The 144,179-nt window shown below is 46.0% G+C and overlaps 2 protein-coding genes and 2 long non-coding RNA genes across 9 annotated transcripts; 1 reads left to right on the forward strand and 3 right to left on the reverse strand.

The window, feature by feature from the left end:
• Positions 1-12,656: 12,656 nt before the first annotated feature.
• LOC138765224 (uncharacterized) lies at positions 12,657-37,499 on the reverse strand. 6 transcript variants are annotated; one of them, XR_011358535.1, is made up of 4 exons: positions 37,015-37,349; positions 32,585-32,750; positions 17,035-17,235; positions 12,657-13,158 (listed from the first exon to the last, which is right to left on the reverse strand). It is a non-coding gene; the product is annotated as an uncharacterized lncRNA (long non-coding RNA). The 6 variants fall into 6 exon arrangements; XR_011358537.1 differs by lacking the exon at positions 12,657-13,158 and adding an exon at positions 28,868-29,622 and having other exon boundaries at positions 16,770-17,235; positions 32,649-32,750; positions 37,015-37,499; XR_011358534.1 differs by lacking the exon at positions 12,657-13,158 and adding an exon at positions 28,868-29,622 and having other exon boundaries at positions 16,770-17,235; positions 37,015-37,499.
• On the forward strand, positions 37,201-41,953 carry LOC138765225 (uncharacterized). Its single transcript, XR_011358539.1, has 2 exons — positions 37,201-37,754; positions 41,723-41,953. It is a non-coding gene; the product is annotated as an uncharacterized lncRNA (long non-coding RNA).
• A 3,977-nt stretch (positions 41,954-45,930) lies between these two features.
• Positions 45,931-49,190, reverse strand: LOC138765226 (protein BTG2-like). Its single transcript, XM_069942204.1, has 2 exons — positions 48,787-49,190; positions 45,931-47,284 (listed from the first exon to the last, which is right to left on the reverse strand). Exons 1-2 carry the CDS (start codon positions 48,896-48,898, stop codon positions 46,953-46,955), a joined length of 444 nt encoding a protein of 147 aa, XP_069798305.1. The 5' UTR covers positions 48,899-49,190; the 3' UTR covers positions 45,931-46,952.
• An 81,416-nt stretch (positions 49,191-130,606) lies between these two features.
• LOC138765229 (nectin-1-like) lies at positions 130,607-140,856 on the reverse strand. The gene is made up of 3 exons (XM_069942209.1): positions 140,770-140,856; positions 132,486-132,642; positions 130,607-131,207 (listed from the first exon to the last, which is right to left on the reverse strand). The coding sequence occupies exons 2-3, from the start codon at positions 132,563-132,565 to the stop codon at positions 130,631-130,633; spliced, it is 657 nt and encodes a 218-aa protein (XP_069798310.1). The 5' UTR covers positions 132,566-132,642; positions 140,770-140,856; the 3' UTR covers positions 130,607-130,630.
• Positions 140,857-144,179: the final 3,323 nt, after the last annotated feature.

The following is a 144,179-nucleotide window of genomic DNA, read 5'->3' on the forward strand; positions in this document are numbered from 1 at the left end:
AAAAAAAAAACCGGGAGAAGCAGTAATTGCGACCGCCTATCTAATGCTCAGTATTACACATCAAATTAATACTTGATTTTCATTATCAACCACATACACGATCCCCTGTGGGCCCCACTGTTCCCTCTTCGACCCTTCTAGTCTGTGTTGAACCATTTTCCTACCTCATACCACTGACCTGCACGCGGAGCATATGGGAATATTCTGTCAGCAGGCGGGTGGAGTTCTGTGGAATGATCATATTTCATTTCAATGAAGGTGAGAGTGTGTATGGTCTATGGAAAGTTCTCTCCAACCCTTTCCCCTTTCCAGGGGAAGCTGGTGGTCCTGAAACTTTGTTCCCCTTTCCGCAGATGCTGCCTGACTTAACACACAGAGGACTGGGGGAACTCAGGGACGGGCAGCATCTGCAGAAGGCAATGGGGGTTTTATGAAGATTCTTCACGCCAATGGCAGAGGATGCGTGGAACGAGCTGCCACAGGAAGTGGTAGAAGGAGAGACAAGTATAATGATTAAACTACATTTAGACAGGGACGCGGATAGAAATTATTTAGAGTGAGATGGGACAAACAGAATGGTAAAAGGTCCTTTCAGCCTTACAGCCATGATGCCCAATTACACCCAATTGACCTAAAACCCCTTGTACTTTTCAAAGGGAGGGAGGAAACCGGATCCCCCTGAAGAAACCCACACAGATATGGGGAGAACGTACAAACTCCCCTCAGATAGCGCGGGATTCGAACCCAGGTCACTGGCGCTGTAACAGCCTTGCACTCACTGCTAAATTAACTATACCGCCCAAGTGCAAAAGAGGGGCTCACTCAGGTGGGCTAGCATGGATTTATGTACAGTATTGGGCTCTTTATATAGATTGATACAGTCATAAGCCTTTCGGTCCATCGCCTCTGCTAACCATCAACCATGTAAATAATCCTGCATGTTTTATTCCCCCAATATTCTCATCAACCCACCCCCACTTATTTTATTACTTTGTTTTAATAATAAAAATGCCCTGAAATTCAGGAGGAACTCAGCAAACTACATAGGCAGTAAAGATATATTACCGATGGTTCAGCTCTGAGTCCTTCTTCGTGAAGACTTGCCTGCAGTTAAACTCAGATAGGAGTCTGGGGAGAGTTGGTACATCACCAAAGACCATTACAAATTTCTACTGGTTTACCCCATGGAGAGCATTCTGACCAGTTACATCATTGTGTGAAACGGAGGTGCCCTTGAAGGAGCACTCAGGCCCGAAACGTCAGTAATATATCTTTACCTCCTATGGACACTGTGAGACCGGCTCCATTCATCCAGCATTTCTGTCTGCTTTTACTACAATCTCAGTGTCTGTGGACTTTCGTGCTTCACTCCTCTGTTTTTAATCTTGGCTGTGATACGATGACCTGGCTGGATAGCTTGCAAATAAATGCTTTTCACTATATCTTGTCACACCTCTCCATAAGCAACTCAATTCTGTGTGTGAGGATGAATTGCCCATACTATGAGTATGAGAGCCCACATCAGGGTGAGGGCTGCTGGAGACCGGCTTGATGGAACCAGGAATCAGAAACGGGATTCGAGAGGGTGCTGAGGGCAAGGCGGGATCCTGAAGGGCTTGGGAGTTGAAGGCTTCCTGATCGTTTTGGAGGTTTGTATCTGGAGCTCAGGCGGCCGATGGATCGAACAGGAGTCTGTGCGGCTGCAGAGGCTGCAGGAGGTGAATCCACGGACACTCAGGGACTCTGAAGGGACTCCCTTCTGCTTCTCTTTCTCTGACTGCAAGGGGTGCCGGGCAATGCTCATGGCGAATCTTTGTCTGCCTTATCGTAGGCTAAAAGCAATTTCATGTAATATTACATTTCTGTTTTATTAAATGACAATAAATCATAACTGATCTGATCTGTGTTTATTATCCTATACAAGAGATCAAGATTCAATTTATTGTCATGTAATAAAAACTGTGTCATATTACACAAAATTGCCTTTTGTCAGCTGTAGGGCAGGCAGATTCGCCTTCGGCAAAGATTACCTGAAACGTCTCTTTCAGTCAGAATCAGATAAGCCAAAGGGAATCCCACCAGAGTCAACAAGTGTCTGAGCATTCGCCCCCAACACAGTCCAGTCCAGCCCGAGCTCCAGAACCGAAGCTCTGACACAATCAGGATCCCTTCAGTGCCCTCAGTACCCTCTCATATCCCTGGTTCTGATTCTTGGCACCAGCCCCTTGTGGCTACTGCCGCTGTTTTGGGCGCAGACCCTGCAGTCTCGGGATTTTAAATAAAACTGTACAGATGATATAAAATGCACAGATGCACCAGGATGATTCCTTGCTGCCATCAGGCCAGTACTTTCCGAATGAAAGGCTATGTGGTCTGAGAGAGAACTTCATTGGAAAAACTTGGGTCCTTCACAAAACCATTCTGTTTTGCCCTGGGTCTGCGTGACATATCTTGCCCATCAGCTGGCCCAGTGTTGCTGAGAGACCATACATCTGGTCTGGGCCCAAGGAACTGGATGAACTAGTTGGATCATAGGATTCTCCTGGTCCTCCATGGATTGCTCCCAAACGAACCCCAACAATTCACCATACCCAGAGAATTTCAGACATTAGCTCAGTTTTTAATGAGTGTCTCTCCAGGCGTTGAGACGTCAGGGCCTCCCTCCTCTGAAGTAACATCAGAAAATCAGCAGGTTAATCTGAGTGAAAGGGTTCAAGCTGAGAACCAAGTTCTGATGAAAAATCATTGTCCTGAAACATTAGCCCTGTTCATGTCCAACCTCCTGTGCTGACCCACCATCTGCTGCTTTTATCTGAGGACCCTAATATATGGAGCATTTTGCATTTCAATTTGAATGTGTTCACTTTAAGAGAGATTTTAATGTTCCAGGTGCACATGCATCCATGAACTGTGAATATTAATTTATCAATCTATCTATCTATCTATCTCTCTATCAATCTATCCAGTATTTCTCTCTTTCTCTCTCTCTCTCTCTCTCTCTCTCTCTATCTATCGATCTATCTGCTTATCTATGTATCTATCTATCAATCTATCCAGGATCTCTCTGTATTTCTCTATTTATCTATCTATCGGTCAGTCTGTCTATCTATCTACAGTTTCTCTCTCTTTATCTGCCTATCAATCAATCCAGTATCTCTCTCGCTCTCTCTATTTGTCTGTCTGTCTATCTACAGTTTCTCTCTCTCTATCTGCCTATCAATCAATCCAGTATCTCTCTCGCTCTCTCTATTTGTCTGTCTGTCTATCTACAGTTTCTCTCTCTCTATCTGCCTATCAATCAATCCAGTATCTCTCTCGCTCTCTCTATTTGTCTGTCTGTCTATCTACAGTTTCTCTCTCTCTATCTGCCTATCAATCTATCCAGTATCTCTCTCGCTCTCTCTATTTGTCTGTCTGTCTATCTACAGTTTCTCTCTCTCTATCTGCCTATCAATCAATCCAGTATCTCTCTCGCTCTCTCTATTTGTCTGTCTGTCTATCTACAGTTTCTCTCTCTCTATCTGCCTATCAATCTATCCAGTATCTCTCTCGCTCTCTCTATTTGTCTGTCTGTCTATCTACAGTTTCTCTCTCTCTATCTGCCTATCAATCTATCCAGTATCTCTCTCGCTCTCTCTATTTGTCTGTCTGTCTATCTACAGTTTCTCTCTCTTTATCTGTCTATCAATCTATCCAGTATATCTCTCTATCTACCTCGCTATCTATCTACCTATTAATACACCCATTTATCTTTGTTTTTATAGTAATTATTTCTTTTTCTATCAGGGCATGTTGTGGTAATTTCCTCTATTTGGTGTGGGACTGCAGCGAGTGAGAATGTCAGTGTGTCTGTACGTCGCTGTCATGTGTATGACAATAAGCTCTCGTCCTCAACCCATGACCTCCTGCTATAATTGTCTGTAGGGATTATCCACGGGGTAGGGGCCTGGTGTCCTGCTTATCCCCCAACCCTCCCTGCCTTGTGGGAGATAGGGGTTTGAGGGAGGGATCCCTGGAGGCTTCAGAGACGTCCAGCAGTGTCCCTCAGTGAGGGAGGATGAACGGACGAGAGCCGGACGGGGACAGAGGGCGGGAGAGGTGAGGGTCAGGAGGAGTTTGATGCTCAGATCCGTGGCAAGGTTTAATATTTGCATTGTGAAATGGTGCTTGAAAGAGCTGTTGCTGGAAAGTGCAGAAGCATTGAACCAAAAGCCCTAAGGAACCTTTCCAAGGCTCCCCACACATCCTGTGACAACAGCCCAATCTAAACAGCCAACGTCACGCCAGAACCCCACCAACAAGGCCCTGGTTGGCCATCGCTCCAGCCAATGGAGAGAAGCTCCTTCTCCACCAACTCCCCCTGAATGGAACAAAAGGAAATCACGCACTTCATCTCCGTGAAGGTCAAGAGTTTGGAAATAGAACCTTGTGTTTATGTAAAACTCTCCGAGCAACAGAGGCACTGAAAGGAGCTGTTGGCAATTTTCATTTTGTGTTCACAGCACGGGGAGCTTCACAGCCTCCAGCTGCCTTGACGGCTGCACTAATGAATCCCCTCACTATGCTGACAGGTACACAACAGAAGATCTGTCACGTCCTGACATGATCTGTGAGCCACAGACCGCATCTTCCAGTCGCTGCAAAACTCACTCACAAACCACTCTCATTGCCCATCTGTTTATCTTTGCAACCTGCAGTCCTTTGTGCTTTCAGAGAAAACACCAGGCGCTGTTAACAAAATTTGCCAAATATAGTTGTCCCTTGACATTAGTTGGTAACAAGGTTCGGGCTAAGTGTGAAGTGACGCACTTTGGAAAGTCAAACGTGAAGGCGGATGCCATGGTTATGGCAGGATTCTTTGCAGTGTGAAGGAACAGAGGGATCTTGGGGTCCAAGCCCATACATCTCTCAATGTTGCCATGCAGGTTGGTAGGGTAGTTAAGAAAGCCCATGATAGGCTACCCTTCGTTAGTCCAGAGATTCAGTTCAGAAGCCGTGAGCTCAGGTGGTAGCTCTATAAAACTCTGGAGTATTGCATTCAGTTCTGGCTGCCTTATTACAGGAAGGATGTGGAAGCTTTAGAGAGGGGCAGAGGAGATTTCAGTTTGAATTTTAAAATTATATTCATGGCGCGGCAGAAACTAAATCCGGCCATTTACACCCATGGTGCCCAATCACACCCAAATTCACCCACAACCTTGAACTTTTCAGAGGGTGGGAGCACCCAGGGAAAACCCACGCAGAAACGGGGAGAACATACCAACTCCCTATAGGCAGCGCCAGATTTGAACCCGGGTCACTGGCGCTGTAACAGCGTTTTACTAACTGCCCAGGATGTTGCCTGGATTGGAGAGCGAACCTTATGAAACAAGGTTGACAGTGTTTGGGACTTTTCTCTTCAGAGTGATGAAGGGTGAGAGGCTGCTTAATAGTGGTCTACAAGATTATGAGGATGGAAGCCAGCGCCTTTTCCTGGGGTGGCAATAGAAAACACCAGAGGACATCGGTTCAAGGTGAATGGAGGAAAGTTTAGTGGAGATGTCAGGGGTAAGTTTTTACACCGAGAGCAGTGGGTGCCTGGAATGCATTGCCAGAGGTGGCAGTGGAGGCTGGTCCAATACGGACACTTGAAAGATTCTTAGGTATGTGCGTGGATGTTAGAAAAATAGTGGGTTGTGTGTGTGAGGTAGGGAAGGGTGAGATTGTTGTAGAGTAGGTATCCTGGTGCCCAAGAAGAGTAGAATGGCTACCTCAATGATTACCACCAGCGCCCAGTAGCACTAACTTCTACTGTGATGAAATGCTTTGAAAGGCAGTTCATGGCCAGAATTAACACGTACCTCAACAAAGATCTGGAACCACTGCAATTCACCTACCGTCACAAGATGCAATGTTGCTGGCTCTCCGCTCAACTCTGGATCACCTCGAAAACAACAACTCGTACATATGGCTGCTTTTCATTGACTCAGCCTGTGTTATTCCCTCAGGGCTGGTCAAAGAGGAAGCGTACAGGAGGGAGATAGATCAGCTCGTTGAATGGTGTAATAACAACTACCTTGTTCTCAATGTTAGCAAAACCTAGGAGATGATTATGGACTTCAGGAGGAAGTTGGGAAAACATGACCCAGTCTTCATCAAGGGCTCAGTAGTGGAGATGGTCAAGAACTTCAAATTCCTGGGGGTGTCAACATCTCCGAGAATCTGTCCTGGAGCCTCCATGTTGATGCAATCACAAAGAAGACTCACCAGCAGCTTTACTTTGTGAGGTGTTTGAGGAGATTCGGTAGGTCACTGAAGACTCTCAAAAACTTCTACAGGTGAACCGTGGAGAGCATTCTGGCTGGTTGCATCACTGCCTGGTTCGGAGGCGACAACTCTCAGGACAAGTATAAACTCCAGAGGGCTGTTAACTCGGCCTGTGACATCACAGGCACCAGACTTTACTCCATCGAGAATGTCTATAAGAGATGGTGTCTTAAAAAAACAGCCTCTATCCTCAAAGACCCCCACCACCCAGGCCCTGCCCTCTTCACTCTGCCACCATCGGCGAAAAGGTACAGGAACCTGGAGACGAGCACTCAGGGTCACAAGGACAGCTTCTTCTCCTCCACTATCAGATTCCTGAATGATCCATGAACCAAAGACACGGCCTCACTTTTCATACACGATTATTGTTATCTCTTCATTTATAATAATGTCATAAGATGGTTATAATATGAACACTGCCACCAAACACCGAATTTCATGACTTGTTCATGACAATAAATTCTGATTCTGATTCTGAGGCTTTCATAGGTAGGCACAACATTGTGGGCTGTACATGCTCTATGCTGAGACAAGACCTGAGTCTGATGGCCTTACATCTCCAAGCACAGGCTAATCAGCTGATCAAGTGAAGAGACACGGGAGGATCAGAGCCAGCACCTCCAGGCCGAGGAGAACAGCTTCCTCCCCACGGTCATTGAGAACGCTGAATAACTGATGAACTGCTCACATTAACCCTCTGAGACTCTCATATTCATCTAGTTAGTTAGTTAGTTAGTTAGTTATTTAGATGAAATGCTTGTCTTGCATACGTATGGTTTGCCTGAATGTGCGTTATTTCTGGTTGTGTGTCTGCGTGTTGTGCACCGAGGACTGGAGGTACCCATAAACTTGTTTACAGATAACACAATTACGTGAACCATTTTCCAAGAGGTTAAATGAGTGCTCAGTCTTTAAAGTTGCTTTCTCTGCCTGTTTGATTTGAGAGGGATGAGTGTGGATCTTTCATCCCTGCCAGCTGATGTCCCTGGATGTCGCCCCTGTGCCCGACAACTGTCAGGAGAACAGCTGAGCTGCTGGTGATGCTCCGCCAGCCGTCAGTCTTTTTACCTCCCTCGGTGGCTGTTGATTGAATCGCCACCTCCTACCAAAACTTACCCCTCCCCCCTGCCCCGACGCACACTCCCTGCTGCTTTATTCCAGTTCTTTGTGAATTGAGGTCACAAGCATTAGCACCAACAGAGATGAACTTATTCTGCTCGTAGCTCTCACACCGATCGAGTTCCTGGCTTCAGTTACTAGTCGAGGAATGTGGGGATTTGCCTTGTCAGAATCAGAATTTACTGTCATGAACATGTCACAATATTTGTTGTTTTGTGGTAGGGCAAACATCATATAAACCACTTACAAAATAATTAACTATAATGCAAGAGAGAGTCCAAGTCAGGCCGTGTCTTTGGTTCATTGTCCATTCAGGAATCTCATGGCGGAGGGGAAGAAGGTGTCCTTGTGCCGCTGGATGCTCGTCTTCAGGCGTCTGTACCTTTTCACTGATGGTAGCAGAGTGAAGAGGACATGGCCTGGGTGGTGGGGGTTCTTGAGAACAGAAGCTGCTTTCTTAAGACACCACCTCATGTAGACATCCTCGATGGAGTGAAGTCTGGTGCTCGTGATGTCACAGGCCGAGTTCACAACCCTCTGGAGTTTATTCTCGTCTTGAGCATTGGCGCCTCTGTACCAGACAGTGATGCAACCAGCCAGAATGCTTTCCATGGTCTACCTGTAGAAGTTTACGAGAGTCTTTGGTGACGTACCGAATCTCCGCAAACTCCTCACCAAGTATAGCCGCTGGCGGGCCTTCTTCATGATTGCATCAACATGGAGGCTCCAGGAGAGATCCTCGGAGATGTTGTCACCCAGGAATTTGAAGTTCTGGGCCCTCTCCATTGCTGAGCCCTCGATGAGGACTGGGACATGCTCCCCTGACTTCCTCCTGAAGTCCACATTCTGTCAGAACCACCACTCACTCGGCAGGGGACGGGCTTCCCAGATGTGACATCTGCAAATCTTTGGTGACATTCTGAATCTCCTCAAACTCTTCACAAAGCATTGTCCTGTGTGGCTGGGTGAGAATATGCAGGCTCTATCTGGTGAACCCGCCTGTCTCCAAGGCAGGGAGTATTTCTTCAAACATCGTCATGACTTTCCGAAAGCTTTGTTGTCCACTGGGGTTCTTTTCAAATACAGCTGTGGGCTGCTTGTTAATAAAAGGTCCACCACAGCAACAAAACTGACAGCTCCAGCTGAGAGCAGCTTCCTCGAGATGATGACAGGACGGAGCAAGGTCCAGACCCTCAGCCATCACATTCAAACTGCCCCTCCTTTACTCCATGATTTGTAGGAGAGCCATCGAGCTGAAGATTTCTATAGGTAGACAGGTAGATAAGGTAAAAACACGATGCTGGAGACACAAGGTCAAACAGTGTACTTGATGTTGCAAAGATAAAGGTACATAACCAATGTTTCGTAGAGGGTGGGATCAGCAAACACCAGAGGACGTCTGTGCCAAGAGAAGGGAGGGAAGTTTAGGGGACATCAGGGGTAAGTTTTTTACACCAAGTTGTTGGGGCCTGGAGTGCCTTGCTGGGGGTGGTGGTGGAGGCTGGAACATTAGAGGAGCATTTAAGAGAATCTTGGACAGGCACATGGATGGAAGACAAATAGAGGGTTACGGGGTAAGGAGGGTTTAATTCTTTTTGGTTAATATATACGAGTTGGCATAACATTGAGGGCCAAAGAGCTTGTATGGTGCTGTGATCTACTGCACGACAACAGGCCATTCAGTCCATCCTGTTCATGCCAACCAAGCAAGATCCATTCAACCCACATCCTCCTAAACCAGTGGTTCTCAACCATTTTCTTTCCACTCACACCCTACCTTAAGTAATCCCTATGCCATCAGTGCTCTGTGATTAGTAAGGAATTGCATAAGGTGGGATGTGAGTGGGAAGAAAAAGTTTGAAAACCACTGGTCTAAACCTTTCCTATCCCTGGACCTGACCAAATAGCTTTTGAGTGCCACAATTGCCCAACCAACTTCCACTGGCAGCTCGTTCCACACACCAACCACTCTCTGATTGAAGAAGATGACTTATCGGCCCCTTTTCCGACCTTTCCCATGAATCCTGTGCCCTTTAGTTTTAGACTCCCCTACACTGGGAAGATGGTTATGACTACTTACCTTATCTTGACTTACAAAGCTCCCCCGTCAGCCTCCTATGCTCCAGGCAGAAAGGTTCCAGCCTATACAGCCTCTCCTTGTAACTCCAGCCTTCCAGTGCCAACAACATTCTTGCGAGTCCTTTCAGTTTAACCTAGTTCTGGACGCCACACAACAGCATGGACCTGAAGGGGTTGTGCAGGGTGTGGTGGGGGGGGGGGGAAGTGTCAGGATGTTGGCTGGGATAGAGGCTTTCCGTTCTGCAGGGAGCCTGGGGGGCGCAGGGGATTGTATTCCTTGGAGCAAAGGAGGGTGAGGGGCACCTGGGAGACAGGCACAATGTTAGGAAGGACGCAGACAGAAAGAACTTGGTGCTCTCCACTCTCTCCACGACAGGGTTGTTGTGGTGCAGTGGATAAATACTGGGCTTTCCAAGGCATGGACTATACTGATGTTGATGGGTAGGATGATCAGCATGGATGCTGGTTTGATGCTGTATGACTTTGTACTGGTGTGCATCCATGTGGTACTCCCTTCACATCCTCCTTATTCTCAGATGGTTCATCAGCTACTCCCCTGTTTTCCAGAGGCAGCAATTGTGACGTCCTGATGCTGGGATGTGTGTCCTATCCCATGTCTCCTCTGGCTGGGATACACTTTTATGGATGTGCAGGCATTCGATTCACCACTCTAGAAGGTACATGGGGCTGGATTCCAGCTGTAGACGATGGAGATGAAGTTACAGCAAACATTCCTCAATGAAGACTGAACAGGGTGTAGATGGGTGCTATGGAAACGTAGCTCACACACACACACACACACACACACACACACACACACACACACACACACACACACACACACACAGACACACACACCCACACATGCATACACAGACATATGCACACATGCGCATGCTCACATACACCCACACACATGAACGCACACACACACAGACACACACAATCACACACACACACACCCATGCACACATACACACAGACAGACAGACACACACACACACACACACACACACACACACACAAACACGTGCACCACACACACACACACATACACACACACCCACACACGGACCCACACAGGCACAAACACACGCACACGTGCACGTACACAGATGTGCAGATGCTTGTGATATGCCAAATTTCCTCAGGATTCTGAGAAAGTCGAGATCGGATGTTGGGAAGTCCGAGATCAGATAAACTTTAGTCCAACAGGAGGGAGAGTGGACATGAGAAGGTTGGAATAGCCAGAAGTGATAGGTGAAACATAGACAGAGAATGGTGGTAAGTGTCAGGTGTGTGTGGAGAGAGAAGCAGTGATGTGAAGTTCCTTCAGCCATAATGCACCCGGTTTCTATTCTTTAGGAAATTTCCATTGGATGTTAGCAGTTTACTGACCCCCTAATATCCTTCACCACTGGAGGTGCACTGAGAAGTGCCCACACGGCCTTCAAAGCAGTACAAGCCACCCTGCATCAGCCAAAAGTGGGGAACAGAGCCATCTAACTGGACCTGAAACAAATACAAGCTGATCCATGACTGAGAAGAGGGTGGAAGCCCACTGCACGACTGCTGGGGTGAAAATCCAGCCCACTGCACGACTGCTGGGGTGAAAATCCAGCCCACTGCACGACTGCTGGGGTGAAAATCCAGCCCACTGCACGACTGCTGGGGTGAAAATCCAGCCCACTGCACGACTGCTAGGGTTAGATTCCAGCCCACTGCATTACTGCTGGGGGTTAGTGTCCAGCTATGTTTTAAACGTGATACTGCAATAAACTCAGCCCATTCCTCAGCTACCTTCATGGTCTGTTTAATATTTTTTCAGCTGAATCTCGCTGGGTCCTTTGGAAAATGCATTGTAAATATTGGCTTGTTACAAAACTCAAAGGACAAAGGGTTCAAGTTACGGTGGAGGCAGCTGAACTTAAAACCTTTGGTTGAAGGGCAGCACTGACTCAAAGAGCCTGTGTGAGAATCCGTAAACAGATGAAGCAAAATGGAACATGTGTGAACTGATCCAATGAAAGGCGCCTTTGTTGAGCGTCACCCTATCTGACAGATTCAGCAGCGGAGAGCCCACTTTGAAGTGGTCTCATTTAGCTGATTATTCATCCAGTTCGGCTGGTCATGTTCTTAATTTTCCACTGTAGTCAGTAAAGTCCGTTCAGGCCGGGGAGCTGACGCAGGCTGCACCTGTATGCAAACCGGCAACTCGATGGGTGTGGGAAGAGGTGAACATGGAGCTCATGGGCTGGTTACCAATGCATCCACTTTTGAGGGGCTTAGTTTGAATCAGAGCCAATTTGATACGTGGTGGATGGGGGAAGGGAGGCACCTCGAGACAAGCAATCAGCAGGCTCCAGAGTCCAAAGTCCTATTAAAAACTTTGATGAAGGGCTCAAGCCCGAAACATCAGTTATGTATCTTTATCTTTGCTTATATAAAGTACACTGTTTGACCAGCTGAGTTTCTCCAGTATCGTGTGAAACACAGAAGTATGCAGAAGCTGCGATTGTCGTAAAACCTGCCAAAATGCTGGAGAAACTCAGCCGGTTTTTTCAGTGTCTATAAAGCCCAGCTGAGTTCCTCCAGCGTTTAGCTGTGTCTTTTCTCCAGTATTCTGTGTTTTACTCCTATTAAAGCCCTGTTGAGCATCTACACCATGCAGCCACTGGTAGATGCTAAACTCAATGGACTGTCAATAGATGAGATGGGATCTCATTGAGATGTAAAACTCTGCCAGCACTGGGCAGGTAAGATGCAGATAATGGAATCCAAGGAGAAAGGGCAGCAAAGAGAGGAGGGGTTAGGATTAGGTGGGAATAGTGGTCTCGGGGGAAAGGGGACAGAGTGAGAGGTGTGTTGGGCTGTGCAGATGTAACTCAGCCAATGAGAGCCATCTCATTCACTATCATTAACTTCCTTAAAGTTACCAATGGGTAAACAAAGGAGCTGTCTGTGTTACTCCTGGTCCTTGACTACATCGGGGACCCAAGTCTTTCCTTTGTGCAAGGTCGAGTCAAGTTTATTGTCATCTGATTGTATGTGCAACCTGATGAAACAGTTCTTGGTGCAGTTCTTGGTGCAAAACACACAGACACACAATCAGATATAACACACATACAAACATATTATACATATGCAGGACAAGCATTTAATTTGTACAAATAAATAAATAAATAGTGTGGGCAGTTCCTTTGGTCGTTCAGCATTCTCACTGCCCGTGGGAAGAAGCAGTTCCTCAGCCTGGCTCTGATCCTCCTGGATCTCTTCCCCGATGGGAGCAGCTGAAATATTCTGTGTGTGGGGAGGAAGGGCTCCTCAACGATTTTGTGGGCCTTCTTCAGACAACGATCTCTGTCAATCACGTCGATCACGTCGGTGGGGGGGGGGGGGGGGAATGGAGATCCCAGTGATCTTATCTGCCACTCTTCTTGTCCTGCGGATTGACCTCCGATCCATTTCTCTGCAGCAACTGTAACCACACTGCGATGCAACCGGCCAGGATGCTCTTGTTAGAAGGTTGAGATGTTGGTGGCCAGTAGCCTTGCCCGCTTTTGTCTTCTCAGGAAGTCAGTCGCTGTTGCACTTTCCTGACAAGTGAGGAGATGTGTGTCCACGATATGTCACTAGTTAGTGAACTCCAAGGAACTTAGAGTAGAGGAAATGACAGGATCAGTCCAGGCTGCAGGGCACAGGGCTGGAAGCAAACACTTGTAAATAAAGCTTTGTTCAAGACCACACAATGTATCTGCAATCCCAAAAGTTGGAGGTGAGGCCAAAGTTGGAGGATCGTGTGCAGTTTTGGTCACCTCACTACAGGAAAGATATCAATTAGATAGAAAGGGTGCAGAGAAGATTGACTAGGATGTTGTCTGGACTTCAGGAACTGAGTTACAGGAAAAGGTTCAACAGGTTAGGACTTTAATCCCTGGAGCGCAGAAGATTGAGGGGAGATTTGGCTGAGGTATACAAAATGATGAGGGGAACAGACAAAGTAAATGCAGATAGGCTTTTTCCACTGAGGGTAGGTGAGATACAAACCAGAGGACAAGGTAGAAGGGGAAACATTAGGGGAAACCTTCCTACATAGTGGGAATGGTGAACAAGCTGCCAGCTGAAACAGTAAATGTGGGCTCAATTTTTACATTTAAGAAGAATTTGGACCAGAATGTGGATGGGAGGGGCATGGAGGCATATGGTCAGTGGGACCAGGCAGAATAAGAGTTTGGCACAGACTAGAAGGGCAGAAGAGCCTGTTTTCTGTGCTGTAATGTTCTATGGTTCTTTGGTTCTCTTGGTGACATGATGTGTGCAATCCAGTGATCATTTAGGGATCAGAGGGGGAGAGGGGGAGCAAATTTAAATTCCTTGGGAGTGACTATCTCGAAGGACTTTTTCTGGACCCCACACACACACACACACACACACACACACACACACACACACACACACACACACACACACACACACACACACACACACACACACACACACACACACAAAACATCACGAAGAAAGCACATCAGCCTCTCTACTTCCTCAGGAGTTTGTGGAGGTTTGGTTTGAAATCCTAAACCTTGGCAAACTTCTGCAGAGGTGTGGTGGAAAGTGCACTGACCGGCTGCTTCCCAGTCTGGTACGGGAGCACCAATACCTCTGAGCGTAAAGCCCTGCAAAAGGTAGTGGACGCAGCCCAGGGCATCACAGGCAAAACCTTCCCCACTGCCAGGACTTCTTCCCATAACCTTTGATGCTTATAGAAGTAGAGCAAGGGTGGGTAGTCACAATCTTTCTCAGGGAGTCTAAGGGACATAGGCGTGAGTGCTGTAACAGTGTCAGCAAGTGGGGTTCTCCCCTTGTCAGTGCAAGTTTTCCCCAGGGGGGGCTCCAGTTTCCTCCCACCCTTCAAAATGAGTGGGTTTGTAGATTGATTGGGTGTAATTGGGAAGCACGGACTCATGGGCCAAAATGGCCTCTTACCACGCTGTATGTCTACATTTTAAATTAAAATAAGAGGGGAAAGATTTAAAGAAAATCCAAGGAGCAGTTTGTCACACAGAGGGTGTGTGGAATGAGCTGCCAGAGGAAGTAGTAGAGAAAGGGACAGCTGTAACACTAGAAAGTCATATGGACAGGTATTTGGAGAGGAAATGTTTGAGCCAAACACAGGTAAATGGGATGGGCTTAGTCGGTACCTTGTTCAGCAGGGATGGGCTTGTTTCTTTGCTGTGTAACTCTGAACCTAAAATGCTAGCCACACTTGGCAGGGGATCACACAGGAGGCAACAGACTGTGGAACTTGGAGCTAAACCAGTCTGCTGCAGGAACTCAGCAGGTTGAACAACATCAGTGGGAGAAAAAGAATGGCTGAAATTTCAGGCCAGAACCCTTCTTCAAGAGCTTTTTAGAAAAATAATTGAACATAGAACTCTACACCAAAGTACAGGCCCTTCAACCCACTATGTGGTGCTTACCTACATAAATCTATTCCACAACACTCTGACCGAGTGGTTTTCAACCTTTTTTCTTTCCACTCACATCCCACTTTAAGTATTCCCTATGCCATAGGTGCTCTGTGATTAGTAAGGGATTGTTTAAGGTGGGATGTGGGTGGAAAGAAAAAGTTTGAAACCCACTGTTTTAATCGTCCCTCATTGACTCGTTATGTGCACGGTTCCATAACTCCAAAGGAAATGGGTCAATGACAATTTTTCTCAAGCAAAATATTTCAGTAACAATTGGGTCTGGAGCAGTGATTCTCAACCTTCCCTTCCCACTCACATCCCACCTTAAGCAATCCCTTACTAATCACAGAGCACCAATGGCCGAGGGATTACTTAAAGTGGATGTGAGTGGAAAGGAAAAAGGTTGAAAACCAAGGCTCTAACCCTTCCCCACCTCACCCCCGAAACCCTCTATTTTTCTTATGTCCATGTGTCTAAGAGTCTTTTAAATCCCCCCCCCCCCCCCCCCCCCCCCGCTCCCCTGCAATGGCTTCCAGGCACCACCACTCTGTGTGTAAACAGCTTACCTCTGACCTCTCTTCTAAACTTCCCTCCCCTCATCTTAAATAGATGCTCTCTGGTATTTGCTACTGTCACCCCAAGATAAAGGAGCTGGTTCTCCACCCTCTTGAAACCCCTCATCATCTTACATACCTCTAAACCAGTTTGGTTGGAGCCTGACCCAGACTGATTACATCAGGAGAGGCTGTATGGGAGTTGCCCGCATTTCTCGAAGCAAATGAATTCAGTTAAGCCAGTGGAGTGAAGGGTATGAAGCTGGCGATGGGAACACCAGTTTCCTCACAGTGACCAGAGTCACTCAGTTTGGTGCCAACCAACTGTAATCGTCAACAGAAGAAGTTTAATTCATCTTGAAGATGCTGCCATGATCACGTTTTTCTCCTGGGTAGCACTGGCATTCACTGCCCACCTGCCCGCAGGGTTGTTGGTTTCAGGAGTACCACCCATTACAAGCGAAGGCAACCCCTGAAAAAGCTCTCTCACTTCCTTCTGCAGTCACCTGCTTTCATTTCTCATCTCCAGCAGTTCACAGGACCACAGAGATGATATTTTGCCTAGAGTTAAACTGGAGTCAGAGAGAGAGAGAGAGAGAGAGAGAGAGAGAGAGAGAGAGAGAGAGAGAGAGAGAGAGAGAAAGAGAGAGAGAGAGGGAGTGAGAGAGAGAGGGGGGGGAGGGAGGGAGAGAGAGAGCATGGAATCAGGCCCCTCAGGCCTCTGAGTCCATGCCAACCATTGACCCATCTTTATATCAACCTGACCCTAACCCACATTCCCATTGGTTCTGCCAGGTTCTATCATTCATGGACACTCTGTGGGCGATAGACTCCGGCGAACTAATCTTCCAATCTGCGCGGCTTTTGTGGTGTGAAGGGAAACTGGAGCACTTAGGAGAGGAGCAGGGAGTTATATGAAGGTGTGGAACATGAAAGTCTGCAGATGCTGAGATTGTAGTAAAAGAGAGAGGCCGGAGGAACTCGGCCAGTCTCGCAGTGTCCATAGGAGGTAAAAATATATTGTCGACGTTTTGGGCCTGAGCCCTTCCTCAAGGTATTAGCCCACAGCAGAACAAGCTTTTGTCCCGCTGTGGGTTGATACCTTGAAGAAGGGCTCAGGCCCGAAATGTCAGTAATGTATCTTTACCTCTGTGAAACTGGCCGAGTTCCTCCAGCATTTTGGTGTGTTTTTAGTTATATGAAACTGTCTTTATAAGTCTCAATAAAGAGTCCCAACACAAAACAAGGACCGACCATTTCTCCCCATGGATGCTGCAGCCTCTCTTTATTCCACTATCTACAGGTCTACGAATTGGACATTTGCACTTGACTTTGAGTGGAACTGTGCTATGCACGTTGGTTCTGACTTTCTCCATCCTCACTGGCTCTGATACGTGTTCATATTGAGACAGGTGCTTTCTTTTGATCCAGTTTTCTTCGTACAACTCTTTGCCTCTCCCTCCCTCTTCCAAATCCTACACGTCTCCGACAAACCCTTTGTTTACCTGTTTTTTGCACAAGCTGTCCGGTTCTGTTCGACAAAGTTCAAGCAACGCAACTGGAACATTCCTTCAACAGGCAGTATTATACAAGTGTGGCAGAAAGATTTTGGGAAGAATCTGAAGGCTGGAGTTTTGAAGAGGATTGATAGTTTTCACCAGAGTGAAAAGAATAGAGGTTTCCCATTTCTGCTAACTGTACCGATCCTAGAGGGAAAAATGAATGGAAAGTGATTTGAAGAGTTGCCTGTGGATTCAAAGAAGCATCTCCGGCCATTGTTTTGGAAAGCCTTTGATCTCCTTGAAACCCTAGAATAATGCACCCCTTACCCCTGTGATCTTGAGCAGACAGCACACCGCTCATTACTCTGAGCTGAATGGTTCGCCAAAGTACACAGCAAGCCCACGTTATACTGCGAGGGACGGCAGGTGCTGGGATATGCGGCAAAATTAAAACACATGCTGGAGAATCATGGTAATGAGTTTATGGATGTTCTGGTAAAGTTGTACAAGACGTTGGTGAGGCCAAATTTGGAGTATTGAGTGCAGTTTTGGTCACCGAACTACAAGAAAGATATCTATAAGATTGAAAGAGTGCAGAGAAGATTGACTAGGATGTTCCCGGACTTCAGGAACTGAATTACAGGGAAAGGTTAAACAGGTTAGGACTTTAATCCCTGGAGCGTATAATAATGAGGGGAGATTTGATAGAGGTATTTAAAATTATGAGGGGGACAGACAGAGTAAATGTAGGTCGGCTTTTTCCACTGAGGGTGGGTGAGATACAAACCAGAGGACATGGGTTAAGGGTGAGAGGGGAAACATTTAGGGGGAACATGAGGGGGATCTTCTCTAGCAGCCCATTCCATACACTCACTACCCTTCATGTAAAGAAAAACATGACTACACCACAGGTTCCTGTTACATCTCTCCCCCACCCCACCCCCCCTCCATGTTTGAGGTGACCCTATAGGATAGTGACGACGGCAGCAGACCAGCAAGGTGCTCAGCGGCTGAGGGACCCACACAGGCTGCAGGCTGCTAGAGACCGGCTCATGGGATTCGAGAGGGTGCTGAGGGAAAGAAGGGCTCCTGAAGGGGCCTCGGGTGCTGAAGGCTTCCTGATCGTACACAAGGTTCGGATCTGGAGTGGCCAATGTATTGAACAGGAGGCTGTGTGGCTGCAAAGGCTGCGGGAGGTGAATCCACGGACATCTAGGGGGTCTCTGAAGGGACTCTCTTTTGCTTCTCTTTCTCCTATTGTTAGTGGAGCCGGGCGATGGTCATGGTGACTCTTTGTTTTGCTTATGGCCAACAATGGTAAAAGTAGATTGCGTCTGCTACATTTGTAATGTATTATTTCATAACAATAAATGAACCTTTCATGTCCTCTGATTACCAATTCCCCTACTCTGGGACTCGATTCCTCTCACAATTGTGCTGGTTAGGTGATTTCATGGTGCTCTCTGTATGTGGAGGGCAGAAGTGCCGGTTTCCACATTGGATGACTTATAGCTTTCAAGGAGGACCTAGGGATTTCTACATGGTGTCCTGACAGATTCTAACCTTGGTCAATATTTGGACTGTCTTTCTTGGTGAACTATGTAACTGGACTGTTCGCAAAACAACCTTTAACGTTGCATCTTCATGCGTGTGACCATGAACTTGAAATTGAATCCTGATATCCCACAATGGGCCATACAGTTAGGGTAGTGGTTAGCGCAACACACTGTTAAAAAGCATCAGCAACTGGGGTTCAAATCTGCCACTGTCTGTAGGGGGTTTGTACATTCTCCCTGTGACTGCGGGGGCTCCTCCCACCCTTCAAAATGTTCCAGGGGTTATACGTCATTTGAGTGCAAAATGGATGGCACTGGATCGTGGGCTGAAAGGGCCTGTTACTACGTTGTATGCCTAAATTTTAAAAATTTAATTTTACAAATGTTCCCCTCCACCACCCAGATTCTATACCTCACCAGCACACTGGGGACAATTTAGTTAACCCACCAGCTCACAATTTCAGTCAATTGGAGTTCTGTGAATTCACCCCCGTCCACGTTCATCTTTCAGCTAACGGCCGAAGCACGCAGGGCTGTCGGTGAAATCTCTTTGGGCAAAGGCCGTCTGCCAGACCCTGCATGTTAACCATGATACACTTCCAAAGAACTTCATTTACCACCAGGTGCTCGGGGATGTTTGGAGGTGGTGGGAGAGGAGAGAGAGATGTTGGAGGACATTGTTTAAGGTGGAGTGAGGAGGATGCATGGGAGAGGTGGGTGCATGGATATGAGAAAACTGGACTGTGAGGGAGGGAATTGTTAGATTGATGTGGAGTTGGTTTATATAGGTCAGCACCATATGGTGGGCCGAAGAGCCTGTACTGTGCTGTCCTGTCTATTCTATCCAATTACCACTCTCTTTCCATCAGGAGACACGGCAGCACAGCAGGTCAAGCCATTGCCTCGCGATGCTGGAGGCCAGCGTTCAATCCTGACCTTGGGCCATGCTCTCCTGTGGCTTCCTGGAGTTGCTCCAGTTTCCTCCCCTTCCCCAAAGAGGGTGGTTGGTGAATTGCTCATGAGATATGGTGAGGGATCAAATCCAAGGGGGATGTGAGGAGAATAAAATAGGATTGGAGCAGACAGATGTTTTAATGTCCAGCTTGGCATCTGTGGGCTAAGGGCCTGTTTCAGCATTCTGGCTTAAATACAGCAGGGAGACGTCCAGTAGCCTCCGATAAACGGTAGGGAAGGGAGTGAAGGAAGGAGCCAATCAGCCATTTGTTTCGAAGCTGGGGAAGAGATAAAAGCCAGCATTGACATCCTGTTCGGCTCGCAGCACTGACGCCTCTGTCAGGGATTAGTTGAGGACTCATTGCAGCTTGTGAACTATTAATGACATGTTAACTTATAACCACCAATTAAACACCTTCAAACTTGTTGGAGGGTGCACAAAGGCTCTGCGTGGTTTCCCACAGGGCCTGGGAGCCACACAATCCTCCTCTCCCCAACTCCCTGCTCCGGACCCTCGGATAGAGCAGGGCACACTTGCAAGTCTCCAGGAGAAAGAATTTGGAGAACAGATGGCGAGGAGGAATTTACATAATTGTCAGCCCTTGACCAATAAACATCTGAGATGAGTTCACCAGATACGATCATGGTTTCAGATCGAGTAGACTCTATAATAAACACATTGTTTCATCAGCTGGTTTCCAAATCTCTTAAAGAGCCAGGCCCTACTTACAAATGCATCTTATCAGAAAAAAATTTGCATTTTTAAAGCTTCTTTGTTACCCAAATATTCCCCGATTGTTTCACCACAAAATTTGTCCTCCGAGGTTCAGTTATTGCAACAATGAGACCTGCTTTTTCCCAATGTGCTCGCAGTAAATTTAAAGAGATACTGAGTTGAGATTCTGTATGTTGCTGCTTTCTGAATCCACCGACTCATTCCCAGTAATTTTGTCACAGCCATGGAATTGTGAGCTGATCAGTTTGTTGTCATATGCATCCTGGTGTTCACACCATACAGATGCACCAAACTTCTTCCCCATTGCAGCCGCAGAGATTTAATTTTTTTATATATTTGGACACGCAGCACGGTAACAGGCCATTCCGGCCCATGAGCTTGTGTCGTCCAATTAACTTTCAACCCCTGGTACGTTTTGAGGAAACCAGAGCACCCCCCCCCCCCCCACCCCCCAGGGAAAACCCACACAGACACAGGGAGAGCGTACAAACACCTTACAGTCAGCATGGGATTCCAACCCCGGTCCCAATGGCTGGCGCTGTAACAGTTTTGCGTCAACCGCTAAGCCAACCGTGCTGCCCAAGATACGTCAAGATAGCTATATGCTATGTAACAGAAAAATAGATATAAAATATAAAAGAGTAGATAAATAAATAATAACAGTTGCAGTCAGTGCAAACAAAAATTCAAAAGTGAAGACTATTACATCTGGAGCACCCAACATTCATGGCACTAGGTTCTAAAACAGCTATTCTCAACCACTCTCCTACTGTGCCCCCCCCCCCACCTCAGTTCTCACTGACAACCCTGTGTATTTACATCTGTGCCAAACTGAATGTCAAATATCTGAGCATTTCCCTTCTTTTGTCCTGATGGCACATGTTCATAACGGCAAATGGTTGTGTGAAGATCTCTGATGCTACTCACCTCCCTGCCCTGTCTCCCAACTCTCCCACTCTCTGTCGCCCCATTTCACTCACCCCCTCCTCATGTCCCCCACTCTCCCACCTTGCCCAACCCCTCTCACTCAGCCCCTCCCCCCACTCTCCCATCTCGTCCATCCCCTCCTCCTTCCACCATTCCCCTACTCTCCCACCTCATCCACCCCTCCCCCTTTCCCATCCCCCCACTCTCCCACCTCATCCACCCCTCCACTTTCCCCATCCCCCCAGTCTCCCACCTCATCCTCCCCCTCCCCTGCCCCTCCCCTCCCTCCATCCCTCCAATCCACCTCACCCACCCCTCCTCCTTTCCCCCATCCCCACACCCACTCAGCCCCTCTCTTGCTGTTATTCAGCCTTCTGATGTTACTCAATATTGAGAAAGAATATAATTTACCCGCATCAGACATTTTGCAGTCGATGTGATAAAAGAAAATTGAAAATATTTCCTGTAAGATCTTCAAGATTGTTCGCTGAAAACCGATGCTGAGTTCCGAAACCATTGTAATCAGATGCAAAATTTTTACAAGAAAATCTTGAATGCGTTATATCTACATTCGGATCGGATCCGGGGTAGCAGTGCTAACGTGCTGGCAGTACATTTCTCTCCAATTTGATACTAACAAGTAGATTCTCATGGTGATGTTAATCGTGATCTAGTTTATATTCAAAACATAATAAGGCATCAATAATTGAGATAACAAGACAGGTTCAGCAATTTTCATTTTACAGTTCATCGCTTTGCAGTGTTTGCAGTGTTTTACACCGCGCACTAGAGAACGCTGTTTCGTTGGGTTGTACTTGTACATTCAGATGACAAATGAATTTGAACTGAATTCCAGCAAGTGGGTGGAAATATCTTGGGAACTCTCTGAGGTCTCGTAGCAAAACATCCCAAATCCCGGGTGCATGGTCCGAGGGAAGTCCCGACTCCAAGGGACGCCCACCAGATGGGGTGCTTTAGATCTCTTCTCTTAGGCAGCCCCACTGGAACCAGGGTGGTTTGCATCCACCAACTCTTCCACAACCAGGGCACGGGGCACTTGGCAGGTTGCTTGGGCGTGAGAAGCAGTCGGTGAGGAGGTCCATTCCTTCCGCCATTGTCACAGGGTCCCTACATGCTCCTGATGCCTAGACACTATCTTCTCAACATCATCCTAAAACCTCCGTCCCCACTTTGAGGAAAGTGCGTGGAGAAAGTCGAAGCTCAGTTGAACCAGAGAAGAGTCCAGCACAGCAACAGGCCCTTTGGCCCACAATATTTGTGCTGAAAACAATGCCAAACCAAACAAAATCTGTCCTGGAGCCTCCGTGTCAATGCAATCATGAAGAAGGCTTATCGGCACCTATACTTCCTGAGGAGTTTGGGAGATTCGGTGCGTCACTGAAGACTCAACATCTTGATTGGCTGCATCACTGTCTGGTACGGAGGTGCCATGCACAGCATAGGAAAACGCTATGAGAGTTGTGAACTCAGCCAGCGCCAACATGGCATCAGTCTTCACCCATCGAAGACATCTACAAGAGGGGGTGTCTTAAGAAAGCTGCCTCTATCCTGATTGACCCTCACCACCCAGGCAGTGTCTTCACTCTGCTACGGTCAGGAAGGAGATACAGGAGCCTGAAGACAAGCAGGACAAGGTTAACCTCTTCCCCTCTGCCATCAGATTTCTGAATGGACGATGAACTGCAGTCACCACCCCCTTTCGCCTATTTTCCTGCACTATGTATTTATTTTGTAATGTAATTTATAGCAATATTTGCCCTGTGACTGCAAAACAACAAATTTTGTGACATGTTCGCAACAATAAATTCTGATTCTGATTCTAAATCTCTTCTTCCTGCTCAACTCTCGCCATTCCCTGTAGATTCAGGTATCTACTAAACCTCCTCTTAAAATCCCCTATTGTATCTGCTTGCACCGCTACCCCCTGGCCGCCCATTCCAGACACCCACCACCCTGTGTGTGAAAGAAATAGCTCACACGCGCCCTTGTCCACCACAAAAAAAAGTCTGCAGATTCCTGCATTCTAACCCACACCTCCTGTTGCTCTGTCACCCCAATTTGCTGACCTACTTTGGTCCCCAATATTCTGGTGTTCTACTCCTGTTGGGCCATACCCCTTCCCCATTTTCTCACCCCTACCCCCAGCCCCGCTGTCCTCTACAAGTCTCAGTCATCCACCTCCATCGCTCCATCATTTTACTCCACCAGGAACCTCGAGTATGAGGTCACCCCCCACCCACCCCCCTCATCCTTACTGTCTCTCCGGGACACAGCTATTGGAGAAGCCAGACTCCAAGGGCTGGGTGGTGGAAACCTCCCACTAGGAATAGAGGTAGAGGAAATGCACAAGGAAGGGACGGAGACCACTCACGGTCTAGATTTCAGATTCATATTCAGATTTATTGTCAGAGTAGATACATGAAATCACATACAACCCTGAGATTTGTTTCTCTGTGGGCCAGGCAGAATTTCCACTTACTGGTAGTGCAAAGAAAACTGTACACAATGTACACAGGTAAACAAATAAAGATCTGTAAAGAGATAACAAATGAAATGAAACCTGTCTGTGCAATACAGAGAGAATTTTAAAAAACACACTCGTGTTCAGTGAAATAAGATTCAGGGTGGAGATGAGGAGGAACTGATTTTTGCAGAGGAGGTTGAATCTGTGGAATTTGCTGCCCATTGAAGTAGTGGAGCCGACCTCGGGAAATCTATAAGACGAGGATGGATAGATTTTTACTAGTCGAGGAATTAAGGGTTCATGAGCAAAAGGCCGGTGGGTGGAGATGAGCCGATCATCAAATTAGTCACAATCTCATTGAATGGTGGAGCAGGCTCGATGGGCCAAATTACTTCTATTTCTTATGTTCTCATGTCACCATTTGGGACCAGTCTTGACGGAGGGTTTCAAACCAGGAGGTTAACCATTCATTATCTCCCACAGATGCTGCTCGGCCCACTGAGATCCTCCAGAGGAGTGTTTTCTGCTCCAGATTCCAGAGTCTGTAGTCTCTGGTCTGAACTGGGGGAGGGAGGAGGGGGAGAGGGGGCAACTGTTCGGCTCAGTGAAAAAAATGCAAAAAAATTAGACGCTGGAAGTATGAAATAAAATCTAAAAATGCTGGAAACGTTCCTACAGAAGATTAGGTTTCTTTTTGACGGTGTTTCAACTATTTTTGCAACGTTGACGTGTTCCATAAATGGAAGTGGTTGTTCTTGCAATCCTTGGTCTTGGCTGAGCTTAGCAATCACCTGACACCTCTCCCCACCCTGCTGCCCAATTATTAACGAGCTGAGGCAGATGATCTGTTGAAAAGTGAGCTCAATGTATGTCTGAACACCCTATGTTTACAAACTATCAAAACGTTTAAACATCGCATTCAGATGCATGAGGCATCACGCCCACAATTGGTTTCAGTCTTACACACAGGAGCTCGGTGGTGGGGACTGAAAGTACAACTGTTTTCCACGGAAATGCAATGCACCCGTCAGGTCTCTTCAGAAGGCACTTTCTGGCAACAGCTATGCTGGGGTAATTCAGTAGAGCAGAGCTCTCACCACATCCGACCCTCACCTCCATAACAGTCGTACATTTGTACAACAGCCACCTGTCGCCACAGGAACACACTGCATGGCTGATTTAGTTCAACAGATCACTGGAACCGCAGGGCCCATATGCTTTTGTTTAGCGTTTACCAGCTGTTCTGTTACATTACCTCAGGGGAGTGAAGACCATCAATTTATTGAAAGACGCTCTTTGGTTTGCCTGAAACCTGCTGGTCTTTCAACACACGGTGATGTCAATGCAGGAATGCTGTTGATGGGGCATTTCAGGCTGCAGGAGTGCATGCTGGCGGCCGTACTGAGGCTTGGTGCAGCCAACACGAGGACGCTGTGGGGAGGGAGTACAGTTTTGAGTCTTCCCATGACTGGGCATTGAGGCGATGAGATCAAACAGAGTGGGGGGTGGGGGGAACAGGATAACGACAAGGTGCCACACTGGTGGTAATGGTGCAAATAGGAATGTATGTAACAATGTAAATGGAAATGCATGGATACAAAATCAAAACATGGGAAGAGACTTTGAACGGGTTTCCTTTTGTAAATAATTTATTATAAATAAAGCCTATTTTTGATCCAAAAAAAATAATTCAGGGATGTGCACTTGTTTATAGCAACCAGAGTCACAAAGTGAAACACGAAACACTCCCACCTTGAAGAAGGGCTCAGGCCCGAAACGTCGGTTACCTCGTATGGATGGTGCCAGACCAGCTGAGTTCTACCAGTATTTCTGTGTTTGGTTTTAAGTCGTGATGGACGCCATTGATGAGAAGGTGTGTTCAGTTGATGGGAGCAATGATCTGCTACTCCTCCCCATCACTCCCATTCTAACCCCTTCAGCCTCCGGCCTTCAACACTAAGGAACAGCCTTCCAAAATTTGCCATTCCGTCTCCTCAGCCCTCACTCCCAGAGGGGGACCAGGAACGACCGCCCTCCTCTACAACTCTGTAGTGGGGAGAGTGGAGGGCACCAAGTTCCTTGGAGTTCACTGAACTAGTGACCGATCATGGACACTCAACTTCCCCTCACCTGTCAGAAAGGTGAAACAGCAACTGCACTTCCTGAGAAGATGCAGGCAAGGCTACCAGCCACCATCATGTCAGCCTTCTACAGGAGCTCTATCGTGAGCGTCCTGGCATCACTGTGTGGAACAGTTACTGCAGAGGAATCGATCAGAGGTCAATCCACAGGACCATAAGAGTGGCAGAGAGGATCACTGGAGCCTCCTTTCCACCCCCCCCCCACCCCAACGACGTGATCTACCAGGATCATTGTCTGAAGAGGGCCCACAAAATCATTAAGGAGCCTTCCACCCTGCACATAGCATCTTTCAGCTACTCCTCCAGGCTCCCGTCAGCAAGTCGTTGGTGCAGTGGATGACCCCTGCAGAGTCATGTGAGGTGTTGCTTCACTTGGAAGGACTGCTTGGGGCCCCGAATGGTGGGGGGAAGGAGGTCTAGGCACAAATGTGGAACTTCCTGTGGTCACTGGGGTAGTTACCAAGGGTGGGAAGGGAAGAGTGGATGAGGAGCTGCAGAAAATAGTAGCAGTATTATCTGTGTCAACTGTAGCATTTAACTTTAATATTTATATCATGGGCAAAACAAATCAAATCTAAAATTTAAAACAAAGATACAGCAGCTTCCCAATAAATAACCCATGAATTTTCAGTATCTTGTGTTCGTGACAATCAAGTGAAACTTGATCTTGAATTCTTTGGCTTGGCTTCGATTTATGGAGGGGTAAATGTCCACATCAGCTGCAGGCTCGTTGGCTCGTTGGTGACTGACAAGTCCGATGCGGGAAAGGCAGACACGTTTGCAGCGGTTGCAAGGGAAAATTGGTGGGTTGGGGTTGGGTGTTGGGTTTTTCTTCCTTTGTCTTTTGTCAGCGAGGTGGGCTCTGCGGTCTTCTTCAAAGGAGGTTGCTGCCCGCCGAACTGTGAGGCGCCAAGATGTACAGTTTGAGGCGATATCAGCCCACTGGCGGTGGTCAATGGGGCAGGCACCAAGAGATTTCTTTAGGCAGTCCTTGTACCTCTTCTTTGGTGCACCTCTGACACGATGGCCAGTGGAGAGCTCGCCATATAATAAGAAAATAATAATTGAACTAGAAGGCCTTTCAACCCATCAAACCTGCTCCTCTATTCAATAAAAGCACAGAACTCAGCAGTTCCTGCTGCATCCATAGGAGATAAAGATGAACATATGTATAACCAGCGTTTCTGCCATGTATCTCTATTTTGCTTTATAAAGAATTATATGGCAAAGAATAAATTATATTCTGCATTATAACCAACGGTTAAGCATCTTTACCTTTGACATATAAAGAACACTGTCCTGTTGAACTTCTCCAGTATTGTGTTCTTATTTCAGTGTTTTGCTACCATCGTTTCGGGCCTGAGTCGTTCTTTAAGGTGTGAACAAAAACCAGGCAGGCGCCTGAAACAAAAGGCTGGGGAAGAAGAGAAGCAAGGGCGGGGGGAGGAGTGCAGACCATGGTTTGCGTCTTTACAGCGCCAGCTATCGGGACCGGGGTTTGAATCCCTGTAAGGAATTTGTGCGTTCGTCCCATGTCTATGTGGGTTTTCCTTGGGGTGGGGGGGGGGTCCAGTTTCCTCCCACCGTTTGAAATGCACCAAGGGTGTACTGAGCGGAACAGGCTTGTGGGACGTAAGGCCCTGTTAAAATTTTTAAAAGGCCATGGACTGGAGACAAAAGGTGAGAATTGATCAGCGGGGTGGCTCTGTGAATGTTTTTACAACAATCTGCAGACTTTTGTACGTTGATCTTTCCTCTCACCTCCACACCTGCATAATCCCTCAATTTCTCTGAATGGTCAAAAAAATCAAATCATTTCCCAGCAAACCAATACCTCGGTCTGGGAAAGGATCCATGAGACTTGGCAAGGAAAGCAAATGAAAATTGAGGCTGGGTTGTTGTTTAAGCCTGAGTTGTTATCTTTGGAACCAGACTTCAGGGCCCAGCCTGATCAGCATTGGTTCCATTGTGACCTAGTTTGCCTCTGGGTAAACACGCTCAGTGAAAAGAACAGATTACACTGTCATATTTGTTGTAAATTCTGTTTAACTTTCCACCCTATTCACTTGTTAGGCCTCGGCATGTTCAAGTTCGACTCTGTGACCTCAGTTATTTTTGCAACCAAGCGGAAACGTTTTTGGGGAAACACACTCTCTGGATGATGTGTTTTTGTTTCAGAATCAGAATTTTTTTAACAAGTCATGAAATTTGTTGTTTTGCAGCGAGATCACACTACAGACATCATATTAAATTTAAATTTTAAAATGTAAAATTTTAATTTTTAAAAACATTTTTACTGTAGACGTACAGCACGGTAACAGGCCATTTTGGCCCATGAGTCCCTGCCACCCAATTAACCTAAGTTTCAAACAGAGGGAGGAAACCGGAGCCCACAGGGAAAGCCCACACAGATACAGGGAGAACGTATAAACTCCTTATGGTCAGTGTGGGATTCAAACCCCAGCCAAAGTTACCCACTCCCCCTCCCCCAACCCCAGATGAGGAGAAGCAGAGCAGGCCACCCTGCAGGTCAGTGACCACGGCAGAAGATCAGTGAGAGGGTTGGTCCCTGAGGGACCTGCACAGGCTGCGGGCAACTTACGGTCAGGGGGCCCGCACGGGCTGCAGGCTGCTGGAAACTGCTCGTGGGAATCAGGGATCGGAGGTGGGATTCAAGACGGTGATGAGGGCAAGAAGGACTCCCAAAGGGCCTCAGGCAATGAAGGCTTCCTGATCGCGTCGGGGGTTCGGATCTGGAGCTCAGGTGGCCGACGGATTGAACAGGAGTCTGTACAACTGCAGAGGCTGGGGGAGGTGAATCCACGGACACTCGGTGACTCTGAAGAGACTCCCTTTTGCTTCTCGTACATTAAGAGGGCCGGGAAACACTGATGGTGACCCTTTGTCTGCCTTACAGCAGGCAGAATCTAAAGTAGATCATGTACGTTACATTTCTCATATATTATTACATGATAATAAGAGGAACCTTGAACCTGGTTAAGACACTCTCAATAAACAGAAAGGTTTAAGTAAATACCTTAACTGTAGCATCGTGACCCAGTCACGCTGGCTGTGAAACCACTAGACTGTGACTCCATTTCCATCCATGTGATTCATGGTGAACCACATGCTGTCATTGATCCAACGTGCCCATTCTTCTGGAAATATTAGCAAGGGTAAGCAATGTCAAACTTCAAGTCAAGTTTATTGTCATCTGATTGTACAAGTGCAACCTGACGAAACCATTCTCCGGTCCTCAGTACAAAACATGCAGATACACAACCAGACAGAATACACATACAGACAAACAATACGTATGCAGGACAAGTATTTCATCTGTACAAATAAATAAATATTTTTTTCATAAATAGTAGAGTCTCGGGTGGTCAGTGTGGGCAGTTCCTTTGGTCGTTCAGCGTTCTCGCTGCCCGTGGGAAGAAGCTGTTCCTCAGCCTGGTGGTGCCGGCTCTGATCCTCCTGGATCTCTTCCCCGTCGGGAGCAGCTGAAAGATGCTGTGTGCAGGGTGGAAGGGGTCCTCGACGATTTTGCACGCCGTCTTCAGGCAACGATCCCGGTAGATATGGGGGAGGGAGGCTCCAATGATCTTCTCTGTCACTTTAACAGCCCTGTGGATTGACCTCAGATTCATTTCTCTGCAGCAACCATACCACACTGTGATGGAGGCGGCCAGGACGCTCGTGATAGAACTCCTATAGAAGGGTGACATGATGGTGGCCGGTGGCCTTGCCCACTTCAGTCTTCTCAGGACGGGCAGTCGCCGTTGCACCTTCCTGACAAGTGAGAAGATGCACATAACACCGCAAGTTCCATGAATGAGCAGAGTTTTAAGAGGGAGGTCACTGGTCTGGATTCAGGGCAAAGGCAGTCCAGATGCTGAGATCTTGTCTGCCAGTTGGATGAAGGTGACAAACACACTCATCCCTTCCTTAAATGTCAGATTTCAGATTTGTTGTCAGAGTACATAAGGACATCACATACAACCCTAAGATTCTTTCTCCTGTGGGCGAGGCAGAATTGCCACTTATTGGCAGGTGCAGAAATAAAACTGACTCACGTACACATGTGAACAAATAAAGAAATGTAGACAAACTGACTGTGTATTACAGGGAGAAACATTAATAAAGTGTGAGAGTCTTTAAATGAGCCCCTGATGGAGTTTGTCGTTGAGGAGTCTGATGGTGGAGGGGGAGCAGCTGTTCCTGAACCTGGGGGTGCGAGTCTTGTGGCACCGAGACCTCTTTCCTGATGGCAGCGGAGAGCGTATAACAGAATAGAGAACAGAGCGAGAATATAAACCAAGGTGAAAATTAGCCAAAGGCCAGAACAATTTGTATGACTCTGGTCAAATTACACGTCACCCTTCATATTCCACATGCTGCTGGCTTTCCTTCTCAAAACTTTTGTTCCATTTTTGTTTGAGCAAACTGCCACAAATCGTTCAATGTCTGCCCCCGACCTTAATCGTGTTGGGCACAATGCCCACAGGGATACTGGTGAAATGGGCAATGCCTCAACAAACTATCCTACAATGGAAACCAGAGTGAATGAACCAGAATAAGTCATACAAGTATAAATACTTCTAATGAAAGATCACTGGCTCAAGAGCAAAGAGTCGGTCCAACGTGGAGTATTGTGAGCAGTTTTGGGCTCCTCATTTGAGAAAGGATATGCTGACATTGGAGAGGGTTCAGAGAAGGTTCAGATGAATGATTCCTGGAATGAAAGGACTATCACGAGGGGAGCGATTTTGACAGCTCTTGGCCCATACTCATTGGGATTTAGGAGAATGAGGCTGGATCCCATTAAATATTTCAAAGGCGTGGACAGAGTAGATGTAGAAAGGTTGTTCCCCACAGTGGGAGACTCTAGGTCAAGAGGGCACAACTTCAGGATTGAAGGGCGTCTACTTAGAACAGAGATACAGAGAAATTTCTTCAGATACAGGGTGGTAAATCTGGGGAATTTGTTGCCATAGGCAGTTGTGGAGGTCAGATCATTGGGTGTATTTAAGGCAGAAATTGATGGGTTCTTGATTAGCCAGGGCATCAAAGGTTATGGGGAGAAGACTGAGTAGTGGGGCTGAGTGGAGAAATGGATCAGCTCATGATTAATGGTCGAGCAGACTTGATGGGCTGAATGGCCAATTTATACTCCCATATCTTTTGGTCTTATGGTCAGAACCTCTATAAGAATACATCAATAGCTCTATCGCTGTAATAAAGTGTCCAAAGGTTACTCACAGTAATTACGAACATAAGCAACAGGAGGGGAGAAATTTCTTCAGCAAGTGAGTGGGAAACCTTTGGAACTTGCTTCCATGGGTGGCTGTGGAGGACAGGTTTTTGGGTGTATTTATGGCAGAGATTGATAGGTGTCTGATGTGGTGCACTGAGGTAGCAGCACACACTCGGAAAAGACTGTACAACAGGCTTTATTCCAGAAAAACTTCATGCCTTGGGTCTCCCTGTGTGAGTGGCTCAGGAGGGGCCAGCTCAGGTTTATATTCAGCTCAGCTGATTAACAGTCGGCCAGGTGGAGTCAGCCCCCAGGTGGTCTATTCAGGTCGGCTGATTGACAGCCAGCCAGGTGGAGTCAGCCCCTTAGGTGGTCTTCCTGCAGGTACAGAGATCACCCCCTGCAGTAGGCTGGTGGTCTTATCACCACATCTGAATAGTTGGGGTATCAATAGTTATTGGGAGAAGGCAGGGAAGTGGGGCTGTGGGAGAATGGACTCAGTGGGACACCAATATCTCTGAGCAGAAATCCCTGCAAAGGGACACGGCCCAGGATATTACAGGTAAAACCCTCCCCACCATCGAGAACATCGACAGGAAACGCTGCCGTTGGAGAGCAGCAGCAATCATCAAGGATCCACCCCACCCAGCACTCACTCTGTTCTCGCTGCTGCCATCAGGAAAGAGATGTCGGTGCCACAAGACTCGCACCACCAGGTTCAGGAACAGCTGCTCCCCTCCACTATCAGACTCCTCAACGGCAAACTCAATCAGGGACTCATTTAAGGGCTTTTACTTTTCACATGGTTTATTATTGAAATTTTTTTTCTGTATTGCACAGTAAGTTTGTTTACGTCTTTCTTTTGTACACGTATCTTTTTTGAGTACAGTTAACACTACTGATAAGTAGAGATTCTGTCTGGCCCACAGATAAAAGAACCTCAGGGTTGTATGTGATGTCATGTATGTCCTCTGACATTAACTTTGAACTTGACTACTCAAAGCACACAGTATTTAAGAAATATTTGATCAGTTCTTGGTGGGCCAACCTGCAACAAGCAGCAGATGAAAAGCTGGTAAATGCGATTAGTGAAGATGGGCATTCGATCGTTAGGATGGGAAAGGAGAGGGTCATGGTTGGTGCAGTGGTTAGCGCAATGGCGTTGCAGCATCAGCGACTGGGGTTCGAATCCTGCGCTGTCTGTAAGGAGCTTATATGTTCTCCCCGTGTCTGCGTGGGTTTTCCCCGAGGGCTCTGGTTTCCTCCCACCATTCGAAACATACCGGGGGCTGTAGGTTAATTGGGTATAAATTGGGCAGCATGAGCTCATGGGCCAAAAGGGCCTGTTACCGTGCTGTATGTCTAAAGTAAATCTAAATTTAATTTTAATTCGCTGCAGGCAGCTGAATGAGGCAAACCCCACAACTGAACATCCCATCTCAGTTTCAATGCAATCAGATAACAATGAATTATTATTTTGTTTTATTTATTTCTAACCTTCCTGTCCTCAGTAACCTTCACCGAGCGATTTCATAGACACATGTGAGATGAATAATGATACCTCAGGAAAATCTGATTTATGTAATGCGACAGGACTCTCTTTATATTCGTTCATGCCTCGTTACCCGTGCCAGTCAGTGCAGGTCTTGCTGGATTCCAGGAGCTATAAGTGGTGTCAGACAGGAGAAGAAATTCAAACCAATTTCCCTTGGACTTAATTACTCAGTCCCAGCCCAGAGGAGAGTGGGTGAAACAGCAGAGGGACTGTGGCTGCACTTTAGAATCAGATTCAAAATCAGAATTTATTGACATGGGCATGTCACGAAATTCGATGTTTCGCGGCAGCGTCCAAGGTGGACAAGTTCCTATAAATTTCATTTTCTAAAATACACTTTTTAAAAAAAATTAGTGCAAAAAAGGAGAAGGTGAGGTAGCATCCCTGCGTCATTGTCCGTTCAGAACTCTGATGGTAGAGGGGAAGAAGCTATTTTTGTACCTTTAGGTGTTCATCTTCAGGCTCCTAGACCTCCTTCCTGATGGTAGCAGAGTGAAGAGGGCACAGCCTGGGTGGTGGAGGTCCTTGATGATGGAAACTGCTTTCTTGAGATACCCCCTCTTGTAGATGGCCGCAATGGAGTGCCCATAATATCGCTGGTCAAGTTCACAACTCTCTGAAGTCTTTTCCTGTCCTGTACATTGGCACCTCCGTACCAGACAGTGATGCAACCAGTCAGAATGCATAGGATGTCATAGGGGCTCTGTGGTTAGTAATGGATTTCTTAAGGTGGTATGTGAGTGGCTAAAAAAAAGGTTGAGAACCACTGTCCTAAGCTCAAAACATTCTTATGAAGATCAATGTTCCAAAATATTGCTTTATGACCACATGTAATGGCTGACATCTTATTTCAAGACTGATTAGAGACACATCAGTCAGGGAAAGTAGAACTCCTCCTCTACAACATAGGACATGGAATATAGAACAGAACAGTACAGGCCCTTCAGCCCTCGATGTTGTGCCGACCCATTAATTCCTTTAAAAAAGTACAAAACCCTCCCTACCCTATAAAGTAGCCTGAATACGGGATTGCCTGATCTCAGAAGCTAAGCAGGCACAGGCCTGGTCAGTATTTGGAGGAGAGACCGCCTGGGAACACCAGGTGCTGTAGGTTTCTGTGAGGGGCACTGGACAAAGGACAACTCTCTGTCTGCCTTAGGGTAGACAAAAGTTAAAGAATTTCATGTGTTACATTCTCAACGTAATATTACGTGGCAATAATGGAACCTTTAAGCTTTAATCCTCCATTTTTCCTTCATCCATGTGCCTGTCTACGAGTCTCTTAAGTCCCCTTAATGTTTCAGCCTCCACCACCATCCCTGGCAAGGTATTCCAGGCCCGCACTTACCCCTGATGTCTCCCCTAAACTTCCCTTCCTTCACTTTGTACATATATTCTCTGGTGTTTGCCCTGGAAAAAAGCTGACTTTCTTCCTATGCCTCTCAGAATCCTGATTTTGAAGTCTCCTCTCATCCATCTCCACTCAAAAGTGTAAAGTCCCAGCTCTGCTAACCTTGTCTCATAAGGCTTACTTTCCAATCCAGGCAACATCCTGGTAAATCTCCACTGCCCCCTCTCCATAGCTTCCACATCCTTCCTATAATGAGGAGACCAGAACTGAACACAATACTCTAAGTGTCGTCTCACCAGATTTGTAGAATTGCAACATGTCCTTTTGAGTCTTGAATTCAATCCTCCTATTAATGAAGCCCAACATCCCATAGGCCTTAACTATCCTATCAACCTGTGCGGTGACCTTGAGGGATGTATGGATTTAGATCTCATGGTCCCTCTGTTCATCCACACTCTTAAGGAACAGACCATTAACCCTGTACCCAGCCTTCTGGTTTGTCCTTCCAAAATGCATCACTTCACACTTATGTGGAGAGAACTCCATCTGCCACTTTTCCACCCAACTCTGCATCCTGTCTATATCCTCTTGTCACCTTCGACAACACTTGGCTCCATCCTCAACTCCTCAAACCATCCTGTCATCTGCAAACTTAGTGACCCATCCGTCCGCCTCTTCATCCAGGTCATTGATAAAAATCACAAAGTGTGGGGGTCCCAGAACAGATCCCTGCAGCCCCTCTACTAGTCACCGACCTCCAGGAAGAATACTTTCCTTCCACTACTACTCTCTGCTTTCTTCCTACAAGCTCATTTATTTTATCTACACAGCCAAGGTTCCACTGATCCTGAGCCTCATGACTTTCTGAATAAGTCTCTCATGTGGGAACCTTGTCAGATGCCTAACTAAAATCCATGTCGACCACATCTATCACCCGACCCTCATCAATTTCCTTTGTTATCTCGTCAGAAAATTTAATTAGGCTCTTGAGACATGACCTTCCCTTCACAAAGTCATGCTGTCTGTCCTTGAGTATATCTGTCCTGGAGCCTCCATGTCGATGCAATCACAAAGAAGGCTCGCCAGTGACTATACTTTGTGAGGTGTTTGAGAAGATTCAGTGTATCACCAAAGACTCTTGAAAACTTCACTCTGCTACCATTAGGAAAAAGGTCCAGGAGCCTTCAGATGAGCCCTCAGCGGCACAAGGACAGCTTCCTCCCCACTGACATCAGATTCCTGAATGATCAATGAACCACAGACACTGCCTCACTTTAACTTTTCATCCACTATTTTTATTTATTGTTGTAAGGTGGTTTATATGAATGTTTGCCCTGTGAAGCTGCCGCAAAACAACAAATTTCATGATGTGTTCATGACAATAAATTCTGATTCTGAAATGAATGGAAAAAAATGGTTGAGAACCACTGCCTTAGACCCCACTGCTTATGTCCTGGTCAGGTTTAGGTGCCTAGTATGCAGTCTTACAACCGAAGCTGTGGCTTGTGTTTAATAGAACTCTGGTCACAGGGGACAAGGAGAAGGTTGATTCTGGTGCCAGTCATTGTCTCTACTTGTCGAACCTCTTTGTGAGACTGGGCGATACCCAAAAAATAACTCCTTTATCATCAACATTCTTCTCTCCGTGTGGGAAAGGAAGCCCTGTACCTCTGGGGTTGCTGCCAGAGCATTAAAGTACTTGTAATTTTCCAGCACACTGAAGGTTCCCAGTCTTGGTTGTGTACTTACACAGAGCCTGCTCTGCCCTGGTCTTTAGAGAACAAGTCCTGAAACTGGCAACACAAGCAGAAGGAATGGGACTGAAGGTGTGTGGCAAGCTTGCCTTTGTGGTCAGGCCATTGAGTACAGGAGTGAGGGGTATATGTTGCTGCTCTATTAAACTTTGGTTATAGGAAGGATGCAGAGGCTTTGGAGAGGGTGGAGAAGAGGTTCACCAGGACGTGGAGGCTTTGGAGAGGGTGGAGAGGAGGTTCACCAGGATGTGGAGGCTTTGGAGAGGATGGAGAGGAGGTTCATCAGGATGTGGAGGCTTTGGAGAGGGTGGAGAGGAGGTTCACCAGAACATGGAGGCTTTGGAGAGGGTGGAGAGGAGATTCACCAGGATGTAGAGGCTTTGGAGAGGATGGAGAGGAGGTTCACCAGGATGTGGAGGCTTTGGAGAGGGTGGAGAGGAGGTTCACCAGAATGTGGAGGCTTTGGAGAGGGTGGAGAGGAGGTTCACCAGGATGTAGAGGCTTTGGAGAGGTTGGAGAGGAGGTTCACCAGGATGTGGAGGCTTTGGAGAGGGTGAAGAGGAGGTTCACCAGGATGTGGAGGCTTTGGAGAGGGTGGAGAGGAGGTTCACCAGGACGTGGAGGCTTTGGAGAGGGTGGAGAGGAGGTTCACCAGGATGTGGAGGCTTTGGATAGGGTGGAGAGGAGGCTCACCAGGATGTGGAGGCTTTGGAGAGGATGGAGAAGAGGTTCATCAGGATATGGAGGCTTTGGAGAGGGTGGAGAGGAGGTTCACCAGGACGTGGAGGCTTTGGAGAGGGTGGAGAGGAGGTTCACCAGGATGTGGAGGCTTTGGAGAGGGTGGAGAGGAGGTTCACCAGGACGTGGAGGCTTTGGAGAGGGTGGAGAGGAGGTTCACCAGGATGTGGAGGCTTTGGATAGGGTGGAGAGGAGGCTCACCAGGATGTGGAGGCTTTGGAGAGGATGGAGAAGAGGTTCATCAGGATATGGAGGCTTTGGAGAGGGTGGAGAGGAGGTTCACCAGGACGTGGAGGCTTTGGAGAGGGTGGAGAGGAGGTTCACCAGGATGTAGAGGCTTTGGAGAGGGTGGAGAGGAGGTTCACCGGGACATGGAGGCTTTGGAGAAGGTGGAGAGAAGGTTCACCAGGACGTGAAGGCTTTGGAGAGGATGGAGAGGAGGTTCACCAGGACATGGAGGCTTTGGAAAGGGTGGAGAGAAGGTTCACCAGGATGAGGAGGCTTTGGAGATGGTGCAGAGGAGACTCACCAGGATGTGGAGGCTTTGGAGATGGTGCAGAGGAGACTCACCACAAATATTTACAATCTTTCCATAAAGATTCTTGATTCTTTCCACGTGGACATTTCTTCTGCCTTTAGACTTCAGCTTCACAAACTCCCCTCCCCCCACTCCGCCACTTCCCTCCCATTCATTCTATTCCTCTACCCCTCCTCCACCCCACTCTCTCTCTGACTTTCAATGAGGAAAACTTTCTCAAAGGCAGTTGTCCAACGACGAGCCAAAAGCAACAGGCGAGAGGTAAATTCAGGACCAGTCTCAAAGCCCATCCCACTTTGGCCAATTGGGAGGCAAATAAAATAAAGGATGACATCACAGGAAATCTGTGTGCTGATTGGCTGGTGGTCATTGTGCCTTTATTTGCCCTATCTAGAGTCAGGGTACCTCCAGGTATGAAAAAATACAACCAAGATAAACTGGAGGAAAGTCACTAGATAGTCGGTAGAATGGCCCAATGTGTATTAAATGAATGGGGTAACAGCACAGAGATGCAGAGGCTGAAGAAGTTCAGAGGAATAGCTCACCAAAATGCTGGAGGAATTCAGCCAGTCTTTCCGAGTCCATATATTGCTGATGTTTCGGGCCTGAGCCCTTCTTCAAGGAATAAGCAGAATGAGCCAGAAGCAGGAAATCTCGGAGCACAGACAAGGCCGGCTGGGGGAGGAAACCAGACCCACACAAGGTGTTCATTGGATATGATCAGGGGAGAGGTGAGAATTTATCATGTCTGTGCGAAAGGAGACAGGGAAGGGAAGTCCTGGCCGTGCCTGAGATCATAGACAGACACATCGGTAAGGGGATGGGATGGGAAATTGAAATGGGTGGCCTCTGGGAGATCCACGCTATCACGGCGAACCCAGTTCTGGGCCACTGTTGATGTTTTTATTTAATTTTAATTTTAATCTTAAATTTAGACGTACAGCACAGTTACAGGCCCTTTCAGCCCACAGGCCTGTGCTCCCCAATTACAACCAATTGACCATAGAACCAGTGCATTTTGAACGGTGGGAGGAAACCGGAGCAGACACAGGGAGAACATATTAACTGTGTCACTTTTGTTATCCACAGTGAAATCCATGCAGTGTATAGGTTAAATTATATTCATTTACTTGCAGATGTTCATTTCAAGTATTATTTGTGTCTGTAATTAAAATGGGTTGAACTTTCTGCTGAGACAGTTCCTCTACAAATCTTTAATCGAAAAACAGGATAAGCTGGAGTACCTTACTCAATCTGGTGTCGCTGGGAAGTTTTCTGCCATCTCCCAGTTCCTGTCCAATCAAATGTAATCAATGTTTTTTTCATTATAACTGGCACCAACTCTGTCTGTATAAATAAACTGTGTAAAGTTTCATTGTGTAATGGGTGTAACTGGGACCTTTTAATGATTATTTGCTGAACAGTGCAGACGTTGTCAAAATTCAACAGGCATCTTGCAAAATATTAATAACTGCAAGATTATAACCTCTCATCTCACCCTGGAGAGGGTGCAGAAAAGGGTGGCCTAGTTAGTGTAGTGGTACAGTGCCAGCGACCCGGATTGGAATCACGTACTGTCTGTAAGGAGTTTGCATGTTTTCCCCATATCTGCGTGGGTTTCCTCCAAGTACTCCGGTTTCATCCCACCCTTCAAAATGTACCGGGGTGGGGGGAGGTTATAGCTTAAATTGGATGCAATTGGGCGGCACGGGCCAAAATGACCTGTTACCGAGCTGAGTGCCTAAAATTAAAATTTTATAGAGTGCCTTCCGAGACACAGAATGCTCATGGATTCTCCTCCGAATCGAAGCAGTGAAGCCAAACACAAAGAACATTACAACAAAGTGGGTTTCAGGCCTGAGCCCTTCATCAAGGTACAAGCAAAAAGCAGGCAGGCATCTGAATAGAACGGTAGGGTGAGGAGAAAGGAAGGAGTAGAGGCCCACAGGAAGGAGGCCAAGGGCAGACAAGGGTGGAAGGGAAGAAGAGAAAAATGCTGGGAAGTGAAAGGGGGTAGCTCTCTGAATGGAGAGCAAAGGGGGCGGGGAGCTGGAGAAAAGGAGACAGAGGGATGGGGAAGAGAGGGAGATGGGACAGGTCTGAAGGAAACCAGAGAAGTCGATGTCAATGCCATCTAGCTGGAGAGCGAGCAGTTTGAAATGATTTTGCACGTCATTGTAGCCTAGAACCATAGAACGTTACAGCACTAAAAAACAGGCCATTCAACCATTCTGGTCTGTGCCAACCATTAAAACTAGAAAGACCCACTGGCCTACTCTCATTCCATAACCCTCCAGACCTCTCCTATCCATGTATTTATCCAATTTATTTGTAAAACTCAAGATTGAATCTCCATTCACACTCCCACCGTTCTGAGTGAAAGGCTTTCCCCTAATGATCCCCTTGTACCTCTCCCCTTTCAGCCTAAAGCTATGATCTCTCGTATTTATCTCCCCCAATCTAAATGGAAACATCTTACTCACATCTACTCTGTCCATAACCCTCATAATCTTATAAACTCTATCGTCTCCCCTCATTCTTCTTCATTCAAAGGAGTATAGTCCTAACCTGTTTAATCTTTCGTGGTAACTCAACTCCTGAAGACCCAGCAACATCCTAGTAAATCTTCTCTGAACTTTTTCAGACTTATTGATATCCTTCCTGCTGCTGGGCGACCAGAACTGCACAAAATGTGGCCTCACCAATGACTTGAATAACTTCAACGTAACATCCCAACTCCTATACTCAACCCTGTCTACCTGTGACACCACCTTCAGGGAACAATGTGTCTGTATCCCCAGGTCTCTGCTCCTCCGTGCCTGACCATTTACTGTGTACGTCCTACCCGGATTCACTCTTCCAAAGTGAAACACCTCACACTTATCTGCATTAAATTCCATCAGCCATTTACTGGCCCAATTTCCCAGCTGGTCCAGATCCCTCTACAAGCTTTGAAAATCTTCCTCTCAGTCCATGATGCCTCCTATCTTTGGTGTCATCACCAAACTTGTGGACCCAATTCACCACATTGTCATCTAGGTCATTAATATAGATAAAAAACAATAAAGGTCCCCAAACAGATCCCTGAGGCCCACCACTCGACACAGGCCTCCAGTTTGAGAAGCAACCATCCACCACCACTCTCTGTTTTCTCCCATCAAGTCGATTTCGAATCCAGTTTCCAACCTCTCTATGTAGACCTAGTGTCCTAATCTTCTGAACCAACCTCTCCTGTGGTACCTTGTCAAAGGCCTTACTAAAGTCCCTATAGACAACATCCACTGCCTTTCCCTTATCAACCTTCCTGGTAACTTCCTCAAAACTCTACAAGATTTGTTAAACATGACCTACTGTGTACAAATCCACGCCGACTGTCCTTAATCAGCTGATGATGGTCCAAATATCTATAAATCCTATCTCTCAGAAATCCTTCCAATAATTGACATACTACTGATGTCAGGCTCTCTGGCCTATAATTGCCTAGTTTTCTCTTGGAGCCCTTCTTAAACAGCAGGACAACATGAGGTACTCTCCAATCCTCTGGCCCCTCCCCCATGATTAAGGACATTTTTAATATATCTAGCAGGGGCCCTGCCATCTCAGCACTTGGTCTTCCTGAAGGTGCGGGGGAATATCATATCAGGCCTGAGGGATTTGTCCACTTTTATTCATTGCAAAGGTGGCAAGGACCTCCCTCTCCTTAAACTCCATATGTTCTAATGCCTGAGGAAGTGTTTTGGACTGGTTTTATCACAATTGTTCATTGTCCCAGACATTAGGACTGGAAAATCCCATTACACCATAGCCTGAACCTTCCTGTTCTGCGACAAATATAAAGCCACTATACCTTTGATGAGTAATGAAATGGAGCTCGGTAAAACCCCAAACATCCCCCGCCCCGGATTAGCAGACATTTGTTTACAATGGTTATCCCACAAAACCAGGCATTCAATATTTATTCCTCTCCTCCAGTCAGGTTTGGGGCCAGAGGCAGAATTGAAACCATTGTGGTTTCCCATGAGGAACACCAGATACAAAGGGACTAGAATATGGTAAATAGAGGCTGTTCAGCCCTACAAATACAATCATGGTTTCTCCCATCCAATACAATCATGGTTTCTCAGAACCATTCTCTCCCTTTCTTTCCAGACTGCCTGTCTCTCAGTTTGAAGATGGCAGCACTCTTGCTTTGGTAACGTGGTGCTGCCGCAGGTGCAGACCTGAGGGGAGCAGAGACGTGGCTTTCAGCTCTCTTCCACATGATATTACTGCCTGACTGTCCCGGCCAGATGTCCATGTAGGTTTAAACTGGCTGTGAAACGGTGCTGTTTATCATTCATCGAAGACCCACAGAGGTCTCTGCACATGATGGTATTGTCCATGCATGGCTGCCCAGACCATCTAGGTAACATCTGGCTAAGAGGGAGAAGCCTGGGAGAGGGCCCTACAGGGGAGGAGACCATGTCAGAAATCAATGAGGGGCTCAATGGCTGGACTCACACCAGGCCGAAGGCTGTTCGTGGGATGGGGACTAGAATCTATAAGGGTGTCAATGGTGAGCAGGGGTCCCAAAGGGCCTCCGGTGCTGACAGCTTTTTAATTTCCTTACTGAGGGGTCTGTTTTTGGCTGTAGTGTTCTATGATCTAAGTTCTTTGAAGACAAAGGAACCTTGGAATATCCCTTGTTGTCTTTCAATAGCTTCTGCAGTGGCTCCATTGAAAAAAGACTTGCTGGATCACAGCACAGAACAGGAGCTGCTCTGCTCAAGATCAGAAGCTGCTGAAGGCAGATCAGGACATCACACAAATGTTTCTCCCCTCCACAGACTTCATCCACATCTCCCAGTGAAGGACCCTCAGACACACTCTCTTCTCCCTCCTCTCAACAGGTGAAATACCCACGAACAGGATTAAAAATTTCTTCCCTTCAGCCGTCAGGCTCCTGAATGAACCCCACAACAGGTCTCTTGCGCTGCCCTTGCCTGGTGCTAATTGATTTTCCTTCTCATTGTAATCCCACCCTCTCTAAATTGAGTTCTTTCCCTGGCTGAAACTTGGGAAACACAAAAGTCTGCAGACGTTGTGATTGTACTCAAAACATAGAAATGCTGGAGGAACTCAGCCAGTCTCATGGCAGTCGTAGGAGGTAAAGATACATCAGCCACATTTTTGGCCTGAGCCCTTCCTCAAGGTGTGAGTGAAAAGAGACAGGTGTCTGTATTACAGGCCGGGGGAAGAATGGGAGGGGGAGGAGTCCAGACCAACAGACAAAAGGTTTTAATTGGATACGATAAGGTGAGAATTGATTTTGGCTCTGTGAAAGGAGACAGGGAAAAGGGGAGGGAGAGAGAGAGAGTTGGGGGAAGATGGGATGGGGTGTTTTACACAAGGACTGGAGAATGCTATTTTGTCAGGTTGAACTTATACAATCAGATGATAAATGAACTTGAACATTGATTTTCAAAGGAATCTAAGATTCCATGAAGGAGTTTCTATTTCCAGGGGTAGTAGTGCTGGCTGCACAGTTGGATTGCAAGATCATGTGGCATCAAAAGTAAAACAGAAATAGTGAACTGGATTCAACGATGGCTGGACGGGAGAAGCCAGAGAGTAGTGGTGGATAATGGCTTTTCAGACTGGAGGCCTGTGACTGGTGGTGCCTCAGGGATCGGTGCTGGGACCATTGTTGTTTGTCATCTATATCAATGATCTGGATGACAATGTGGTAAATTGGATCAGGAAGTTTACAGATGACACTAAGATTGGAGGGGTTGTGGACGGTGAAGAAGGTTTTCAAAGCTTGCTGAGGGATCTGGACCAGCTGGAAAAATCGTCTGGAAAATGGCAGATGGAATTTAATGCAGACAAGTGTGAGGTGTTGCATTTTGGAAGGAGAAACTAAGAAAGGACATACATGTTAGTGCACTGAGGTGTGCGGTAGAACAGAGGGATCTTGGAATACAGATACATAATTCCCTGGAAGTAGTGTCACAGATAGATAGGGTTGTAAAGAAAGCCTTCATATTGAGTACAGGAGTTGCGGTGTTACGGTAAAGTTGTCTATGCCATTGGTGAGGGTAAATTTGGAGAATTGTGTGCAGTTTGTCACCTAACCTCAGGAAAGATATCAATAAGAGAAAGATTGACAAGAATGTTGCCTGGACTTCAGGAATTGAGTTACAGTGAAAGGTTAAACAGGTTAGGATTTTATTCCCTGGAGCATAGAAGAATGAGGGGAGATTTGATGGAGGTATTTAAAATGAAGAGGGGATAGACAGAGTAAATGTAGATAGGTTTTTTCCACTGTGGGTAGGAGGGCATGGGTTAAGAGGGAAAGGGGAAAATGTTTAGGGGAAAGCAGAGAGTGGTGGGGGTGCGGAAAAACTGAAATTGTGAATGTGGGCTCAATTTTAACATTGAAGAAGAATTTGGACAGGTGCATGGATGGGAGAGGGATGGAGGGTGATGGACTGGGTCCAGGGGTCAGTGGGACTGGTCAAATGGCACTTTATATAAACCACACGTGGTATCGAAGGCATGTATTTATTTTGGCATGGAATGTCTGATTTTAACATTTGCAGATGCAGAATTCTCAATCCTACAATTCCAGTCATGGGATTGATCTTTCAACCATTCTCCACTGTGTGCAGTTCTGGTTGCCTAATTATAGGAAGGATATAAACTGAGTGGAGAGAGTGCAGAGAAGGTTTACCAGAATGTTACCTGGGTTTAAGCATCTAGAGTATAGGGAGAGATTGGACAGATTAGGTCTTTATTCTTTGGAGCGTAGAAGGTTGAGAGGGGATTTGATAGAAGTATTTAAGATTATGAAAGGGATAGACAGAGTGGATGTGGATAGACTATTTCTGTTAAGAGGAGGAAAGATTAAAACAAGAGGACATGAGTTAAGAATTAAGGGGCAGAGGTTTAGAGGTAACATGAGGGGGAACTTCTTTACTCAGAGAGTGGTAGCCGTGTGGAATGAGCTTCCGGGAGAAATAGTGGCGGCGGAGTCAATTGTATTATTTAAGAAAAGGTTGAACAGGTCTATGGATGAGAAGAAGATGGAGGGTTATGGGCATTGTGCAGGGAGGTGGGACTAGAGAGGGGTGTTTGGTTCGGTGCGGACTAGAAGGGCCTAATGGCCTGTTTCCGTGCTGTAATTGTTATGTTATGTTATTATATGTTTAGTTGAAAGGCAAAATTGCTCATTTGATTGAAGCCCACCGAGACCAACATCATGGGTTTTGCCAGGACCTTAACAGGAAACAGCAAGCTGTAATGTTATACTTTGCACTCCACTCACTAGCAGTAATGCCAAGTTATTTTGAACTTCAGAAACTTTGCAACATTCAGTCTCACAGCAGCTGCTTAAATCTGGAACAACATCAGGTGGAAGAACTGTTGACATTTCAGAAAAAAACTATCCTAGGCTTCCTGAATGGCTCTTGCCTGAATCATTGATAATTCATTTTCTGATGGTGTTCTCTCCAGAGCTCCCATGAGCAGTAGCAAAACAATGCTGGAAAATCTCAGCAAGTCAAACAGGGTCCTTAATGCTGCAAAGATAAATAGCCAATGTTTCAGGCTTGAGCCCTTCATCAGGGCTCCTGTAGCAGATAGACTTACAGGAACCAATGGCCAGAGGGTCCAGTAGTCTTGTCATATACCATCACCATAAGCTGACTGGAACCAGAGATCGTGTGTGATCTCACTGGCCTGAAGTTCTTTACATACCAAGCATTTTAAACCTAGGAAACTCAGCAGCCCATTTACATGCAGCAATGTTTCCAGAGACAAGGTGGACACCAGCTAATAACCATCACCAGGATTAGCCTGAACCAGCAGCACAAGGAATACTAGAACCCAGAAAGGCACTCAAAGACTATGAAGAACCTTGCAAAGCCTGCCAAGTGGTCAAGTGGATTTGCATTGTAATTAAACAGCTCTGGAACAAAAGTTCATTTATGCAGTCCCATTTCTCCACCACCTTCCCCAAAAAAAAAATAAAAGATAACATCAGTGATTCCTCTATGACATCTACAGGCCTTAGAAACAGAAAAATAGGTGCAGGAGTCGGCCATTTGGCCCTTCAAGCCTACGCCACCATTCAATAGAATCATGGCTGATCAGTACCTGGTTCCTGCCTTCTCCCCATACCCCTTGATCTGCTTAGCCACAAGAGCCAAATCTAACCTGCTCTTAAATATTGACAAGGAACCAGCCTCAACTACTTCCTGTGGCAAAGAATTCCACAGATCCACCACCCTGAGAGAAAAAAAACTTTCATCTCAGTCCTAAAAAACTTTCCCCTTAATCTGTAACCCCTGGGTTCTGCTTTTTCCCAGCATTGGAAACAACCTACCTACGCCTAGTCTGTCTAATCCCTTAAGAATTTTAGAGAAGATCCACTCTCAATCTTCTAAATTCTAGAGAGCACAACCCTAGCCTATCCAAACTTTCTTCATATGAAAGTCCTTCCATCCCTGGTATCAGTCAAGTGAATCTTCTCTACACCTGCTCCATGGTGATAAGTCGACCAAACTGCACGCAGTACTCCAGGTGTGGTCTCACGAAGGCCCTGTACAGCTGCAGCAGGATCTCCCTACTCCTGGCCTCAAATCCTCTCACTCTGGAAAGGGCGCGATTACAGAAATGCAAGTTTCTCAACTACATCAGATGAGGTAGTTAGAGACTTTGAACATCCTCAGAGAGGAAGTTGCAACTTGAGCAAGGTAGCCAAGTCAAACACCAAATCACAGGTCCACTTGCAGAGGGTTTCGTGAGACATCCGGCAATGACCAGCATTCAAGGAAATGTCTGATCTAGTACAAGCCATAATTTCAAAGTTTACTTGGTGACTGAAGATATCATAAATATTCAACCCCATGCAGAATGAAAGAAAGGTTTTCAAGCAAAAGTATATTTTAATTAAAACATAGAAAACTGTACAATTTCTTCAATGCAGCTGTACAATACTTAAAAATGTACAACAGTTCATTCACAGAGTATAGACTCAACTTATGTACATTTAACCAGAATAGATCCACAATATGTGACCAAAGGGATTTCTCCTCTTGCTCATTTTAAAACAGCATTATAAAATCTTGGTTTTACAACAAGCAACTGGAAATCATTCACAGTTTAGTCCAAAAGGCAGTGTCCCCTTAAGGGGAGGGGGATGCAAGACATCTTTAAAAATGGGTTCTTGACAAAATTACAATGAATTCTTTACAAGTATAACCCGAAAGTCTGCAGACACCATGGTTGAAGTAAAAACACAATGCTGGAGAAATTCAGGAGGTCAATGTCCTTTATAGGGCAAAGGACAAGATGCACAAACATTTCAGACTTGAGCCTTCAAGGCATGAGCAAAATGCAGGCAGGTGCCCAATTCATACCTTGAAGGGCTCAAACCCCAAATATTGGTTATGCATCTTAACCTTGCTGTATAAAATACACCGTATGACCTGCTGAATTGCGCTCCGACAATGATTCTTTACACGTCTGGCGTGAAAAACCAGAACCTGCTAGAATCAGACTTGTAAACAAAGATAGAATTTAGAAGTCAAAAATCAATCAATACACCACACTTGTGAAAATTAGCCAAACAGGATTAAAGTGTTTTCAGTGCTTTATTACCAACGCTCAACGTTGTATTTTCAGAATAAAGGTTAATCAGGTGTCAACCATGTTCACTCATCTGAAGTCACTAGAACCACCCACTTGAGAAACTATTTTACAATAGTTTCGCAACTGGATTTCAACCCACTGATGTTCCTTTGGTAAGTCCCTTCCCAGATTAATTTGTCATACCACAAATCAGTTCTGCTTGTGCAGGCTGATCACCAGGTCCGATTTTAAGCCACAGAACTCAAGGAAAAAAATCCACTTAAGGTACATATTGTTCAGTTACAGCAAAGTGCATCTCAGCTTGAAACAGCCATCCAGTAGTTTTTGGGAGGGCTTGCACGCCCCATGTTTAACTCATTTTTACAGGTTAGCATTCCGAGGTTGCTGGCTGGCGTGGCTTCGTACAGAACACAGATGGAGCCATCTTCTCCGATGCGGTAAGAGACCTCGTACGGATCCACCCAAAGAGTTAGTTCACTGGGCAGGAGCTTGTAGAGCTGCTGGCTGCTGAGCCCGATCCGGCTGGCAGCTTTCCCGATCAATGGGTCCATTTTGTGATTTATCCGTATGCAGCGGTAACCCGACCCTTTGCACGGCTTGTCAGGGAACCAGTGATGTCTGTAGTGCTCTGAAAGAGAAGATGGATGGCATCATTGTCACAGCTCAAAATAGCCAACACAGAGCACCTACAAACTTTGATCAAGAATCCACATCACACATTCCTGCGTTCAGTGCAGCAGAGAGGATTTCTGTGGATGCTGCCAGGACTTGTAGGGAGAGGTTGAGCAGATCAGGGTTTTAGTCCTTGAAGCACAAGGGGTGATCTTAAAAAAAAAATGGTCTTTTGTCCAGAGGACACAAGTTTAAAGTGAGGGAGAGACTTAATAGGAACCAGAGGGGTGACTTTTTTTTAAAAAAAGTGGTGGGTGTGTGAAACAGGCTGCCAGAAATGGTGGTTGAGGCAGGTACTACTGAGAAAAAAATTGGATTAATGCAGGGTTGGAATAAATTTAGAGTGCAAAATACAGGAAAATGAGACATTTCCACTTTCTAGGATTACACTAAATCTGGCTGGTTGCAAACTTTTAAAAGATGTTCAAATTCTCATTAGCAGAAGTAATCTTTTAAGAAGGATTTCTCTAAAATAGCCAGAAGTTGCATTCAGCTTGGAGGAAATGTTATTTTTAAAACCCAGAGGTTACACAAGTTCTGTTCCAGACTGAATATTTACAAACAATGCAGAACTTGACAAAGAATCTCTTCAAACTTCAGATTTGTTTATCCATGTACTAGGTACACATTTTTAGACATGGGGGAAAGGCCAAGTTACACACTAGCAAAAAAGCTGAAGACATTAGCAAAATTCATACCGCCTCAGTTGGGAACCAGGAACTTAGATCAGTTAGAAAGTTGGGAAACTTAAGTTTCACAAGTTACTGAAAAGCTGGTTTAACTGGAGCTCATTGGATGAGTTCATCCACACTGATCTATTAAAGTTAGTTACTAATTTTTCTGTTTTGTTGTTTGGATATTTATGATTTCTTAACCCTTTTATTTTTAAAGTCAGTCTATGTTTTAAAGTAGGAAATAGAAGTTAAGTTTAGAGTAGTGTCCGGTAAAGGTTAACAGCGGCCATTCAGCCCAGCCTCGCCCTTCCGTCTCCTCTCCAGAGGAGCTCCCTCCGTCCCCCCTCCACGGCGCTCCCTCCGCCCACCCTCCTCCCGGAGGAGCCCCCGGCGCTCCCTCCGTCCACCCTCCTCCCGGAGGAGCCCCCGGCGCTCCCTCCGTCCACCCTCCTCCCGGAGGAGCCCCCGGCGCTCCCTCCGTCCACCCTCCTCCCCGGAGGAGCCCCCGGCGATCCCTCCGACCACCCTCCTCCCCGGCGCTCCCTCCGACCACCCTCCTCCCCGGCGCTCCCTCCGACCACCCTCCTCCCCGGAGGAGCCCCCGGCGCTCCCTCCGCCTACCCTCCTCCCCGGCGCTCCCTCCGACCACCCTCCTCCCCGGCGCTCCCTCCGACCACCCTCCTCCCCGGAGGAGCCCCCGGCGCTCCCTCCGCCTACCCTCCTCCCCGGCGCTCCCTCCGACCCCCTGCCCGGAGCGCCCCGGCTCTTCCTCCTCCGGACTCACCGGCCAACGCGTCGTGCAGCGAGCGGCCGAAGACGTGCAGCTGCGTCGGGCTGACCAAGCCGGTATTCCGCAACAAGCGGCTGACGAACCCAACAGCCGCTGCGATCTCCATCCTCGCTCAGTGCGGGCAGCCGCTCGCCGCCGCCTTCTTATACAAGCCCACCGTCAATCACAGCGCAGGCCCGCCTCCGTTGGCGATTCCGACCAATCACAGCGCAGGCCCGCTGGTCAATCTCAGCGCGGGCCCGACCCCGACAGGGCACCCGTCAATCAGACAGAAGACCCACCGCTGGCTGAGCTCTCGACCTATCACCGCCGGGAGCCGACAGTCAATCATAGCGCTGACCTGCCTCTGGCAGCGCCGCTCATCAATCGCAGCGCAAGCCTGTCCGTCAATCACTGAACAGGCCCGCCCTCTGGCAGAGCGCCTGGCCAATCACACCTTGTGCCACTCGTCCTCTGACGGCAGCTATTTCAAAGACCAATGGGATGGCGACGGTCTGAGGCGGAAGCGGTTGACGTCTGCGGTGACGTCAATGCCGTGGCCTGATCCTAGTAAGGATGGAGTAATAATGGTCCCTGGCAACAACCCTGGCAGGTGAGTAATAATGACTCATGGAGCAAGGAAGCAACAGGTGAGTAATAATAACAACCGGAAATGCATAAATGAGCAATAAGGACTAGCACCAAGGAATAACTAGAGAAGTAATAATGACCCACAGCAACAAGGAAGGACTAAATGATGGAAAAGGGTGAGTAATAATGACCAATAACCAATGGTAAAGATGCATAACCGACACTTCGGGCTTGAGCTCTTCATCGGGGGCTCAAACCCACAACGTCACTTACCTTTTTTTATCTTTGCCCCATAAAGGACAGTTTCACCCGTGGAGTTTCTCCAGCGTTTTGTGTTTTTACTTCAACCTACAGATTTTTGTGATCTGCTTCATGGTAGAGCAAATGGAGTAACCACGGGCCATAGGACAGTGCAGCGCAGACACGGCCCCTACCAGGCAACACCGAATGATTACTTTCCCCAGTCCCACTGCGTGGCCAGCTGCAGTTCCCGCGACCAAATTTGCTGAAGGCGGCGGCATCACAAACGGCAAATGCGGGAGATCGATCAGCTCGTTGAGTGGTGTCACAACATGTTATTTTTATGGGGTAATATTAAAACCTAAATTGAAACTAAATATTGATCAGATTGAATTTGGGCGAATTATTTTAGCAGCTTCTAGGAAATGTATAGCAATATCATGGAAGTCAGAGAGAGATTTAGGTACGGAAAGATGGCACATAGGACTTCACACGCCATTAGAGAAGACCTATAGAAAGAAATATCTGTTCTGGAAAATACCCTCATTTACTAAATGTGGGTATGTTTGTTTAAAGCTCTCTGAAGGCCCCACCTCTTGGTATTCTCTGCTTCCTTTTTTTCTCTCTTTCTAATTTAAAAAATTTTTTTTTCTTTTTGCAAGTGTTTTGATAGGGGGAGGGGAGGGTGGTGAGAGGGAGTGGGGGTTAGGTAGAAGGGGTTTCCTATTCTTATGTAACCACAGACACGACCTCACTTTCTCTTGCACTAATTAATTTATTTTTGAAAAATATAATTTTTCCCAATTTTTCATCTGTGATGCCACGTTTGTGGCATGTTCATGACAATAAATTCTGATTGTGATTGGGACAGTGGTGGTCAGGTGAGTAATGAGATTTCACAAGGTGAGTAGCCAACCATCGTTCATGATCATTCTATGGTGTAGTGCTGTTTCTGAGATCAGGTCCCAGTGGGAGATGTGAGCACTAGGCCGACACTCCACGGAGAGCAGGGGATAGAATGTTGTAATCAGATGGGACATCAAACTTAGGGTTTGAATATCTTCTCAGGCATAAAATATAACAGGAAAGTGTGATGACATTCCCCATTGTTCTTGCCAATTATTTACTATCTCATATTTTTCAGATTTCAGCTTTATTGTCAGAGAACATACATGACATTACATACAACCCTGAGATTCTTTTTCCTGTGGGCCAGGCAGAATTACCACTTATTGGAAGTGCAAAAAAAAGTACACATGTAAACAAATAAAGAACCGTAAACAGATAACAAATATAAACAAACTGACTGTGCAATACAGAGAGAACAAAAAAGAAAATCATTAAAATGCACAAGAGTCCTTAAACAAGTCCCTGATTGAGTTTGTTGTCTGATGGGAGCAGCTTTTCCTGAACCTGCTGGTGCAAGTCTTGTGGCATCTATTGCCTCTTCCCTGATTGATGGCAGCAGCAAGAACAGTGCATGTGCTGGGTGGTGTGAATTCTTGATGATGCTGCAGCTCTCTGACTACAGCTTTCCCTGTAGATGTTCTCAGTAGTGGGGAGGGTTTTCCCTGTGCTGTCGTGGACTGAGTTCACTACCTTTTGAAGGGCTTTACTCTCAGGGGTTTTGGTGTCCCCGTACCAGACTGATCCAGCCGGTCAGCAGACTTTCCACCACACATCTATAAAATTTTGCCAGGATTTCTGGTGTCAACCAACAAACATCTTTAAAGATGTTACCTGGATGTTATCGCATTGCCGTCCATGTAAGGTTGTCTGCAATGCTCCAACATTACAGAAGCAAAACTACCATCTGATGGATAATGGGTCATGCATCATTGATGGGATTATAACAATGGCTGACCTTTCAAGCCAAAAGCCTTCATCAAGTGTTTCAGTGGTGTAAAGTACTTTGAAAATGCCCTGAGTAAAGATGCCATAGAAATGTAAGTCTTTTATTGAGTTCTTCCGGCTCCACCAACACATTTCACTTCCTCATTCATACCCCCCAATTGAACAACCTTCAGATGTTTAGACTCTTTCAACCTCAGCATCCTGTTCATGTCTGAGCTATGTTTCCAGCTCAAGGTACTTTCCAAACCCAGCATTCTATTCTTCCATCTCCACAGTACAGCTGATCTTTGTCCGCAGTCAGTGCATCAGCTGCCTTAAGCCTCATTCTTGACTGATGCTTCCTGTGCTCTCTGTCCCCTCCCCAGCACCACTCCAGAAACCTTAGCCCATCTGAAGCCTGAAACTTGTGCTCCAGTCATAGAGTCAAGATGTCGTCCATTGTGAAGACAACTGGTCCTTTCCAAACGAGTTGCATATCCCAGCTAGTCCCTTAAGGGTGTGGCCCATTTCCTCTCCACATACCTGTCCAAATGTCTTTTAAATGTCATTGTAGCCAACCCTACCACCTCCTCTGGCAGCTCACTCAGATAATAAATTGCATTCTGAGAAAAAGTTCCACCTTTAAATCTTCCCCCCACCCCCCCATTCTAACTTGACTGAATCAGCTCCTGGTGCTACAGGGTACAAATCACTGTCACCACTGCCAGACTGAGCATTGGAGGAGCAACACCTCAACAACTATCTGGGCACCCTCCAACTGGATGGCATTAACATCTACTTCTCTGGTTTCCATTAAACCCCACCCCCCATCCCATCATCATCCCCCCGTCTCTTTTACTCTAGTTCTGCTCCCCTCTCTCTCTCTCTCTTCCCTTTTCTCTTTGTTTCCTTTCACAGAGCCAAAATCAATTCTCATCTTTCCTCTTATCGTATCCAATGAACACCTTTTGTCTGTGGGCCTGGACTCCTCCCCCTCCCATTTTCCCGCCTCTCTCAGTCTTTATGGAGACACCTGCATGCTTTTTGCTTTTACTGTGAAGGAGGGCTCAGGCCCGAAACATCAGCAATATATCTTTACCTCCTATGGTCCTCCAGCACTTACTATGTGTTCTTCACAGCGTTTCACAAATCACTATCCCTATATTTCCATAATCTCAGCCCTCTCCGGCTTTCGAATATCTTGCAATCCTAACAAAGCCAGCTTCTGCCCACCCCCTCCATTCTTCTTTTTTTTCTTCTTCTTTGGCTTGGCTTCGCGGACAAAGATTTATGGAGGGGGGTAAATGTCCAAGTCAGCTGCAGGCTCGTTTGTGGCTGACAAGTCTGATGCAGGACAGGCAGACACGGTTGCAGCGGTTGCAGGGGAAAATTGGTGGGTTGGGTGTTGGGTGTTGGGTTTTTCCTCCTTTGTCTTTTGTCAGTGAGGTGGGCTCTGCGGTCTTCTTCAAAGGAGGTTGCTGCCCGCCGAACTGTGAGGCGCCAAGATGCACGGTTTGAGGCGAGATCAGCCCACTGGCGGTGGTCAATGGGGCAGGCACCAAGAGATTTCTTTAAGCAGTCCTTGTACCTCTTCTTGGGTGCACCTCTGTCTCGGTGGCCAGTGGAGAGCTCGCCATATAACACGATCTTGGGAAGGCGATGGTCCTCCATTCTGGAGACGTGACCTACCCAGCGCAGTTGGATCTTCAGCAGCGTGGATTCGATGCTTGCGGACTCTGCCAGCTCGAGTACTTCGATGTTGGTGATGAAGTCACTCCAATGAATGTTGAGGATGGAGCGGAGACAGCGCTGATGGAAGCGTTCTAGGAGCCATAGGTGATGCCAGTAGAGTACCCATGATTTGGAGCCGAACAGGAGCATGGGTATGACAATGGCTCTGTACACGCTGATCTTTGTGGTGTTTCTTCAGGTGGTTGTTTTTCCAGACTCTTTTGTGTAGTCTTCCAAAGGCGCTATTTGCCTTGGCGAGTCTGTTGTCTATCTCGTTGTCGATCCTTGCATCCGATGAAATGGTGCAGCCGAGGTAGGTAAACTGGTTGACCGTTTTGAGTTCTGTGTGCCCGATGGAGATGTGGTGGGGGCTGGTAGTCATGGTGGGGAGCTGGCTGATGGAGGACCTCAGTTTTCTTCAGGCTGACTTCCAGGCCAAACATTTTGGCAGTTTCCTCAAAACAGGATGTCATGTGCTGGAGAGCTGGCTCTGAATGGGCAACTAAAGCGGCATCAACTGCAAAGAGTAGTTCATGGACAAGTTGCTCTTGTGTCTTGGTGTGAGCTTTCAGGCGCCTCAGATTGAAGAGACTGCTTGTGGACGGGAGGTTTCTGGGAAAAGATAAAGCGTTACAGCCAGAACTGGATCCCTGTTCAGAGTTGCCTGATCCTGCTTCATGTGTTTTTTAGTGTGGGAGGGTAGGGGTTCCCTCTTTTGGTGATGGCATCTTCAAAACCTGTATTCCATAACTCACTCCAGTCGTCCAGTAGTTCACCCAGAACTGTGCACTTGGACCTCTCTGACCATATCAGAATCAGAGTTTATTGTATTGAATAAGACATTGAAATTCGTTGTTTTGTGGTGGCATCAAAGTGCAAACATTCATATTATGAACCGTCTTCCTCAGGCTGAATCTACAAACCATGGAAAGAACAACGTCATCAGATTCCCCTTCATGCCACGTGCTTCAGGCTTTGCCACATCCCCTTCCTGACGCTACTCGGTCAGGGCAGAGAGCATGGTTTTGCAAAGATTGCTGATCTGATGTCACATATCCTCTTCTGTGTTATCACAGAGGAAAACTGTCCTGCTGGGTCACTGGTTATCGTTCATGGACAGCAACTGTGAACACTCAATGTGGGGGCGGCCCAATGATGAGGTTGTGTCAGACGGGTTCATACTGCTGGATATTCAGAAGGACAGAAGATTTCAGTAAGTTTCTCTATAGAGAAGTGACATGAGGCTGAATTACCTTATTTTGTTTCTTGTGTTCATGTGTAGGATTTGACCAAATAGAAGTGGTTCAGATTTTAGATTTACTGTCAGAGTACTTCCATGACATCACATACATCCCTGAGATTTTTCTGTCGCTGAGGCAGAATTACACTTAAAAAAACTCGACACGTAAATAAATGAAGAACTGGAAACATAACAAATGTAAATGAACTGCTGTGTAACACAGAGAGAATAAAAACTCAATAAAGTCCACAATTCAGAGTCCCTAAATGAGTCCCTGATGGAGTTTGTCATTGAGGAGTCTGATGGTGGAGGGGGAGCAGCTGTTCCTGAACCTGGTGGTGCGAGTCTTGTGGCACCGATACCTCTTGCCTGATGGCAGCAGCGAGAACAGAGCGTGTGCTAGGTGTGGTGGATCCTTGATGATTGCTGCTGCTCTCCGACGGCAGCGTTCCCTGCAGGTGTTCTCGATGTTGGGGAGGGTTTTGCCTGTGATGTCCTGGGCTGTGTCCACTACCTTTTGGAGGACTTTATACTCGGGGGCATGTGTCCCCATACTAGACTGTGATGCAGGCGGTCAGCACTCTTTCCACCACACCTCTACAGAAATTTGACAGGATTTACTGGGATGGATAAATCTAGAACGGAAGAAAATACCAGGATTCGAGAGGGCGCTGAGTGCCAGAAGAGCTCATAATGAGCCTCTGGCACTGAAGGCTTCCTGATGGTGTCGGAGGTTTGGATCTGGAATCCTGGTGGCCGATGGATCGAACAGGAGTCTGTGCGGCTGCAGAGGCTGCAGGAGGGCTGGAGGTGAATCTGAAGGACTCTCTTTTGCTTCTCTTTCTCCTATTGTTAGAGGTGTCGGGCAGTGGTGACTCATTGTTTGCCTTGCAGCCTACAAAGGTTAAAGTATATCATGGTTGATATGTTTTTAATGTATTAATATGTGACAATAAAAGGAACCTTGAACCTTGATATAGTCTCCCAATGAATCAGAATTTTTGTCAGCCACTTATCACTGAAAAGAGGTTATGAATGTAGAATTTTCTACACCACAAGGCCTTGGTCAAAGGGGCAGTTAGTTTTTTTTTCTGGTGATCAATAGATAACTAGGGATGAGGAGCTTCCTCAGGCTTGAAGATCCCATGGTCAACTCCTGCATCTCATGTCTGGACCTTTTTAAAGTTTTTTTTAAACTTAGACACACAGCACGGTAACAGGCCCTTTCGGCCCATGAGCCCTTGCTGCCCAATTTTAACCCTCACCCCCGGTACGTTTTGGTGGGAGGAAACTGGAACCCCCGAGGAAAACTCTTGCAGACATGGGGAGAATGTACAAACTCCTTACAGATAGCGTGGTATTCGAACCCCGGTCCCAATCTCTGCCGCTGTAAAGGTGTTGCGCTAACCGCTATGCTGACCATGCCAGCCCACTTGGTGCAGGTGAATTCTCAGCTGGGGGGGGGGGGGGGGTCATGGGATGCCTGGGCATAAGGGACAGTTTCCCTCTTCTCCCCTCTGTCACTTTACCTCAGTCTTTGGTTCAGACATTACACTGGAGAAGTTTTGTTCCTACATGTTGGATTTTTGACAGCTGTTACATTGCGCTGTCTCTCAGGCATCTCGCTCTTTCTTCAAAATAGGAACAAGCTGCTAAAATTAAAATTAGTTCAATTTAAGCATAGTTTTCCAATTAAACCAAAATAACTCAGCTTTCTCAGACTTTATAAATACCTCTGTAATGTGGCCTGACTCCACCCTTGCTCTGCAATTATATTTTTAATTTTGTAACCCCTAAACTAGATTAATTCCATGCAGACCCTCATCTCTGTTGCATTCTCCACTAACTTGGCTCATCCTAAACTCTGCTTCCCAAATTGCAACTGACACTGTGCCTGATTTACTTCATATTCCTGGATATCAACATCCCTGATCCTGGGGGGCTTCGTGTCGATGCAATCACGAAGAAGGCTCGGCAGCAGCTATACTTCATGAGGAGTTTGAGGAGATTTGGGATGTCGCCAAAGAGTCTTGCAAATTTCTACAGGTGTACCATGGGGAGCATTCTGCCTGGTGTAGAGGACAGGAAAAGAACTCGGCCAGCGACATCATTAGGCACCAGTCTCCACTCCATCGAGGATATCAACGAGAGAGGGCAGTGTTTGGAGAAAGCAGCCTCTATCCTCAAGGATCCCCACCACCCAGGTAGTGCCCTCTATTCTCTGCAACCATCAGGAAGGAGGTCCAGGAACTTGAAGACGATCACCCAATGGTGCAAAAACAGCTTCTTCTCCACCACCGTCAGATTTCTGAATGGACAATGAACCACAGACACTGCCTCACTTTGTCTTCTTTTGTACTCATTTATTTGTCTTTTTAATGTAATTTTTACAGCAATTTTTGCACCTGTAAATGTTGCCACAAAAATTTCATGGCACATGCTCATAAGAGCAAATTTGGATTTTGATTATGATTTCTTCATGATGCCCTGGCCTGATCTCCCACACACCACCCAACATCCTTCCCAACACCCTTCCCAACACCCTTCCCAACACCCTTCCCAACACCCTTCCCAACACCCTTCCCAACACCCTTCCCAACACCCTTCCCAACACCCTTCCCAACACCCTTCCCAACACCCTTCCCAACACCCTTCCCAACACCCTTCCCAACACCCTTCCCAACACCCTTCCCAACACCCTTCCCAACACCCTTCCCAACACCACCCAACATCCTTCCAAATGTCTCTCATCTCTTTCAATGTCATCCATTCTGCCCTGTTATCTACTCTGGTGGCTCAACACCTTGTGAAGGCCCTTGAATGCCAGTGGAGATTTCTCCCAGGGTAGACTGGTGTGTTGTTGGTATTGGTGGCAAGCTGCTGTTGGTATTAAATAGCGCTCTCCTCCTCAGTGATGTACTGGTCAAGACCTCAAAAAGACACCTTGGCCACCTTTGACTATACAGAGAAAACATCAATATATGTCAGTGCCAAGCACAGAGTGATAGTTCAATGTGGGCAGCCTATTCGGCACAGACATGGTGAACAAAGCGCTGTGTCAGAAGGTCACATAGCATGAAGATGGGCCCTTAGGCTCAACTTGCCCATGCCCACCAAATGACCCCTCCCTCAGTAGTCCCACCTGCTTGCGTTTGTAAACCCATCCTATCCATGTACACATCTAAATATTGCCATAGCACCTGCCTCAAGCATCTCCTCCGGCAGCCCCTTCCACATACTCACCACCCTCTGTGTAAAAAAGGTGTACTGTTCCATTCATCTTTGCCTTTTGCAAGATCTTTGTTAAGGATCTAAGGTGTAGAAATTTCAGGGGCCCTGGCAGATAGATTTAAAATGTCCTTACCCATAGGTGAGGTGCCAGAGGATTGGAGGTAGCTCATGTTGTTCCATTGTTTACAAAAAGCTCCAAAAGTAAACCAGGAAATTATAGGCCAGTGAGCCTGACGCCAGTAGTAGGTAAATTATTGGAGGTTGTTCTGGGAGATCGGGTGTACAAGTATTAGGACAGCCAAGGGCTGATTAAGGACAGTCAGCAGGGCTTTGTGTGAGGTAGGTTGTGTTTAATGAATCTTATAAAGTTTTTTGAGAAAGTAGATGAAGGAAAAGCTGTGGATGTTGTCTACGTGGACTTTAGTAAGGCCTTTGACAAGATCCCACATCACGGTTAGTTTAGAAGGTTCAGACACTAGGTATTCAAGGAGAGGTTGTAAACTGGATTCAAAATTGGCTGAATGGGAGAAGCCAGAAAGTGTTAGTGGATGATTGCTTCTCATACTGGAGGCTTGTGACTAGTGGTGTGTTTCAGGGATCTGGGCTGGGACCATTAATTTTTGTTGTCTAAATCAATGATCTGGATGATAATGTGGGAAGTTGGATCAGCAAGTTTGCAGATGGCACTAAGATTAGAGGCCTTGTGGACAGGGAGAAATGTTTTCAAAGCTTGCAGAGGGATCTGGACCAACTGGAAAAATGGGCCAGAAAATGGCAGATGGAATTTAATGCAGACAATTGTGAGGTGTTGCATTTTGGAAAGACAAACCAAAATAGAACATACACGGTGAATGGTCGGGCACTGAGGGGTGTGGAGGAACAAAGGGATCTGGGAATACAGATACATAATTCCCTGAAAGTGGCGTCACAAGTAGACAGGGTTGTAAAGAAAGCTTTTGGCATCATAGCCTTCATAAATCAAAGTATTGAGTACAGGAGTTGGGATGTTATGGTGAGGTTGCATAAGACATTGGCGAAGCCAAATTTGGAATATTGTGTTCAGTTCTGGTCACCGAACTATAGGAAAGATATCAGTAAGAGTGAATGACTGCAGAGAAGATTTACTAAGATATAACCATAGAACACACAGCACAGATAACAGGCCATTTGGCCATTCTAATCTGTGCCGACCATTGTTCAGCCACTCCAATTCCATAACCCTCCAAACCTCTCCCATCCACATATCTATCCAATTTATTCTTAAAACTCAATATCAAGTCCACACCCACACTCCTCTGAGTGGTTCTCTCTAATATTCCCCCGAAACCTTTCCCGTTTCACCCTAAAGCCATGTCCTCTTGCATTTATCTCTCCTAATTTCAGTGGAAAGAGCCTACTCACATTTACCCTGTCTATACTCCTCATCATTTTGTTGCCTTCAGGGGATGAGTTACAGGAGTTAAAGAGATGAGGACTTTACTCCCTGGAGTGCAGAAGAATGAGGGGAGATTTGATAGAGGTAGAGGTTTACAGAATTATGACACTCAATATCTCCTCGCTTGGCAGGAAGGCACAATAGCGATTGCACTTACTGAGAACATTGAAGCGGGAAAGACTACCAGCCACAATTATGTCAATCTTCTTAGGAGCTCTATCGAGAGGGTCCTGGCCGGCAGCATCACAGTATGGTACGGTTGCTGCAAAGAATGGGATTGGATGTCAATCCACAGGACCATAAGAGTGGCAGAGAGGATCACTGGAGTCTCCCTCCCCCTCCTCCCCACCCCCCCACCCCCCATCGACGTGATCTATCTACTTGGATAGTTATCTGAAATGGGCAAAATCATTGAGGACCCCTTCCACCCTGCACACAGCATCTTTCAGCTGCTCCTGTTGGGGAAGAGATACAGGAGGATCAGAGCCAGCCCCACCAGGCTGAGGAACAGCTTCTTTCCACGGGCAGTGAGAACAACCAAAGGAACGGCTCGCAGTGACCCTCCGAGACTCTCATATGTACAAAACAATACTTATTTATAAGGAACTCTGCTTCTCTTCTATTGTTAAGGGTGCCAGGCAACGTTGGAGCAGACTGAAGGCAATTTTATATACTGTAATATGACATTTTTTAATTTAAATTGGGAAAATTTCAATTGTAAATTGAATCTTGAACTCAACAGGAGAATAGGAATTATTAACAATTTGGGGCGGAATCCTTCATTAATGTTTAGAGGGAAATGGACCAAATGCAGGCATATGGGATAGCTCAGATGAACAACTTGGTTGTACGTGACTGTGTGTGTGTGTGTGTTGTGTCTCTGTACATGCTGTGTGTGTGTGTGTGTGTGTGTGTGTGTGTGTGTGTGTGTGTGTGTGTGCGTGTGTGTGTGTGTGTGTGTGTGTGTTGTATCTCTGTACATGCTGTGTGTGTGCGTGCTGTGTGTGTTGTGTGCACTGTGTGTGCTCTTCTGCACCTAAACACTTCTGATGTTGGGAAGCAGCCATTCAGATTTTATGTAAACAGCTTCATTAACAATTGGCTGAGTAGCTGAATTCTCCAGTGGCCTAATTTAACCCTCGGCTGCCCTCCCCCATTACATGTAATCCTCTGCCAAGTGTTTTCTCACTCTGCTGTTCAGATGCCGACCCAGCCAGACACAGCAGCTGAACCTGGCATCTGGACGTGACGTACACCTATTTACAACCCCTTGCAGCGTTTGGGTGCAGAATTTCCAAGGCCAGGTGTCACCTTCTATGTGACACACGCTCATCTTGACAGACACCACGCCGTAGGGTTGGCACTTGAAAAGAACAACAGTATTTCTGAAGATTAAGCCATTTGTTCAGTTCCCTATCTTTTGAGGCAAACTCTGCAATATGTTAGTTTAGAAATAGTTCTTGGAATGCTAATGAAGTCCATTGAATTAAATATTCATTTTCAAATGAATCACTTGTGTTAATGATGTATACGATTCAAATCTGAAGTGAGAAAAGACACTTGCACAACACACTCCACCACCCTGAAACTGATTCCACTGAGAAATTGCAATGAATGCGACAAGCGCCAGTGATCTCTTCCCATGCACACTTTTTTTGCAAGGTGTGTGCTCATTTTCCCAAAATAACCATGATGTCACAAAGAAAAAGAAATAAAAGAACCTCTAGACAAAATATTCTTGCTGGCAGGGTACAGTGCAGTCCTGGGAGCAAAAATCATCCTTCGTCAATGCCCTCCAGAAAATGATCAGTCCCAGCTGACACTTTGTCTTGAAATGGGCAAAATCGTCGAGGACCCCTTTCACCTCCCCCCCCCCCCACCCCACACACAGCATTTTTCAGCTGCTCCCGTCGGTGAAGAGATACAGGAGGATCAGAGCCAGCCCCACCAGGCTGAGGAACAGCTTCTTCCCACAGGCAGCGAGAACGACCAAAGGAACAGCTCATACTCACCCTCCGAGACTCTCATATGTACAAAACAATATTTATTTATAAGGAACTCTTCTTTGCTTCTTAGCGTGAGCATCATAGCGGAGATGTCTTCAGGCCAGGCAGTCTCTGAAATGGACGTGCAAAGTGCTGAAGGAACTCAGCGGGTCAGGCAGCCCCTGTGGAAGGCAATGTTTCAGGCCAGAGCAGAGTCCCTTGTGGAGGATACCATAAAGTTAACCTCCAGGTTGATTCGATGAAGAAGGCAAATGCATCTCTAGAGGAATAAATGCAGGGATGTAATGTTGAGACTCTATAAGGCACTGGTGAAACCTCACTTGGAATACTGTCTACACTTTTGGGAGTCATGTTTGAGAAAAGACGTGCTGGCATTGGAAAGAGTTCAGAGAAGACTTAAATGATACCAGAAATGAAAGGTTTAGTATATGAGGTTTGTACGACTGCAGCTTAGCCTTCAACACCACTATTCCCTCTATAGCATTATTCCCTCACAAACTCTGGGCCTCTGTACCCCCCTCTGCAACTGGATCCCTGACTTCCTCATCGGAAGACCAGTCAGCACAAATTGGAAAAACAACTCCTCCTCACTGATTGTCAGCACAGGTGGACCCCAAGGACACGTGCACAGCCCACTGCTCTACTCCTTATACACCCATGACTGTGTGGGCAGGCTCAATTCCAATGCCATCTCCAAGTTTGCCGATGACTCCACAGTAGTTAACAGAATCAGAGACGGCAATGAGGAAGCGCACGGGAGGGAGAGATATCAGCTCGTTGAATGGTGTCATGACAACCACCTTGCGCTCAACGTTAGGAAAACCAAGGAGGTGATCGTGGACTTCAGGAGGGAGTCAGGGGGACACCACCCCGTCCTCTTCAAGGGCTCAGTAGTGGAGAGGGTCAAGAATTTCAAATTCCTGGGTGTCAACATCTCCAAGGATCTGTCCAAAAAACTTCTACAGGTGTACCGTGGAGAGCATTCTGGCTGGTTGCATCACTGGTATGGAGGTACCAACTCTCAGGGCAAGAGGGTTGTTAATTCGGCCTTCCCCGCTGCCATTAGATTGCTGTATAATCATTGAATGGAAGACACTGCCTTACTTTTCATGTACTATTATTTTTCACATTTATTTTTTATATTATTGTTGTAAGATGGTTATAATCTAAATGTTTGCCCTGTGACGCTGCCGCAAAACACTGAATTTCATGACTTGTTCATGCCAATAAATTCTGATTCTGAGTAATTGCCGACTCTTGGACTGTATTCATTGGAGTACAGAAGGATGGGGATTGTGGGGGTGCCTCATGGAAATGCTTTGAATGTTGAAAGGCCTGTAGAGTATACGTGGCAAGGTTGTTTCCCATGGCTGGGGAGTTTAGGTCAAGAAGGCACAACTTCAGACTGAAAGGGTATCAATTTAAAGCAGAGATGCGGAAACATTTCTTTAACCAAATAGTCATGAGTCTGTGTATCTTATTGCCACAGGTGACTGTGGAAGCTAGGTCGTTGGGTGTATCTAGGACAGGCATTTGATTAGTCAGGGCATCAAGGGTTACAGGGTGAAGTCCGGGATGTGGGGCTGAGTGGGAGGTTTTGAGCTAAAGATAACAAGGACTTCAGCTGGCAAGGTCGACCGTGCTTTATCTCCCGCTGAAGCTGCTCACTCCGCAGTTCCTCCAGCGGATTGTGTTCCAGCACCTGCTGTCTCCCGTGTCTCCAGCCTGAACTAAAAGTGGCAGCAGTAAGTCGGGGATCTCAGGCGGTTTTCTGTTTGAATGGTTTGTTGGACATGCCGGGCACCTCCGTGCGTGTGAGCTGGAGGCTTGCTGGGGTGTTTCAGGCAATTATTGAACCCAAGCACTTGCAACATTCACAGCAAGAGGCGCGACCCCACCTGCTCACTTTGTTCTTGATAGAACTGCTTCAGACGAAAGGCAGAGCAGTTGGGCCTTCAGGTTATGCAGCCTTCAATCAATGCCCAGCCAGTCGCACCGCACTTTGTGTCGCACTAAGTGGATTAAAACTCAGACTGAAACAAAAGATGCGGACCCAACTGGGTTTTATGGTTGGGACGGATTCGACAGCAGGCCATCTGCTCCAGGCTTGGGCAGATCCCAAAACTTTTCAAAATTAAAAATCAAAGTTTAACGAGTCAAGAGGAAATCCACTTTCCCCATTGTGTAATTTTGTTTGGATCCTTGTACCTAGCATCCTGTTGAGTAAATGGCAAAGAAAGAGAGAACGAGGGACTTTGATGATGTGCATACAGCAAAGTTTAACTTGGACATCATGGTCAGTACAGACACGTGGGCTGTAATGTTCCATGTTCCACCTGCTACAGTTCTTTAAACCTGGACTTACCTTAATTGAAGATGGAGGCACTGCCGTTGTAACGGCAGCATTGCCGCTAGTGCGGGGAGTGAGGAGCGAAGACATGGTGCTGCTCTGTGGGGTCCAGCCACCCTGTCTGACTGCTGTCGGCTCCATACCGGCTGTAAGCGGCCTGTTAATAGAGGCTCTGGTGGTTGTATTTAAAAATTCTGCAACGCGGGGCCTGCGCTTGCGATCGGCACCGGCCACGAGGGGTTGCAGACTCCGAGGAAGCGGAGGACTGGTGCAGGGCACCAGAAAACGGGGAGACCACTCCCTGTTTGATAAGGGGAAGCAGAAGAAAAGACCCGCAGATCAGTGACCACGATGGCAGATCAGTGAGGGGTTCTGCGGTTGAAGAAGCACACAGGCGGCAGGTTTTTAATAATTGAAGACAAGGAACCCGTGCAGGGTGTGGACTGCTGGCGACGGCAGTCGAGGGTTTCACACCTGGCTGCAGACTGCTGGAGACTGGCACGAGGCAGGCTGAAGGGGTACCAGATATCAGAACTAGGATGCGAGTGGGTACCGAGAGCGCTGAACCTCTCCTGACCGTGTCGGAGGTTTGGACTGGACCCTGTGTGGCCTGCTGAGGCTGGAGACGAATCCACGGACACTCGGTCACTCTGAGGAGATTCCCTCTTGTTTCTCTTCCTCTGACTGTATGAGGCGCTTCAGCCAATTTCTGCTGAGGGCGAATCCGTCTGCTTTGCAGCTGACGAAAACAAATTCTGTGTAATATGGGAGGACAATAAAATAAATGGAATTGAATCTAAATGCATGTCCTCTAGTATAGGTTCTGACTGTCCACCCTGTCAATGTCTCTCATCATTTTCTGAACTTCTATCTGGTCTGCCCTCCAGTGAAAGGCACATCAAAGGCTGACAGTTATTTTGAATATTTTTGTAAGGCCGTTCAACCCATCTAAGCCAACTCAAAGATATCCCAGTCCTTCCGTTCGTCCACTTATTTCCCTGAAAACCATTCGCTCCCACTTACCCATCAGTTCCTCCCCTGCTTCTCCCGCCACCCACCCACCCAAGGGGTCACTTACAGCTGCCAATTAACCCCAGTGAAGTGGGAGGGAGCTGGGGTGCCTCGGAGAAGCTCACCGGTTTACAGAGAGAAAGTATTGTCTCCTTGTAATTATTTAAGAAGTTGTTTTTGTTCAGTTGTTTCTTTAACAAAGTAATTGTTCGGCTGCTGCAAGTAAGAATTTCAGTGTATTTGTATATTGTACAGTAAAACCCCTGGTATCCGGCACCTATGGGGATTGGTAGATGCCGGATAAGTGTACTTTCGGTTGCTTGAGACTTACTCTTACAATCCCTGCATTAAGAATAAACAGTTTTAAAGACAAAAATACTACACTGTACTTACACTGGACAAACTTCATTTCTTGAATTTATAAACCTTAAATCACTTTATTTTCAATCACATTCTTGGAAAACATTTCACTGTCTCTGCCCGTGCAGGTTCCTCCACAGAGCCGTCCGAAGACAAACAATAACATTATAGATAATTAACTCCCCCAACCCCAAGTTTACAGATAAAGCCTCTGACTGTTTTACAGATAAAGCCTCTGACCAGGGGAGACTCTTACTAAGCAGGGATAAGGAGACACTTTAAGAGAGTCTCCTGAACGGCGAACGGCATCAACCTGGGCGACGCCATCACTGTTTCACACAACTTTATTCAAACAGCTGCTGCGGGCAAAGCCCGACCAAGGCTGAATATTTGCTCCCATCTTCACCAAAGGTTTATGTTACTTCAGAAAACATTTACTTTTACAATTTTAAACTTGCCTATTTTTTATCTGATATTTTATTCTTATTTATCTCCCAATTTCTTTGCCGGTTGCTTGAGGCTAACAGTTGCAGGAATTCTAGACACTAGGGTTTTACTGAATATGGCAATAAACTCATGACTGAAACTACCTTTTTTTTGCATGAATAACTGAAAATTTATCTATCCTTAGTACAACGCCTTTACCACATTAGCAATTGGGACTGGACTAGGGTTCGAATCCTGTGCTGCCTGTAAAACGTTTGTACGTTCTCAGCGTGTCTGTGTGGGTTTTCTCCAGTTTCCTTCCACCATTCAAAAAATGTACCAGGGGTGTAAGTTAACGGGGTGTAAATTGAGCGGCACGGGCTCGTGGGCCGAAATGGCCTGTTACCGTGCTGTATGTCTAAATTAAAAATCTATTTTTCTCCCTCGTGTGGTAATGTGGTAATTTAATTTACAGTATTTGAAGAAGACCGCAGAGCCCACCTCACTGACAAAAGGCAAAGGAGGAAAAACCCAACACCCAACCCCAACCAACCAATTTTCCCTTGCAACCGCTGCAATCGTGTCTGCCTGTCCCGCATCGGACTTGTCAGCCACAAACGAGCCTGCAGCTGACGTGGACTTTTTACCCCCTCCATAAATCTTCGTCCGCGAAGCCAAGCCAAAGAAGAAAGAAAGAAGAAGATTGCAACTGGTGTGCCTTCCGTACCTGTGAGGCTACAGCCAGTCAGAATGTCAGTGCATCTGTACCCTGGTACTTATGTATTTGACAATAAATTCATATCATATGGCCACACCAGGACTCTGCTCAAGGTTAATGCCCCCCCGCCGCCCCACCCCCACTCCCTTCCCTGTGAAGCAATCACAGTTTTGGTTTCTTCCGTACTTCTCTCCCGATGACATAAAGAAGATCAAAATTATTTATGTTACGTCAGGTGAAAAGAAAACGTAGCTTTTACTTAAATCTGCTGTGGCCCGCTAGGAGGGCTGTGGGGCCCCCATTGAGAATGGCTGGTTTAACGCCATTTCTAAACTGTATGGTGTTTACACAGGGCCCAACGGTGTTAGCTTGTCTCGGGCGAGGAAGGTTGTAAGGCCGGTTCATGTGATTACTCACACTAACATCAGGAGTCTCGGTTCTCTTACGCCTCTCCGACACAGAGATGGTTCCAGCCTCCTGTGGGCGGCGAGGAACAGCCCCTCTTCTCGTGTCGTCATTGCTTTCTGAGAACTTGTGCTGCGTGAGCTGTCCGCTAACTGGTTGTGGAGCTGGGAGGTGCTGCCTCCCATCTCTGTTCTGCCAGACTTCAGTGGAACTTGTTATTCTTGCCAGCTGAGCCGAGCTGAACACGATTTTATTACCTCTGATACGTTGTCTGTTGCCCTGATCCATTTCAGGCCTTAACTATTTGCCAATGAATAATTTTGTGCTGCAGTAAATCAGATAAAAATAACAGTTGCTTTAATTAAAAAGATATTTTGCTAAAAGTATGAATATTTAATTCTGACCGAGGTTTAAGATTTATTGTCACCCTTCTTCATATTTACTTACAAAATATTATTTAACATTTATTAATAGAATCCATAAGGCCAGAAGACATAGGAGCAGAAATAAGCCATTCAGCCCATCGAGTCTACTCTGCTATTGAGTCATGAGCTGATCCATTTTCCCACTCAGCCCCACTGCCCGGCCTTCTCCCCATAACCTTTCATTCCCTGGCTAATCATGAACCAGTCAATCCCTGCCTTAAATACACCCAATGAACCAGCCTCCACAAATGCCTGTGGCAAAAAATTCCACCGATTCACTGCCCTCTGGCTGAAGAAATTGCTCCGTATCCCTGTTCTAAGCGGACGCCCCATCAATCCTGAAGCTGTGCCCTCTTGTCCCAGACTCTCCTATCGTGGGGAACAACCTTTTCACGTCTATTGGCAGTGTCTTGAGATTGGGCGACTTTTTTTTTGCTCTACCCGTAAATGGGAAATCTGCCTTATCCACAGAAAAAGGAATCTTGGGGTTGTAGGTGATGTCATGTATGTACTCTGACAATAAATCTGAAACCTGAGATCTTTGTCTTAAATTTTGCAACGAGTAAAAACACAGAAATGCTGGAGAGATTCAATAGGATTCTTGGCGTCCTCAGGAGGTAAAGACGTGTCGGGCTTGAGCCCTTCATCAAGGTATGAGTAAAATCCACCTGTGTAATTTTGAGGGCATACAGAACTCTGGAGTCCCTACCCCAACTCAGCCCATCCTGTTCAATCAATGAGAAGCTGGAGGGACTTGGTGGATCAGGCACTCGATGAGTCGATGTCCTGTATGATCCCGGTAACTAAATGGTTAAACCCTGGCTTCAGAGGGAAGTTCTTCTGCCTCACCTTGAACATAAAAATCTGGGTCTGAATCTCATTTAATAGCAGGGCAGGGCCGGAACGTCAAAAGCATTGACTTTCTCTGGAAAGCCTCCATACTGTTCACCGATACACCACACGTACGGAGAGGATTAGAGAGGTTCCTGGCCTCCCCTCCATCTGTGACTCCCACTCTCTTGGAAAAGCAACCAACATATTAAAAGCCTCATCCCACCCCAGCCACACACTGATCACCTCTACCCTTCAGGAAGAAGATTCACGAGTGTGAGACCAGATTCAAGGATATTCTTTTCTGCTATTATCAGACTCCCAAATGAACCTCAAAACAGTGAAAATTTGCTGCCTTTGCTCCATTCCAACTGATCACTCCCTGTAACTCTGCACATCTGCTTTGCATCTTACTTGTTGAACTAAGTGTGAGATGTCTCAATGGTCTGCTCGCAAAACAACCTCTGCTACTGCATCTTGCTGCATGTTGCAATAAGCTTGAATTTGAACATTCTTCCTGGCCACAGTCAACATTCGTGGGATCTTACTATGTTCAAATTGTTGGGGTTTTTTTGCAATAACAACCAACACTTCTATGGCATATTGCTGGGGAGAGGATTCTTCTGCCCACCGTAAAGCAAACAAAGAGTTGCCGAGAGCATTGCCCGGTGCCCCTAACAATAGGAGAAAGAGAAGCTAAAGAGAGTCCCTTCAGTGTCGCCAAATGCCCGTGGATTCGCCTCTGCAGCCACACAGACTCCTGTTCAATCCTTTGAACGCTCGACTCCAGATCCGAACCTCCGACACAATCAGGGAGCCTTCAGCACCAGAGACTTTTTGGGAACCCTTCTTGCGCTCAGCACCCTCTCGAATCCCGGTTCCAATTCCTGGTTCCCACGGGCCAATATCCAGGTGTCCGTGGGTTCCCCAAACCATAAGTCACCCACAACCTGTGTGGGTCCCTGAGCTGTTCAACCCCTCACTGGTCTGCTGCCATGGTCACCGTCCAGGAGGGTCCCTCAGCCACTGAGCCCCTCGCTGGAACACTGCTCTGGTCACTGTCCTGTCTTCCAGCGGTTGGGTATTAAATCAAGTTGTACATGAACCTGAAACCAACCAATTTTCCCTTGCAACCGTTGCAATCGTGTCTGCCTGTCCCGCATCGGACTGGTCAGCCACAAACGAGCCTGCAGCTGACGTGGACTTTTTACCCCCTCCATAAATCTTCGTCCGCGAAGCCAAGCCAAAGAAAGAAAAAAAGAACATGAACCTGAGCTCATTGAAATAAAATGCCACCAGCCATGTAGAATCTCATAATTGTCCGCTAACATCAGCCAGAGTAACTTTGCCACTCTACCTAAAGTTGTACCATGGAAAGAGCCAAGAGGAGAAAGTTGTAAAGGAAATATTCCATTCAGTGAAACTCACTAGTTACATCAATGAATAACTCAGAAGGAACAGCTGTGTTTTTCTGTTCCCTGTGTTGGACTCTGTATTCACCAAGAATCCTAAATTTGGCAAACCCACAATCAAAACAAGAACTGGAAACTTCATTCACCCAGAATGACTGGAAATAAGGTTTTGATATAATTTTGTTACACTCGGGGGTGGGGCTAGCAACTGTGCAAAACAACAGCTGACGTCTTTAAACCATCGATCCAAATTGTACTTACTGGAGTTCCTCACAGGAAGTGGAGATTAATCCCCTACTGCATTGTTTTAGTTGAAGACATTGTTCTCTCATTTCCTACAAAATTATTTCAGGACTTGAAGTTATTTTGCACCTTAACTTTGTGCTGAGCATTCACTTTTTCTGAGTTTTATTTCCCCTCCTCATCCCAATTTTCTCTTGACAACACAGTGCATTGTTTCTTTAATAAGCCCCCTTTGCTACCAAACTTGTGCAGTACCTTCGCTGTTTCGGATATAAATGCCCCTTTGTCTTACGTTTCTGGGAGTGTTAGACCTAAATCAAAGCTAGACAAATACTTGAGAAGTTACACTGGAATAATGCCAAGGGAACTGGATTTTTCTGAAGAAATATACATTCACATTCCACAAAAGGAATATGCTTCATTAACTCATGTCCTGTTGCAAAGCTATTTAATTTTAACGCACATTTCGAGAAACTTCTGAAACATGGGGATTGAGAACCATAGAAAGCTGCAGCATAGAAAATAGGCGAGTCTGTACCGACCACCATTCCACTAGCCTCACTGACCTGCTCCCACTCCATAACCCTCCAGTCCTCTCCTATCTATGTATCCATCCAATTTATTCTTAAAACACGTTCGAGCTCGCATTCCCCACTTCAGATGGCAGTGCATTCCACACTCCCACCACTCTCTGAGAAAAGAACTTTCCCCTAAACCTTTCCCCTTTCAGCTTAAAACTATGACCTCTCGTATTTATCTCCCCCAATCTAAGTGGAAAAAGTCTACTCGCATCCACCCTGTCTATACCTCTCATCATCTTGTAAACCTCTATCAAATCTCCCCTCATTCTTCTTTGCTCTAATGAATAAAACCCTAACCTGTTTTATCTTTCCCTGCAACTGAACTCTTGAAGTCCGGGCAACATCCTAGTAAATCGTCTCTGCACGTTTTCAATCTTATTGATATCCTTCCTGGTGACCAGAACTGCACACAATATTCCAAATTTGGCCTCACCAATGTCTTAAGCAACTTCAACATAACATTCCATCTCCTATACTCAATACTTTGATTTATAAAGGCTAAGATGTCAAAGGCTTTTTTTTACAACCCTGTCCATATGTGATTCCATCTTTTGGGAACAATGTATCTGTATTCCCAGATCTCTGCTCCTTCTTGCTCCTCAGTGCCCGACCATTTACCGTGTACGTCCTACCTTGGTTTGTCCTTCCAAAATGCAACACATCACACTTGTCTGCATTAAACTCCATCTGCCATTTTTTGGCCCAGTTTGGGCCTTTCAACCTCAGGAGCCTTGTTGGTGTCAGCCTTCGCAACGCTGGAGGCTGAAGGTGGGAGGAGTGTTGGGGAAAGATGGAGGACATTGAAAACCTTGGCAAATGTCTACAGAGGTGTGGTGGAAAGTGTGCTGACCGGCTGCATCTCGGTCTGGTATGGGGGCACCAATCTTCCTGAGTGCAAAATCCTGCAAAAGGTCGAGAACATAGCCCAGGACATCGCAGGTAAAACCCTCCCCACCATCGAGAACATCTACAGGGAATGCTGCCATTGGAGAGCAGCAGCAATCATCAAGGATCCACCCCACCCAGCACACGCTCTGTCCTCGCTGCTGCCATCAGGAAAGAGGTATCGGTGCCACAAGGCTCGTACCACCAGGTTCAGGAACAGCTGCTCCCCCTCCACCATCAGTCCCCTCAACAACAAACTCAATCAGGGACTCATTTAAGGGCACTTTATTGATTTTTTAAATTCTCTATGTATTGCACACTCAGTTTGTTTACATTTATTATCTGTTTACAGCTCTTTATTTGTTTACATGCATACGGTTGATTTTGGCACTATCAATAAGTAGAAATTCTGCCTGGGTCGCAGGAATAACAGGGTAATATGTGATGTTGTGTATATACTCTGACAATAAATCTGAAATCGCCTCGTGTCTGAGAGAACTCCCATGGAGAGTGAAGCTTAAACTAGCATGCAGGAGGTAAATATCCAGTAAATTTAATTCTTCCAGACATCGGTAGCATACAGAACGGTTCTCTGAGCGGTGACTTCAGAGATGGAAACACATCTGAATCTAAGTCTCGATTTTCACGATGAAAAGTGAATGGTAAAGCTGTACAGTATGTGGACATGACACGAGCTTCTTTTCCAGTTGCAGATCACAGCTTTGTTGGCCCCAGAAAGTCAGTATGGGAAGAGGGCTCTCAAGCTTACAGAGTATTGAGGACCTGCAGAGTCACTGATCAGACAGCCCAGATCCCAGCTCTTCAACCTAGTATGACCCAGGGATGTAAGAAAAATGAAGGGTTATGGGTGTGAGGGAGGGAAGGGTTAGATCGATGTGGAGTAGGTTTATACAGATCAGCGTAATATATAAGGCCTGTACTGAGCTGTAATGTTCTATCATGTTCTACCACTCTCTGTAAAACATGTTGCTCTCAAATCCCTCGATAAAACTCAGAATCAGAATCAGAATTTATTGTCACCAACAAGTCATGAAATCTTTTGTTTTGCAGAAGCGTCAGAGTCCAAACATTTACATAAACCACCTGACAAAAAAAAATAAAACTAGTGCAAAAAAGTCCAAGTGAGGCAGTGTCTGTGGTTCATGGATCATTCAGGAATCTGATGGCGGAGGGGAAGAAGCTGTCCTTGTGTCGCTGAATGCACCTTTTCCCCAATGGTAGAGAGTGAAGAGGGCAGGGCCTGGGTGGTGTGGGTCTTTGAGGGTAGAAACTCTTTTCTCCTCACCTAAACCTAGGTCCCCTTGTTTTTGGTACCCAACCGTGGGGAAAAAGAGACTGACCATCTACTTTACCTGATCCTTCCATGACGTTATGTACCTCTGCTCAGTCATTCAGAGCCTCCATCACTCCCAATTCCAATGGATTGTAGGCCACGTCATTCAGAGGCCAGAGACATTTCTTAGCCTACCCCTTCGGCAGTATAATTTTCTGCACCAGTTACCATTATTCTGTCCATGCTGACAGCTTACGATTCGTTCTGGTGGAACTCACATGACCTTATATGGGGGTTTTGTTTTCAAGGATTTGACTGCTGCCAATCATCAATCAGCTTTGCACTTTCCTGCAGAAGTAAATCTCTAGTGTTTACATATGGAGGCAGTTTACATTGTGTAGTCAACACAGCCGCACAATGCAGCAGCTGTCGACGCCCTGAAGCAGACGTGAGCACAAATCAGTGAGCAGACAGAATGGCCCCCTGGGAAACCTGGAGAGGCCGCCATCCCTCTCCAGCACTTGCCAGAGTCTTTCCCCTGCCTGCAGGATGTGGGGAATGTGAAATTGAGGGGCTGAGACCAGTGGAGAAGGCCTGAAAACAGCTGAAAGGTGTGTGTATCATCCAGGGGGCCATGTTTGTGGCAATGGTGCTACGTGGAATTATGACTGGCTCATGGACAAAATGTACAATGCACAAATTCTGAAGGGAGACTAAATGACCACATGACAGCTCGGGCGGCCGATGAATACAACAGGGGTCTGTGCGGCTGCAGAGGCTGCGGGAGCGCTGGAGGCAAATCCACAGACACTCGGTGCCTCTGGAGGGGATTTTCTTTGCTTCTCTTTCTCTCGTACTGTGAGGAGTGCCAGGCAACACTAATGGCAATTTTTGTGTAATATTACATGATCTCTACTATTCTATTACATGACAATAAAGGATTTGCGAATGGTTAGATATTACTAAAAATGTAATAACTGTTTTCCTTTGATTATATTATTTATTATGATGTTTATCTGGAAAAAATAAAGAAAAACTGTGAAGAATGTTCCCTTGACTCATTCTCTATTATTGGTTATCAAGGACTGATAGCACCTGAAGTCCACAATATTCAAAGACACAACTAACTCTTTTGTTCTCTCCAGTCTGGAGACCAACCAACCAATCAGAGTCATTGGATAAAGAATTTAATTGATCTTAACTAGGAAATTTGTGTTTATTTTTAGCAACAGTTGCTTTCATTAACTCCTCCTGAAGCTTGAGAGAGAGAGAGAGAGACAGAGACAGAGAGGAAGAAAGAGAGAGAGAGATCAAGGGAGAGAGTTGCGGCTAGGTTAACTCAGTCCAGGTTGGTCCCCTTTTTCAGAAGGCAGGTTTAGTGAGAGCTCCTTTTTGCTCATTGGTCCTGCTTCCGAATCCTTGGTCCTTTCTCCAGAAATCTTATCACCACACAGGAGGTCATTTGGCCCATTGTGGTGTCTCAGACTCTTTAGCCCCACTGCCCTCCTCTAACCCTGTACCCCTGCCGCCTCTCTCACGCCCAACAACCCTTTCGCCTCTGCACTACACTGAGGGATCATTTGCATAGGGAAATTAACCTACACCATCATCCAGTCATGGAAGAATATTCAAATGACTCTCACTCCCTCTCCCCCTTCCCCCTCTCACTTTCTCACTCCCTTGCTCTCTCTCTCTCAATCATAGGCCTCTGTCACCCAATTCCACACTTCATCCTCTCCATCTGCCCATCCCTCCTTGGTTCGGAGATCAGGTACTAGGCAGAATCCTGGAATGTGAGAACTAACATTTACATCGCTTACGTTCCCCACACTTACACATCAGAACCTGGTCTGTCATGCCAGTTGGAGGCGCTGTTATCCAGATGAAATGTTTAAGCATCTAGTAGGGGCGGTATCCGGTACAATGATGGTGAGATAGGAGGAGTCAATCGGGGATTGGTGAAGCAGGGAGGGAAGATTGATGACATATGGGGAGGGTGAGGCGTGACATTGGGTGACAGGATTATGATTGGCAGGCGCCAGGCAAAAGGGGAGAGAGAAAAAAATAGGGGGGGGAGAAAAGGAAAGGGACAGAAAGAGTGGGAGATGGAGAGGACAAGAGAATTGTGAGAGAGGGTGGGGAGAGAGGGAGAAAAAGAGAAGAAAAATAGGGGGTCAGATGGAGTCATACGGGTGTGAATGGAGTCGGTTTATTTCAGTCAGGAACCAGGAGACGGCTACTCGTTCAAACCCATTGCCTTTGAGATACTGCATCTGCTCAACTCTGAGATGTGAAGGGATCCTTGAAGATGCACAAAATAGCCTCCTGATCAGTGTCACAGAAAACTGGCCACTCATCTCCTAAGGAGGGAAGACCCTCCCTCTCTCCACATTGGAACCTGGACAATCCAGAGGGCGGTAATGCCCCAGAGGGGAGACCACTAGATCAGGGAGGGGTTAGAGAGAAACCCAGGCCCTTTCCCAATGGTCCCTCCCTCCAGCTGTCTCCACCTTTCTCACCTTCTGTCCCAGTCCCCATTCCCTCAGTCCCTCCCCTACTTCATTTCCCAGGGCACAGGGCAACACTAATGGCAACTCTTCATCTGCCTTACAACAGGCAGGAGGCAATTTCATGCAATATTACATGCTGTGTTTTTTTTTTTTATCTCGGCTGCACCATTTCATCAGATGCAAGGATCGACAATGAGATAGACAACAGACTCGCCAAGGCAAATAGCGCCTTTGGAAGACTACACAAAAGAGTCTGGAAAAACAACCAACTGAAAAACCTCACAAAGATAAGCGTATACAGAGCCGTTGTCATACCCACACTCCTGTTCGGCTCCGAATCATGGGTCCTCTACCGGCACCACCTACGGCTCCTAGAACGCTTCCACCAGCGTTGTCTCCGCTCCATCCTCAACATCCATTGGAGCGCTCACACCCCTAACGTCGAGGTACTCGAGATGGCAGAGGTCGACAGCATCGAGTCCACGCTGCTGAAGATCCAGCTGCGCTGGATGGGTCACGTCTCCAGAATGGAGGACCATCGCCTTCCCAAGATCGTATTATATGGCGAGCTCTCCACTGGCCACCGTGACAGAGGTGCACCAAAGAAAAGGTACAAGGACTGCCTAAAGAAATCTCTTGGTGCCTGCCACATTGACCACCGCCAGTGGGCTGATAACGCCTCAAACCGTGCATCTTGGCGCCTCACAGTTTGGCGGGCAGCAGCCTCCTTTGAAGAAGACCGCAGAGCCCATCTCACTGACAAAAGGCAAAGGAGGAAAAACCCAACACCCAACCCCAACCAACCAATTTTCCCTTGCAACCGCTGCAATCGTGTCTGCCTGTCCCGCATCGGACTGGTCAGCCACAAACGAGCCTGCAGCTGACGTGGACTTTTTACCCCCTCCATAAATCTTCGTCCGCGAAGCCAAGCCAAAGAAAGAAACATGCTGTGTACAATACATGACAATAAAGGAATCTTGTATCTTAATACCATAATATCACCCCATCTTCTGTATCACCCCATCTTCTGTCTCAGTGAAGGGTCCAAGCTTGAAGCACTGACTGATTATCTCTCCCCGCAGGTGCTGACTGACCCTGAGCCACATCGTTTCCTTGAGGTTCCACCATCTGCAGTTTTTAAATTCCCCAAATGAAACTGAATTCTATTTTCAATAAAGAGCAGTGATGTTAACCCCAGAGTGGACCAGCATCGCCAAAGCAGGCTTACACTGAAACATTGCACGGAGCTCGCAGTGGACAGATAATTCAACGTCCCACTTTGAGGCAGAGATCACATGCCTTTGCTTGTGTCAGCTCTGGGATTTCCAGGGGAAGTGAAAGGCACAGTAGAAAGGCAAGTTTCCCCACCCCATCCCCCTTCTCCCCGCAGTTTCCTGTAACTTCCTCAATTACAGAGCCTTAGCTTGGGCGGTGTGGCTTTAAATATCCACCAAGCAGTAAGGGCAGAACATAATACCTTGCTTCTCTGCTTCTATCCAGACAGAGCAATGTTTGCAAACCTTTCAAAAGAGCACGCTGTGCATGCAAAAAACTTAACTAGACAAACGGAAGTTTTAACCTTAAAAATCGCAAGAGTTACTCAATACTTCACATGGAAAATATGACAAATATTTGTATTGGTCAAACAAATTCTGCGATTGAATACAATGTTATTTATGCAATGAAATTCTTATCCAGATATAAAATGTTTTTTTCCCCAACGATGACATTGAGTTTAGGCCAACGCAATGATGTTTGTCTGCAAATGAGCTGATAAGAAATGCCTGGATCCAAATTTAACTTTGCTGAATGTCAACCAATGCAAGAGGGCAGAGATGGTGAGGGCTGTGGCATCATGGCCCACTGGTCGGAGACACAGATGGGATCATGGGAATCTTTTTGTTTCTCAGGATTGGTCTATTAAAAACAAGGCATAGTTTTAAGTTGAAAGGAGGGAGTTTTAGAACATCGGACATTACAAAAGCAGTACAGGCACTTCGGTCCACGATGTTATGCTTATCTATATATACCTATCCAAAAAAATGAAACCCTCCCAACCTCATAACCTTATTTTTTTTCATCCATGGGCCTGACTAAGAGTCTCTTAAATGCCCCTAATGTTTTAGCCTCCACCACCATCCCTGGCAAGGCATTCCAGGCTAATTGCCCACGAGCTTCAGTGATAGTTCATGGTTCTGCTAATCCATTGTAAGAGGTGGCACAATTCACCTACTGTGGAGGTGCAAAGCAATCCCTTTCTGCTAGCCCACAGATCTGAAAAACCTGACTCCAGATCATTAGGGCTATCAGCTCATGTATCCCACGCTGATTCATGACATCACTTAGAACACCACCACTGCCCAAGTGGCTTACTTGATGGGGACTAATTTGGAGCCTCCAGCATCTTGTATAGCTAGGGACGTCAGAGCACCTCACAGCCACAGAGACTCAGGTTCAATCCCAGCCTCAGCTGGGGCAGAGTGGTTTTCGTCCGGGTGCTCCGGTTTCCTTCCACTTTTGGATGGAGAGGTTAACTGCTAAGTTGCTTCCAGTCTGTAGATGAGGGGTAGACTCTGCAGGGAGTTAATGGGAGTGCGAGGAGAAGAGAAAATAGGGTTAAATGGGTGGTTGATGGTCAGCACAGTTTTGATGGCTGAAGGGCCTGTTTCAGTGCCCAATGACACTGTGACGGACAGTAAGAGGACAAGAGTGAAACAGATGAGTTTGGATAATAAAACAGATGTTTATGATGCTTTACTAATTCTGGATTTTATCTCATTAATGGGACTTAAGTTACCCTGGAGAGAATTTAAATTCAAGTCTCTGAAATATTAGTTCAAGCCTCTGACTTTAATCCAATAATGTAATCACTATGCAAACTGCATCCCAATCAAGGTATCCATTGACCGTCATGGGCTGAGTTTTTTGGCTAACACAGACACTGTAGCAGAGTACAGGCCCTGCGGCCCTCGATGATGTGCTGACCTACATATTCCTACCAAAAAAATACCTTCCTATCTCGTAGCCCTCTATTTTCCTTTCATCCTTATGCCTGTCTAAGAGTTTCTGAAATGTCCCTAACGTTTCAGCCTCCACCACCACCCTTGGCAAGGCATTCCTGGCCCCTAATGTCCCCCCTTGTACCTCTCCCCTTTCAGCCTAAAGTTGTGACCTCTCATATTCATCTCCCCCAATCTAAGTGGAAACATCCTACTCATATCTACTCTGTCCATACCCCTCATAACCTTATAAACCTCTATCAAGTCACCCCTCATCCTTCTTCATTCCAAGGAGTATAGTCCTAACCTGTTTAATCTTTCTCGGTAATTCAACTCCCGAAGACCTGGCAACATCCTAGTATATCTCTGCACTCTTTCAGTCTTATTGATAGCCCTCCTGCTGCTGGGTGACCAGACTGCACACAATGTGGCCTCACCAATGACTTGAATAACCTATACTCCTAGACTCAACACTTTGATTTATAAAGGCTAAGATACCAAAAGTTTTCTTTACAACCCTGTCCACATGCGATGCCACCTTCAGGGAACAATGTACCTGTATCCCCAGGTCTCTGCACCTCCACACTCCTCAATGCCTGACCATTTACGGTGTACGTCCTACCCGGATTCACTCTTCCCAAGTGAAACACCTCACACTTATCTGCATTAAATTCCATCAGCCATTTACTGGCCCAATTTCCAAGCTGATCCAGATCCCTCTACAACCTTTGAAATTCTTCCTCTCAGTCCACGACGCCTCCTATCTTTGGTGTCACCACCAAACTTGTGGACCCAATTCACCACATTGTCATCTAGGTCATTTATATAGACAACAAACAATAATGGTCCCATTATTGATCCCTGAGGCCCACCACTCGACACAGGCCTCTAGTCTGAGAAACCATCATCCACCACCACTCTCTGTTTTCTTCTACCAAGTCGATTTTGAATCCAGTTTCCAACCTCTCTATGCAAACCTTGTATCCTAACCTTTTAACCAAACTCTCAGGTGGAACCTTGTCAAAGGCCTTACTAAAGTCACTATAGACAACATCCACAGCCTTTCCCTCATCAACCTTCTTGGTAATTTCCTCAAAACAAGATTTATTAAACATGACCTACCGCATACAAATCCACGCCAACTGTCCTTAACCAGTTGATGATGGTCCAAATATTTATAAATCCTATCTCTCAGAAATCCCTCAAATAATTGACATACTACTGACATCAGACTCGCTGGCCGACATTTGCCTAGTTTACTCTTGGAGCCCTTCTTAAACAGCGGGACAACATGAGCTACACTCCAATCCTCTGGCCCCTCTCCTGTGATTAGGACATTTTTAATATATCCGCCAGGGGGCCCTGCAATTTCAGCATGTCTCCCTCAAGGTGCAGGGGAATATCATAGCTTTCCTCCCTCCATTTTGTACAGGTGTCTCTTACCCTGGGAATAAGGCACTGACTGTCTACCTTATCCATGCTTCTCAGAATCTTGTAGACCTCTATTAAGTCTCCTTTCATCCTTCTTTCCAGAGAGAAAAGTCCACACTTTACTAACCTTGTCTCATAAGACTTATTTTCCAATCTAGGCAACATCCTTGGAAATCTCCCTTGCTTTGAAGCTAATGCAATGGGCATTAAATCCAAGTGACATTGTGTTCACATGGTGAAAGCCTCTTTTAAATATGAATGTATTTGTAACACCATTCACACCATTATATGGCTGAGTCCAGGAGGGCTGTCATGAATGTGTAGCGAAACTCGTTGATTTGAGGCAGTGTTACAGGTGTAAAAATTTCTATAAATTAAATTTCTGTAATTACATTTTTAAAAATAAATAAATTTGTAGAAAAGAAGAGAAGGGAGGCACGGTTGGCGTAGCGGTTAGTGCAACACCTTTACAGCACCAGTGATTGGGACCAGAGTTCGAATCCCACACTGTCTGTGAGGAGTTTTTAAGTCCTCCCCATGGCTGCGCAGGTTTTCACCGGGGGCTCCGGTTGTCTCCCACCCTTCAACTCATACCGACCAGGGCTAGTAGGACAATTGGGCGCGTTTCGGCACCATGGGCTTGTGGGCTGAAATGGCCTGATATCAATTCTTAAAATGTGTTGTTTTGCAGAAACATTGCGGGTGCAAAAATTGCTATAAATTACATTTTCATAAATATAATATCTGGTCGCCGAATTATAGGAAGGATATCAACAAGGTAGAGAGAGTGCAGAGAAGATTTACAAAAATGTTACCTGGGTTTCAGAATCTAGATTACAAAGAAAGATGGAGCAGATTAGGTCTTTATTCTTTGGAGCATAGAAGTTTGAGAGGGAATTTGATATTTAAGATTATGAGAGGGATTGATAGAGTTGATGTGGATAGGCTTTTTTCCATTGAGAGGAGAAGAGATTGAAACGAGGTCATGAGTTAAGGGGCAAAAGTTTAGAAGTAACATGAGGGGAAACTTCTTCACTCAGAGAGTGGTGGTTGTGTGGAATGAGCTTCCGGGAGAAGTAGTGGCGGCAGGGTTAATGTTGTCATTTAAGGAAAAATTGGATGGCTATATGGATGGGAGTGGAATGGAGGGTTATGGGCAGGATGCAGGTACATAGAAACATAGAAGATAGGAGCAGGAGTAGGTAATTCGACCCTTCGAGCCTGCTCCGCCGTTCAACGAGATCATGGCTGATCTTAAAGTTCAGTACCCCGTCCCCACCTTCTCTCCGTAACCTTTAATACCCTTATACTGAAGAAATAGATCTAATTCCCTCTTAAATATATTTAATGAACCTGCCTCTACTGCCCTCTGTGGCAATGAATTCCACAGATTCACCACCCTCTGGGTAAAGAAATTCCTCCTCATCTCGGTCCTAAACGGTTTGCCATGGCCCCGGGTTCTGGATTTTCCCATCATTGGAAAGATCCCATCTGCATCCAGTCTGTCCAGTCCTGCCAGAATTTTATATGTCTCTATGAGATCCCCTCTCAATCTTCTAAACTCCAGCGAGTACAATCCCAATTTGCGCAATGTAGTGAGTACAATCCCAATTTGCGCAATCTAGGTGGGACTAGAGGAGAGAACTTGGTTCGGTTAAGACTAGAGGGTCCGAGATGACCTGTTTCCAGGCTGTAATTGTTATTTGGTTAAAAAAAATAAATGAGTGCAAAAAAGGAGAAAAAGAAAAAGTGACGTAGCAGCAGCAAAATCCCAATTCTGTGACAAGTATTAGAGTGGGGAATCGGTCGGTACTTCTACTACCTAAACCCCGCATTCATCCCAAATCACCATCCATTTATTTATTTGGTTTTCAGTATTTGCTGGTTACTGAAGCCAGCATCTGTTGTCCATCTCTCTTTACCTCCGAGCTGACTGGCTTGTTTCAAAAAGGGGCACTTGCAACAAACCATATCTTTCTTTTCTTTCCCAATGTTACCAGACTCTGTGAGATTTTTGGTCAGAGTAGGATATAATGGACTGGGGGCTGTAGGTTAATGGGGTGTAAATTGGGATGCATGGACTCATGGGCCGAATGGCCTATTACCGTGACGTACGTATAAACCTTTTTAAAACAGCAATAAACAAAAGTCTTAAGATGAGGTATGATGGTTAGCACAATGCTGTTACAGCGCCAACTACTGGGACCAGATTCAAATCCCCCACTGTCTGTAAGGTGTTTATAAGTTCTCCCCGTGTCTGTGTGGGTTTCTCTGGGTGTTCTGTTTCCTCCCACTGATCAAAATATAAGTGAGTTGGAGGTTAATTGGGTGTAATTGGCCAGCATGGGCTCATGGGCCGAAAGTACCTGTAACCGTGCTGTATGTCTTAATTTATGAGATCTATAAATTAATTAAACTTTTAAAAAATTAATTTATGCTGGGGATCTTTGTGGGGGCCAAAGTGGGAGGCCTAGAGATGGAGCTGGAGACCATGTGGTACAAGGTCCTTGTGAGGGCCAAACTGACAGATCACAAACTGAGTCGCACTACAGAGAAGGGGTGGAAAATCTCGTGAAACATTGCGAGAGGAACAATGCGAGTCTCAATGTGAACAAGACGATGACGATTGTGAACTTCAGGAGGACCAGGAATGTCCACTCTCCACTACACAGCAACAGTTCTGTCAAGGAGAGAGTGGAGAGCACCAAGTTCCTTGACATTCACTGAACTAGTGACCTATCACGGACATTCCGCATCTCCTCACTTGTCAGGAAGGTGCAACAGCGACTGCACTTCCTGAGAAGACTGAAGTGGGCAAGGCTACCAGCCACTGTCATGTCAACCTTCTATAGGAGCTCTATCGAGAGCATCCTGGCCGACTGCATCACAGTGTGGTACGGATGTTGCAGAGAAATAGGTCAATCTACAGGTCCATCAGAGTGGCAGAGAGGATCACTGGAGTCCCGCTATTGACGTGATCTACCAGGATCATTGTGTGAAGAGGGCGTGCAAAATCATTGAGGCCCCTTCCACCCTGCACACAGCATCTTTCAGCTGCTCCCATCGGGGAAGAGATGCAGGAATATTAGAGCCAGCACCACCAGGCCGAGGAACAGCTTCTTCCCACGGGTAGTGAGAATGCTGAACGACCAAAGGAACTGCTCACACTGACCCTCCGAGACTCTCATTTGTACGAAACAATATTTATTTGTAAAGATGAAATATTTTCCCTGCATCTTTCTCTTTTTCTTTGGCTTGGCTTCGCGGACGAAGATTTATGGAGGGGGTAAAAGTCCACGTCAGCTGCAGGCTCGTTTGTGGCTGACAAGTCCGATGCGGGACAGGCAGACACGGTTGCAGCGGCTGCAGGGGAAAATTGGTTGGTTGGGGTTGGGTGTTGGGTTTTTCCTCCTTTGCCTTTTGTCAGTGAGGTGGGCTCTGCGGTCTTCTTCAAAGGCGGTTGCTGCCCGCCAAACTGTGAGGCGCCAAGATGCACGGTTTGAGGCGTTATCAGCCCACTGGCGGTGGTCAATGTGGCAGGCACCAAGAGATTTCTTTAGGCAGTCCTTGTACCTTTTCTTTGGTGCACCTCTGTCACGGTGGCCAGTGGAGAGCTCGCCATATAACACGATCTTGGGAAGGCGATGGTCCTCCATTCTGGAGACATGACCCATCCAGCGCAGCTGGATCTTCAGCAGCGTGGACTCGATGCTGTCGACCTCTGCCATCTCGAGTACTTCGACGTTAGGGATGAAAGCGCTCCAATGGATGTTGAGGATGGAGCGGAGACAACGCTGGTGGAAGCGTTCTAGGAGCCGTAGGTGATGCCGGTAGAGGACCCATGATTCGGAGCCGAACAGGAGTGTGGGTATGACAACGGCTCTGTATACGCTTATCTTTGTGAGGTTTTTCAGTTGGTTGTTTTTCCAGACTCTTTTGTGTAGTCTTCCAAAGGCACTATTTGCCTTGGCGAGTCTGTTGTCCGTTGTCACACTGTTTATCTGTGTGGGTGTTATGTCTGGTTGTGTGTCTGTGTGTTTTGCACCGAGGACCAGAGAACACTGTTTCATTGGGTTGTACTTGTACAATCGGATGACAATAAACTTGACTAAATTACCTAACACCACAAGGGCCAAAAATCAAAAATTCTGCAGATGCTGGAAATCTGAAATAAAAGCAGAAAATTCTGGAAACGCTCAGCAGGTCATGAAGCATCTGCAGACAGAGAAGCAAAGTTATCATTGCAACAGAGATTGCCCGAACAAATCTTCACTTCAACCTGAAGCATTAACTGTTCCTCTCTCTACAAATGCTTCCTGACGCACAGTGTTTCTGGTGTGAATTGTTTTCACAGGAGAAAGGATGAGCTGCCGTGTTTCTCACAAATGTCAACATCATTTCCCCAAATGTCCTTTAGGAAAAGGTTCAGGTTTCTTTTCTTTCTTTGGCTTGGCTTCGCGGACGAAGATTTATGGAGGGGGTAAAAAGTCCACGTCAGCTGCAGGCTCGTTTGTGGCTGACCAGTCCGATGCGGGACAGGCAGACACGATTGCAGCGGTTGCAAGGGAAAATTGGTTGGTTGGGGTTGGGTGTTGGGTTTTTCCTCCTTTGCCTTTTGTCAGTGAGGTGGGCTCTGCGGTCTTCTTCAAAGGAGGCTGCTGCCCGCCAAACTGTGAGGCGCCAAGATGCACGGTTTGAGGCGTTATCAGCCCACTGGCGGTGGTCAATGTGGCAGGCACCAAGAGATTTCTTTAGGCAGTCCTTGTACCTTTTCTTTGGTGCACCTCTGTCACGGTGGCCAGTGGAGAGCTCGCCATATAATACGATCTTGGGAAGGCGATGGTCCTCCATTCTGGAGACGTGACCCATCCAGCGCAGCTGGATCTTCAGCAGCGTGGACTCGATGCTGTCGACCTCTGCCATCTCGAGTACCTCGACGTTAGGGGTGTGAGCGCTCCAATGGATGTTGAGGATGGAGCGGAGACAACGCTGGTGGAAGCGTTCTAGGAGCCGTAGGTGGTGCCGGTAGAGGACCCATGATTCGGAGCCGAACAGGAGTGTGGGTATGACAACGGCTCTGTATACGCTTATCTTTGTGAGGTTTTTCAGTTGGTTGTTTTTCCAGACTCTTTTGTGTAGTCTTCCAAAGGCGCTATTTGCCTTGGCGAGTCTGTTGTCTATCTCATTGTCATGTAAAAATACATTAAAAAAATTAACCCACATGATGTACTTCAGCTTCTGTCTGTTGTAAGGCAGAGTCGCCATGACCAATGCCCAGTGCCCCTAACAATAAGGGACATAGAAGGTAAAGAGAGTCCCTTCAGAGACACCGTGCCCGTGGATTCACCTGCACCTGCACAGACTCCTGTTCAATTCATTGGCCACCCAAGCCCAGATCCGAACCCCCGACAGGACCAGGAAGCCTTCAGCACCTGAGGCCCCTTCAGGAGCCCTTCTTGCCCTCAGCGCCCTCTCGAATCCAGGTTCCAATACTGGTTCCAGTCTCCAGCAGCCCACAGCCTGTGTGAGTTCTTCGACCGCAAGTCGGCAGCAGCCTGCGGCTTGTGTGGGTTCCTCAACTGCTGAGCCCCCTGCTGGTCTGCCGCCGCGGTCACCATCACATAGGGTCATCTCTTCTGCTGCTTCTTCTCGATGAGGGATGTTCTCCCTGTTTTTGGTGCCCTGCCCCGTAGTCTGAAACACTTATGGTATGTTGCCCAGCAAAGTCAGCCTTGTTAGTCATAGACCTGCAGGATTTTAAAAGCATTTCAGGATAGCAGTTTAAAACAGAGCTTTACTGAAGTTTGCAACAGCCTTGAGTTCTTTGTGTGGAAGATGTGCAACATTATCGATTGATGGTGTTAAATGGGGATCTTATTGATCACCTACAAAGCAATCAGTCAGAATCAGAATTTATTGTCATGAACATGTCATGAAATTCATTGTTTTATGGCATCAATATTGTGCATGACATGTGCAAAATTGCTATAAATTACAGTTCCATAAATACAATATTTAACAATAAGAAAATTAGTGCAAAAATAGAAAAAGTGAGGTGGTGTCTGTGGTTCATTGTCCGTTCAGAACTCTGATGGCGGAGGGGAAGAAGCTGTTTCTGGGCCGTTGGGCGCTCGTCTTCAGCCTCTTCCACCTCCTTCCTGATGGTAGCAGTGAGAAGAGAGCACGGCCTGGGTGGTGGGGGTCCTTGAGGAGAGAGGCTGCTTTCTTGAGACAGCAACTCTTGTGGATGGCCTCAATGGAGTGAAGATGATGGCAGTAGTTGAGTTCACAACCCTCTGTAGCCTTTTCCTGTTCTGTTGTTTACCATATCTATGGTTTGGGACTTGAGGGAAAGGTTAAACAGGTTAGGACTTTTTTCCATGGAGCATTGGAGAATGAGGGGAGATGATGATCCTATAAATAGAGTAAATGTGCATTGGCACCTCCATACCAGACAGTGATGCAACCAGTTAGAATGGCCTCCACAGTACACCTGGAGAAATTTGCAAGTCTTTGGTGACATTCTGAACCTTTTCAAACTCCTATCGAAGTATAGCAACTGGTGTGCTTTCTTCGTTATTAGATCAACATGGAGGCCCAAGGATAGATCTTCAGAGATGTTGAAGTTCTTTACTATTTCCAACGCTGACCCTCGGTGAGGACTGGATGTAGCTGAAGCAGTTCCATGTCTCTTCTTCAACGTTCTGCAGGGTTGGCAATGCATGCCACCTCATTGCTTTGGTGATAATAATGAGAAACCATATAACCATATAACAATTACAGCATGGAATCAGGCCATTTTGGCTCCTCTAGTCCACATCGAACCAAGTCCTCTCCTCTAGTCCCATCTACCTGCATCCTGCCCATATCCCTCCATTCCCCTCCCATCCATATACCTATCTAATTTTTCCTTAAATGACAACATTAACCCTGCTGCCACTATTTCTCCCAGAAGCTCATTCCACACAGCCACCACTCTCTGAATGAAGAGGTTCCCCCTCATGTTACTTCTAAATTTTTGCCCCTTAACTCTTAACTCATGACCTCTTGTTTCAATCTCTCCTACTCTCAATGGAAAAAAGCCTCTCCACATCAACTCTATCTATCTCTCTCATAATCTTAAACACCTCATTCAAATCCCCTCTCAATCTTCTACATTCCAAAGAATAAAGACCTAATTTTCTCAATCTTTCTTTGTAATCTGGATTCTGAAACCCAGGTAACATTTTCGTAAATCTCCTCTGCACTCTCTCTACCTTGTTGATATCCTTCCTATAATTCGGTGACCAGGACTGCACACAGTGTTCCAAATTTGGCCTCACCAATGCCTTGAATGGTCTCAACATCACCTCCCAACTCCTGTATTTTATAAAGGCCAGCATACTAAAAGCCTTCTTCACCACCCTATCCACATGAGATTCTACCTTCAAGGAACAATGCCCACTCTTCTAAGCAGTCTAAATCCCACTGCAATCTTTGAAAACCTCCTTCATTATCCACATTATCCACACCTGGAGGCATTTAGAGGTCAGACACCATCTGTGAGTAGGAACAGTCAATAAAGTCTCAATGAAGAGTCCCAACCCAATGCATTGCTTGACCATTCCTCTCCATAGCTGCTGCCTGAATGGTTGAGTCTCTCCCACTGTCCATTGTTTTCTGAGGACCCAGCGTCTGCAGATTTTGCATTTCTTTCCAGTGTTGGTATGAATTGTCTTCCCCGGACAAGTGACAGTGTGAATGCCTGCTGAGCAGAGGGATAGAGGTGAACAGGAGCTGATAACGGAAATAGACACCTGACTCAGGAATACAGATGGCAAGAGACTACCCAGAGCTCAAACTCAGGCAAGGTCTATCCATAGGTCCATGGAACACTGCAGCACAGAAACAGGCCCTTCAGCCCATCTCATCTACACCAGTCCAAATTTACCTTAAATGTCAAAATCGAGCCCACATTCACCACTTCAGTTGGCAGCTCATTCCACACTCCCACCACTCTCAGTGTGAAGAAGTTCCCCCTAATGATGCTTTTAAACATTTCATTTTTCACCCTTAATCCATGTCCTTTGGTTTGTAGCTCACCTGCCCTCAGTGGAATAAGCCGACTTGTATTTACTCTATTTATATAGCCCTCACAATCTCCCCTGATTCTCCATTGCTCCTAAGCTGTTCAACCTTTCCCTGTAACCCAGCTCCTCCAAGTTCCAAAGCATGAATATGGTAAACAGTTCCTGGCAGATAAGGATAAGGGAAGAATTAATAGCTGCAATTAAGCTGAGATTTGAGTTTGCCATGTGGCAATGGAAGAGGCAGGAACATCAAAAAGATTGCTAACATCGATAGGAGATCTTGCCGACTGAGATTTTTCCCTTTGGGTGGCTGTGTGCTGGTTTGCCTGCATTTTAGCACTGAGTGTTACAAAGAGTACCCAGGCTACACAACTTCTCTGAAAGACTGACTTGAGGCACGTAACCTCTATATGCGTCATATTACAACAGTACTGATTATTTTATTTATCAGATGTTGAAATGTTGTGTTTGTAAAGCCTTCTCCCCAAAATAAAACTCTGCACTAGAAAATGATAACCACAGACGTTATCAGTCTTCGAGCAACAGAGAAATCTACCCACCTTCTCTGTGGAAAACAAAGCTACAACTCCCACAAAAGTGGACAAGTTTATTGTAACTTGCCACATCTTCCCTTTAAATACAAGACACCCTCTGCTAAGGCAGACCCAGCACCAGCTGATCAGACCTGGGTGTGTGCCCCATGTCCGTTTCTCCTAGTGGTCATTTGCATATTCCCTAGTGGTTATCCTCAGTTATTGTAATTAAGCAATCGACTGTACTCACTCAATGAGGATCAATCGAACCAATACTCAAACGTCAGGGATTGTAAGACCTAGTCCTATATATCAACCTGAATCCCTCTAATTGTACAAGTTCAATCCGATGAAACAGCGTTCTCTGGTCCTCGGTGCAAACCACGCAGACCCATAACCAGACATAACACACATAGTCAAACAATACAGATGCAGGTCAAGTATTTCATCAAATAAATAAATATTGATTTGTACAAATTAGAGTCTCGGAGGGTCAGTGTGAGCAGTTCCTTTGGTCGTTCAGCATTTCCACTGCCTGTGGGAAGAAGCTGTTTCTCAGCCAGGCGGTGCTGGCTCCGATCCTCCTGTATCTCTTTCCTGGTGCAGAACATTAACCCTTCCCCTTCCTTCTCCCTCACTTCAAATGCCTTGGAATAATCCAAGGTAGAATTCTCCAGGTAAAAACACAGAAATGCTGGAGGAACTCAGCTGGTCTTTCCAGTGTCCAAAAAAAAAGCAAAGATATATTGCTGACATATTGGGCCTGAGCCTTTCTTTGAAGGACTTGTTCCTCCGGCACTTCTGTGTTTTTACTACAATCACAGCGTCTGCCGACTTTCGTGTTGCACTCAGCATTACAGGTGAACCTCACCTCAACAATGCCATCCTTGAACTAATTCCCATGAAAGAAAAAAAAATCTGTTTTACACTCAAGTTATGTTAGCCAGATTAGTCGTGTCCATGATGTCAAAATGTGCTATCTATCCATACCAAGATCCCACAAAGGGTAATATGACAGAGAGCAGCAAACACCAGAGGACACCTTCTCCAACGTGAAGCGAGGAAAGTTTAGGGGAGACATCAGGGGTCATTCTTTTACACAGAGAGTTGTGGGGGCCTGGACTGCCTAGCCGGGGGTGGTGGTGGAGGCTGGAACATTAGGAGCATTTGTGAGATTTTTAGACAGGCACATGGATGGAAGAAAAATAGAGGATTATGGGGTAGGAAGGATTTTTTTTTGGTATTCTGTAGGTCGGCGCATCATTGAAGACCAAAGAGCCTGTCCTGTGCTGTAGTGTTTTATGTTCTAAGTGACTGGATTATGCTATTCCTTCAAGTTCAAGTTTATAGGCAGTGAGCAGGGTTCTACCACAATCAATCTGGCAAGTCAACTCCAACATTCAGACGGTTGCACAAACTAGGAGGGCAAGAACACAAGTGTAGAGTTATCATGCTGTAGGGTTCATTCAGGAGTCTGATGGCTGCGGGGAAGAATCTGCCTTTCAGCCTGTTGGTGTGTGCTTTTACATTCTTGAGCTTTCTCCCTGATGGAAGGGGGGGAGAATAGAGTGTGTCCGAGATGTCAGCTAGCTTTCCTAGGCAGTGGGAGTTGTAGCATTTTTGGTGATTGCTGTCAGTTTGACCTTGAAATATGCTGAACAATTTCTAGGATACCTTAAATGAATAAAATTGGTCTTGATCATATGTTTATATTTGTTATGTAATTACAAATTTCTACTTCCTACGAGGAATCTATTCATTGTGACACAAAATAAGAGTCAGGAATCAGATTGTTGTTTCCAAAACATCAGCTAATTTCAACACATGTCAATCCATCAATGGATAAGTCAAGAATTCCTGGGAACAGCAGCTCAGCTCCATGATCAAAGATCAGCCCTGACCTCTGGCATTGCCTGTGTGGAGTCAGCCCCACTCCCCTGCCTTCTCTCCATAATCTTTCATCCCCTGACTATTCAGATACCCATCAATCTCTTCCTTAAATACACCCAACGACCTGACCTCCACAGCCGCCCATGGTAGCACCACTCTCCGGCTAAAGAAATTCCTCCCCATCTCTGTTTTAAATGGGCGCCCTTCAATCCTTCTTGTCCTAGCTCCACCCCACCCCACCCCCACCTCCCAATCATTCTTAGTGAACAAAAACTTCATCTGATAGTCATGGGAAAGGAACTCAAGCATCCACTCCTTATGTGTCTGGTTTAGTTAAAGGCAAACCTACCCCAGCATAATGCCGTTCACACTATCTGGATGAGCTTTTGCCGCTGCCAGCTGGCCCTACAGCTTCAGGATATTCCATCCACAACTCACCCAGGCTCCTCCACCGGCCTTGTAGCCTCCAGAAGGATGGCCAGCTCATGGGAACACCATCACCCGCAGGTTCCCCTCCAGGACACACACCATTCCAGGTGTAGGTGCCACAAGACTCAAACCACCAGGTTCAGGAACAGCTGCTACCCCTCCACCTTCAGACTCCTCAATGACAAACTCAATCAGGGACTCATTTAAGGTCTCTGACTTGTGCACTTTATTGACTTTTTTCTCTCTCTGTATTGCACCATTAATTTGTTTACATGTGCACAGTTTTTTTTTGCACGACCAATTAGTGGTAATTCTGCCTGGCTGCAAGAAAATAGAATCTCAAGGATGTATGTGATGTCATGTATGTCTTTCTTCTTCTTTGGCTTGGCTTCGCGGACGAAGATTTATGGAGGGGGTAAAAAGTCCACGTCAGCGGCAGGCTCGTTTGTGGCTGACAAGTCTGACAATAAATCTGACATGAAATTGTAGGGCTTAGGGATGCAATGGAAAAGAGTAAGGGACAGTTTCAAATTGTTAAAAGCATTGAATTTAAGTTAATTAAGAATGATCTAAAGCACCATAACTTCCAACCTTTCTTCTCTGTAAGCCCCCCCTCCCTCCCGGCACAATGGGTGTGTGAAAGTCCCTGGGTGATTGGTGATGATGTAGCAACAGGAATCAGCAGTGGAAGAGTTGGACTTTCCCCTTGTGCTTACGGGAGGAGGGAGAGTGGAAGTGGGATCAGGAGGGAAATTCCAGAGACTGGTGTCCAGGCAACTGAAGGTGATTATAGTTAGAGACTCCTTTTGACTGAGTAAAAGGCCGTTCAGCTATTTGAGTCTATTCCAGCGAACAGTTATTCCCCTCTCCCACTAATTTTCCCTGTAATCTCCCCACATTCCCATCGATTCTACCCCATTTCCACCCCCACTGCACTAGTAGCCATTTCGCTCACCAACCTGCACCTCATTGGGATGTGGGAAGAAACAGGGTCACCCGGGAGAAACTATCCAGTCACAGGGAGAGTGTGCAAACTCCACACAGACAGCACCCAATGTCAGGATCAAACCAGATTATGGATTGGAAAGGCTTTGAAGGATATCAGGTCAAATCAAGTTTATTGTCATCTGATTGTAAAGTACAACCTGACAAAAAAGCATTCTCCAGTCCTCAGTGCAAAACACGCAGACAGAGGACAAGTATTCCATCTATACAAATAACTAAATACAGTTTATCTGTACAAATGAGAGTCTCAGAGGGTCAGTGTGAGCTGAGTGCAAGAATGTTGACAGGATTTCAAGGTTTGAGTTCCAGGGAAAGGTTGTGCAGACTGGGGCTTTTTTCTCTGGAGTGTAGAAGATTGAGAGGGGACTTGATCGAGGTGTTTAGGATTTTAAAAGGGACAGACAGAGTAAATGTGGATAGGCTTTTTCAATTAAGAGTGGGGGAGATTCAAACTAGAGGGCATGGTTTAAGATTGAAGGGGTAAAATTATAAGGGGAACATGAGGGGAAATTTCTTTACGCAGAGGGTGGTGGGGATGTGGAAAGAGCTTCTGACAGACGTTGTCGAGGCGGGATCATTGGTTACATTTAAGGAAAGACTGGATCGTTACATGGATAGGAGGGGACTAGAGGGGTATGGACCGGGTGCTGGTCAGTGGGACTAGGAGGGTGGGGATTTGTACGGCATGGACTAGTAGGGCCGAACTGGCCTGTTCTGTGCTGTAAGTGGTTATATGGTATATGGTTATATGTTCCTTTGGTCGTTCTCATTGCCCGTGGGAAGAAGCTGTTCCTCAGCCTGGAGGTGCTGGCTCTGATCCTCCCGTATCTTTTCCCTGCCAGGAGCAGCTGAAAGATGCTTGGTGCAGGGTGGAAGGGATCCTCAAAGATTTTGCACGCCCTCTTCAGACAATGATCTCACAAGATCACAGCGATAAAGGGGGAGGGAGACCCCAGTGATCCTCTCTACCACTCTTTTGGTCCTGTGGATTGACCTCCGACCCATTTCTCTGCAGCAACTGATATGGACCAAATGTAGGCAAATGGGACAAGGCCAGAATATGAACTTGGTCGGCATGAATAAGTGGGCTAAATGCCCTGTTTGTTGCTGTATGATTCCATGATTCTAGTATCTTACCAGCTGTGGCACTGTGTATGCCACATATCAAAATGGGAGAAGCAGAAATATCTGGGGTTACTGACCGCAGTAATAGAGAGATCATGGTAGGTTTGAAAACCAGGTGGAGAATTTTGAGATTGAGCCTGAGGTTTATTGAATACCAGATTCTGGATGTTAGAATAAGTTGAGGCTTTGTATAGGAATAGGAAGCAAAGACTTAACAGAAGATTGTCACAAGTAATTGGTTAAAGCAAGCATGTTCTGGTCAATAATACCTACGCTTAGTGACTCACACCTACAGTTGTTCACAGCTTATCTGGAGGCCTGTCTGATTCAAGGTTTGGAAAACATCTACCTGTGCTACAGCAGGTAGCAGGTAACTCACTGGGCCAGGGAAAGAGCCTGCTCTTTCAGAAACAGTGGGCGAATTGAACTGAATTGCTTAGAGACAATGTACTACGATGCTGTGAAAGGTTTGTTTTACATGCTGAACAGAGAAGTCAATCAAAATCTAGGCCAGATCAGATCAGTGTTCTATGGCACCCATTCTGGAATTAGATTTGCAGAATCTGGATATTATTATGATCTCTCTCCCTCTTTCTCCATACGTAGATATGGGTTGACTTGTCTGGACAGCATGCAAAACAAAGCATTCACTGCATCACAGCGCATGTGTTATGTTACTGCGCCATCTAACATGGTTTTCATGTTGCAGCAGCTTGTGGATTTAATATCCACCCATCTCCTCCCAGTGCTTGCTACCACATACATCTGTGTGACCAGGGAGCCCATGGTCTACTGTCCCCAACACCGGACTTCAGTGAGGTTATTGTCATAGAAAAGTACAAAATTCTTACTTGCTGCCACCACACAGGGCGCAAGGCACCAACCTTCAAAACCTCTTTTTTGTCATGTAATGATACAGAAGTGGGCTTCTGCCTGCGATAAGGCAAAGAGTCACCATTAGTATTGCCAATGCTCCATATAGTACAAGGAAAGGAGAGGCAAAAGAGAGTCCCTTCAGAGTGAAGCACAAAAGTCTGTAGAAACTGTGGTTGTAATAAAAATAGACAGAAATGCTGGAGGACCTCAGCCAGTCCCGCAGTGTCTTTTGGAGATAAAGATCTATTACCAACACTTCACCCCTGAGTGCTTCTTCAAGGAGAAGCAAGAACAGGAAGGTGTCAGACTGAAGACTGGCAGGGGGAGGAGTCCAGGCCAACAAAAGATGTTCACTGGATACAAAAGGAAAGGTGAGAATTGATTTTGGCTCTGTGAAAGGAGACAGGGAAAGGGGGAGAGGGACAGAGCTGGGGGAAAGGCAACACGGAGAACAAGGGGAGGGCAGGTTGAACAGGAACTGGAGAAGTCAATGTTTATGCCATCCGGTTGGAGGGGGCCCAGATGGAAGATGTGGTGGTGCTCCTCCAATTTGCGGGTGGTCTCAGTCTGGCCGATCGTGAGACCATGGACCGACAGGTCAGCAAAGGAATGGGATGGGGAATTGAAATGAGTGGCCACGGGGAGATCCACACTATTTGCTCAGCAAAGCCATCTCCCAGTCTGTGCCCAGTCTCCCCGATGAGAGGAGACCACAGAGGCACCCATTCAGAGACACTGGGGATCGTTGGATTCATTTCCAGTGCTCCTGCTGCCTCTGCAGCTGTACACACTCCAGCAGCCCGAGCTCCAGACCCAAACCATCATCAAGATCAGGAGGCCTTCAGCACCTGAGGCCCTTTGGAAGCCCTTCTTGCCCCCTCGAATCCTGCCAGGATTTTAGTTTCAAAACACCATTGGCTCTTTAAATAGGTGGAGGCATTAGGACCAGGCAGATGAACCCCTTGTAGCAGTGCTGTGTCTGCGGTCTCTGCTCTCCTGGGTCCGCACCAGTAGCAGGGCCACCATTTTTTACCAACTACAATAGGTTAATAAATTACCACAATGCACTGACAGAAAAATAGATAAGAAATGTTAAAGGATAGATTCACACTTTCAGTTAATTCAAGAAAAAGTGACATTTCAACAGTTCACAATAGACCTTGTGGTGGCCCCGGGGTAGTCTATGGTCATGGTCAGGGTAGTAAGGGGCACTTCAAGAGCCTGATAGCTGCTAGAAAAAAAAAGTTTTGTTGAGCCTTGAAGCGCTGGACAACGGCAGCAGGTGCAGAGGCTTGAAGACCATCACCTCTAGGTTCAGGCGTAAAGACAGCTCCTTGCCCGCAGCCGTCACAACACGCTCTCGCCTTGCCCTTACTTAGTGCCAACTGATCTTGTTTCCTCTGTAACCCTGTCATTGTGGTCTTCTTCTTTTCCTTTATGTGGCTGTGCATGCATTAGAGTTAACCTGTCGGATGTTCGCAGAAGAACCCTTCTCACTGTACCAGTACCTGGGACAAATAAACTCAAACTCCAACCTTAAAAACTCAGTTTTTTTCTGTGAGACTCCTAAACCTCCCCATGATGCCCCAACCATTATCTGCACCAAAACATCGATCTACAGAAATGAATTTTTATTTTAATTAACTGTTACTGTGAGTGTTTTATTGTGAGTAACTGTGAGGAATCTGGGATGAAGATGGCGGTGGTGCCAGAGCTGCTGCAATGGCAGTATTTGCATTTCTGTGGACCCAGGGAGAGCGGGGAGCGGAGACACAACGCTGCTCTGCAGAGTCCAACCGCCAGCTTGACTGCTGGTGCTCCGTACAGGCTTTAAAGGAGCCAACGGTAGTTTTATTGCAAAATCCCGTCACCACAGGTTCTGCGCCCAAGATGGCGGTGCCTATGATCAGCCATGGCCAAGAGGGGTTACAGGCACTGGGGTAGCAGAAGACTGGCGCAGGGCACCAGAAAACGGAGACCACCACACCCCCCCCACCCCCACCTCCATCTGGAAAGGAGAAGCAGAGGAGATGGCCCACAGGATGGTGACCACGCCGGCGGACAAGTGAGGAATGAATACACAGGCTGTGGACTGCTGGAGACTGGATTAAGGGGTACCAGGTATCAGAACCGGGATGTAAGAGGGTGCCAAGGGTGCTGAAGGGTTCCTAATCGCATCAGAGCTGGGATCTGGAGCTCGATGATTTGGACTGGACTCTGTGTGGAGGTGGGGGCAGCGGAAGCGCTGGAGGTGAATCCACGGACACTCGGTGACTCCGGGGGTGGGGGAGTTTCTCTTTCTCTAACTGCAAGAGAAGCCTTAGTCAATTTCTGCCAGTGGCAATTCTGTCCGCCTTATAGAAGACAAAAGGCAATATGACACATTTTATTACATGACAGTAAATTAAATCTTGAATCTTCTTTCTTTATCTAACTTTTGCTCTGTCTTACTTGTGATAATTTACTGTATAAATATTGTAGTATCTTAAGCCCCTGAGTGGCTGCAGCAAGTAAGAATTTTGGCATCTCTGCACATTGTTCTCGTGTCTCTGACAATAAATTCTACTCTCAAATACAGGCAGATAATGTGTATTAGTAAGACCAACACAGAAGGTGGTGCTATTGGACCAATGGGCAAGTTTGTCAATAACCAAAATCAGAATTTATTGTTATGAACACGTCACAGAATCTGTTTTGCGGCAGCGTCACAGATGCAAAATTTGCCATAAATCAGATTTTTAAAAAATAAATAAATAACTTCAGGAATCTGATGGCGCAGGGGAAGAAGCTGTCCTTGTGCCACTGGGTGATTGTCTTCAGGCTCCTGTACCTTTTCCCCAATGGTAGTAGAGTGAAGAGGGCATGGCCTGATGGTGGGGGTCTTTCTCGAGACACCATCTCTTGTAGATGTCTTCAAAGGAGCAGAGACCGGTGCCCATGATGGTGCTGGCCGAGTTCACAACTCTATAGCCTTTTCCTGTCCTGTCTATTGGCACATCCGTACCAGACAGCGAGGCAACCGTTTGGATTCCATTGCAAAAAGACCGGTTGGGAATGCTTCAGTTTGCTTAAGCTTATTTGCCACAAAATAACTAGTATAGTGAGAAGTCTGGTGTAAGTCGGTGCAGAGAGTCATGGACTTAAATCCAGATCAATAAATCTGGAGCATAAAGCATCAATTTTAGTGAGAGAGCCACGAAGCTACCCAGATAGGCCTTTGCATCTCTCCATATTCTCCAAACAAAATAACAGGTTATCTCTGACAGAGTGCTGGGAGTTTACAGCCGACGACTGCAACAAATGCTGAGGTCCTCGTCATCATCACCTAGAGTAAGGCGAAAGAGTGATCTGGAGTCGATTCGCGGAGCGGAGAGCTAACCAAAGAGCACAGCGGACAGCAGACAACAATTCAACAATGCCCTATATCTGCAGCAACTGTGGCAAAGCCTGTCGTTCCAGGTTCAGTCTCCGTAGTCACAGTCAACGCTGTTAAACAAACCAGTGACTGCCAGAGGTGGACTACCCATGGTCGATAATGACCAACAGAGGCCAGGAAGAAGACTGGTACAATCGGATGACAAACTTGAATGAATTTTCTTTCACTCTTTCCAGGGCTGACAGACTTCTTGATCTGAACCATTCACTCTCCACCAGCACTGCCTGGTCTGCTGAGAGTTCCAGTAAAATCACGGTGCTGGAGAAACTCAGCTGGTCAAACAGGATACTTTATATAGCAAAGATAAAGATACAGAACCAACATTTTGGGCTTGGGCCCTTCATCAAGGTACGAGCAAAATGTAGGCAGGCGCCGAAGGTTATGCATCTTTACCTTTCCAATAAAAGGGATGTTGTTTGACCTGCCTAGTTTCTCCAGCATAAGTTTTTACTTCAACCGCGGTGTCTGTAGACTTTTGTGTTTTAATGCTAAGAGTTCCAGGCATTTTCTGTTTTTGTTCCAGTGGGCTAGATTCTGAGAGGCTGTGAGTCTTGGGACAACAGTGCCGTGTTGGCCATCTTCTCACCCCTGTGTTACATTGTGTTCTGTTACCTTACGGCTCCGTTCTGTGAGCCTGCCACACAGTCTGCCAAATGTCCTTGGCTCTCTTCTCTCCAGTATCACCCAAACATTTTCATTCACAGTGCATCACCCAGATCTAGTCCGACCTTCACTCTGACCAAATGTTGTTCATAAGTTGTTAATAACTAACGAGGTTAGTACCATCCCAGAAATCAATAGTTAACACATCATCGCACACTCTCTGATGTTGGCTCCAGGGTGTCCCACTTCAGCTGCCCACTGTCTTGTCCCATGACTGGGAGTCTGCATGCAGACCACACTCTAGAACATTGAGGATAAATTCAGGTTGGTGGCCAACGCAGACCCAGGAGAATGCTGCCATGGTAGAGATGCCCCTTTCAGTCCCACTGTCCCCCTCATCTCCGGTAGATGAAGGGGATCCCATAAGAGATCTGTCAGTATCGATAAACCCAGAATTATTTTATTAGGGATTCAGGAGACTGATAAAGATGGCAATGAAGATTCATGGCAAGTGGATAGTGTTGTAAGGAGAGCTTTTGGCACATTGGCCTTCATAAATCAAAGTATTGAATACAGGAGCTGGGATGTTATGGTAAAGTTGTACAAGACATTGGTGAGGTCAAATTCTGATCACCTAACTATGGGAAAGGTATCAATGAGATTGAAAGAGTGCAGAGAAGATTTGCCCAGACTTCAGGAACTGAACAATCCTTGTAACAATCCCACGGCCGAGTAGATCTGCTTCATTGGTCTGTGGGACCTGATTAGCCAAAGTTATTCTGGGTTGGAATTGTCCTTGTTAAAAGTTAACAACTGATGGCAGAGGGTGGAGAGGGTGGGGTAACTCCGGGCAATGCTGTGTGGAAGAGAGTGACTGGGTGAAATCCAATGGGATACAGCAGTTTAGGAACCGTGGGGACAGGGTATAAAAGATCCAGGTGCTGGGAGTAGCAGTGTAAAGGACTGGCCTCGTGACATTGCTGTAGGACCGTGGAGCTGGTTAGTACCCTCTCTGTTCCATCTGTTGTTGGTCCCGGGGGCTAGTAATAACCCCTCTTTTCCATCTGCTGTCAGAGCTGGGGGACAGGTAATACCCCCTCTATTTCAGCTGGTTTTGAGCAAAGTGTTCGGATTGAGCTTGATTACTTTATTACCTAAATCGAAAGTTGGTTAATTGGTAAAGACCCTACCAGAACTGTCCTTGAGGAGACAGTGTTGGGTCTCTGTCCTCAACCACTGTGGCATTTCAAGGTAAGGAATTGTTTGTAGAATCAGAAAGGTTTAGGGCACAGACGGATAATATCCAGCTCAGTACATCCATCTCACCCTGTCTGGAGCAACTCGCACACCGTATCTCACTCTGTATGGGTGCCGCCGGTTCAGTTGCCCATCCTGATAGTTCAAATGTGATGGGGTCTCTGCCTACACATCCCCTTCAGGCATAAGACCCTGACTCCATATTTGTTCTCAGATGTGGGCTTAGGATCTGCGAGTGAGAAGTTATCCCTTCCCAAACCTCCCCCACCCCTGCCACACACACGCACATACACACATGCACACCCTCCCTACCTTGTGGTGTAACCCCTCCTGCCTGTGATGACATTCCTTGCTCCTTGTCCTTCTGAGTTCAGCTGTTTCAGATTCCTCACCAATGCCAAAGTCCAGCCCTGAGAATGATTCTCCCCTCAGCGGAGCTCACCGCCCCCATGTTAGATGAAGAAAGACAGGTCAGGTGACACGGGGAGGTCGGAGTGTAGCTCAGGGGCAACCAAGGATGATGTGGTTCATGATATGTGTTCATTGATTGACAGGCCAAAGCCAACACAATCACTCAGTCACACCCCAGATGGACTCTGCTCATAGGTCAATGCTGGGGCATCACAAAACTTTGATTGAATTTATCCTGTTTAATCACATAAAGATGCTGAGACGTTGCGTTAGTTCAACTGACCTAAAAATTTTTGCGGCTGATTTTCATTTGTACTCAGCATCTGATGCCTCACGTGTCAGTGTCCAACAAATGTTGGCCAGCATTGATAGACTCCAGTTGCCTTGATGCAGCTTTTCCATGGTCGCAATGTCCTGGTGAAACCTTTCACCGTATCCGTCACTGACGGCACCAAGATCAGCAGGGAAAGGGTCCAAGTGCGAATGCAGAAAATGAATTGTCAATGACATGTTGCACTTTTTGGTTTGAAATAAGACTTAAAATATGACAGGAAATCACAAAAATAGGTTATATCTAAAAAATCGGTACGTGATAGGAAACTTTTAAGGTGATTTTTGTGATCAGCAGACCTAAATCCATAAAATACACCCAAAAGTGTTCAGAGAGCAAAATCTTCATTGTCCAGTGTCATATCCAGCAATAAATACATTGCTTTGTGTCTGCCCAGTCAGTGAGTGGACTGGCAGAGAATCCGACAAACCTTACAGCAGGTGAAATAACTGAACGTTACTGAATGTGACCAATGGTTTCATGTCAATGGGGACCAAAGTATCAGCAGATTGCTTGCTAGACCCTCAATCCAGATTTAACATATGTGGTGTGAACTATCCAGAGACAAAATGATGTAGAAAGCATGGGACTTGCCCACAGTGAGAGCTGCTCTGGAATTTGGGAACTGGAGTTGATGTGGACAAGTGGGTAGGGCTGTGTTTCCATGGTCCAGCTGTTCATCAGGAGGATGGAGGGACGTGGGGCAAACACAGGCAAGTGGGAATAGTTCAGAAGTTGGGCTGACTGGCCTGTTTGCCATTTTACCACATGATACGATTCACCCCCTGTTTGCTATCACTGTTTATTGACCAAGTTCTACCCACCTTCCTGTAAAGATCTGTGGGACTTCTGCTTATAAACCCAGTGGGTGGGGTTGCAGGAGCTTCACACTGACACGAGCAGCTTTAGAGAATGTATTAATCTGCAGTAAGGTAACCAACCCAGTGTTCCACCCACAGAGGCATGGATCTGCGGCGATGGACGGTGCTCCTTGTCCTCGCGGGGACGGTGTGGGAAATCACTGCGTCTGCGATGGAAGCACCAGAGCAGGCGGAAGATGAAATCTGGAGACCCCAGGAGGAGCGAGAATCAGCAGTAGAGGGGAACTCGCCCAAGGGGAATATGATAGATCCTAGGCAAGTCCGTGGCCAACATGTTCAGCAATGCTTTGCTCAGCAAGATTCAAATTTGACCTTTCAGAGAGAGATCCTGGCAGTAGCAGGGAGTGATTGTGTATTACCATGCACATTACAGTCTGCACAACGTCAGCTTATTCCTTCGGGCGTTACATGGAGAAGAGGGAAGCAAAACCTGGTTGTGTACGATCCCATTAGGGGACCATCCTATCCAGGGGGCGATGAGCGTTTAAAATTCATCCAAGCAGATGTGATGCAATCACAGGATGCCTCCTTGCTATTTATGAGGTTACTGGAGGAAGACTCGGGAGAATATGTGTGTATTTGGACTACCTTTCCCTTCGGCAAATGTTCAGCAACTATGAGACTGACTGTGCGGGATTAAATTCAGGGAGGCGATGAGATGTGAACATGAAACATTAGATTAAACATGTCATTCCAAATGATATATTGCTGGCACCACAAACTGTAAAAACAAGTTATATTTTGTGATTTCAGGCTCTTAGAACATAGAACATTAAAAGCACAGCTTTTAATGGCCCTTTGGACCATTAAATGTCCTTAGCCATGGGTGTGGTGCCAGAGGATTGGAGGGGAGCTCACATTAATTTGTTGTTTTAAAAAGGCTCAATAAGTAACCCTGGAAATCATAGGCCAATGAGCCTGACGTCAGTAGTAGTCAATTATTAGAAAAGGTGTTTAATTGTAATCAGATATACAATTATTTGGATACCCAGACTGATTATGGGTAATCAACATGGCTTTGTGCGTGGTCAGTCGTTTAACCAATCTTACAGAGTTTTTCAAAGAGGTTACCAGAAAAGTTAATGAAGGAAAGACTGTGGATGATCTATGAGGCACACCACTTTCACAGGCCTCCAGTCTTTGGGCTTCTCCCACATGGGAGGTTACTCAGGAAGGTTCAGCTGCTCAGTATTCACTCTGTGATGTAGTGAACTGGATTTGACATTAGCTATATGGGAGAAGCCCAAAGACTGGAGGCCTGTGAAAGTGGTGTGCCTCATAGATCAGGGCTGGGCCCATTGTTGTTTGTCATCTATATCAATGATCTGGATGATAATGTGGTAAATTGGATCAGCAAGTTTTCAGATGACACTAAGTTTGGAGGTGTTGAGGACAGAAAAGGAGGTTTTCAAAACTTGCAGAGGGACCTGGACCAGCTGATAAAATGGGGTTAAAAATGGCAGATGGAAGACAAGAGTGTGGTGTTGTATTTTGGATGGATAAACCAGGAAAGGACATACACAGTAAATGGTAAGGTATTGAGGAGTGCGGTAAAACAGAGGGATCTGGGAATACAGATACATAATTCCCTGAAAGTGGTGTCACAGGTGGACAGGGTTACAAAAAGACCTTTTGGAATATTGGCTTTTGTAATTTAAAGTATTGAGTACAGGAGTTGGGATGTTATGGTAAAGTTGTATAAAACATTGGTGAGGCCAAATTTAGAGAATTCTGTGAAGTTTTGGTCACCAAACTACAGGAAAGATATCAATAAGATAGGAAAAGTGCAGAGAAGATTTATTAGGATGTTGCCTGGACTTCAGGAACTGAGTTACAGGGAAAGGTTAAACAGGTTAGGACTTTAATCACTGGAGCGTAGAAGAATGACGGGAGATTTGATAGAGGTATTTAAAATGATGCGGGGGGTGGACAGAGTAAATGTAGGTCAGCTTTTTCCACTGAGGGGAAGTGAGATACAAACCAGAGGACATGGGTTAAGGGTGAAAGGAGAAAAGTTTAGGGGGAACATGAGGGGTAACTTCTTCACACAGAGAGTGGTGGGGGTGTGGAATGAGCTTCCAGATGAAGTGAAGTGAATTGCAGCTCAATTTTAACTTTTAAGAGGAATTTGCACAGGTACATGGATGGGAGGGAGATGGAGGACTATGAAATGGGTTCAGGTCTGGGACTAGACAAAAAAATGGGTCAGCACAGACTAGAAGGGCTGAAGAGGCCTGTTTCTGTGCTGTATCGTTCTATGGTTCTATGTTGTGCCAACCTATATATTCCTTACAAACAAAAATATTAAACCCTTCCCTCAAAACCCTCTATTTTTCTTCCATCCATGTGCCTGTCTAAGTATCTATTAAATGCCCCTAATGTTCCAGCCTCCACCACCACCCCTGGCAAGGCATTCCCGGCATCCACAACTTGCTGCATAAAAAGCATACCCCTGATGTCTCCCCTAAACGTTCCTCCCCTCACTTTGTACAGACGTCCTCTGGTGTTTGCTAATCCTGCCCTGGGAAACAGGTGCTGGCCGTCCACCATATCACTGCCTCTCAGAATCTTGTAGACCACTGTCAAGTCTCCTCTCATCCTTCTTCACTCCAAAGAGAAAAGTCCCAGTTCTGCTCACCCTGCCCTCATAAGACATATTTTCCAATCCAATTACAATCCTGTGCACCCTCTCCATAGCTTCCACATCCTTCCTGAAATGATATGACCAGAACTGAACACAATGCCCTAAGTGTAGGCTTATAGGCGAAGCCACGTCCTTAGAAATGTCTTGTCAAGGTCTCAAAGTGGAACTAAGCGTGGAAATAGGAAAAGTATAAAGATGAGTGGTTCATCTCTGCATGAATCAGACAGTGTTCAGGTCAGGCAACATCATAAAGGCCCCCTCCTCATCCTGGATACAGCCTCTTCTCACTGCTCCCCTCAGGGAAAAGGTATGGAAGCCTGAAGACCAGCATCTCCAATTTTCCCCAACAGCTATCAGGCTCTTGAACCTCCCCGTACTTCCCTGCCCCCAACCATAAACTACTCCGGAACAAGCCGAAAGATCAGTCCGTATTAATGGAATGCCACTATCTTTGTACAAACTGCAATTTAATATTTATTTATCTATATCCTTTTTCATTTATTATATCTTTTTCTGTCTAAAGATTTAGGAGCACAAGTAGGCTGTTTGGCCCATCGAGTCCTTTCCACCACTCCATCATGAGCTGACCCATTCTCCCACTCAGCTCCACTCCCCTTCCTTCTCGCTGTAGCCTTTGATTCCCTGACTATTCAGACATTATTTAATTTATAATATTTTACTTAGTAAACCCTGTGGCTGCAGAAGTAAGAATTTCAATGCATCTGTACATTGTACTTAAGTATATGACAATAAACTCTCATCTCATCTCAATGGTCTGACTAGTTAGTTTCCAGTTAGAACAAGGGTCTGCATGGGGGTGGGGTGGGGAGGGAGGGGGAGGGGGGTGGGGTGGGGAGGGAGGGGGAGGGGGGGGGGAGGGGAGGAGCAGCCAGAATGGATGCTCATCAAGAGGACAATATTAATCCACTGCTGTGTCTGAGAGGTTCCAGGTTCCTTTTATTGTCACATAATAAGAGATTAAAAATGTAACACACATGATTCACTTTAAAGAGTCGCCGTGACCATTACCGGTTCCCCCCCCCCATTAATAGGAGAAAGAGAAGCAAAAGAAGGTCCCTTCAGTCAGTGAGTGTCCGTGGATTTGCCTCCAGCGACTCCCGCAGCCTCTGCAGCCACACAGACTTTTGCTCAATCCATCGGCCACCCGAGCTCCGCATCCCAACCTCTGATACAATCAGGAAGCCTTCAGTGCCCGAGCACCTTTGGGAGCCCTTCTTGCCCTCAGTTCCCTCTCGAATCCCGACTCTGACACCTGGTTCCCAATGAGCCAGTCATTATTCACAGAAAATTCTCAGGTTGACAACAATTACATCTCCACTTAGTCTATGCTCACTGTCAAGGCAGACTGAGGTCCAGGAGCCCTGGATCCATGGGAATGTTGGACAGGCTTATTGCTGAGTGAAGGACGATGGCTGCTTTCTTGGTTGCCAGACTTGAGATATTTCTGTGGGTTTGTGGAAATGACAGAAATTTTGCAATCCTTAGCTCATTGAGCTCTTCCGGACAATGAAATTGAAAATATTTCAGACATTGTCGTCAGGTGGGTGAAAATCTTCTCACAAAATGAGGAACCGCTACGAAATTTGGTGTGCCGGGGGGTCTTTTACTAACTTCTGTAGATGCACAACAGATGCTTCACCGCTTAGTATGGGAACTGCTCCATCCAAAACCTCAGAGGGGTCGGCTCTGTGAGGAGCCAGAAGAGATAGGGGAAATTTTAAAGGATTTTGTTTCTTCAGTATTCACTGAGGAAAGGAAAATTGAGTCAGGTGAAGTGGGGAAATCTGGTAGTGAGATCATGGATAATATATAGAGGAGGTAGTACTGGTTATTTTAAAGAGAATAAAGATGGATAAATCTCCAGGTCCTGACAACATAGTCCCTAGGACCTTGAGGGAGGTTAGTGTAGAAATAGTGGGGGCTCTGACAGAAATATTTAAAATGTCATTAGCCATGGGGGAGGTGGTTGAAGATTGGATGGGAGATGCAAGAGAGTAACAGTGGAAAATCGTTTGTCAAATCGGAGTTCAGTGACTAGTGGAGTGCCTCAGGGATCAGTATTGGGTCCATTGTTGTTTGTCATATATTTTAATGATCTGGATGAAGGGGTGGTAAATTGGATTAGTAAGAATGCAGATGATTCAAAGATTGGTGGTGTTGTGGACATTAAGGAAGGTTTCAAAGCTGACAGAGGGATACAGGATAGTTAGAAGAGTGGGCTAAAAGATGGCAGATGGAGTTTAGTACTGATGTGCTACATTTTGGTAGGACGAATCAGAAAAGGTCAATCAGTAGGCAATTGAGGAGTGCAGTGGAACAAAGGGATTTAGGAATTCTGGTACATAATTTCCTGAAAGTTGAGTCACATGTAGATCGGGTGGTGAAGAAAACATTTGGGCTGTTGGCCTTCATAAATCAGAGTATTGAATACAGGAGCTGGGATGTCATGTTGACATTGTATAGGGCATTGGTAAGGCTAAATTTGGAATACTGGGTGCAGTTTTGGTCACCAAATTATAGGAAGGATATCAACAGTATAGAGAGAGAAGCAGAGATTTACAAGAATGTTGCTAGGACTCTATTCCCTGGAGCATAGAAGAATGAAGGGAAATTATGAGGGGACAAACAGAATAAATGTGGACAGGCTTTTTCCATTAAGAGTGGGGGAGATTCAAACAAGAGGACATGGTATCTGGAATTCAAGCAACCAGCAGCCTCAAACAAATGGCAAAAAATTCAAGGAAAATTCATTTTAAAAATTAAAAAAATAAAATTAAAATGATAGGTTAAAAAATACACAAGTTTAAAATTGTAAATGTTCTGTGAAGTAACATAAAACTTTGGTGAAGATAGAAGCAAATAATCAGCCTTGGTCGGGCTTTGTTTGTAGAAGTTGTTTGAATAAAGTTGTGTGAAACAGCAATGGCGTCGTCCAGGAGACTCCTAATCTCTGTCTTAGTAAGGGTCACCCTGGTCAGAGGTTTCATCTGTAAACTTGGGGGAGGGTGTTAATTATCTATAACGTTATGGTTCATCTTTTGGCAGCTCCGTGGAGGGGGGAGGAACCTGCAGATGTAGCAACAGTTTAATGTTTTCAAAGAATATGACTGAAAATAAAGTTAAATGTTTTAAGGTTTATAGATTTGTGCAAGTGAAGTTTGTTCAGTCTAAGGACAGTACAGGTACACCCCGACTTACGACCGAAATTGGGACTGAAGGATCGGTCATATCTTGAAATGGACGCGAGTCGGAAATGTGCCCGTGTGCGTAGAGTACTGAAGTCTTAAAGAAGACATTTTAATTATTTGACATTAACAACTTAAAGCTTCCTAAATTTGTCAATCAACCTTGGCGAATTTTTCTACATCCTGCTCATGTTTTTAGTTGGCGTCCCAGGTTCCTGGGGCTGAGTGTGGCCATCTTGATTCCTGTGCGCATGTGCGAGTCTTCGGTTGGCCCATGCACGGTGGGTTCGTGTATTGAAGTTCGGTTGGCGCATGCATAAGAGTTAAGCGTCCTAACATTATTGAATTCATGCATTTAACTCTTGCACATGGGCCAACCGAAGACTCACACATTCACACAAGAATTAAGGTGGCCGTGCCCAGCCTACAGACCCCAGGAAGCTAACTAATAAGGTAATTGTGTACATTTTGGCTCTTATATGCCCTGTATCCCTATTGTAGTTTGTCAAATACAACATAAACTGTGAAAAATTTATATTTTTTTCATTATATTTTTTAAAAATTCATTTATATATGCAGATGGCCATAAGCTGCATAGGTCATAATTTGGGGAGTATCTCTATAGTATTTTTGTCTTTTAAACTGTTTATCCTTAATGTAGGAGTATAAGTTACGCATTGTCTCAAGCAACCAAAAAATACATTTATCCGGCATCTACCAATCCCCATAGGTGTCAGATACAGGTATCATTTGTGTTATGTCTGTGAGTGTGTGTGTTGCACTATTTGTACTGTGGACCAGAGAACACTGCTTCACTGGGTTTTACTGGCGCAATCAGGTGACAAATAAATGAATTAGAACTTGAACTTGACGTCCACAGTTCTTTCTAAAGTGATCGATATGGATCATTGAAACCAAAATACACACTGAGCATCTTACATGCACCTAGTGAAAACCACTAGTTTTTAGGTTTTTTTCTCTCTTTTGTTAATCGTTATTATTTTAGTCTAATAAATGGGTCTGACATTGTTGCATTCTTCTTGATACTTTACATGATATTTTCTTCATTTCAATGTAATTTCTGGTTTCCGATGCTGTCTGTGCGGAGTTTGCACGATCTCCCTGTGACTGCGAGGATTTCCCCAGGTGCTCCGGTTTCTTCCCATATCCCAGTAGGTTCATTGACGGCTGTAAATTACTTGAGTGTGAGGGGGAGGGGTAGAATCTGGAGGATCAATGGTACGGGGGAAAGAATGGAGTGGGTTGGGGTAGCTTGCGAGGAAATGTATGATTAGCCCAGGCTCGATGGGCCCAAGGTTTGCATCTCTGTGGCTTTCTGACTAAACGAAAGCAGACCGTGACCACATCAGCAGCCAATGGTTGTCTGATGTCCAAATGTCTTGCCCCCAGAAAGATCTGGATCACCTCTGTAACAATCCCATTTTTAAAACCTATTTATCCTTGGGATGCAGGGGTCACTACTAATATCAGCATTTATTGTCCATTCCTCATCACTCCCATTCAAAGTCCCCCACTCCGACGGTCAGGGGTCTCAGGCCGTGATAACAGCAGGTTTTCACCGCTGAAGAGTATTTGTCACCCGGAGTGTGCCCATAACAAGAGTTACCATGACAAGTCTTGCTGTCAATGTCCAGATTTTCTGTATCACTGTGTTTCATGTTCCTCACATGTTATGGCGAGATTTGGATTGAAGGCCTCGAACTCTCGAACGAATGCAAAGTTGGCATCATAATCTAATGGGATAGGATACAAGAGCAGGGATGTGATGTTGAGGCTTTATAAGGCACAGGTGAGGCCTCACTTGGAGAATGTGGTACAGTTTTGGGCTGCTTATTTACAAAAAGGATGAGCGGGGATAGGAGGGAGTTCAGAGAAGAATGATTCTTGGAATGAAGGGATTAGCATATGGGGAACGTTTAAACCTCTGGAATTTACTACATTGCGTGGCTGTGGAGGCCAGGTCGTTGGGTGTCTTTAAGGGAGAGATTGATAGATATCTGGTGTATCAAGGGTTAAGGGGAGAAGTCAGGGAAGTGGGGTTGAGTGGGAGATTGGATCAGTTCATGATGGAATGGCAGACTGGACTCAATGGGTTGAATGACCTACTTCAGCTCCCATATCTTAAGGTCTTACAGAATTGATAACCTAACTGTCACACTACTGTAGCCATAGCCGAAATTTATCGGCAGACAGAAGTGTTGCAGGATGGAGCAGGCACCAGTCAGGACACTACAGACAACTCTTCAAAACAGAGCCAACGGATCTTTTAAATCCACTGGAGGGGGTCAGCTGGTTAACATCTTGTGCGCAAGGCTGCGTCTCCAACATCGCAGCTTTCTCTCAGCTCTGCACTGCTGTGTTGGGCAAATATTAAAGATAGAAAGTTTCAATTTATGAAATTATGGGGCCAGACAGAATTTTTTTGTAATTGGAAGAATCAATAATTATTATATGTTCTGAGAATCCTTTGTCTGTTCTCCAGGGGTTGTCAGTGATTCCACATCATTATTAAAAACAAAAGTCGCCTTGATTAGAGGGAGGGGATTAGATTAGATTGGTTTAGGTCAGTGCGGTTTTCAAACTGCCCCCAAACTCACATCCCACTTTAAGTAATCCCTATGCCAGCGGTGCTCTGTGATTAGTAAGGGATTGCTTAAGGTGGGATGTGAGTGGGAAGGGAAGGTTGAGAATCGCTGCTCTAGACCTAATTGTTACTGAAATATTTTGCTTGAGAAAAATGGTCATTGGCCCATTTCCTTTGGAGCTCTGAAACCCTGCACATAACGAGTCAATGAGGGACGATTAAAAGAGAGGTTTTCAAACTTTTTCTTCCCACCCACATCCCACCTTAAGCAATCACAGAGCACCGATGACATAGGGAATACTGAAGGTGGACTGTGAGTTTGGGGGCAGTTTGAAAACCATTAGTTTTTAGGTTTTTTCTCTTTTTTGTTAATCGTTATTATTTTAGTCAAATAAATGGCTCTGACATTGTTGGCATAAATTAGGTTTATTTTACTAGATTGAGTTTATTACAAGTAACTATTAATGTAATTATACCTTTTTTATTTCCCCATTTTTCTCTCTTCTGTATGTATTTACTTGTATACAATTGATTCATTAGAAATTAATTATCTATGTTTATATGTTAAACAATAAAAATATTTAAAAATTAAAGTGTCCGTAGATTCACCTCCAGCGCTCCCACAGCCTTCGCAGCCACACAGCTTTCGGTCCAAACCATCGGCAGCCCGAGCTCCAGATGCACACCTCCGACACGATCAGGAAGCCTTCAGTGCCCTCGGCCCCTTCTCAAATCCAGGTTCCCCTTCAGCCAGTCTCCAGCAGTCCGTAGCCCAGTACAAGTCCGTGGCCTGAATGGGTTCCTTGCCTCGAGACACCAACAGCCCACACCACCTGTGTGAGTCGTTCAGCCACAGAGCCCCTCGCTGGTCCATTGCCGTGCATCATCTCCTCTGCCTCTCCTTCTCCCTGTTTTCTGGTGCCCTGTGCCAGTCCTCTGTTTTCCCTGAACCTTCAAGTCCTCGTGGCAACTATCGAACTGCCATCTTGGGCCCATACCCCGTAGTCGTAGGATTTTGTAGCAGTGCTATGGAACCACTACAACTCCCAGGAGGCATCGAACCCGCCATTTGACATCAGTGCATATCAAGCGCGTGATTCGGGATTTTAAAAAGTTGCGCAGTTGATGTAGAGTAAATCTGTTTGATTAACTCTAGAAACACCTTGTGTAGTTATTTCATCGTGTCCGCTGCAAGTCCAGTGGCCACAATTGGTGACCCCGATGAGTCCAAAAACGTATTTTTGGACGATCGTGGACTCTGCAGCCGTTGCTGTGAAGCTACCACCTTTGTGGACAGGTGAGCAGAACTGTGGTTCCAACAGGCTGAAGCACAATTTCACCTTGTGAAATTCACCAGTCGAGTTGGACACCACTCATTATTACCATCTTGTCAGTGCCCTGGGCCTGGCCGTCGACTTCCTACGGGATCCACCAGGTTCCAGCAAGTATGACACTTTAAAAGCACTTCTATTATGTGTATGGGTTGGGAGACCGCGCCCCTTCAGAACTAATGGATGAAAAGCTGTTCCTAGCAAGTGGCGAAAGGCCCAATATGTTATTCGAGCAGCTCTTTTTAGAGTGAATGCTAGATGATATTAGGCTCTTGTTATCCAAGTCTTCATGTGAAGACCCAAGGGCTATAGCGGCAGACATTCTATGGCTGGCTAAAAAGGACAGCAAGGAAAGAGAAGTCTGCACAACCAACCCCTCCGATATTGACCCCGTGTCACACTCTAGTGCTCTTAGCACATCTCTCCCTACAAACGGGCAATGGCCCAAGAGAAGACAAGAAGCCTGTGGACACCTCATCTTGGCGTTATTACCACAGGTGTTGGGGAGTAAATCCTGCGTGCCTTCCACCCTGCCTGTTTGCAGGAAACACCCAGGCCAACCACCAGTAAGGGCTGCAGCAGTTGGCGAGAAACCTGCAAGCTAACTATATGTATTGGATGAGTTGTCCCAGCAAAATTTCTGGTGGACACGGGTTCAGAAGTTGGTGTATTTCCACCCACCGGTTTTGACACCCATCATCCTACCCCAGACCTGCAAATCCGAGCAGTTAACAGTTCCAACATTCTGACCTTTGGCACCAGTAGAATCATCTCTACACTTGGCCATTTATTATAGCAGCAGGATCCCAACCTTTGCTTTGTGCAGATTTTCTTTGGACTCATTCATTCCTCATTGACTTAAAAGGGCATCGGCTAATAGATGGAACTACTTTTCAGACCATTCCTCTGGCAGACATTTCTACCCCTGCTCTGCACCTCCAAACATTAAGTAAACCAGAAAATGAATTTTCCAAGCTGTTGGAAAATTTCCCTGAGACTACTATTCTACAATTTTCTGCCTCCACTGCAAAGCATGGGGTCACTCACCACATTTGTAGTTAAGCCCCCTCCTATCCATCCTAAAGTGCATTGCTTGCCTCCAAAGAAGCTACGCTTAGCTAAGGAAGAGTTTGCCAAGATGAAGGAACGAGGCATAATCCATAGGTCCGACACTCCCTGGGCATATAGAAACATAGAAACATAGAAGATAGGAGCAGGAATAGGTCATTCAACCCTTCGAGCCTGCTCTGACATTCAACGAGATCATGGCTGATCTTAAAGTTTAGTACCCCAACCCGCCTTCTCTCCGTAACCTTTAATACCCTTAAACTGAAGAAATATATCTAATTCCCTCTTAAATATATTTAATGAACCTGCCTCTACTGCCCTCTGTGGCAATGAATTCCACAGATTCACCACCCTCTGGGTAAAGAAATTCCTCCTCATCTCGGTCCTAAACGGTTTGCCTATTATCCTCAAACCATGGCCCCGGGTTCTGGATTTTACCATTATTGGAAACATCCCATCTGCATCCATTCTGTCCAGTCCTGTCAGAATTTTATAGGTCTCTATGAGATCCCCTCTCAATCTTCTAAACTCCAGCGAGTACAATCCCAATTTGCGCAATCTTTCCTCCTAAGTCATTCCTGCCATTCCAGGTATCAGCCTGGTGAATCGCCTCTGCACTCCCTCCATTGCAAGAACATCCTTCCTTAGATAAGGTGACCAAAACTGCACACAATACTCCAGGTGTGGTCTCACCAAGGCCCTGTACAGCTGCAGTAAGGTATCCTTGTTCCTATACTCAAAACCTCTTGATATGAAGGCCAACATAACATTTGCCTTTTTAACCGCCTGGTGTACCTGCATGCTCGCCTTCAGAGACTGATGTACAAGTACCCCTAGGTCTCTCTGCACTTCCCCATCTCTTAATCTATTGCCATTCAAATAGTAATCTGCCCTCCGGTTTGTATTACCAAAGTGGATAACCTCACATTGATCCACATTGTAGTGCATTTGCCATGTATCTGCCCAGTCCCACAATTGATCCAAATCACACTGGAGCTTCCTGATCCCCTCTTCCATGCACACAACCCCTCCTAGCTTAGTGTCATCTGCAAATTTGGAGATATTACATCCAATCCCCTCATTCAGATCATTAATGTAAATTGTGAACAGCTGGGGTCCCAGTACAGATCCCTGTGGTACCCCTCAGAAAACGAGCCATTTATCCCAACTCTCTGTCTTCTACCTGCCAGCCAGTTCTCAATCCACATCAATACTTTGCCCCCAATCCCATGAACCTTGATTTTGGAAGCCAGTCGTTTATGCGGGACCTTATCGAAGGCCTTTTGGAAGTCCAGGTACACCACATCCACTGGCTCTCCCCCATCTATTTTACCTGTCACCATCTCAAAGAATTCCAATAGATTTGTCAAGCACGATTTACCTTTTGTAAATCCATGTTGACTCCGTCCTATCCCTTCTCTGCTAGTCACATGCTCCGCTATTACATCTTTAATAATGGATTCCATCTTTTTGCCCACTACTGATGTAAGGCTCACCGGCCGATAATTCCCCGCTTTTTCTCTACCCCCCTTTTTAAATAGTGGGGTAGCATTAGCTACCCTCCAATCCATGGGTACTGATCCTGAGTCTATCGAGTTCTGGAAAATAATTCTTAAAGCATCTGCTATCTGAATGGCCACTTCCTTGAGTACCCTAGGATGTAGATTATCAGGCCCTTGGGATTTATCTGCCTTCAATCCCATCAATTTCCCCAAGACCATGTCCTTAGAGATACTGATTTCTTTCAGTTCCTCCCTTGCATTAGCCTCTATGTTTCCCAACATCCTTGGGAGGTTATTTGTATCCTCTCTTGTGAAAACAGAACTAAAGTAAGAATTTAATTGGTCTGCCATTTCCTTATTCCCCATTATATATTCCCCTGATTCCGACTGCAAAGGACCTACTCTGGATTTCACCAATCTTTTCCTCTTGACATATCTATAAAAGCTTTTGCAGTCGGTTTTTATATTTGCCGCAAGCTTACTTTCGTAATTTATTTTTGCTCTCTTGATGAATCCCTTTGTCCTCCTTTGGTGCATCTTGAACTGTTCCCAGTCTTCGGTTGTGGTACTTTTTTTGGCCAATTGATATGCTCTCTCTTTGGACCTAATGCGGTCTCTAATTTCCCTTGTTATCCACGGTTGAGTCACATTTTTTGGTTTATTTTTATGCCAAACCGGTATAAACGATTTTTGCAATTTCTCCATTAGATCTGTGAATGCTTTCCATTGTCTATCCACAGTCAACTCCCCCATAAACACCACCCAATCAATCTTACTCAACTCCCGTCTCATACCATCATAATTCCCTTTATTTAAATTCAGGACCTTAGTCTCAGTTTTAATTTCATCACTCTCCATGTCGAGTGAGAATTCGATCATATTGTGATCGCTCCTACCCAAAGGGCCTCGTACAACAAGATTGTTGATTAGCCCCTTATCATTGCATAATACCCAGTCTAAAATGGCCTGCTCCCGAGTTGGTTCCTCGACATATCATCCCGTAAACATTCAAGGAATTCCTCCTCCTCAGTATTTTTACTAATTTGGCTAGTCCAATCTATATGTAAATTAAAGTCTCCCATGATGACAGCTGTTCCCTTATTGCACGCTTCTCTAATTTCTCTTTTAATGCCTTCCCTCACCTCTACACTACTATTTGGAGGCCTATATACCACCCCCACTAACGTTTTCCGCCCCTTGCTATTCCTCAGTTCTACCCATATAGATTCCACATCTTCCGAGTTGATATCCTTCCTGTCAATCGTGTCGGTCCCTTCTTTCACCATCAATACTACCCCACCCCCTTTTCTTTCTTGCCGATCCCTCCTAAATATCGTATACCCCGGGATGTTAAGTTCCCAGGCTTGCCCACCCTGCAGCCATGTTTCTGTAATCCCAATCAAATCATATTTGTTTATCTCAATTTCCACAGCTAATTCATCTACCTTGTTCCGAATGCTTCTTGCATTAAGATATAAAGCCTTCAGATTTGCTTTTTTCACCCTCCTTGCTCTTTCTGATTTTTTACTTTCGCTGCCTAACCTAACTTTTCCTGTTTTATCTTTTCTGTCCTTTGCCCTATCATACAGGTTCCCACCCCCCTGCCAAATTAGTTTAAACCATTACATATGGTCCCAAAACGCAATGGAGGTTGGTGACTATGTGGAGATTACAGGCAGCTTAACAATCCCACCATCCCGGATCGTTATCCGATACCTCATATTCAGGATTTCTTGGCTAATTTGCATGAACCGAAGATCTCCAAAATAGGTGTTGCATGGCCATCACCAAGTAACGATAGAGCCAGAAGACATTCCAAAAACAGCAATAATTACCCCATTTGGTTTGTTCAAATTTTTACAAATACTATTTGGATTAAAGAATGCCGCTCAATCATTTCAACGGGTGATGGATGCTTTACGACGTGGTATGTCCAATGTCTTCATTTACCTTGATGACATTTTAGTGGCCAATGGGACTAAGGAAAACATTTGGAACATCTTCGTACACTTTTTATTTGTCTTCAAAAATTTGGACTGACCATCAATCCCAATAAATGCATTTTTGGACAAGAAATTATTGATATTCTTAGGGTATAGGATTACTCAGGAAGGCATGACTCCGCTGCCATCAAAGATGAGGCCAATTCCAAGTACTCAAGACCTGCTACGGTTAAAAGCCGGCAAAAATTCTTGGGAATGGTCAATTTTTACCATCGGTTTCTTCCAGGAGCAATTCATATCATGAAGCCTCTTTTCAATTTACTGTCCGGAAACGCCAGAACCATCCATTGGACTGAAGAGGGAAACAACGCCTTCTTGAAGACAAAAGAATTGCTGACTCATGCCGCTATGCTCAGCTGCCCAGCTTTAAATGCAGCCACCGCCCTTTCTACAGACACTTCCAGTATGGCTATAGGAGTCACACTTCATCAATATGTCAATGGAAACCGTTAGCTTTCTTCAGACGCCATCTTCGTGAAGCAGAAAAGAAATACAGTGCTTTTGGCCACTTACTTGTCTATTCCTCACTTCTGTTTTTTTTGGAGGGCAGAGATTTTACTATGTACACCACCACAAGCCCATAACATTTGCATTTTCCAAGGTCACGAAGCCCTGGTCAGCTCGACAATGGCAATTATCATTCATTTCCAAATTCTCCTCAAAAATACTACATATTTCCCAAAAAGACAATGTAGTAGCTGATGCACTTTCCCGCTGCTCCACTCGAGGTTTTGTCTGTAGATCGAGGTCTCATGAGACCTTGTAGATCATGAGACGAATGCTTATTGGACTGCAATCACAAACCTGCAATCGAAAGATGCCTAGTTTGGAGATAATGGCAACTACTCCTCTGTAAAATATCAATGGGACACCCACACCCGGTAGTTCCAGCATCATGGAAACATCGAGTATTCGACTCTGTGCATGGTCTCTCACATCCATCGATTAGATCGACCATTCGTATGGTTTCGGACATGTGTGGCATGGTCTTAAAAAACATGTTACATAAATGGCGAGGCCCTGCATTGCCTGCCAGAAAGCAAAAGTTCAGTGGCATATTAAGGTACCACTGCAGTCCTTCCCAACAGTTACTCATCGTTTTGCTCATGTCCATATGGACATTGTTGTCCACTTCCTGTTTCAAGAGGATCCCGTTATCTTTTCACAGTGATAGAAAGGTTTACGCGGTGGCCCGAGGCCGTGCCTATGGTAGATGCTACAGACCCTCATGGCATAGTTCCATAGTTCCTGGGTGTCTCGTTTTGGTTTACTGGCACATGTTACTTCAGATAGAGGACCACAATTTACCTCCCTGCTGTGGACGGCCTTGTCTCGCTTGCTCGGTACAACAATTCACCATACTCAGGCCAATGGAATGGTGGAAAGATTTCATCGACATCTCAACACTGCCTCGATGGCTCAGTTAAAGGGCCCGAACTGGGCTGATGAGCTGCCCTGGGAATTACTGGGCATTAGAACAACTCCAAAGAAGGACCTCCAAGCTTCATCTGCAGAACTTGTGTACGGCGCACCATTGGTGGTTCCAGGGGAGTTCGTCCCCTACCATTCCAACTCCAGTGATGATCCTAAGGAACTGTTGAACAGGCTAAAGGAGACTGTAGGAAAATTGACCCCTACACCACCATTGTCACTTGGAGAAGACTCTTCCTTTGTACCTCCAGACCTCAAAAACTGCAAATATGTTTTCATCCGAAGGGGAACACTTGGTCAATCTTTACCAGGCCCTACAAAGGACCTTATAGGATACTCAGACAAACTAGGTCGACCTGTATAGCCATATAACATATAACCATTTACAGCACAAAAACAGGCCAGTTCGGCCATTCTAGTCCATGCCAAACAATTTCTCCCACTTAATCCCACTGGCCCGCATTCAGCCCATAACCCTCCACACCTCTCCCGTCCATACACCTATCCAACTTTTCCTTAAATATTAACATCGATCTCACATCTACCACCACTGCCAGAAGTTTATTCCATACCCCCACCACCCTCTGCGTGAAGAAAGTCCCCCTCATGTTTCCTCTAAAATTTTCCCATGTTACTCTCAATCCATGTCCTCTTGTTTGAATCTCCCCCACAGTCTTTCACCATTGACAGGCTCAAACCAGCTCACGTGGACATGTCTTTCCCACTGCAACAGTCTGTTGCAGAGATCGACCACCTAAAGACAGACAAACATTTCTGCCAGTTCTGTGGTGGGCGGAGGGGGGCATGTAGCGGCACTATTGGGGCACTACAACACCCAAGAGGCATTGAACCAACCATGTGACGCCAGTACATGTCGAGCACATGATTCTGGCTTTTAAAAGATTGCGCAGTTGAAGAGTAAATCTGTTTGGTTCACTTTAGAAGTGCCTTGTGTGATTATTTTGTCATGTTTACTGTGATTCCAGTGGCCACAATTTTAAAACAAACCAGTCAGCTCCTTTAATTAGCTGTTTAAAGTCTGTATGAAGCCGACGGCAGCCAGACTGGGTGGTAGGACCCTGCAGGGAAGCGCTGTGTCTCCACTCCCCGCTCCCCATGGGTCCAAACCCAAGGCAGAACTGTCTTTACATCAGCTCTGGCAGCACCAACATTTTTTCTTTATACTCTGAGTAACCTACAGCCCCCAATACAATTTTGGAAGGTGGGAGGAAACTGGAGTCACCGGGGAAAACCCATGTTGACACGGGAAGAACATACAAACTCCTTACAGACAGTGCGAGATTTGAGCCTGGCTCACTGGTGCTGTAATAATGCTGCATTAACCTACCAACACACATGTTTCTCGGACATGGGGGGAAACAGCAGGGCCTGGGGGACATGAGGAAAAGCATGCAAACTCCACATAAACAGCACCTCGGTCTCCAGAGCTGTAGATATATCAGGAGGAGAGAGTGAGGTTATTCACTTTGGGGGGGATGAGAATTAGAAAGCAGAATATTTTATCAATATTCACAAACTAATGAGAGTAAATGTGCTTCATTGGCCTATTTCCTTGAGATTATATTTCTTCGTTAAGGTTGTGTTTGGTCTGGGCAACACCAACCTCTTGCCTGGCAGCTAAGAAAGCCGCCATTGACCAACGTCACACAGCAATGAGTTGGTCCAGTGTTCACCAGCACCTAGGGCTCACTGACCACAGTCTGCATTGGCAGTCAGGGTCGACCAAATGGTGTCGACGTGAGAATCTTCTGTGAAAAATGCCCTCGCAGGTTCAGTAGGTTCAGAACATGCCAAGGATGTGACCTTGGACAATACCCACCACGATTCAGGCAGAAAGATAGAGTGCTTTAAGGCTTTATTCATTTAGTTCCTAATTTTCTTCCTGCCAGAAATGAATCATTTAGAATGATGAATATTATTTAATATGGTGTTACCATGGAGACATATCAATTCATCTTAATTGTCATACACTGTCAGATGGGTTTTTGCTGAACACATCCCCAAGGGATGGGTGGTCCAAATACATGAATATTTTCCAGAATCTTCCATCTCTACCCCCATAATCATCAAAGAAGCATCTTGTAATCTAATCACATCTGAATTGATGAACATTAAACGCCCGTTGGATTCAGGAAAGGCCGGTCCCTTGCTGGGAGCAAACGTTGCTATGGTATCCTTATCTCTTCTCCACAAAACGTTTGTGGGAAGTAGACCCTCGTAGGACGTTTTCAACAAACATGGCAATTGGGCAACCTTACCGACTGGTAACGAGATCTCTCTATGTATACTCAGATATGAACCTTTGTGCTTAAAACATTTCTTATTATGTTGCCCAAGGTCGGCCACATCTGGCTTGGGCGAGTTTGTCACAACTATCCATTCTCGTTCCTCCCAGGGTCTCAAGATTTCATCTTCCACCTGCTCTGGTGTTTCTATCGCAGACGCGGTGATTTCCCACACCGTCCCCGCGAGGACAAGGAGCCCCGTCCATCGCCGCAGATCCATGCCTCTGTGGGTGGAACACTGGGTTGGTTACCTTACAGCAGATTAATACATTCTCTAAAGCTGCTCGTGTCAGTGTGAAGCTCCTGCAGCCCCACCCACTGGGTTTATAAGCAGAAGTCCCACAGATCTTTACAGGATGGTGGGTAGAACTTGGTCAATAAACAGTGATAGCAAACAGGGGGTGAATCCTATCATGTAGTGAAATGGCAAACAGGCCATTCAGCCCAACTTCTGCCTGCCGACCGCATTGTCCACCCGAGCTATTCCCACTTGCCTGTGTTTGCCCCATGTCCCTCCATCCTCCTGATGAACAGCTGGACCATGGAAACACAGCCCTACCCACGTGTCCACATCAACTCCAGTTCCAAAATTCCAGAACAATTCTCACTGTGGACAATTAGAACCAGAGAACCAGAGAACATGACAGAACAGAAACAGGCCTCTTTGACCCTTCTAGTCTGTGCCAAACAATTTTTCTGCCTAGTCCCACTGACCTGCACCCAGTTCATAGCCCTCCGTACCTCTCCCATTCGTGTACCTGTCCAAACTCTTATTAAATGCTAAAACTGAGCCCGTGTTCACTACTTCAGCTGGCTGCTTGTTCCAAACTTCACCACTCTCTGCATCAAGAAGTTCCTTCTCACGTTCCCCCTAAACTTTTCCCCTTTCACCCTTAACCCATATCCTCTGGTTTGTATCTCATTTACCCTCAGTGGAAAAAAGCCCATCGACATTTACTCTATCTGTCCCCCTCATAATTTTAAATACCTCTATCAAATCTCCCCTCAATCTTCTACGCTCCAGGGAATAAAGTCCCATGGTTTCTCAGTCATTTTGTCTCTGGATAGTTCACACCATACATGTTAAGTCTGGATTGAGGGTCAAGCAAGCAATTTGCTGATACTTTGGTCCCATTGACATGAAACCATTGGTCACATTCAGTAACATTCAGTTATTTCACCTGTTGGAACCATATAACAGTCTATAGCGTGGAAGACAAATCAGCCCTTTGAGTCTGTGCAGGTTCACTTGAACAACTCCACTAGTTCCCCCTCCCACTCTCTGCCCAGAACCCTCCAATCCCCTCACATCCATGAACACATCCAACCTTCTCTTAAATGACAGAAAGGACCCTGCCACAACTATCTGCTGTAAGGTTTGTTGGATTCTCTGCCAGTCCACACTGTCTGGGCAAACCGTCGGCACAGTATCCAGTCTATAAGTGGCCATGACAGGTTTTTACCAGATTGGCAGCTCTGGTTCACTGGGCGACCCCGTTCCCCCAATAAATCAAATTAACAATTACCTGTCTGGCTGATTAAAGAATGATTGGTGAAGTTTGTCTTCCCTCCCTCGCTTTCCACTTTCTTGGGGGTTCAAGTGCATCGTTCCATGACATAGGTAGACAGGATGTGGAAGCAGGCATTTGGCACGTTTGCCTTCATGGGTCAGGGCTCTGAGAACTAGGACAACATGTCACAACTGCACAGGACGTTGGCATTGTCACAACAGATTTACCTTGTGCAGTTCCAGTCATCCAGCTGCCAGAGAGCTGACAAGGGGTGAAAGAGACCGGGATTGCCAGCATATCTGTGGAGACTCAAGTCTGTTCAATCAGCCAATAGAACATCAAACAGTACAACACTGGAGGAGGCCATTCAGCACACATTTCTATTTCCAGCACGATAGCCAAATCAACCTAAAGGTCTACAGCCTGCCCCTGATAGATCTCCCTCCATCCCCTTCATGTCCTTGTGTCTATCTAGAAACCTCTTAAACACCACTTTTGTATCTGCTTGCACCACGACCCCTGGCAGCCCGTTCCACACACCCATCACTCTCTGTGTAAAAATCTTCTTCTCCCTCAAACTTCACCCTGCTCACCTTAAACACAGTCCCCCAGTATTTGATGCTTTTATGCTGGGGAAAAGATTCTGACTGTTCACCCTATCAATACCTCACATGATTTCAGAAACATGTGAACCACATCGTCCTGGGTTGACCCCGAGCTACACTCCAACCTCCACGTGTGAGCTGACCTGTCTTTCTGCATCTAACAAGGGGCCGGTGAGCTCTGCAGAGGGGAATTTCTCAGAGCTGGTCTTCAGGATAAACAAGGAATACTATCAAACTGAGCTTCGAAGGTCTAGAACAGGAATGTCATTTCTGCCAGAAAGACTGACAAGGTGGGGACTTAACCAATCGAGTTAACCCTGACTGAGGACGTAGAGTAATCGCACACAATACGACTACATCAGTCTAAACCAGATGGAACAGAGGGGGTATTACCTGACCCTGGTCCATCAGCAGATGGAATAGAGGGGGTATTACCTGACCCCAGTCCGTCAGCAGATGGAATTGGAGGGGTATTACCTGACCCCGGTCCGACAGCAGATGGAACGGAGCGTGTATGACCTGACTCCGATCCATCAGTAGATGGAACAGAGGGGGTATTACCTGACCCCGGTCCGACAGCAGATGGAACAGAGGGGTATTACTTGATCCCCCAGTCTGATAGTAGATGGAACATAAGGGGTATTACCTAATACCCTGATCTGACAGCAGATGGAATGGAAGGGGTATTACCTGTTTCTCCTGGTCCAATAGTAGATGGAATGGAGGGGGTATAACCTGACCCCCCCAGTCCGACAGTAGATGGAACAGAGATGGTATTACCTGACCCCAGTCCGACAGTAGATGGAACGGAGAGGGTATTTCCCAATCCAATAGCAGATGGTGTGAAGCTTTATTACGCAAACCGCCCCCCCACCCCCGGTCTGACAGGAGATGGAAAGAGGGGTTATTACTTACCCCTGATCTGAAAGCAGGTAAAACGGAGGAGGTATTACCTGATCCCCACCCAGTCCGACAGCAGAAGGAATGGAGAGAGTTTTACCAGCTCACCGGTCCTACAGCAACGTCACAGGGCCAGTCTTCCTCTCTGGTACTCCTCGCACCTGGATCTTTTATACCCAGTCCCCACGGTTCCTAAATTACTGCATCTACTGAATCCCATTGGATTTCACCCAATCACTTTCTTCCACGCAGCATTGCCCTGAGTTACCCCACCCTCTCCACCCTCTACCATTGGTGTTAACCTTTAACAAAGACAATTCCACCCAGACTAATTTCAGCTAACCAGGTCCTACAGACCAGTGAGGCAGATCCACTCGGCTGTGGGATTGTTCCAGGGACACGGGGTGTGGGGTGGGTGGTGTTGGGCCGACAGCAAACTGCTCCACAGTACCAATGTTTACAATTGTGTTGGAGCTGAAGGCAAGAGACAAGGGGGAGGTGTGGCATTAATTAGGGAGAACTTCGTGCTGATACTTGAAGAGATATTCTTGGGGAAAAGTTAAGTGAGGCTTTTACAGGTCACCATGGAAACTGAATTCATGTGAGCACAGAGCTCATTCCAAAAGCACCACAGAAACAGGAGATTGTCCGAGTTCAATTCCTTCAGCCGTTCCAGTGCTCGCTTTCCCTGCTCTAACACCTGCCTTCCCATTTCCACTAAACTACTGATCAGGTGGCCAAAACTCTCTTCCAAATCGTCAACTGTATGACACACCTCAGAGGACACTGTTCTGATTTCTTCAGCACATGACTCATCTCTGATCTGACGAACAACCCTCCACGATCACCTGTCTCCTAGCACTGAGCTAATTTTGTACCAAGCCTGCTAACCCACCCTGGATCCCAGCCATTTTGACTTTTCTCTCCAACTCTCCCTCTCAAACTGCACACCACTGTCTCCAGCCGCAAGTGGTCAGAAGAATCCCTTGTCCCAGCAACACCGCGGACCTCCACCCCCTAAAGTGACAGAAGGAGAAGAAGGTGAAATGAACTGACCCAGTGGGTAAAAGTAGAGGACACAATTTTCTTGTTTATTTTCATTGTGTGAGGACATTGCTTAATGGGTTTATTGTATCGTATATATTGAACGTTTAATGGGTTTGGAGGGGGGGTGGGAAGGAGAGAGGGAAGGGAGGGGGGAAAAGGGGAGAAAATGACACTGAATATTCAAGAGGGAAATGTTTGTGTGATCAATAGGATTCATAGTGTGAAAAATTAAAAAAATTTAAAATAGAAGAGCGGCCTACCAGGCTGGAGTGGGACATGAACTCCCAGGCAGAAGGGGGATCTCGGTGCGGAGATGTCGGTGATCATTTGCAGGCGATCGTGAGGGGAAGTGTGCGCAGGCGAAGACTGGGTCTGTGTCCGGCTCCAACGTCGAAAACCAGGACACAAAGCCAGAACAGCCCTGCCAGAACGGGTCCATGGGGAGACAGGAGCCCACCAACTCACCAGTGAGTGTTTCACCGGCCCAGATATCAGCGGCAGTGGTGGGGACGTGTTGGGGATCAGCAGTGGCAGTTGGGAGGTCTCGTAGATCAGTGGTGCCGTTGGGGACATGTTGGGGATTGGTGGAGGCCAGTGTTTTTTTTGAGAGATTTAAACATTATTTTAATGTTAAAAAGCATTCCCTTGTTGTTTGTTGTTTAAATATTGATACAAGTGACTTGCAGTTGTTACTGGGCTGTTTTAAAAATTGACCAGTTTTCCGAAAAATTCAGTCATCCGAAACAGGTCTGGAACTAACCATTTTGGTTAATTGGAGTTGTACACTATTCCCTGCCTTTCCAAAAGGAAATAAAGCCTCCAATATCATTCCCACCACTGATGTGAGTCTCTCAGCCCGTCGTCCCCTGCCTCGTCCTTCTGAAATAAATGCACAGCATCAGCTACCCTCCGGACCTCTGGTACCTCACCTGTGGTGGACCCCTACGTCCTCATCACTCCCAGCCTGGAATCCAGACAACACTTGGTGTGTCTTTTCTGCCCCTTTTCCAGTCAACTCAGATAGCGTGGTGAACAAAACTAGAACTAACACCAAGTTAGTTTTGTTTCAGATTTACAGTACCAGCCTTGTATTTATTTTAACTGTTCCTCTTCACAGCGGTGTCATGGGATCCCCTTCATCTACCGGGGATGAGGGGGACAGTGGGACTGAAAGGGGCACCTCTACCGTGGCAGCATTCTCCTGGGTCTGCATTGGGCATCAGCCCGGGTTTTGCCTCAGCGATCTGGACTGTGGTCTGCATGGAGACTGCAAGTCTGCTCCTACATCTTATGGCCTCATTCCCTTGTCTACTTTTCCAAATGAGTTGTATCCTGCTACAACCACAGACAACAGTTCGCTCTGTCCAATATATTACCATCTGCAAAGTTATCACTGATGCCAACTCCATTCTCATGCCAATCATCAATTTATGCATCAACCAGGAGAGGAACCTGAACCTATCTCCAGTGGGCCTCGATGTTCAATCAGGAAAACCATTCCCCCCCCCCCCCCCCCATTATCATCCTCCATCTCCTCCAGCCAAGACATTTATGCCCATCATTGCCCTGGATACCAGCTGTACACCTTCCCAGCCAGTCTACCATGCCGGCCTTTGTTAAATGTTGAGAAAGTCCATCACTCTTGATTACATCCTCCAAGAACCTTGTCAAATTTGTGAGACAGGATTTTCCACACACAAATCCATGTTGCCTCCCTGACATCCATTCTCCTCCACCTACTCTTCCTACTGTCTTCAGAAAGCTGTCAACAAACGACAAGACTCCTCCCACCTCAGCTCGCTCACCAATGTCTTATACAACTTTACCATAACAACCCAGCTCCTGTATTCAATACTTTGATTTATGAAGGCCAATGTGCCAAAAGCTCTCCTTACAACACTATCCACTTGCCATGATCTTCATTGCCATCTTTATCAGTCTCCTGACTCCCTAGTAAAATAATTCTGGGTTTATCAATACTGACAGATCTCTCATGGGATCCCCTTCATCTACTGGGGATGAGGGGGACAGTGGGACTGAAAGGGGCATCTCTACCATGGCAGCATTCTCCTGGGTCTGCGTTGGCCGCCAACCTGAATTTTGCCTCAATGTTCTAGAGTGTGGTCTACATGCAGACTCCCAGTCACCACAGAGTCATGGGACAAGACAGTGGGCAGCTGAAGTGGGACACCCTGGAGCCAACATCAGAGGGTGTGCGATGATGTGTTAACTATTGATTTCTGTGATGGTACTAAACTCGTTAGTTATTAACAACTTATGAACAACATTTGGTCAGAGTGAAGGTCGGACTAGATCTGGGTGATGCACTGTGAATGAAAATGTTTGGGTGATACTGGAGAGAAGAGAGCCAAGGACATTTGGCAGACTGTGTGGCAGGCTCACAGAACGGAGCCGTAAGGTAACAGAACACATTGTAACACAGGGGTGAGAAGATGGCCAACACGGCACTGTTGTCCCAAGACTCACAGCCTCTCAGACTCAACTTAACTGAAAATCTAAACAACTGCAGGAGATGGAAATCTGAAATAAAACATACTGTATATTCAGCTGGTCAGGAAGCATCAACGGAGAGAGAAACTGAATTAATGATCCTTCCAATAGAAAAAGAAAGCGAGGGAAGACAAGGGAAATGTCTCCAATAGGCTGGGATCAAAAATATTGTCAGCTGTAATAAATGTCCAATAATCTGGCTCTCCATATTTGAGGCATGGGATTGGTAAAATTTCTGCATTGTTGGGTTAGGGTTAGGTTTTGTAAAGAGCTTTTGGCCTTCATAAATCAAAGTATTGAGTACAGGAGCTGGGATGTCATGGTAAGGTTGTATGAGATACGGGTGAGGCCAAATTTGGAGTATTGTGTGCAGTTTTGGTCACCTAGAGTGCAGAGATTTACTGGGATGCTGCCTGGACTTCAGGAACTGAGTTACAGAGAAAGGTGAGGACATTATTCCCTGGGGTGCAGAAGAATTGTGGGAGATTTGATAGAGGCATTTAAAATTATGTGGGGGATAGACAGAGTAAATAAAGATGGACTTTTTCCACTGAGCATGAGTGAGATACAAATTAGGGACGTGGGTTAAGGGTGTGTGGTGGAACCCCTGTATAGCTATTAGCAGTGTCTGTATGAATGCACTGCATAGGCTGGCCTGCCCCCTGCACCTGTGACTCCTCTCCTCAGAATCCCCATAAAAGACGTTACGCCCAAACTCCTCGCTCAGTATCTGCCTTGGAACCGGGCCAGCAACATGTAAGATATGCTGATGTCTTATGATGGTTAAAGCCTGTTAATCGCCACATTCAGTCAAATATATTTGATTGATACCACTACAGGATGAAAGGGGAAAAGTTTAGGGGGAACCTCTTCACACAGAGAGTGATGGGGGTGTGGAACGAGGTGCCAGCTGAAGTGGTGAATGTGGGCTTAACATTTACATTTAAGAAGGATTTGGCCAAGTACTTGGATGGGAGAGGAATGGAGGGATCTGGACCGGGTGCAGGTCAGTGGAACTGGGCAGAATAATAGTTCGACAAGGACTAAGAAGTCCAAAGGGTTTTTTCTGTGCTGTAATGTTCTATGGTTGTTTGGGAGGAGTTCTCAATGAACCTCAGTGAACTGCAGTTCTACATCCCAGAAATGGTTGGCTCTCCTTCCATGGTGTCAAAGAGAATCTCTGTTGGTCTGTATTCTAGTGAACTGGCTGTCTGGCCCACGAGATCTCGACCTGCTTGTGTGTTATTGGAGCGACACTCTACCACTTGGACATTATTTCACTGCACTCTTGATGTGAGCCTTGGAGATTGGAGCAAAGCTTTGCAAATTCACAGAGACTCACAAGGTAAGCAACTCCCAAGCAGGAGCCCCAACCCTCAGCAGACTCTGGCCTCTCTAGTTTACCTACCACTCTGCCTCACTTTCCAGCCACCATACCCATCACAGGGAAGAGGGAGATGGAATTCTGTGTGATGACAAGGGTAAACCTTCCTCTTGTTCATGAGAACTTGGTGTGCAATGGAGAGGCAGCATCCACCACCGAGTGGCGCTGCTGTGCTCCTGTTCAGAAGACACACTACCTGCCAATCAAGGTCAAAGACTTACCCCAAGCCATCCAGGTGACTCTTACGATTGACCCACCTAAATCACCAGGGTGCTGCAGTCCAGGCAGCCCGCCCAGACTCAGCCCTGACCTTCACCCAATTGGCCCACCTAAATCCCCAGGAGCTGCAGTCCAGGCAGCCCGCCCAGACTCAGCCCTGACCTTCACCCAATTGGCCCACCTAAATCCCCAGGAGCTGCAGTCCAGGCAGTCCACCCAGACTCAGCCCTGACCTTCACCCAATTGGCCCACCTAAATCCCCAGGAGCTGCAGTCCAGGCAGCCCGCCCAGACTCAGCCCTGACCTTCACCCAATTGGCCCACCTAAATCCCCAGGAGCTGCAGTCCAGGCAGCCCGCCCAGACTCAGCCCTGACCTTCACCCAATTGGCCCACCTAAATCCCCAGGAGCTGCAGTCCAGGCAGCCCGCCCAGACTCAGCCCTGACCTTCACCCAATTGGCCCACCTAAATCCCCAGGAGCTGCAGTCCAGGCAGTCCACCCAGACTCAGCCCTGACCTTCACCCAATTGACCCAGGTGAATCACCTCAGTTCACCCCTGCTGAGCCCCTGCACTTGGCGACGAGCCAATGGCCACAGCAACCACACTGACCCTTTCAATTGGCCCCCCCCAACTTTGCCCCTTCGTTCTACCTCTTTGGACTCCTCATGGCATATAAGTATCACCTTCTGCACTGGGTTGGGGTGAGTCTTGAGGTTAGGTAGCAGAGACGTCTCCGTACCGGTCAAGGGGTGGGGGCACGTAATATCACCTTGATCTAATTGTTGAATGTGTATGCTCTTGTAATTTCCGCCGTTTCTGTCAGTTTCCCCTTGTCATCTGAAAGTGTATATTTACCCCCTGCGAATTATGTATGCGTAGACGTTTGCTTGACATATCGACCCTGTTGTCTCAACTCCATCCCTGAAATAAACGTGTGCTTTGTACCTGCACTTGGTCTGGTTCTTAACCTGTGGGACCCACCACGAACCCGAACAACAAAGTGAAGACTAAATATTCTGTAATTGCACCTGTTTTTCTTCTCGTAGACGTTGCCTGACCTGCTGAGTAATTCAGCATTTTTTGCTTTTGTGTAAAAGATCAAGGTTGGAAAGAAGCAGCAGCAGGAATAATAGAGCTTTTTGGTCTTTTATAACCAGCATCTGGAGGCAGTAGCCCAATGAAATTGCCTCATTGCGAGAGCTCCTCTCTTCCTGCCTCGAACCTTGATCTATTTCTGCACAAGGAGAATGTGAGAGATGAGAATACATGGGCTCAATCTTTTCTGCTGCTCTTTCCTATTGACCCCCATGGGCGGAACGGTTAGTGCAATGTTGTTATGGCGCCAGTGACTGATGTTCAAACCCTGCACTCTCTGTAAGGAGTTTGTATGTTCTCCCTGTGTCGGCATGGGCTTCCACCCACCCTCCAAAACATATAGGGATGGAGGTTAAATTGGGTGTAATTGTTCAGCATGTGCTCATGGGATGGAAAGGCCTGTTACCCTGCTGTAGGTCTAAATCCTGGGCTGGTCAAATACACACACCCAATTCCCACAGCTTTAGTCCAAATGCCATAGCCACAATTTAAAACAGACCCGTGGGAAATTAATGGGGACCACCAGAAACCCATTCCCCCATCACTGCCTCCTCCCTCTCAGCCCAGTCTACAAGGTACAATCAACATTTGGAATCATTTTAATGTGCAACTATAGATTTTAGAAAGCTGGATCCCAACACCCAGTGTCACAGTGCAGGGCAGGAATCTCTAGGAATATCAGGACTCATTGATGTACATGGGACTGTGACATCAGCAGGGTACTCGTGTAGAGGAGGAGAGGAAAATCTAATGGCAGGATCACTGATCTTTCTAATTACAGTTCCAGTATTTCCAGCTCTTCTCTGACTACTGTTCTTACCTTTCTCTCGAACCCCCCCTCCCCTGCCCCCTTCCAATGGTCTCTCCATCTTCCTATCTCTCCTCTCACATACGAACATCAGAAACTGGAGCAGGAGTCGGCCATCCGGTCCGTCGAGCCTGCTGCGCCGTTCAGTGAGATTGTGGCTGCAATGCCTGTGGACTCAGTTCCACCTTCTGCCTTTCCCTCTTAACCCTTAATTCCTCTACAATGAAAAAAATCTACGTGTTTTAAATATATTTAATGAGCCATCCTCGACTGCTTCCACAAATTCACCACTCTCTGCGAAAAGCTCCTCTTCATTCAAAATTTCTTTATTGTCATGTAATTAAAACAATATATTATACAAAATTGCCTTTAGTCTATGGTAAGGCAGACACATTTGCCGTCAGCAGGAATTGTCAATCACCTCTTACAGACAGAGAAAGAGAGGCAAAACAGAGTCCCTTCAGGGTCACTGAGTGTCCATGGATTCACCTCCAGCGCTCCCATAGCCTTTGCAGTCGTACAGACTCTGGTCCCAACCATCGGCAACCTGATCGCCAGATCCAAATTTCCGACATGATTAGGAACCCTTCTGCGCCCTCGTCACCTTCTCACATCCCGGTTCCGATACTTGATTCCTTCAGCCAATCTCGAGACAGTCTCCAGCAGCATGCAGCCTGCACACGTTCCTCACCTCAAGTCACCAAAAGCCCCCTGCCTGTACGTTCCTCAGTGCAGAGTGCCTCCCTGGTCCACTATCATGGTCACCATCCCATGGGTCGTATTTTCTGTTTCTCCTTCTCAGGGTGGGGGTGGGGGGGAAACTGGTCTCCCCGTTTTCTCCTCAACTTCCCCAGAGTCTGCAACCCATTGTGGCCGTTGCCAATTATAGGCTCCGCCAATCTTGGGCCCAGACCCCACGGTCATGGTATTTCAAATAAAATCACTCATCTCCTTTAACGGGCCATTTAAAGCCTGTATGGAGCTGATGGCAGTCATTTCTGATTTCCAGTTCTGTCTGTGCGGAGTTTGCACGATCTCCCTGTGACTGCGAGGATTTCCCCAGGTGCTCCGGTTTCTTCCCATATCCCAGTAGGTTCATTGACGGCTGTAAATTACTTGAGTGTGAGGGGGAGGGGTAGAATCTGGAGGATCAATGGTACGGGGGAAAGAATGGAGTGGGTTGGGGTAGCTTGCGAGGAAATGTATGATTAGCCCAAGTTCGATGGGCCCAAGGTTTGCATCTCTGTGGCTTTCTGACTAAACGAAAGCAGACCGTGACCACATCAGCAGCCAATGGTTGTCTGATGTCCAAATGTCTTGCCCCCAGAAAGATCTGGATCACCTCTGTAACAATCCCATTTTTAAAACCTATTTATCCTTGGGATGCAGGGGTCACTACTAATATCAGCATTTATTGTCCATTCCTCATCACTCCCATTCAAAGTCCCCCACTCCGACGGTCAGGGGTCTCAGGCCGTGATAACAGCAGGTTTTCACCACTGAAGAGTTTTTGTCACCCAGGGTGTGCCCATAACAAGAGTTACCATGACAAGTCTTGCTGTCAATGTCCAGATTTAGGTAGAAAGGAGAGAGTGGAAAGAAAGTATTCTGCCTGCAGGTCGGTGACTAATGGTGGGGCCACAGGGATCTGTTCTGGGACCTCTGCTTTGTGAATTTTAGAAATGACCTGGATGAAGAGGTGGAAGAATGGGTCAGTAAGTTTGCAGAAGACACAAAGGTTGGAGGAGTTGTGGATGGAGCTGAAGGATGTTGTAGATTATGGACAGGATAGGGTTGGGCAGAAAAAGTGGTAGATGGAGCTCAATCCAGATAAGTGTGAGGTGATGGATTTTGGAAGGACAAACCAGAAGGCTGAGTACAGGGTTAATGGTCGATTACTTAACAGTGTGGAGGAACAGAGGGCCCTTCGGGCCCAAATCTATACTATCTGATCAACCTGTGATTGAGTTCAGGAGTAGCGAGGTCATGTTGCAACTCGACAAATCTCTGGTGAGGCCACACTTAGAGTATTGTGTTCAGTTCTGGTCACTTTATTACAGGAAGGATGTGGAAGCTATGGAGAGGGGGCAGAGGAGATTTACCAGGGTGTTACCTGGATTGAAAAATGAGGCAAGGTTAGGAGAACTGGGACTTTTCTCTTTGGAGAGTAGAAGGATGAGAGGACACTTAATAAAGGTTTACAAGATTCTGAGAGGCATAGATAGGGTGGACAGCCAGCACCTGTTTCCCAGGCAAATACCAGAGGACATGAGTACAAAGTTAGCGGAGGTGAATTTTGGGGAGATATCAGGGGTAATTTTTTTTATTCAGAGCACTGTGGGGGCCTGGAATGCTTTGCCGGAGATGGTGCTGGAGGGTGAAACATTAGTGGCATTTAAAGAGACTCTTGGATGGATGTAAGAAAAATAGAGGGTTACAGAGTAGGGAGGGTTGGCACAACATCGAGGGCTGAAGGGCCTGTACTGTGCTGTAGTGTTCTATGACCTTGCCAAGGATGTGACCTTGGACAATACCCATCACAATTCAGGCAGAAGGTTAGAGTGCTTTAGGGCTTTACTTGGTTCCTAATTTTCTTCCTGTCAGAAATAAATCAAATTAAAAATGATGAATATTATTTAATACGGTGTTACCATGGAGACATAGGGTCAGACACTATCAGATGGATTTTTGATGAACACATCCCAAAGGGATAGGTGGTCCAGATACATGAATATTTTCCAGAATCTTCTGTCACTACCCCCGAAATTACCAAAGAAGCATCTTGTAATCCAATCACATCTGATGTGGAGAAATTTAACCGCCTGTCGCCCCCAGGATAGGCTGGTCCCCTGTGTGGAGCGGATGTTGCTATCGTGTCTTTACCTCTCTTCCACGAAGCGCTGGTGGGAAAGATGTTCATTTTTGGTGTTGAGAATACACAGCGCAATTCGACAAAATCACCCGCCATTGCCAAGATCTTTCGACGTACACTCAAATATGCAGCTTGGTTCTTAAAGCATTGCAATACATGTTGGCCACGGACTTGCCTAGGATCTATCATATTCCCCTTGGGCGAGTTCCCCTCTACTGCTGATTCTCGCTCCTCCTGGGGTCTCCAGATTTCATCTTCCGCCTGCTCTGGTGCTTCCATCGCAAACGCGGTGATTTCCCACACCGTCCCCGCGAGGACAAGGAGCCCCGTCCATCGCCGCAGATCCATGCCTCTGTGGGTGGAACACTGGGTTGGTTACCTTACAGCAGATTAATACATTCTCTAAAGCTGCTCGTGTCAGTGTGAAGCTCCTGCAGCCCCACCCACTGGGTTTATAAGCAGAAGTCCCACAGATCTTTACAGGAAGGTGGGTAGAACTTGGTCAATAAACAGTGATAGCAAACAGAGGGTGAATCGTATCATGTGGTAAAATGGCAAACAGGCCAGTCAGCCCAACTTCTGAGCTATTCCCACTTGCCTGTGTTTGCCCCATGTCCCTCCATCCTCCTGATGAACTGCTGGACCATGGAAACACAGCCCTACCCACGTGTCCACATCAACTCCAGTTCCAAAATTCCAGAACAATTCTTACTGTGGACAATTAGAACCAGAGAACCAGAGAACATGACAGAACAGAAACAGGCCTCTTTGACCCTTCTAGTCTGTGCCAAACAATTTTTCTGCCTAGTCCCACTGACCTGCACCCAGTTCATAGCCCTCCGTACCTCTCCCATTCGTGTACCTGTCCAAACTCTTATTAAATGCTAAAACTGAGCCCGTGTTCACTACTTCAGCTGGCTGCTTGTTCCAAACTTCACCACTCTCTGCATCAAGAAGTTCCTTCTCACGTTCCCCCTAAACTTTTCCCCTTTCACCCTTAACCCATATCCTCTGGTTTGTATCTCATTTACCCTCAGTGGAAAAAAGCCCATCGACATTTACTCTATCTGTCCCCCTCATAATTTTAAATACCTCTATCAAATCTCCCCTCAATCTTCTACGCTCCAGGGAATAAAGTCCCATGGTTTCTCAGTCATTTTGTCTCTGGATAGTTCACACCATACATGTTAAGTCTGGATTGAGGGTCAAGCAAGCAATTTGCTGATACTTTGGTCCCATTGACATGAAACCATTGGTCACATTCAGTAACATTCAGTTATTTCACCTGTTGGAACCATATAACAGTCTATAGCGTGGAAGACAAATCAGCCCTTTGAGTCTGTGCAGGTTCACTTGAACAACTCCACTAGTTCCCCCTCCCACTCTCCGCCCAGAACCCTCCAATCCCCTCACATCCATGAACACATCCAACCTTCTCTTAAATGACAGAAAGGACCCTGCCACAACTATCTGCTGTAAGGTTTGTTGGATTCTCTGCCAGTCCACACTGTCTGGGCAAACCGTCGGCACAGTATCCAGTCTATAAGTGGCCATGACAGGTTTTTACCAGATTGGCAGCTCTGGTTCACTGGGCGACCCCGTTCCCCCAATAAATCAAATTAACAATTACCTGTCTGGCTGATTAAAGAATGATTGGTGAAGTTTGTCTTCCCTCCCTCGCTTTCCACTTTCTTGGGGGTTCAAGTGCATCGTTCCATGACATAGGTAGACAGGATGTGGAAGCAGGCATTTGGCACGTTTGCCTTCATGGGTCAGGGCTCTGAGAACTAGGACAACATGTCACAATTGCACAGGACGTTGGCATTGTCACAACAGATTTACCTTGTGCAGTTCCAGTCATCCAGCTGCCAGAGAGCTGACAAGGGGTGAAAGAGACCGGGATTGCCAGCATATCTGTGGAGACTCAAGTCTGTTCAATCAGCCAATAGAACATCAAACAGTACAACACTGGAGGAGGCCATTCAGCACACATTTCTATTTCCAGCACGATAGCCAAATCAACCTAAAGGTCTACAGCCTGCCCCTGATAGATCTCCCTCCATCCCCTTCATGTCCTTGTGTCTATCTAGAAACCTCTTAAACACCACTTTTGTATCTGCTTGCACCACGACCCCTGGCAGCCCGTTCCACACACCCATCACTCTCTGTGTAAAAATCTTCTTCTCCCTCAAACTTCACCCTGCTCACCTTAAACACAGTCCCCCAGTATTTGATGCTTTTATGCTGGGGAAAAGATTCTGACTGTTCACCCTATCAATACCTCACATGATTTCAGAAACATGTGAACCACATCGTCCTGGGTTGACCCCGAGCTACACTCCAACCTCCCCGTGTGAGCTGACCTGTCTTTCTGCATCTAACAAGGGGGCGGTGAGCTCTGCAGAGGGGAATTTCTCAGAGCTGGTCTTCAGAATAAACAAGGAATACGATCAAACTGAGCTTCGAAGGTCAGAAACAGGAGTAATTTCTGCCAGAAAGAGTGACAAGGTGGGGACTTAACTAATCGAGTTAAACCTGACTGAGGACGTAGAGTAATCGCACTCAATCCGACTACATCAGTCTAAACCAGATGGAACAGAGCGGGTATTACCTGACCCTGGTCCAACAGCAGATGGAACAGAGGGGGTATTACCTGACCCCGGTCCAACAGCAGATGGAACAGAGGGGGTATTACTCAACCCCAGTCCAACAGTAGATGGAATGGAGGGGGTATTACTCAACCCCGGCCCGACAGCAGATGAAAGAGAAGGGGTATTACTCGAACCCAGTCTGGGAGCAGATGGAACGGAGGGGGTATTATCCGACCCCAGTCCAACAATATATGGAATGGAGGATGTGTTACCCAACCCCCAGCTCCGATAGCAGATGGAATGGAGAGGGTTTTACCAGCTCACCGGTCCTACAGCAATGTCACGAGGCCAGTCTTCCTTTCTGCTACTCCCAGCACCTGGATCTTTTATAACCCTGTCCCCACGGTTCCTAAACTACTGCATCTACTGAATCTCATTGGCTCCACTCTAAGGAATTCACCCAATCACTCTCTTCCACACAGCATTGCCCGGAGTTACCCCACCCTCTTCTTAACTTTTAACAAGGACAATTCCACCCAGACTAACTTCAGCTAACCAGGTCCCACAGACCATTGAAGCAGATGCACTCGGCCATGGGATTTTTACAGGGACACGGGGTGGGGGGTGTTGTTGGGCCGGCAGCTAACTGCTCCACAGAACCGATTTTACAATTGTGTTAGAATTTAAGGCAAGAGACAAGGGGAGGTGTGGCATTAATTAGGGAGAACCGAGCTCCCTCCAAAAGGACACAGAAACAGAGAAATTGTCCGAGTTCAATCCCTTCAGCCATTCCAGTGCCAGCTTTCCCTGCTCTAACAACTGCTTTCACATTCCACTAAACCACTGATCAGTCCACCAACACTCTTTTTTTCAATTTATATAAATCAGAATAAAATTCCTTAAATTAATCATTAATTTCTTGAGGATTATCAGTAATTGTCTTTGAATTTTTCCTAACAGCATTAATTATTCTAGATGCCTGCTCTGTTTTTAATTGCCGTTAAGACTTTAGGAGCTCTCTCTCTCTCCACTAATTTTATGATTTGTATTATCATAAAGTTTTTCTTTATTAATTCCTTTCTTTTCTGATCTGAAACCTTTTTCCGTAATTATTTTTCCAACTCTTCTATTTCCCTTTCTAATTGATCCACCTCTTTCATATAATCTTTTTCAATTTTCAATGTAAAACATTATCTTCCATCTCAAGTACTCTTAATGCATCCTAAACCACAAATTTATTAACAACTGAATTAGAATATATTTCTAAAAATTCCTATATTTTCTTCCTTACATATTTTTTAAAAATCTAGAATTAAGTCTCCATCGATAAACCTTGTGCTCCTTTTCCAACAACAAATATGTCATTAAAAGTGGTGAATGGTCAGATAAAATTCTAGCCTTATAATCCACTTTCAGAACCTTTTTGTGGAATTGTGCCAAAATTAAAAATAAATCTATCCTAGAATAAGAATCATGTCTATATGAATAAAAATAATGGTCCCTTTCTTTTGAATTTAACCTACGCCAAATATCTATCAAATTCAAACAATTCTGCTTTAGCTCAAATTACTGATTTAGTCATTTTATCCAAAACTGGATTTAAAAGTCCCTTCTAACAATACTTTTTCATGTGCCTCAGGTAAAAACATAGAGCATCTTCTAATAAATCCTTTATCATCTATATTTGGTGCATAAATTCTCATCAAAGTCCAATTTTCAGAATAAATTTTGCAAAGTACTAAAACAAATTTTCACACAGGATCAATAGTCACTTTTTGAATTTGAACAGGTAATTTTTTTAAACAAAATTGCCACACCTCTTGCTTTAAAGTTAAAAATTGAAACTACCACTTGTCCAATCCAATCTATTTTTAACTTTTGATGTTCTTTGTCTGTTAAGTGAGTTTCTTGTAAAAAAGCAATATCAACTTTAATTTTTTTTTCAAATAAGACAATATCCTCTTCCTTTTAATCACATTATTAAGCCCATTGATATTGTGACAGATTATAGATATGTTTTGGGGAGATAAATAGGGGCAGGTTTTTTAGTGTAGGTCACATACAAACACTTTAAAATAGATCTTATTTAAAATACTGGAGCTCTGCTAATGCAGGACATATTGGCACCAAGAACATTTGCAAAAGCTTTGGAGAGTGCCCAAGAGACTTCACTAATGGATTGTTGCTTACAAAAAGACAATAGATGAAAGAACTCATTGGAGCCACAGGCTGTCTGCAGTGGAATCTGCTGTTCTAAGAGGGTCATGTGGTTTTGCAAGCAGAGACAGTAAAACAGGCTTTCTCTCAGAGAGAGAGAAGTTCTACAGTTTTACAGTCAGCAGCAGCAGCTGGGACTGGAACAGGACAAGCTGGAAAGCTTGTGGAAAACCCCATTTGGAAGACGGGTTATGACTGCTTAGTTCAGCCTGGTCAAACCCCTTGTGGTTCATGCAAGAGGAGAGGACTGGCTGCCTAATGTTTCACTTGAAATAAGAGAAACAAAAAGGAACTCTGTGGTGACCTGAAAGAAAGAGGTTATCATCTGGAGAACCCTGATCGGGCAAGTTTCTTTGGCAAGACACTGACATGGTTTGTTATAAAGAACCAGTTGTGGGTGTCCAGCAAACAACAAATCTCTCTTTGAAAACTGACAAGAATCTTCCTGAAGAGTAACCATTTACCTTTCAAGCACCAAAGCCTGGTGAACTTCATAAATGTTAAATTCTGTGCACAGAATAAGAATTGCCTGCAACTAGTAAACTTGGAGGAGTGAGAAGTGAGATTGGACTGTGAATCAAAGAACTTTTCTAAACTTACATATATGTGCACTTAGAATTAGAAGGGGTTAAGTTAGGTTAGTTAAGTTAATAGTGATAAGTTAAAGTATGATTCTGTTTTCATGTTTAAAGATAATTAAAAGCAACTTTTGCTTAAGTAACCATTTGTCTTGGTGAATATCTACTGCTGCTGGGTTTTGGGGTCCTCTGGGCTCGTAACAATATTAAAACTTACAAAATTCAATATTTTACTATTTTCCATTACACTAAACTCAAAGTTTCAAACTCCCCTCTAACTCGCTTCCTGGACCTCCCGCATCTCAAAACTATTAACCACATTTGGTATCTCTGTCAAAAGAAAAAAGAAAGTGAAATAAAAAAATAAAGCAGAAGATACCACCGCCCCCCCGAAAAAAAATACTGTCAAAAAACGACAAGTATTACCTCCCACTTTCATGCAGGAAACGGCTCTCACTGCTAAGCGGCACATAACTAGGGAAGGAGAAGGAAATATACCCCGGTCCTCCCACCCTGAGAGAAAGTTCAAATTAATTTCAAATAACCACAATCAATCTTCAGGTAAAGGCAGCTGCTTCAAGGTCTTGATCGACTTGATCATTCTCATCAAGGTTGATGACTTCCTGCTGTATCACTGTATCAACTCCTTCTCTCCTGACTGTATCTTCTCAATTTGTTGAATATCCGCAATTAACAAATCAGTCTGTTGGGCCTGTTTATTTTTTGGGAAGAGAATTAGCAAATTCTAAAGCAAATTCATATCATCAGTGAAAAATTTTGCACATTTTCCAGAAACACTTTTGAGTACCGCAGGGTGACAAAAAGAAAATTTATATCCCTTCTTCCAAAGCACTGATTTTACAGGATTAAATTCCTTTCTTCTTTTCACTTTAAAAAATATTTTCTTATCAGCCACTATCAAAGGACTTTGAAATTGACAGCCTTCTGAACTGCAACTCTCAGTATAGTCTCCTTATCTTGATAACGCAAACATCTGACCAAAACTGAGCATGGAGCTTGACCAGGCTGTGAATTCTTTCTATTCACCCTGTGTGCTCTATCCAATTCAATTCCATTTGGAAAATTTTCCAGTCCCAAAATCTCCGGAATCCATTGTTGAAAAAATTGTACTGGATTTGGGACCTTCACAATCTTCTATTAGTCCAACAATCTTCACATTATTTCTTCGACTATAATTCTCTAATACTTCAATTTTTTGTGGAAGCTGTTCCTTCTCAACACTCCAACACTGAGTCGTCCAACTTGTTCACCACATCTTTACACTGATCCACTTCATGACGATATTCCTGCAAATTTTCTTCAACTTCTTGAACGTGCTTTAACTTTTTCAATTACTTTAACAAATCTCTTCATTTCCTCCTTAATTATTTTCATTTCTCCTTTAACATATTCAAATTGAGCATTAACATCCCGTCTAAAAGATCCATACTGTAAATCCATTTTCTCACTCAAACCTTGCAATTGATTCATCAATTGCCTCCCTATACCCTGCCCCTTAGCTTCCGGTGCCTTTACCTACAGTTTCCATTTCCTGTATTAAATGAGCCTGTTGTTATTCCTCTTCTCCCTCCTCTTTCACTCGCTTGGTCCTCTTCAATGTTACTCGTTGAAAAGATCGCTTCCAAATCTGTCTCTGATTCCAGGGGAGGCAGGTCCTGCCCTTCAAAACTGGCAAGACCTAATTTACTAGTTTCCCATTGAAGTTCTGGTCGATCTGTTCTGCGAACGCGTGAAGGTTCACTCACAAGCACTTGTTCTTGTAGATTTAATAGTCTTTTTCCGGACACCGGCACCATCTTACCTCGGCTCCCCGGAGGATGACACTGGGGCCATTTGCACTCTTGCAGCCGATGTCCTCGTAACATCTGGAGGGAGGGATAATCCAGCCCAAGGCACTGACGACAAGATAGGCCCAAAATTTTCAAATCTTGCAACTTCCTTCAATACAACTTTTCTTGTTGCTTGAGGTTTTCTTTTCCTTGCAGCTATAATCAAAACTGTGCAGGCAGGCTCGACTCCCCACTCATTTGGCTATCAGAAATTTTTGAAGGAAACTTCTTATCCACTTATTAATTAATTCTCCCAGGGGAGGTGTAATCCAACATCCTTCGCTCACACTATCACGCCACACTCCCCACTGCTAATACACTCATCTAAATCATCAACATGTACGACACACCTCAGAGGGCACTGCTCAGATTTCTTCGGCTGTGACACATACAAGCACTTCAAAACAGAACTTATTTAAAAGGTCAGAGCTCTGCTCAAGCCAGACAGTCCAGGCTCCGAGTGCCTTTGCACAATCTTTGAAGAATGTCTCTAAGGACTTCACCAGTAGGTGTTAATTGGACGTGATGTGGAGTAATGGGTTATTATTTTGGAAAGCAACAGATGAACAAATTTAGAAGATTAGGTCTGTCTGAGTCTTTCCATTTCGCCTTTACCTTCCCCTATTGACTTTTCTCTTGTTGGAACCAAGGGGTTAAGTAATCATGGAAAATATGCCTATGTACTATTCATTATGTATTCATTAATCCATTACTATGTAACAATTTACTATTTACTTCAATTATACTGTTTAAGGGAAATATTAATGCAATTAAGAAACAGCCACAATATGTAGAAAAGTTGGCTGATACATAGTATGTATAGAATTTGCTGCCTCCAAATACAAGAGAGAGAATACTTTCATCCCCAAGATTACACTGCTAATTGTAAAGCACACATGGGAGAAAAAGGATAGCAGATAGGAGAAGTTAGACAGGATGAGGTTGGAGGAACCATAGGGACAGTGATTTATTCTGAAACAAGCCAGTGACAGGAAAATAAGTGGATTGCAAGGATAAGTGATAAGAGTACCATGACTGAGAATGTCAGAGACAAACAATTTAATAGGAATATTAAGTCATGAGGGTACATGGGAGGTATTGATTAGAACAGAAGACTATGGCCAGATGAGAACAAAGAAATAATTAGAAATATCTGGGGTATGAATTGACTTCTGATCAAAACAACAGGATGTTCTGGCCTTGGGGATTAAGATAGGAGGTCTACACCATCGATAGGTGCAGAGCAGGAAATTGCTTGAGATAAATTTTATGCAAGGAGTTTATCAAAGAAAGCCAACACATGGTCAATGTAACAATGTTGATCTATATAAACAGAAGAGACTGGAGAGTAGGAGTCAGTCTTGGGGAATAGCTCACCGAGCAGGTGACCTATGAACTAACGACTGGACCAGAGCTCTGTTAAGCTTTATTCTTGTACTATGTAATAAACTGATTGTGAAACCAAATACCTTCTCCTATCACTTCATTCAATGAGCATGCTGGACTCAGATGACACATTTGAGGGTAGGGTAAAGGCAGAGTCCGACAAGCTCCAACTCTCCCTCTCAAACTGCACACTGTCTCCAGCTGCAAGTGGTCAGAAGCATCCCTTGTCCTAGCAACATCAAGAAGAGCGGCCTACTGGGCTGGAGTGGGATTTGGGCTCCCAGGCTGAAGGGAGACCTCAGTGGTGAGATGTCGGTGATTGTTGCCAGCGATCGTGAGGAGAAGTGTGCGCAGGCGAAGACTGGGTCTGTGTCAGACTCCAACATCGTAAACCAGGATGCAAAGCCAGAATGGCCCCTGCCAGAACAAGCCCATGGGGAGACAGGAGCCCGTCAACTCACCAGTGAGTGTTTCACTGGCCTGGGAATCCTGCCTGGGGATCAGCGGTGTCAGTGGGGACATGTCGGGGATCAGTGGCAGCCAGCATTTTTGGTGAGTTAAACATTGTTTTAATGTTAAAAAGCGTTCATTTGTTGTTTGTTGTTTAAACATTGATACAGGTGATTTGCTGTTGTTACTGGGCTGTTTTAAAAAATGATCCGAAACAGGTCCAGGAAGGTAAAGAAGAAACGGAAAGAGAGAGGGGAGGGAGTTTCCTGAAACTAGGACAATTGTTATTCTAATTTTCATGTTGGGTGAATTTTTTGTCAACCTGTGAGGTCAGTTTGATTGTTTTGCATATCCTCAATTATCTGATATTTTTCGGAGGCGAATAGACCACACTTCCAGGTCCAAATTTCAGATAAATGAGGATTTTGGATAATTGGAGCTGTACACTATTCCCTGCCTTTCCAAATGGAAATAAAGCCTCCAATATCATTCCCACCACTGATGTGAGTCTCTCAGCCCGTCGTCCCCTCCCTCGTCCTTCTGAAATAAATGCACAGCATCAGCTACCCTCCGGACCTCTGGTACCTCACCTGTGGCGGACCCCTACGTCCTCATCTCTCCCAGCCTGGAATCTAGACAACACTTAGTGCGTCTTTTCTGCCCCCCTCTCCAGTCAACTCACATAGTGTGGTGAACAGAACTAGAACTAGCGCCAAGTTAGTTTTGTTTCAGATTTACAGTGCTAGCCTTGTATTTATTTTAACTGTTCCTCTTCACAGCGGTGTCATGGGATCCCCTTCATCTACTGGTGATGAGGGGGACAGTGGGACTGAAAGGGGTACCTCAACCGTGGCATCATTCTCCTGGGTCTGCATCAGCCGCCAACCTGGATTTTGCCTCAGTGTTCTAGAGTGTGGCCTGCATGCAGACTCCCAGTCACCGCAGGGTCATGGGACAAGACAGTAGGCAGCTGGAGTGGGACGCCCTGGAGCAAACATCAGAGGGTGTGGATTGATGTGTTAATTATTGATTTCTGGGATGGTACTAACCTCGTTAGTTATTAACAACCTATGAACAACAGCTGGCCGGAGTGAAGGTCGGACTAGATCTGGGTGATGCACTGTGAATGAAAATGTTTGGGTGATACTGGAGAGAAGAGAGCCAAGGACATTTGGCAGACTGTGGCAGGCTCACAGAACGGAGCCGTAAGGTAACAGAACACATTGTAACACAGGGGTGAGAAGATGGCCAACACAGCACTGTTGTCCCAAGCTTCACAGCCTCTCAGACTCAACTTCATTCCTTTAACTGAAAATGCAGGAGATGGAAATCTGAAATAAAACATACTGTATATTCAGCTGGTCGGGAAGCATCAACGGAGAGAGAAACTGAATTAATGATCCTTCCAATAGAAAAAGAAAGCGAGGGAAGACAAGGGAAATGTCTCCAAAAGGGTGGGATTGAAAATATTGTCAGCTGTAATAAATGTCCGATAATCTGGCTCTCCATATTTGAGGCATGGGATTGGTAAAATTTCTGCATTGTTGGATGTTACCATCATTGATGAAAGAAAAGCAACATATTTGCAACTCAGGGGCAAATAGACCCAATGGTCACTGATCACCCACACATTGATGAACCTGTCACCTTGTCCTGTAAAGGCCCAAGACCTCATGATACGGCAGTACACTGGATTCGACATTGTCTATACGGGAGAATCTAGAGAGTGGATTATTCCTTCTCAGACTGGAGGCCTGTGATTGAGATGTGCCTCAGGGATCGGTGCTGGGACCATTATTGTTTGTCATTTATTTCAATGATCTGGATGATAATGTGGTAAATTGGCTCACCAAGTTTGCAGATGACACTGAGATTGGAAGCATTGGGGACAGTGAAGAATGTTTTCAATGCTTGCGTAGGGAACTGGATCAACTGGAAAAATGGGCTGAGAAATGGCAGAAGGAACTTAATGGAGACAAGTGTAGCACTTTGGAAGGATAAACCAAGGAGGGTAAATGGTTAGGACTGAGGAGAGCACTCAACAGAGGGGTCTGAGAATACAGATACACAATTCCCTGAAGATGATATCTCAGGTGGATAGGGTTGTAAAGAGAGCTTTTGGCTTTCATAAATCAAAGTATTGAGTACAGGAGCTGGGATGTCATGGAAAGGGTGTATAAGATACGGGTGAGGCCAAATTTGGAGTATTGTGTGCAGTTTTGGTCACCTAGAGTGCAGAGATTTACTGGGATGCTGCCTGGACTTCAGGAACTGAGTTACAGAGAAAGGTTAGGACTTTATTCCCTGCAGCATAGAAGAATGAGGGGAAATTTGATAGAGGTATTTAAAATTATGAGGGGGACAGATAGAGTAAATGTAGATGGTTTTTTTCTACTGAGATACAAATTAAAGACGAGGGTTAAGAGTGTGTGGTAGAACCACTGTATAGCTATTAGATGCGAGATGTGCTGATGTCTTATGGTGATTAAAGGCTATTAATCACAACTCTCAGTCAAATGTGGTTGATCGATAGTACTACAGGGTGAAAGGGGAAAAGTTTAGGGGGAACATGAGGGAGAACTTCTTTACACAGAGAGTGGTGGGAGTGTGGAACGAGGTACCAGCTGAAGTGGTGAATGTGGGCTCAACATTATCATTTAAGAAGGATTTGGCCAGGTACATGGATGGGAGAGGTATGGGTGCAGGTCAGTTGGACTAGGCAGAATAGTTCAGGCCAGGTAACTCTGGAATATTAGGACTCATCGATGTACATGGGACTGTGACATCAGCAGGGAACTCGTGTAGAGAAGGAGAGGAAAATCTAATGGCAGGATCACTGATCTTTCTAATTTTAGATAACCCTCATCTCCACCCAGTTCCAGTATTTCCAGCTCTTCTCTGACTACTGTTCTTACCTTTCTCTCGAGCCCCCCTCTCCTGCCCCCTTCCAATGGTCTCTCCATCTTCCTATCTCTCCTCTGTCTTGTGTAAACTTGTACCTCTCATTTTGTTCGTTTTAGATTGATCACAGTGTTTGAGCTACCGAAAGAAAATAGACACACACACACCGAGAGCAGTTCAGTTTATACAAGTCTTTATTACTAAATCTAAAGCTGAATTCACACTACAATATGCAAGCCCTTCCTAATTATACTTATCAACGCCTGGACTGGTCCCAACTGTGGACGCGAGGCAACGACTGCACACTTGTAGTAGGTTGTCGGGGCGCCAGTACCAGCTTCTCCACCTCCCTCGACCGGGACGTTAGCTGAACTCTAAAAGTTCTTCTTCTTGCTGAGAGATTTTGCCACCTCTCGGAGAGTCTCAAACTTCAGCAGTGGGACCATGGCTTATATTACCCAAACGTTGTTTACTTCAGATCTTATCTCTTTGAACAAATGATTTAATTATCTTCAAGGTCTCCTGACAGTCTGCGACCAACAAAAGAAAACTGCATCTCTGGCCTCATGGTGGAAGTTAGATTATGTCTGCTGATTCTAAAAACAAGCAGGTTCTCAGCCTGCAGAAGCAAAGGCCGCAAAAGTAAAAAACACGGTTTAAATCTTCTCACATACGAACATCAGAAACTGGAGCAGGAGTCGGCCATCCGGTCCGTCGAGCCTGCTGCGCCGTTCAGTGAGATTGTGGCTGCAATGCCTGCGGACTCAGTTCACCTTCTGCCTTTCCCTCTTAACCCTTAATTCCTCTACAATGAAAAAAATCTACCTGTGTCTTAAATATATTTAATGAGCCATCCTCGACTGCTTCCACAAATTCACCACTCTCTGCGAAAAGCTCCTCTTCATTCAAAATTTCTTTATTGTCATGTAATAAAAACAATATGATATTATACAAAATTGCCTTTAGTCTATGGTAAGGCAGACACATTTGCCGTCAGCAGGAATTGTCAATCACCTCTTACAGACAGAGAAAGAGAAGCAAAACAGTGTCCCTTCAGGGTCACTGAGTGTCCATGGATTCACCTCCAGCGCTCCCATAGCCTTTGCAGTCGCACAGACTCTGATCCCAACCATCGGCAACCTGATCGCCAGAACCAAACCTCTGACACGATTAGGAATCCTTCTGTGCCCTCGCCACCTTCTCGCATCCCGGTTCTGATACCTGATACCTTCAGCCAATCTCGAGATAGTCTCCAGCAGCCCGCAGCCTGCACACGTTCCTCACCTCGAGTCACCAACAGCCACTGTAGTCACTGTCCCATGGGTCGTCTTCTCTGCTTCTCCTTCTCAGA

This window comes from Narcine bancroftii, chromosome 5 (assembly GCF_036971445.1).
Source record: "Narcine bancroftii isolate sNarBan1 chromosome 5, sNarBan1.hap1, whole genome shotgun sequence".
NCBI lineage: Eukaryota > Metazoa > Chordata > Chondrichthyes > Torpediniformes > Narcinidae > Narcine > Narcine bancroftii.

Bases quoted from the DNA above. Each gene is read 5' to 3' on its own strand.
- LOC138765226 (XM_069942204.1), bottom strand. From the start codon at position 48,898: ATGGAGATCGCAGCGGCTGTTGGGTTCGTCAGCCGCTTGTTGCGGAAT. The intron at 47,285-48,786 runs GTGAGTCCGGAG...CTTCTCTTTCAG, and splicing joins GCTGCACGACGCGTTGGCCG to AGCACTACAGACATCACTGG.
- LOC138765229 (XM_069942209.1), bottom strand. From the start codon at position 132,565: ATGCACTTGAACCCCCAAGAAAGTGGAAAGCGAGGGAGGGAAGACAAA. The intron at 131,208-132,485 runs GTAATTGTTAAT...TTCCACCCACAG, and splicing joins TTCTTTAATCAGCCAGACAG to AGGCATGGATCTGCGGCGAT.